The 119,890-nt window shown below is 43.7% G+C and overlaps 4 protein-coding genes across 8 annotated transcripts; 1 reads left to right on the top strand and 3 right to left on the bottom strand.

Annotated features, from left to right (window-relative positions):
- Nucleotides 1-9,711: 9,711 nt before the first annotated feature.
- On the top strand, nucleotides 9,712-33,798 carry DAPP1 (dual adaptor of phosphotyrosine and 3-phosphoinositides 1). Of its 2 annotated transcripts, none has more exons than XM_061993578.1 (9): nucleotides 9,712-9,841; nucleotides 19,179-19,301; nucleotides 22,586-22,719; nucleotides 27,157-27,287; nucleotides 29,287-29,334; nucleotides 29,576-29,638; nucleotides 31,310-31,395; nucleotides 31,972-32,059; nucleotides 32,730-33,798. In XM_061993578.1, exons 1-9 carry the CDS (start codon nucleotides 9,780-9,782, stop codon nucleotides 32,778-32,780), a joined length of 786 nt encoding a protein of 261 aa, XP_061849562.1. In that variant the 5' UTR covers nucleotides 9,712-9,779; the 3' UTR covers nucleotides 32,781-33,798. The 2 variants fall into 2 exon arrangements, with proteins under 2 accessions (XP_061849562.1, XP_061849560.1); XM_061993576.1 differs by having other exon boundaries at nucleotides 27,127-27,287.
- Nucleotides 33,799-35,473: 1,675 nt separating this feature from the next.
- On the bottom strand, nucleotides 35,474-39,964 carry LAMTOR3 (late endosomal/lysosomal adaptor, MAPK and MTOR activator 3). The gene is made up of 7 exons (XM_061993905.1): nucleotides 39,853-39,964; nucleotides 39,615-39,651; nucleotides 39,404-39,438; nucleotides 38,682-38,740; nucleotides 37,657-37,790; nucleotides 36,881-36,944; nucleotides 35,474-36,293 (listed from the first exon to the last, which is right to left on the bottom strand). The coding sequence occupies exons 2-7, from the start codon at nucleotides 39,621-39,623 to the stop codon at nucleotides 36,220-36,222; spliced, it is 375 nt and encodes a 124-aa protein (XP_061849889.1). The 5' UTR covers nucleotides 39,624-39,651; nucleotides 39,853-39,964; the 3' UTR covers nucleotides 35,474-36,219.
- Nucleotides 39,965-43,543: 3,579 nt separating this feature from the next.
- DNAJB14 (DnaJ heat shock protein family (Hsp40) member B14) lies at nucleotides 43,544-69,836 on the bottom strand. Of its 3 annotated transcripts, XM_061992330.1 has the most exons (9): nucleotides 69,471-69,548; nucleotides 67,493-67,616; nucleotides 63,470-63,644; nucleotides 53,986-54,131; nucleotides 50,963-51,148; nucleotides 50,464-50,558; nucleotides 49,745-49,854; nucleotides 48,346-48,518; nucleotides 43,544-45,655 (listed from the first exon to the last, which is right to left on the bottom strand). In XM_061992330.1, exons 3-9 carry the CDS (start codon nucleotides 63,625-63,627, stop codon nucleotides 45,531-45,533), a joined length of 993 nt encoding a protein of 330 aa, XP_061848314.1. In that variant the 5' UTR covers nucleotides 63,628-63,644; nucleotides 67,493-67,616; nucleotides 69,471-69,548; the 3' UTR covers nucleotides 43,544-45,530. The 3 variants fall into 3 exon arrangements, with proteins under 3 accessions (XP_061848314.1, XP_061848313.1, XP_061848315.1); XM_061992329.1 differs by lacking the exon at nucleotides 67,493-67,616 and having other exon boundaries at nucleotides 69,471-69,836; XM_061992331.1 differs by lacking the exons at nucleotides 43,544-45,655; nucleotides 50,464-50,558; nucleotides 67,493-67,616 and having other exon boundaries at nucleotides 69,471-69,836.
- Nucleotides 69,837-70,909: 1,073 nt separating this feature from the next.
- Nucleotides 70,910-73,176, bottom strand: LOC104552092 (histone H2A.Z). 2 transcript variants are annotated; one of them, XM_061992256.1, is made up of 5 exons: nucleotides 72,975-73,176; nucleotides 72,466-72,543; nucleotides 71,979-72,092; nucleotides 71,437-71,566; nucleotides 70,910-71,306 (listed from the first exon to the last, which is right to left on the bottom strand). In XM_061992256.1, the coding sequence occupies exons 1-5, from the start codon at nucleotides 72,975-72,977 to the stop codon at nucleotides 71,245-71,247; spliced, it is 387 nt and encodes a 128-aa protein (XP_061848240.1). In that variant the 5' UTR covers nucleotides 72,978-73,176; the 3' UTR covers nucleotides 70,910-71,244. The 2 variants fall into 2 exon arrangements, with proteins under 2 accessions (XP_061848240.1, XP_061848239.1); XM_061992255.1 differs by lacking the exon at nucleotides 72,466-72,543 and having other exon boundaries at nucleotides 72,975-73,154.
- Between the last annotated feature and the right edge of the window lie 46,714 nt (nucleotides 73,177-119,890).

Genomic DNA, 119,890 nt, shown 5'->3' with positions numbered 1-119,890 from the left:
GTCAGCAACTACTTTCTGTCACACCTTCAGAGCCCTTTGCACAGCCAGAAAGGCTACAGTGAACTGTTCTTGAGAGTAAGATCAGATTTGTGAGGATAAGATCACATTTGGGAGTCCCTTTTCACCTGCAGCAGTGGAAATGGAGCAGTGCATGGGGCTGCACTTACAGTGCAAAATCTATGGTTTATGAAACGATTACCATTTGACTAACTTGGACTATTTCCACCTTTACAAAAGAAGCATTGAACTCAGGTATTGCTGGAAAGCACTATAACTACTAATCTCTTTGCACAGCCACTCATTCAGAAGGGCATATATTTAAAAGGTGCATGTCAAGAGGACGGGCCTGAACTTTTTTCTGTAGTATCCACTGACAGGACTAGGGGTAATGGATAAAAGCTGGAACACAAAAAGTTCCACTTAAGGAAAAATTATTTTACTGTGAGGGTGAGGGAGCCCTGGCACAGGCTGCCCAGGGAGGGTGTGGAGTCTCCTTCTCTGGAGGTTTTCAAAACCCACCTGGACACATTCCTGTGTGACCTGGTTGAGATGAACCTGCTTTAGCAGGAGAGTTGGACTGGATGATCTCTAGAGGTCCCTGCCAACCCACACCATTCTGTGATACGGACACTATATTTTTGAACAGCATGTTTCAAGTTGTGCTTCCTTGTCTTGATTTACTTACCAGGCCCCTCTCCCTGCTAGTTGGCACTCCAAGATCTGTAGTAGGAAATCACCAAGGTAGGCAAAATCAGGATCCAGCTTTAGATGATGCGCTTGCCTCTCGGCAAACAGCTTTTGGGAAGAGCTCTCTGACAGATACCTTCTTAGCCCATTTATTTGAGTAAGGTGCTGCAGTAGCAGCTTCTTTTGCCTTGGCTTAATTGTAATGCATGCTCAATAATATTCTCCAAGTACGGGCTATCTTTCCAAAATATCTGTCCTGGTAATCTTCTCCCCATTTTGAAGATTTTGAAGGCTGCTTTGCAGCAGCCTTCAAAGGCAATTTTCACAGTGACTTTGTTGTAGAGTCTTCTTCACAAGAAAAAAAAAATAAAAAACAAGCAAAACACGGACTCCCTGAAGTCATAGGTATTGATCACAAAAGATCTGATGCAGCCTTTATTTTCCTTGCATTTTTCCTTGTGTACATTCCTGTACATAAGGATCTGCTCTGTATTGGTCTGAAGGACCTCACAATTACCCACCATAACAGGAATGCTCCTCTTGGATAAGATTTCCTCTTTCCCCTCTTGCTGCTGTTTACTCAGCAGTGGTGTGTGTATTTATGCTTGCACATCCCTGGAGACAGGGATGTATTTAACTTCTAGACATTTCCAGTGTTACAGAAAAATAGGTTTTCTGGCATTGGGACGTTTCATTTTTAAGGAGCCTGTACTTTAGATCCTAAAGGAAGCTTTCAGTACTTAACCAGGTGCTGGTAGCTCCGAGCAGCCAGCTGAGTCCGCTCCCTCCAATGTGAAGCAGCACAGGAATGTAAGCAAACCTATAACTTAAAACCTGAGAAAGCAGTTTTCACCTTGAGTCCCAAACAAGCAAAAGCTTGTTTTTCAAAGTGCTAACAGGGGCTGCTGCTGCTGCCTGCATTATTTCTTAGAACTGTGATAGTAGATAAAGAACCAAAGTGACATTTTACTTCTTGGCATCAGCTAAACTGACCCACCTCCACCTCCTCATCTGACTCCTCAAGTTTTTTTCTGGAGATGCTGAGTGTGATCCCTATTTGTGCGCTAGTGAGACATCTCCAAGGTATGCTGGATGTGCAGCGCTCCGTTGACAAACATGACTATGAACACACTTCTGTTATTAAAATGGATTTTTATCATTTGCAAAATGGATTCTACAGATTAAATGCTGTCCAGTTTCTTGGGGTTATACTTTCTGTTACATCCAGATTAAACTGCTATAAATTCTTAGTCTGCAGCTTTGCCAGAAACACTCTGACATAACTTGCAACCAATACAGAACTCAAAATAATTCTCACTACCTGAAGGAAATAAACACTTTATTCTGAAATCTCAACATTGAGAGTGCATTTTTTATTCAAAGTGGTTTTGTTCAATAGATTTTTCATATACAGATCTTCAATTTATTTCTGTCAGCCTCAGGACTGCTATCAAACCTGCGCTAAAACTACTATGAATTTCCTAAACAACTGAGCTTGATTTTAACAGTTTAAAAATAGCTTGTCTCATGAATACTTTCCATTGCCATACCATTTCCTTCCCAGAAGCCAGGGATATGCAAACCTTCATTAGTGATGCATGGAGGGATTTGCTTGTAAAAGCACTTGGGTTCTGCTTCCAGGTGTGGCACAGGTTGCTTGGCCTCACAGCCCATCTGGACCTCTAGCTTTGTATCTTCAGTACTTGGTATGATTTTGTGTGCAGTTTGAACCATATCATAAGCATGAAAGCTCACAGATCTCTGTCTTGCACTGGCACACCCTATAAACCCTTTGGATGGCACATTTTTGGGCCTATGCAGTAAAACATGTTACCATTTTTGTGGTGAAGTGCTGCAGGCTGCTACAGCTCTGGAGTGAGCCTCTTTGTTTCTGCATAGGTTTGTTGCTCATATTAGAGCATGATTTGTGTTTGGCTCTCAGAACTGTGAGGATGATTCTCACAGGCAGGATCCTATGGTCCCTATAGAAATACAGCAGCGAAGCCTTCTGCTTAGTATATGAAAATTTTATGCTTTTTATAGTAACTTACAGGTGTGCAGTATATAGTTTTTACACGGGGTAGAAAAATGCTTTCTATGGGCATACCATACACATTGGCTGAAGTGACAGTCTATGTTTTTTTAAGGCTGCAAAGATCTGAGTTATTATAGACAAGAAATGTAGTTTAAATAACTAATATTTCCTGGACGTAAGTGAAGGGTTTTTAGCATCTATGCATAATTACACTTCTCATACAGACTAGGAGATTTTGGTTTTATTCCACCTCTGGCAAATGCTTTCAGAACAAAGAATTGTTCATTCAATTTTAACATTCATAAAAATAATGATGTTGAAAACTAACACCTCATGAACTTCTTATCTCAAAAGTCGGGTTCCCCAGGAGCCCACACATAACCCACACCCCCGCAACCCATGTAATGCACTAAATGTAAAGATGGGAAAAATGACAAGAAATAAAGGTGGCCAAGAAGAGGCTGCAAATTCCAATTCCAGGTGTTGCATCTTGGAATTTGTCAGGACTGTGAAAAATGCAGACTCATTGACTGAATACCTGTGCAAATTGAAATTCTGAGTTCAAAGAGGAGATTCTTGCTGAAACCAAATCAGGTCATGACAAGAATACAACCCCCATGTTTCTAAGCATTTCCTCCATTTTCTCTACAGTATCAGGTCCAGCGTCTCAATTCTCAATTTCCTTAATTCTTCCTCTTCAACCCAAAAAATCCTCGCTGTTTTTTCTCAGGTCATATACAAATTCTCTCTTTGCTCAATTACAGCTTATATTTCAGTCACATATATTGCCAGATACAACTGCCTTTTAATTAGTTTTGCTTATTTGCAATGAAATTAGATCAGTGGCTATACTTGGAGTACATCCACAGCGTTGACAAGGTCTGAGCTATACCAATTTTGCAAGAGACAGATAAACACAAGCGAACCCTGCTCAGCTGTAAAGTAATGAAATGAAAGATGACAACCGCTACTCTGCAAATAGGCCCCACAAATATTCCTTCCTTGCACAGCTCACTGCCTTCAGTTTAGCCAAAGGAGAAAACATGTTTTTTGCTGCAAAGTGAAACCACAACATGAAAGCTGTATTTTGTTCAAAACTGAGCCGGTCTACCATGCCGAAGTCATGCCGGCAAGGACACATCAACACCAAACTCACTCCTCAGTACTTTACTTGTTTATGTCAATCAATTTTGAGATTTTTAACATATGAGTTATGTTTATTTGAACTGGTTTTCAAGGTCTAATTATAACACGTGAAGTGGGGTGAGATTGCTGCTATGAAAGTCGCAATATAAATAAGAGGACTTGACGGGCTGACTGATATGTTGGCACAGACCAGACATGTATGTCACGTGGAAGCCCAGTGCAGCTGTTGTAGTCCATGGTACAATAAATAGCTATGGGGAAGCAGCACAGTCATGTGGGATTTTTTTTATACCACCTACTGTGCTACTTGATCAAATGCACTCGCCTTGCAAAAAAAATGGGCAATACTTGCAGTTTAAACACAGAAAAGCGACAGTCCTGGCAGAAGATGGTTGGTGTGTTTCGAAGGCTCTGCAGAAGAACATGGCATGGTTGCCTGCATCCTCTGGCTCATCCTCCTTTCACACAGTCCGCCAAAGACAACCCAAGTACAACTTCCCGCTCAGTAAAACCATCAGAGAGCACGCTCGTGCCATTTTGAGTTGGGAAATAATGAGTGCAACCTCTCTTCGACTGCAACTGCCCAGGAATGGGCATGCAAGGATCACACCTGGCAGCACTTGCAGATGGGTGGAGAAGGTAAGACTAGGCTTCTGGAGAGGATATCTGTTTATAAGCTGGACCCCTAAGAGGTGGCTGGTCTTAAGTGTTAATGTGACAAAGTATTGCTTTTTAGAGTCACTGAAATGCCTCAACATAGAAAGGAAGATGAAACTGCTGCTGCCTTGCAAATGGTCATTCATGCTATGTGCTGGTAAGAGAAGAAGCCATCAATATTGGGCATTTGCAGTGCATTGAACACCAATTAAACCCATTAAGGTCTGTGAAATATTCATTATAAAGCATCTTCACTCTTTCTAAGGTTAGGTTCTTAGCCGTTTCAGAAAAATGTGTCCTGCCACAGGGACAGCTTTAAATTAGCAACTGGCAATGAATCGAACTTTTGACAAGGCTCTGGAAAATGCCTGGCATCCATAATTCCAGCACGATGCCTTTTGAGTTTCTATCACACAGATGTGAATGGCATATTAACCCACATTTCCCCAGCAAGGAAAAAGCACCAGAATTGCAGTCATTGTCCTTATTCTTGACCATATTCTCTACAGTAGCAGTACCATAAAATGCAAAGTGATGCAACATTCAAAGGTTTTCAGAATTACTGATCTAAAATAATTTTATTTATGTAAAAAAATATTTCTGCCCATCTCCTTCCTACTCATCTCTCAGTATTACTCATAAAGATTGTCCCTGTATCTATAAATAATTGCATAAAGTGACAGGGCTATCAAGTTTGACAGTGCACAGAATCTAGACTTTGAAGCTGTAAAAAGTCAAAGTGGCAAATTTCAAAATGAAACAAAAAATGAAACAAAATGAAAAGGAAGGAAGGAAGGAAGGAAGGAAGGAAGGAAGGAAGGAAGGAAGGAAGGAAGGAAGGAAGGAAGGAAGGAAGGAAGGAAGGAAGGAAAAAACACATGTAAATCAGCTGTAGCAAGATCACACAAGAAACTGAGTTTCACAAAACAGCAAGTAAAACTATTTTTTCCTTAACCTCCTTTCTAGTTTAAACAGTTCCAATTTGTATTTTGGGACATTTTTACCTAAGCCTAATGCATATGTAGCATTTCCATCATTTTTGTCACATAACATTGGACACTGGTGTTTGTGTTCAGTTTTACTCTGGGTTCACTTATAAGTCTCTAGTTTAAACACACCAGGTAGGTACTGTAATCCCAAGTGTGACTGGGATTCCAATCCCAATCCAATTCCTATTCCAATTCCAATTCCTGTAGTCCTTACAGGTGTGGAGCTGGGACCCTGAGTCCTGCTACAGGACAGAGGTATGGGTTGGTTCCATAAGCAAGTAGGAGAGGAGCAGGAATCACTGGTGGGACTCCCAGGGATGACGACATTCAGATCGCCAACCCTGACGCTGCTCCCTACCCCCAGATTGCTAGAGCACGGGGCCACATTCAAAGGAGTCTGGAGAGACTCATCCTCTCTACATCTTTAATTATCAGGTAGTCACAGTGCAGAGACTTGCCAGCCAGGTGTGATGCCTCATGCAGAGAGACCTGAACAATCGCATGTCACTTGGCTCAAGCTACCACATGGCCCACAAGAAGAGCTTCCTGGCTCCGTCCATGCCCCTCATCCTGACATTTGGCAACAAGATCCACACTCCTCCAGCTCCCCGTGGATGCTGCCATTAACAGCCATTGAAACCCACGTTTCATAGAATCATAGAATCATAGAATCATAGAATCATAGAATCATAGAATCATAGAATCATAGAATCATAGAATGGTAGGGGCTGGAAGGGACCCTCAGAGATCATCTAGTCCAACTCCCTGCACATTTTCTCATTTAAAGATGATTCTTAGGTGTTTGGTTTATTTCTTGAGATTACCTTGGGGTTTGGCTGGACAGAAAAAACATTTGCAACACACCCCATCTGTTCAGAGAGAATGATATTGCTTTAAGGTGGGAAGTTTTAAAATTACTTTGGCTGTATCTTGGACCTGAATAACATGTGGAAGGCTTCAATCACATGTGGACATTAAACAGTGGATTGACAAAATTCCTAGAAATGTTTCTTTCTAGGAAACTGGGAACACGTAATCTTCACATCATTATCCACATTATTAAATCTGTGAAAACCAAACCACGTGCAATAACACAGCTGTTCTAATTAGAGGCATTTAGTTTCTCAATATCCTTTCAAATATAGTGCTTGGTTACATACACAGCAAGCAAGGACTAGAAAAAAAACTACAAGTGTTGAGGGAAACTTTCTATATTGACTGCTATGTCCATGTTTAAGTTCACAAATCTGACCAAAAATCCTCCTTTACATACCCCTAAAAGGAGTTTCTGAATTTCCTAGAGTTGAATAAACAAGAAGAGAGTGTTATGTGGCTAGAAAAGCTAACTGCATTTGCTCCCAAAAGTCACATCTTTAAGAGTGATGGGGAATGTTAGTTTTTTGTTTGTATATTTGTTTGTTTGTTTTTTTGCTATGGGCAGAATAAAGAGACTAAAAACTGAACTATTAAATAAATATATCTAAATTAATAAATAAATACATGTAAACATAGTTTCAAGCGACAAGGCTGTGCCCATCCTACTTGGCAAGAAACTCTGCAAAGGTTGGGAGGACATTGATGATCCATCTCTTTCTGTATTTAGGTAGAGATGGGGTCCTAATCTAAGTCTGGGAAATGAGCCTTGACAGCAACACAACTACCCTGATTTCAGGTACAGAGGCACTGCCCAGCCCAAACTAGAGGAGAAAATGGGGGAGAAACAACTCTTTCTTTTGCCCAACTTGTCTTCAAGCCCCTTTTCCCTTAGAACTTGGGTAATTTCACATCCTTTTTCTCACCTCTGTTCTGTGTCTTTTATCTGGATGGATTGCAGACAACGGAGGGCTAGGTGACAAGTTTTGAAAATGTATTGACCATGAAAATTGTGAACACATGAAATAAACATGCCTCAAGCGCCTCAAAATCCACAAAGAAAATGTATCAGTCTGCTGCTACACTCTGTCAAATGTTTTCCAACAAAAAAGAATTGCTTTTAAAGAACAACCGAAGACAATCTGTGAACACTCCAAGACAATCTGTGATATATGGAGAAGTGAAGAATCAAGTTAATTGCAGCAGCTGATATTAGCATGTGTACCACATGTGAACAGAGTAGAAGGGTCTCTGTAGTTGCTTTAGTGGGTTTCACAGTTTCCCATGGGATCATACCCAAGTGTAACAGGGATTAGATGTCTTGGATCCTGAAAAATTGTCAGATGCAATTACCTTAAAAAGAATAGATTAATTGTCAGTTGTGTTGCCTAGGAAACCTATGGTCCCAATTTTGATGGAACAGGCTGCCCAGAGGGGTTGTGGAGTTTCCTTCCTTAGAGGTCTTCAAGACCTGCCTGGACATGTTCCTATATGACCTGATCAAGGTGGACCTGCTTCTGCAGGGGGGTTGGACTAGATGACCTCTGAAGGTCCCTTCCAACCCTACCATTCTATGATTCTATGACCTAAAGCTAAAACAATACGATTTAGTGTTTGAGTGTTGAGTGTGGTGCTCGGTTTGGTTTGGTTTTATTCATCACGCTTCAGTTTCTGAAGACTGACAGATACGAAGAGGTGAGAAGAAAACCGAACTACTCACTGATTTTCAAAAAGGTACCTCATTCTACTGTTTCTTTCGGGGTTGCTTTGGGCTGAGCAGCGTTTCGGGCTGAGCAGCAAGCGCTAGAGCACTGCTGCTACCTACAGGGCTGCTCTGTGCAGCGCTCGAGCCAGTCACGAAAACAAGTCCTGCAACGAGCATGCTCACACTTGGGAAAGGGACCAAAACCCTGACACAAGAGTACGTTCGCTTTTGGGAAATGCAAGCTGGCAATCTGTAGCCTTTCTGTCCTGTGGCTAACATATGTCAAAAAGCCCAAATCAAGTAGACCTCCTTAAAGAGAAGACTGATCTGTGTTGCACCAGAGTACAATTTCTGCTTTTACTTTCTGCAAAGAGGAAACGTTGCACTCTCAGGTGCAGAGTAAGAGGAAGCATCTGCTCCCAGATGGGAACCCTCTCCCACCGCAGCACGCTGGTGCACAAAGCATGAAGAAGTACAGAAGGGCTGGAAACCACCTTTGAATCAGCAATGCCAAACATTTAAGGCAACTTCTGATTAAATTAGAATTCACTAAAATTTAGGTGTGGCTATTGTTCGGCATTTACTTATTTTTCCTTTCACTACTTTTTCCTCTCTGACCTAGGAATTTTGTTAACCACTTTTCTCCCTCTTTCAATAACACAGACAAACAGGATAACCTGGAATGGGTTTAGCACTGGTGAAAACAAAGCATCTTTCAGAACAGGATAATAATAAATAAATCTATCCAGCAAACACAAGCAAACCACAGAGACATCAAAAGCACGTATTTAACCAAAGGTTATGGATTTCGGGATCAGGTTAACAAAGACAGTATCGGATCAGATCTCTGGTAATATCTTTCCAGCAACCTTTTATGCTAATGTTCCTATTGCTGTTTCTGAGAGAGTAGGATCCCTTTAAAGTCTGCACAGAAATGGATGAGCATCACCACAGAAACTGGTCTGCCAAGTGCCTGGTGCCTCCCACTTCAAAGCAAGCTGTCCTCCCCCATGAGATGTGCTTGGATGGACAAGCTACAAACCCCACAAGACTCGTGGGTTTGGGTGAGTGCAGTATTTAACACTTGATACTTTACAGAACAAATAGAGATTTCACCTTAATCCAGGAACAGCCACAGATTTGCCCATTGAGTGGTGAACACAGAAGACATAGAATCATAGAATGGTAGAATGGTAGGGGTCGGAAGGGACCTTTAGAGATCATCTAGTCCAACCCCTCTGCAGAAGCAGGACCACGAGGGGCATCCATTGCAAGAGAAAGCTGAATGTACATGAAACACTTCAAATATGAAGTTCTGGGACGTAGAGAATAAAGTAACTGGAAATATGAATTATTCTGTGAATAAAATATTTACAGTATGGGAGCGACACGGTGCACAGCGGACACCGCTGGCTACCCAGGGGATGGGGCCGTGGCTCTCCGGCTGCTCCTAATGTGAAGGCCCATGCCGGGCTGAGAGGGCCAGAGCGTCCCCAAAAATCCCCCGGCATAGTCGCTTCCTGGCCTCCTTCACACTCCGCGGCGGCGAGGCGGGGCGGGACGGAACGGAACGGGCCCACCCGGGGAGGTGCCGCCCCGTCCGTACACTTCCTCAGGCGGCCGTGGAGGCGGCCGTGGGCAGCCGTCGTCCCTCGGCGGCACGAAGGCGAAGAGCGGCGGCCGGGCGATGACCCAGCGCCGGGAGGCGCGTCCCACCACGTCGCTGGATGAGGAGCTGGAGGCGCTCGGGTAAGCGGCGGTCCCCGCGCGAAATGGCGCTGCGCGCCCAGTGCCGGGGGAGCTGAGGGGCGCGGCGGTGCCCCCGCCAAACGGCGGTCCTCAGGCGGTTGCGGGTCACCCCCGTCCCCCGCGGCGGGGGCTGACGGTTTGGGATTTGCCGGTACTTGCTGCTGAAATTAGTGAGAAAGTGAGGAATAAGAGGAACTGGGGTTTGTTTTAACGAGCCCATCGAAGGACTCTGTGCATGGTGGACAGCCCCGCAGAGAAGCCCAGCGCTGCATCCCTGTGGCACGTTTCAGAGGCTGTCAGGCTCTCCTATACAGAGGGTGCTGGCACACCACAAGTGAGTGAGAGAAATAAGTAGTAGCTAGAAAAACTAGGGCACAGTCAGGTATTTCGAATATAGTAGAGAGGTAGAGATGGGGTGCTACAGCTTCACTTGGAGCTCTCCTCTGCTGGTGAACACCTGCATCTCAAGGAAGCACTAAAATCAGAGCTTGTCCTCATAGCTGCTTGTCCTCCTTGGCTTTAGAGCTGCACCATCCCATCAGCCATCTCCCTGTAGCTTGGCCTAGGTGCTGGCCCAAAAATCTGCCATGCCGGTTGCCCTGCTGTCCTCTCCCTGTTGGGCCCTGGGAGGCAGGCAGCGGGCTTCCCCAGTGTGCCTTGGGCTTTGGGAGCCAGAGCTCCCAAAAAAGCAAACCCTGAAGAGACAAAAGGAAGGCTGAAGGTTGCAAAAGACCTTGCTCCCTGTCTGATGTGATGCATCTGTTTTGCCTGCCAGTTAGTTTTGCATTTCACAGAAGCCCCTTTTTCACAGGCAGCATTGCTGTGGGGAAGAAGCAGCATGAGCTGGAGGAGCAGCACAGGAAGGCCAGGGTGGAAAGGGTCAGCGATAGCAAAGTGATGGGGACAAAGCGGAAGAAAAGCCAGTGAAGATACTGAAAAAGCAAAAAGACTCTGATGTCACTCCTGCATTCAAAAAGAACAGATGAAAAAAAAAAGAAAGGGTTTTTGCTTCCTGGGTACTTATGAGTAAAGACCAAATCATAGGGTTTTCTTACGGTTAATTCACTTAGTGAAGAAATCAGAGTGTAACAAAGAGACTTGGAATTAGTATCTGCACGCTGGTGCTATTTTCCCATATTAGGAGAACATATTAATTAAGTGACTGTTACCAAAGGTTTAACAAATACGAAATTAAGTCACTTTGCAGTGGTACTCAGTGTCCATTGTATACTTTTCCCGTACATCTGTAAAACTATGCTCATCCTAAAAAAGTATCTACAAGGAGAGAAAAAAAAGAATTACAGCTGCTGTGGGAAGCATGAGTCCCATTTACCAGACTGTTCATTTAATCTGAATTGACTTATGCCAGTAACTTGTGCTTGTAAGCAGCATCGCTGGTTGTCAAGGTATTCATCCTCATAGGTGATCTTGTAGGACTACAGTTTGATGTGGTACCAGTGAGAAGAAGACAAATGAGAAGACTACAAATAGGCACTTTTATAGCTGCAGTTTCTTTGTTTTCTTTCCATTTCAATGGAAAAAAATTTCACCTTGCCACAAAATACTAAAGCATCTCCTTCAGGGCAGTGTGTTGAGTTAAAAGCACTAAAGGTAAATAAGCAATGCTAAACAAAGATTCACTTCAAGTAATGACAAAGCCTCCCCCCCCCCCCCATTCTGGTAGCATAGTGTAAAAGATATCTTAATGTAAATACTTTTTCAACTGTGAGAAGTAGGTGAGTCACTCTACACACCATATAAATTCTCAGCCACCACAATGTTTTTTTACCCTAAACATGGTCCCTGGTGCTACCGAAATGCTGAGTTCCCCTTGCACCTGACATAGTGTCTATCTAGCAGAACTGGGGTGTGATTCTGGTGAGGAATGTATGGCATTGCCATGGTAAAGGCCAACAGAGATAAGAGTCATTCAAATGAGAAGCAACTCTCTCATTCACGTACCTTTGAGAGGGTGCATTTGAAGCAGGTTATTTTAGAGCTTCTGCTTTACTGTGCAAAAATCAAAGAATGTAAAGGTTTGAAGAAGTATGAAAAGGGAGGCACTTTTTCTTCTAACGGAAAGGAGATTGGGTACCAGGATATCCTCATAGTTTACCAGGTCAACTGGTCATCAAAATGGAAAGGAAGACCTGCCTATCTCTCTGCTGGGTTTTGATGACCTGGTATTTGCTGGGCTGTCCCAGGTTAATGCTCCTGTAATTGCACTGAGCATATCAGAACATGTGAAAGCAAAGCAGAAATGAGGGAGAAGAGGGGAAAAAACTTATCAATCCATACAAACTCTACCTTTATTTTACTCCTGCTCTAGAGGTTTCCCATATATCAAAGAATAAAGAACTAAGATTTAAGAATCCTAGTTATCAGGGACAATCTGAGGCACTGAAAATTTAGACATATTTACAGTTGCTTATCAGATTGGATTGTTTTTATCCACAGTCTCGGTATTTGTAAAAATGAGCTTTTTGACCTTTGACATCATGACAAAAGAAAGCAAGGGTGATGGGTTTGGCCACTTTTATTTGTTATTATTTATTTAAACTATTCCATTCAGTCTGAGATGGAAGAGTTTGAATGGTCAAACAATCAAGAGTTCAAAGTGGAAATTCAAATTACCATCAGCCTGCTCTGTCAATATGTTTCTAGCTGGAATTAATGCAGAATAAAAAGGTAGATAAAAACCAGAATATTTTTAAAAAGTGTTACTGCATTCATTAACTTCCCTAAATGTACCGAAATGCTTTAAAAGGGAGCACTCAAGTTTCTCAAAAGAGACATAAGCACCTTGGCTTAAAGGAAAACTGCCATTGTCATTCCTTGAAGATCTCTGTCCCTTTCTAGAGTCATCTCCTTTTCCAGTTGTACTGACTGCTGTGACTGCTGGGAGGACAGGTTGCATGCTGCAGTGGGAAGCTGCTGTAGCTGGTCACGTATAACGTGAGTCTGGGGATTTCCACACTGCAGTTCGCAAGAGATGAGAATGTGGAATATCTTGTCACCCAAGTAGTTACAGGCTGGTCTGGTAACGCAGCTTCTGTCCCAGCATAGCTTAGCTTTGACAACACTGTCTTTTGGAGGTGAAAAGAATGGGGCAAGAGGAAGGTTTTTGTAACCTTTTTCCTTTTGCAGTCTGAGCGTTCTTTGTCATCTCTTGCAGCAGATTTTTTGTTACTCCAGCTCCAGGTTTGACAATACCGTGGCAGATGGTGTTTAGTAAGACTGAGTGAAATACTTAATGCTTAGTTTCAATACGAGAAGAGAAAATAGACCACAAGCCTAGATCAGATAATAAAACTGGAGCCTTGAGGACTCGTATGACAGGGATAGGGCAAATGGTCATAGGAATTTTTTTCCATCATCTATATTGCTGATATAAGCAAGGGCAAAATTACAACAGCTAGAATGCAGGTAAAAGAAATAGGTGTAAATCAGAATGAAGGCAGTTGAGAGAAGAGGGCGAGAAAATGGAAGCGAAAAGCAGAAGCTGAACAAGTGAAAGCCTACAGTTAGAATACATGAACTTTAAGGCTGGATAACTGATGTTACTTCCTCATATTTCTATTTCTAAATTATTTTTCCCGTAAAATGGTAGCCTTGAGTGCCAGCAAAGTACTTTACACGAGTGTGTGATTAAGTGCTTCAGTGTGACACACTGAAACGATGTCTGATGAAAACTGATTTTGGTTGCATGCCACCTGCAATTTCTATGTTGGCATTCTCACCCTTTTGTTGCTAGAGCTCTATCAACTTGTGTGCCATTAAAAACATCACCAAAAACTTCACTTTTACTAATGTGAGGTATAGAGGGCCCTTTTCAACTTTCAGCTGATAGGTAATATTTCTGTTTGATATTAGGAAAAAAAATTAAAGTTAAAAAAAAGTTACACAACCCCCAAACTTGGCAGGTCTGATCTGAAATCCAGCATGCAGAGAACAGAGAACTAGTGAGGCTGTTTTCTAGAGTCATTTTTGGAGCACAGACATGTGAAGTGCATTGTGTGTAGCCCAAGGCGGTAAGTCAGTGCTTTCTCACTCATTCCATCAAGCACTACAGTGTACTACAAGAATGCATCTTTGAGGCTAGTGTATAGTTTCAAAGTATAAGATAATTCAACTTATTGTGATAGAAGATCTTTTTGTAATATGAAAAGAGGTGAAAAACCTGTCAATATCTACCACCACAAAAAAACCCTGCTCTGAATAATGAAGTTTTATTGAGAGCTGGTCCATCTCTTCCTCGTGTGGATCTCTGTTCCCTTTCAGAGTTGGATGAGAGGTGAATTAGCTTTGCTGTGCTTCTGCTGGGCTCCCGCAGCTCAGACAGCTGAGGTGCTTTCCACAGGGATGGGCACTCATGGAGAAGTACAAGCAGTAATTGCACCTTCTGTGGTAGGGGAGGGAGCTTCTGGGAAGAGACTGAGAATCTTCCTGCTTCAGAGCAGTAACTTTGAATTGCCTTTTCAAAAGCAAGCCAAATGTGCACACAGTTCTATCCAGGCTATAACAGAGAACATCATCTGATAAGGACACAGAAAATAAGCCTGACCTCTGCCTACTGCATTTATCTGATATCTGGATGTACCTCAGAGTTATCACTCCAGACACTAAAACCCAATGGCAGTCAAAGCTTCTAGCTGTGCTCTCTTCTGCCACTAGCTGTCTTTCAGTTTTAGGGGAAGTAAAACAAGTGCTTCTACTGGATGATACTCAGTTTGCACATTAGAAATGGCTGAGAAGAAAATTATCCAAGTCACTCAATATTCATCCTTGGGTTAACCCTGGATGAGTGTACTCCTTGTGTATTCTGGTATTGTTAAACCACCTGAAGCCAGCTGCAGATTTATTCACTAGCTCCTTTTTACAGAGACAGAAATGTTTTGTAAAATATCCCTGTGGTTTCTTTGTCACAGCATTATCAGAAATGACAGATGCCATACCGAAGGGCTGTCTGATCTACAGGGGATGTAGAAATGAAGTTTCATTAATGTTTTTGTTTCTACATCCCCTGTAGATCAGATAGCCCTTAGGTACAAGATGTTCCAAAGAAATACAAGGAAGAATTTCTTCACTGTGGGGGTGATGGAGCACTGGAACAGGCTGCCCAGATGGGTTGTAGAGTCTCCTTCTGTGGGGACATTCAGAATTCACCTGGATGAGTTCCTGTGTGATCTACTGTAAGTAGCCGTGCTCCATGCAGGAGGATTGGACTAGATGATTTTTTGAGGTTCCTTCCAGCCCTTGAGATTCTGTGATTTTCCTTTGAACTATCTTGTATCATGAAAGAAAAGAAGAAATTAACATTTTGAGGATGATGTTCTTACCTGAAGAGGGAGTTGCCCAACCTGCACATTTCTGTAATGTGTTCCTGATCATCAGCACTGTGTAGGGAAGTCTAGTCACTGTGCAAACCGCACAGAGATCTTACTGGAGGAAGGGGTTTTAGCACAAGTGTGTCCTGTTCGGGTTAGCACAGCTGCAGTGGTACAGCTGGCCAGTGTAGACTTGACTTGTCCTGTGGCGGTCACCAGCTTATGCCACGAGGCAAGGCTATATGCTCTGGTGAGTTTTGTTTCTCTGGGGCACCTTGTATCTCATTCCTTCCTTCTCCTCCTCTTAATAGCAATATCAGTAAAGCCCTTCTTACGCTGTCACCTATGCAATCTGATCTAAAGAGTAGGCTGATTACTGAAAGTGCTTTATTTTCCAAAGAGGAATAAAGGTAAACTCATTCGGACTGTGTACCCATCTCAAGAGGTGCATTCATGAGCCCAGCAGACTCTTCCACTCCAAAGAGCAGAAAGCATAGCATGTCCTTCAGCAACGTGCACTGACAGCACAAACATGCTTACCCAGCAGAAGTGGCTCTGAAGCAGGGAAGGACTTTGCTCTGTCTTTCTTCTTGTGTTTCTTCAGAGAAATCCAAATCAGGAATGCCAGGAAATTTCTATACTACACTGATTTTCAGTCTGACAGGTGTCAAAGTACAGGGCAATATTTCCAGATGGGTTTTTTAGTAGCGAGTGCAAGACTCCGTAAGTTAGGTCAAATCAAGACAACTTTTGGAAGGACCTTCCAAAACAGAAAGTCCAAACTAGTAACAGCTCAATACACAACATATGTACAGTGGTTCAAAATGAAAGTTAAGACAGTTCAGCTAGAGTCTTCAAACAGATGGGTGTTTGTGAAGCCTTTTGGTTTCCTTAATTTCTCATTTTAAGAAAGCAAGAAGGTAGATGTAGTATTGTATTTTCTATCAACAGTTTCCCCCTGCCACTCAGAAGACAAATAAAACTGAAGCTAAAGGCCCTTGACAGTGCCTTGCTGCATGAGCTGTGTCTCCTACCTTGATTTACCTGCAAATTTCAGAGAACTGCCTAGAAGATGTTTTTCCCAGATAAGAGAAATTGAAGTATTTCCCCTCTGACAAATAATGTAAATTGAACTGGAGTGCATCTGGTAGTGCCTAACCACAGGGATCTTTGGGTTTCTTTTTAGTCCTGCTTACTTGTATTTGTGTCATCAGACAGGCTTGATTGGGAGAGCAGCCTATGTGCAAAGGTGTGTAATTGTTTACCTTCCCGGCGGTCTGTGTGCAAATGCTGTTTTCCACAGCATTTTAAAATTTTACCTGGTAGAAAATTGTGTTTTGAGGGACACTTTTCATGGTGGAATATCCAGGTAACCTGGTAGTTGTTGCTGATTGAATCACTTGTAACAATCAGGACGAGAGAAAAAAAAGCACTCCTATGTAGAACACAGTGACTTTAGCACCAAGATCTTTAGTATTGGCTCTCACCTGCTCCTACTTTTGAAGCCGAGCAAGAGGAATCCAGTAATATGAGTGATCTTTGTCTGAGACAGCATATTTAGGCAAGAAGAGTGGTGCAACTTTGTCAGCAAAGATTTAGTATTTTTAAATGACGTTTTATTTTCCCAGTGAAGTGAGTTGTCATTGTTGGCTTTTGGTTGTTAAATTTTAAGTGACTTCTGGTTTAAAATCTTAGCAAAAAGCATTTTGGAAAGCAGGTAACAGCACACTAGTGAGCAACCACAAACTGAATGTGCCTCCTTTATGAAAAGGACCCCTTACAGATTTTCTTGATGTGTGTTTCTTTTGCCACAGGAGTGAGAAAAATAGCGTTCTGAAATTCCACCCAAAACACAGTGTTGTCTTCTCAGCCGTAGGTCTGGCCAGGACAGATCTGACCTTTGAAAGTTACTTTCTTGGGCAGTTAATCCCAGAGCAGATTTTGGCTAACAGGTGTTTCAGAGGATGACACTCTGATCTTTAGATATTCATTATTTTATTCTCTCGTGTAGATGGTCTCTGGAGCACGTTCTAGAGCCACAGCAGGAATACCCTGCCTGTATTGAGTTTCACACGGATCTTGTGCTTCTACAGGGTTAACAGTCTGGAGTCTCATGTAAAGCAATTTGTCAGCCAGCTGGCCTTTCAGATAGGCAGCCATCTAAATTGTGAGTTAAAACTTTGTGTGAGATGCCAAGTTTAGCAGCAACTTGCGATGAACAGCAAAGGAATCTACAATTAGGCCTCATTTCAGTTTGAAGACTGCCATGCAACAAATGCCAGGAAGTGTTGTGAGTACACTTCTGCTTTCAGTCAAACTGTATTTCTCTGACTGGAACAGTAATAAACCTTGGCCCCAGTACTACAGGCACAAACAGTTGAAAGGCATGGTAAGGAAACTTGAGACCACCTGCACACAGACAAGGGGAGAGGCTTGCTCCCTGCAGAACTGTGCCCTGGGTACAGTATCCGCGTCTCCTCCCATTCCAGAGGTTCTGGGTTGTGTCTGTAAGTATTGTTAATATCTACACAGAGTATTTCTTACAGGATTGGCACTCTGGCCTTTCATAGCTCTGTCTCCTTTCTGTGTTCAATCTCAGGATCATTTCTAGTGAGATCTTTTTCTACTGAAAGAAATCGGGTGTTCCTGTTATGAATCATTCTGGATGGAAATGAAACTGTAAACATTTAATTATTTTCTTTGCAGGATTTTTTTCAGTGGATTCTGTTTGGAATTTTTCATATAAAAAAATAATTACATTAGTTTTAACTTAAGTTAAATGAAGGAGGCTTTCAGATGTTTTCCTGCATTGCTCAGACCACCTGTGACCAAGTAGGGGCAATGACAAGATTTCATAAATTTTCACTTCAAATTTTGTCGGTTAATTTGGTACCTTCCTCTCTTCCTTCTTCCAAAAAGCTTATGCTTCAAATCAAAAGTTTAAGCTTAGGCTAATGTGGTTAATTGCAGAACTTAGCAGTGCAGATGAACCAAGCTGTGGGAATTCAGAGTCTGGGAGGAGTTTTATGTGTTGTCTGTTTGCCCCAAAAGAGGAAGTGTACCAAAGTGTGTAGATGTGTCGGGAAGTACAGATTCTGAAAATAGACAGAGGATCCTGCACACCCACCAAAATTGTTTCACTTTATCAGCACAGATCTGGGTATTGTACCCTGGTAGCCAAGAAGGCCAGTGGCATCCTGGGGTGCATCAAGAAGAGTGTGGCCAGCAGGTCAAGGGAGGTTCTGCTCCCCCTCTACTCTGCCCTAGTAAGGCCTCATCTGGAGTCCTGTGTCCAGTTCTGGGCTCCCCAGTTCAACAGAACTTCTGGAGAGTGTCCAGCAAAGGGCTACAAAGATGATCAGGGGATTGGAGCATCTCTCTGATGAGGAAAGGCTGTGGGAGCTGGGGCTATTTAGCCTGAAGGACACTGAGTGAGGGCCTCATTAACAGTTATGAATGCCCACAGGCCAGGCGTCCTGTACAGGATGGGGAGAGTCTTTTCTCTGTAGTGCCTAGTGACAGGATGAGCACAAGCTGGAAAGCAGGAAATTTCTCTTGAACATGAGGAAAAGCTTCTTTCCCGTGAGGGTGAGGGAGCCCTGCACAGGCTGTCCAGGGAGAGTGTGGAGTCTCCTTCTCTGGAGGTTTTCAAAACTGACCTAGATGCATTCCTGTGTGATCTAATCTAGGTGAACCTGCTTTTGCAGGGCAGTTGGACTCAATGATCTCTAGAGATCCTTTCCAACACCTGCCATTCTGTGATTCTGTAATTTGCTGCTTATGCAGGTAGAATTTGCAGGCTTCTGTTTGTCCACAACTTTGTAGTTAACAAAAGATGAATGGTTTTCTGAGTATGTCAAAAGGAAGCTGTGAAAGGGGCACAGTTCTGTGTAACCTGTATGTGTCTGTGAGAAGGACGGTAACTGAGAATTGTAGCAGCTTTAACTCATCTCTATGAGGCAGCAGAAGCTGTTGATGAAGAGCTGAGCAACTTCCTTGTGTCTTCCCAGGTGGTATCACGACAATCTTACTCGACATGCAGCAGAAGCGCTGCTGCTTTCCAATGGGCAGGATGGAAGCTATCTCTTGCGGAAGAGCAATGAAAGGGAAGATTTGTACTCCCTCTCTGTAAGGTAGAGTATAGACAAAAGTGATTTTATCTAATGCTGCATGAAGAGCAGTTTTAAAATCTTCACTTACTCCTCGCTTTGCTTGCATGTCTCATGCATTGAGATGACCGACAGCTTTTTAATTAGGGCTCTAACTATTTTAATATATTCTATTATAGATATTGTATTGTGTTATATATATTGTATTTAAATATATTAATATAATATATATTCCTAGTCATGTAATCCTGCTGAATGACATTGGTAGAATAAAAAAAATTGGATTGGATTTAAAAGTCACCCTCCTTTTTCCAAACTATGAATTAATCTTACTGTTAATAGGTGCTGACTTCACCTGTTTCTGGGTCACTGTGTAGGAACCGTCACCTCTGAGGGAGGGACAATCTGGTGGTTGACTAGATGGTTTTAGTCCTTGGTTCTGGGCTGAGGCTCAGTCTTGGCCAATAGAGTGTGACTGATAGGAACAATATGCTGTGAGTGACAGACATCAGGCTCTTGAAGTGAATTACAGCAATTTACACCAGTTCAGCACACCGCCAAATGCAAAGCACAGGATGCTTCATTGCTGAATCACTTTAAGCAAATCTCCCAAAGACAGAAGACACTATTTTAGAGAGGCAACATGAAAGAAGGACATCAGCATTAGACACACAAGGTAGTCCTTGTGTGTCAGCTGAGGGAAGATAACCAACTGTAAGTACAGTCTTAGCCTTTAGCAACTGTATGATATATTAAGCCTGCACAGTAAAATTTTAAGCTACAGTGCTTTCAGGCTCAAACTGAACCTCTGAACAATCAATGACCAGAACAATCAATGACCACAGCTCAGCTGAATCACAGTAGCTTTTTAAGCTACAGTCACTTTGATCAGTATAATGATGCTAGTTATTCACAACCCTAATAGACAGGAACAGAGCTTATGCCCTTGAAATTGTGATTTTCTGTGGATTCGGTATCAGGAGCTATTACAGTTTGGAAGCATAGTGGCTCGGAAACTGTGGAAAGTGAAGTTTGCACAGACCCTGCTCTCTAGAGGTGCCAAAGGCAAATATGAATCGCTTCACTCATCTCTGACAGAAGACCCAGGAGGGAGTGTGCTGATACATACACTGCTGAAACTATTACCACTATGGACAGCCACTTATACAAGGAGCTTGGGACTACCTGACAATATGAAAGCGATGTTACAAAATGAGTATTCAGAGTAGCAATGACTGAACTGAGTGCAAGCCATGGGAAAAAGGATAGGAGCACTTATAAGTAAAAGCTTTCCTTAAAAAAAAAAAAAAAGGTCATTTTAAACAAAATCATTGTGTTGCTGGTCTTGTCTTGCATTGTCTTGGTGTCCTGCCTGGATGCGTTCCTGTGTGACCTGATCTAGGTGGACCTGTGTTTAGCAGGGGGTTTGGACTAGATGATCTCTGAGGGTCCCTTCCAGCCCTTTACCATTCTATGATTCTATATTTTTTTTTTCCTTAAAAGTGTAACTAAGCATTATTTGAAGTAATGTACTAAAGACACTTTAAAAAAAAATAGAGCTCATCTAGTTTTAAAGGACACTCAGGAAACTTCTTACTGAAACAAACCAAAATTTAAATATTTGTTCTTTCAATAGGAAACAAAAGCTAAAGTGTAAGTTAATGAAAAAAAAAATGCTGCTTTAACAAATTCTGTGCTTAGAAGATCAAGAAAGATCTACTTTGGGCCAATTACAATCTCTAGTTCAGCTCTCCATGCATTTTCGTGTATTATCACATGAACTAAACATCCCAGTCTCAACTTGGATGTTTTGTACTTTTATACTGTTTTTCTGGTGGTACAGCTCCCTTGAAGTACTCAATTTGATTATAAAACGTTTTAATAATTTTCTACTTTTTTAGTTTTCCTTTCCATTTTTTGCCTGCTATTAAAATTTAATTTTAGAATAAGTAATTCAGTTTTGTTTTGATACCTTTTTGTAGAAAGGATAGCTTTACCAATTCTAGATGATGTTTTCTTTCTCTCCTAAAATGTCTTCTACAGCTTTTACCTTCTGCCTCAAAAGGAGCTTCAGTCATTATTATAGTTTGTTTTAAAACGAAACTGCTTAGACATCCCTTGAGGATTTTATTGACAGCTGTTAAGAGATCATATATTGCCTGAAATCACCTGCCCCGTCTAAATTAGCCAGCTTCAAAAGGGAACTAGGGAACAGAGTAGAAGTTGCTGTCATTGCAACATTGCATTTCTTGTGAAATAAAAGATGAAAACGCTATCACTGCAGTGGAGGGATGGCAGCTGTTTCCTTTGCCTGCCCACGTTGTATCTGGGCTGACTGTAGTGTAAAACGTGCAGGAGGTCAGTTGAGGCATGTTCTACAAGTACTGTTCGCAAGTACTGTTCAAGGGTAAATACTTGTTTAAATACCTTTTTGAAATGACAGCCTGTGGAAGTGGCAATAAACAATGGAAAAAGTGCTGTAAGTCCCTTTCTTCACGAGGTTTTCAGTATATTTGCTACATCCATTTTTCCTGAGACAAAGTTTTTCCCAGACTGTTTGGGTGCTGGTATTATTAACAGAAGTAGCTATTTCACGGGAGAGATACTTTGCAATAAGTGTTTCACTGTCTTCTGAAGTCAAAATAATTGCCCATCCAGGAAGTAAAGCCTTGCACACTTCTCTAAATACCGTCAGCTTTTGTCAGCTTTGACTTCCCTGTCAAAGGACCCCTGGTTCACCTTCGACAGTGCTCACCAGAGGGGAAGCATTTGCCTCAGTACAGAGCAGAAAATGTCTAAAGCCTTAGGTATCTAAAACTAGGTTCTTAAGTCTCTGCTTGGGTGCAAAAAGGAGGCCTATTTTTGAAAGAGAAGCGAAAGACTTTTTTAATCAATCAGATTGAGATGTCAGCTGAAAAGTAAGACATATACTCAGTAGTATAGGTACACCATTGAGTGTAATGCCTGGTAAGTGAAGGAGTACCATCCTGCTTAAACAGGAGGCTGGAAGCTTCATTCGTGAGTCATGATTGCTGCAAGAGTTAATTTAGCTCACTTGCCCTTTCTAGGATTTCATCATTTCTGCAAAGTGGCAATTAGATTTTTTGTGATGAATCTGAGCCTCGGATGTGTTGGGTATCAGTGAGGGATAGTATTGGCAGTAGCATCTGGGACACCTGATGCTGGGACACCAATTGGCAGCCTCTAATCCGGGACAGGTTTCCTGTAGTGGAAGCTGCTGTGTAAGGGTTGTACTGCCAAATGGCTTTGGCATTTATGCCTTGACAAATTTTCCGTTCTTATTTTAGGGGAAAAGATTCTGTGAAACACTTCCATGTTGAACATACAGGAACTTCATTCAAATTTGGATTTAATGAATTTTCTAGCTTGAAGGAATTAGTCATGCATTTTGCAAATCAGCCTCTGATTGGAAGTGAAACAGGTAAGGAGAGCCCTATGTTTGTGTGAGCGCGTTTGTAGTCATGCTTCACGCAGGTCTAAACAAAAGGAGCTTCCGTTATCAGACAGATCGAGGGTTAGAAGTGTTCTTCTTCAGAAATTCAAGTATGGATTAACCTCAGGTGTCTAAGATGTTCCTCTGCAAAAATGCTTTGAAGAATTCTGAAGACAACTACATGTAAGCTGACTGGGGTTTTTGCTAACCAGGGACACAAGTTTCTTTTGTTTGCTTAGAGAAGGAGGCATTTAAAAACACGCATTGTACTGAGAGGAGTAGAACCTTCTCGGAAAGGACAAAACCAAAGCAGAGTGTTTAACGAGGAAACAAATGTTTGTCTATGGAGTTGAAATTCCCCGGTAAGAGTAAACAGAAAAGGAACTTGAAGTTGTTTAGCTCCACTATTCTTCATCCAAGGAAGAAGTTGACAGTGGTATGTTCCTCTTCAGTGTAGGGACCGTGCCCTGTACCACCTCTCCCTTTTGGTCTACAGTGGGTCAGCCTGCTGGTGCCAGCTGCCATCACAGTGACTTGTCTTGTTTGCAAGAAAAAGAGAGAAGCACAGGCTTCTTTAGCAGCCAAGAGGTTGCCTGAATTCAGAGACAAAAGATTAGACTTGATTCGCACAAGTGAGTTGAGAACCAGGAGAACAGAGTCCCTGGAGAAACAGATGCATAGTGTCAAGATAATGCCACTTTTATATTTAGCTTCAAATGTAAGAGTCGAACATGTGTCAGTACAAGTTAGTGCCCAAAGCTTCAGTATCCTTTGTAGAAAGTGTATGCAGATAACTCAGAGTAGTGCTAATTATATATGCAAGAATCAGTTAGGTGGCACGTGCAGTAACCGTAATATGTGGCACACTAAATATGCACCAGTGCCCTTAACTCAAGCATTAAATTCAAGGATTGCTGTGCAAATACTTTTGCCCCCAGAAGAATGCAGTAATGCACTCAGTGTGGCATTTGTGTCTCTGAAAGCATTCTTTAAAAATTGTTATTTAGGAGTGGTTCAAGCACAGAGTTCCTACATGGATCTTTTATGCCACTAAGCTATCTTTCCTGGGAAGTCAGTCATTCACCCGAAGGCCTAATGCTGTAGAGGTTTCAGGTGACACACTGTCCTGTTTTCAGCTGGGATAGGCTTAACTGTCTTCCTAGTAGCTGCTGCAGTGCTGTTTCGGATTTAGTGTGAGAATAATGTTGATAACACACTGATAGTTTAGGTGTTGCTAAGCAGTGCTTATCCTAAGTGAAAGATTTTTCAGTTTCCCATGCTCTGCCAGCAAGGAGGTCCCAGCTTCTTTCTGGGAGGAAGCACGGCCAGCACAGCTGAACCAAACTAGCCAAAAGGCCGTTCCATACCTTAGAATGTTATGCTCAGTATATAAACTGGGGGAAACTGGCAGGTAGGGGTGGATCGCTGCTCAGCGATAACTGCTGGGAACTGGTCAGCAGCAGGTGAGCAGTTGCAGTGTGCATCACTTGTCTGTCTTGGGTTTTATTTCATTCTCTTGTTATCATCTTTTTTTCACTACTCTTTGTTTGTTTTAATTTTCAGTTACTAAGCTGTTCTTATCTCAGCCCACAAGTTTTACATGTTTTCAGTTGTCCTCCCCCTCTGACTGGGGCTGGGGAGGAGCGAGCAAGTGGCCACGTGGTCCTTAGTTGCTGTCTGGGGTTAAACCACAACACATTTAAAACTTGTGTTTTCTCATGCCCCCACTGCTTATGTTACAGACGTTAGTAATGAAGGCATTGGTGATATGTGATCGCTGTGTGCAGGATCAACACTGTCGAATGATGGGCTCACTTGTCACCTTAAAGCTCCCTAATCAGATTCTGCTGGCTCTGGGAAAACTTTTAAGTGGGATGTGCCACAGAATAAGGAGAGCCATTTGAACATCACATCAAGGAGCCTTCCACCTTAGCTTACCATTAGTACTCGGGCCACGATCCTTGGGGTACAAGTGTCCCAGGTCATCTGGATGGTAACCGATTTACGCCAAAAAGGGATAGAGGCTCCTCAGAGCCCGCTCTAAGCCAGGTGTCAGCGTGGCAGAGTAACCAACACCAGGTCACACAGCAGGTTGGCAGAAGGGCCAGCAACAGTCTGATTTCTTAGTCCACGCTTTCTTTCAGTGAAAAGCACCAAGCGACCTTTAGCTCAGGCATGAGAAGAAAGTAGGTGGACAAGTTTTTCTTATTCCTTGTTACACTCACAATTTTCTGTAGAAGCACTGCATGATCAGGAATGAGAGAGTAAAACCCAGACCTTGTCTTGCTACAGCTTCATTTGCCACTCCAAACTGCCACATGGGCTCACATCTATTTTTCTGTAGTTTAATGTGTACGCTTCCTTCTGAACTGTAGATAACTGAAAGGAAATTTGGGCTATGGTGTTCTGTGAGATAGTTTATTGAACAGGCAAATCGAATCTATTCAGTAACAAGGTTGAATACTGTCATATTTCTATATTTTTGTTTTGATTCAAAGTGACAAGGTCAAGGTGCTGTTCTTAACTCTTTGCTTTGTTTATCAATTGTTACCTAGATTGTTTTGAAAACATATAAAAATTATGTCATTACCTGGACAAAAAAAAAGCCAAAGTCACTTAAAGCTAATGTTTCAAAAAATGGGACTAATTTTCATTCTTCCTTAGAAATGGATGTTACATACAAACATGCAAGAATCTGGCTACAGTGCAGCTTTTACTAGTTCTTCTGTACAGTTACCAAATGATTTTCAACAAGTATCTTTTTTGGAGAGAAAAATGGAGACCTCACTAGAAAAGAAATATTGCATACAATATTGAGCCAGGCCTCCCAATTCTGTAACAGGGTTCTTTATCTGTGGTATACAGATGGGATTGGTATACAGATGGGATGGTATTTTAATTCTACATGATGGCTTACGAAGAATTTCCATACCCTGGTGCTGGGCTTGTTCTCAATTTAATTTTAAATAAAGAAGCATTTTTCTGCAAGGCCAGAGAGAATTAAAGCGTTTTTGACTTTTCACCTACTGCAAGTTGAATATATCCTATTTGCATACATCCCCTGTGCCTGAAACAGATTTCAGTTGGTTACTTCAAATATGTTTTTTCCACTTTGCTTCATAGCCCTTCCTATTACAAAATACACTTTAAAGTTTATTTCACTTTTAAATTACTTGGTCACTCCTAGGTTTCAAGTCCAATTTCTTACCAATTCTATCATTCCTCTTTGTAAGAGCTGACATCAGCATAAAATACAAATGGAGACATTATTTTAAAGAATGAGATTGAATGGTGTAGAAGTTGCTGTTTTAAGGAGGTTTCTTCGAGAACACGCAATAAACATGACCTTGTTGGGAGAACAAAGCGTGGCTGTAAGCAAATTATGAGCTGGGAAGAGCTATGGTAAAATAGGCAAAGGTGATGGTGATGTGGGCTCACTTGGTAGGAAGTGTGCATCCAGAGCTCTGACAGATTGATTTGTGCAGCAATCAGTGTGTGCTGGCAAAACCAGGATGACTGTTGCAGCCTCTTATCTAGCCTAGAGTCCTGCCTGCTCGTCCAGCTGGCCTCCTGAGCTGTGAGGCAAGGTAATGTGTGGAGTCATTCCCTGCAAGCACTAGGAAGTTTAAAGGTTTTCAAAAGGTTCCAGGTATTTACAGTTTTCACAGCTGCGTGTAAACAGGCAGTGATAATGTCTGTAGTCACACTTTCCTGAATGCAGTGAGAGGGTAAGTCAGTGTAGGCCAGCATTTCAGCTGGAACTCTGGAGTCTGTGTTTCAGCTTTTTCTGTATTACTTAGTTACTCCTTGGCTGGAAAGAAGGTTCAGGCGGTACAGGGAACACCCACCTGCCTTTAAGAGTTGTCTGGCAGTCCTGTTTTGTTGCTGTCTTGATTTTTCACCATCTACTGTGCATTGCAGAAGTTTAGTTAACTAGTGCTTAGAAGAAGTGAAGAGGGGTTTCACTCTGTTTTCAGAGATGTAAGAAGAAATTGGCTTCCACTTTACAGGGATAAGGGAATGGATTTAGGCAAGGTACTAAGGACCTGAGCACCATGACAGAGCCAAGAAAGGGAGACTGGGCAAGCGAAGCCAGCAGGAAGTGCCCCTCTGTAGTTTGTACGGGTGGATTTTGTAGAAAATACCCTTCACAAAGTCTAAACTATTCAGGTGATGCATGTTAGAAATATTTGTCTGGTTCTGTCAGCATAGGAGAGTCGTGTATAGCATCTGATTGTTTTCCCGTGTGGGTGTCCTGACCCCATGGAAAGCTCTTTACAAAAAGTGCTGCAGAGATCCTGGGGACGTTATTAACTCTTATGCCTAGTATTAACCCTTCCTCAAATGGCCAGCTACTGCCTGTTAGTTTCTGGTAGTTATTCTCTGTCTCGCCAGATTCCCTGCTCCTGCTCTTTTTCTCTCCAGGAACCTTAATTGTATTGAAGCATCCCTACCCACGGGAAGTGGAAGAACCTTCCATCTACGAGTCGGTGCGAGTTCACACGGCGATGCAGACGGGAAGGACAGAAAGCGACCTTGTTCCAAACGCCCCCTCGGTGAGCTGGACTCTGCTGGGAGGGCTGTTTCTCCCGGCTCCAGTTCACTATGATTGCTGGGGTGAGCTAGGGAGTAACACCAGTAATTCATCCCTTTGTGAGCTTGTAAATGCAGGAAGTCTTTGCCAGCAAAAACAAAACAAACACAGGCTTGCTAAGTACAGTCCCCTGACAAATAAAGCCTTTTACAGTTGTTACCACTGAGGTTTTCAGTGCTGTCACTGAGAAAACATTGTCTGCAGCTGACCTAGGTGGGTATAACCATCCAAGCAGAGAAGACATGAAAGGCTTTTGTTCTCCTGTTGTCTTCCTTTTGGAGTGCTGTCCTAGCAGTAATATTAACAAGAATTTTAAAAACCCACAAAACCCCACCCCACACAAAACAAACACAACACCTTGCACTTCTCTCTGGCGACACTCATCAGGCCCTGTGCAAGTGGCAAGTTTCTCTTCCTCCACAGGCGAGGAGAGAATACACTAAGTAGTAAACCCAGCTAACAGCTACAGGGTTTACCATATTTTTTCTCAGTGACTATGAGGATTAGATGACAGCAAACAGATAGTAGTCCTGACATATAAACTGCTTATTATTTTTGAAGTCATTTTTATTTGTTAGAATTATTTTTCCCAGTTGGTAGTCTACAGCCTCCTTCCTAACTGGGAGGAAGGAAAGGGCATCTGACTTTGAAGTCAGTTAAAAAGCTACCTTTTGAAAAAATATTCAAAGATGTGCAAGATGGGCAAAGGACACATTTGGAAAAGGGTACCCCAAACTGAAGTGTGATACAACCCAAGTTAATAAGGGGATCTGTATCCTGATAGGTACATTACTCAGAAGGGTTTCTTTTCCTTTTTTTTTTAAGTTTTCACATTTGGATGTTATTATTTTAGACTCACCTTGTCTTACAGCAGGAAGACAGCTTGCTGTACTCTGACATAGACCTAAACCCAAAAGAGCCACGGCCCTTTCAGCCCTCCTAACTTTAAGCACAGGGTCAATAGCTGTGTCTCGTTAAAAGCGCTCCCTTGCTGGTGTGAGGAAAGAGAACAGCTTCCTGTCCATTTTGGCCACCTGCTCAGACATCTGTGACTCACTTGCACAGTAATTAGAGACTTTAAATCCCTGGTAACTCCTATCTACCTGAGGCAGGTGGTTTCTCTGGAACAATATTGCTCAGAACAGAAAGTGGTTTAATTACATACTTTTTTTTTTTTTTAAAGTGGAAGAATTACATCAATACAGGTCAGTGAGGTTGATAAAAAAGCCACTTCTGATGTGTCTCACAAGCAGCCCTTCATGGCTGAGTTCTACTTTAACCTCCAAAAAAACTTGCCTGCCACATACAACCAATAAAAAGGAAATATTTTTTCAAGACCAAGTGGTAGTTAACTCGGCAACATTTTGGTGTTCAGACGGCTGCAGCCTCACAACTAGGTCCCTGTCCAGAGTGTCAGTATCAGAGAAGTCATAAGGTCCCAGAGGCAGAGAAACAATTAAAAATTCCAGGTTTTCAGTGAGTCCATTGAATGTATTGGTTATTTCCTCACAAGCATGTGGCTCTTTGAGAGGAGAGAACACCCAAGTGAAACAGTGCTTTCACCCAGCTTGCATTTCGAGAGTGATTTCTGTGGGTAATGCCACTGTCAGCCAAACAGGTGTTTCTGGTTACAAGGTGCACAGAGGCAGCCATCTGATTTCACTAAATAAACTGTAACTGCAACTGTTTTGCTGCATTTGGGGTGAGCAGGTACAGGCCTGGAACTTGCTCAGGGAGGCACGCTGTGGAGGTTGCCTTTGAGCCAGCGCAGGCCCCTGTTTACTGTCCCTCACGGTGGGTCCAACCTTGAGGGGAGCACGGGAGTGAGGATGGGGCAGGTGGTCAAGGAAAGTATTCCCCAAGGACAGGCTGCTCTTCCATCTTATGGATGTAGGCATATAGGGGTGGGTGGGAAACAGAAGCAGTCTCTAACCCTGATCCTTTTCCTTGTTACTTCACAGCTTGGTACAAAAGAAGGATATTTGATAAAACAAGGCAAAATAGTCAAGGTAAGGAAAACTCTGACTCCTTGCTTCAGCTCTGCAATCACCCACAGAAGCCAGAGACAATAGGGAGCTAAAGGAGCTCCACCTGCATTCCCTAGCAGGGAGGAACAGTTTGTGTTCTGAGCAGCAGCAAGGCACTGTGGTAAACCGGAGAAAGTCAACAAGCTTTAAAGGTTTTTCTTCCCTAAGCAGTATTGCACTAACCTCTTGCAAGACAATTACCCCCCCCTTCTTGATCTTTCAGAACTGGAAGACAAGGTGGTTTACACTGCATAGGAATGAACTTAAGTATTTCAAAGATCAGACAGTAAGTAGCAAACACCAATTCTAATCTTTCAGCCTCTCCCGAGACAGCTGCTGCCTCCTCATTTCTCTCTCCTGGCTTCTCACATCCCTGTCACAGTTCCCCATACTGTCAGAGGGGTTGGACCTTTCAAATGAAGTCAAGAGTTTTGATGATGGCTTCCATGAGAGAAAGTCAATAAGTTTTACAGCTGGGAAACGTTTACTGTGCTCTGTCAGTCTTACCTCCTAGGCAGAGTTGTTGTTTACAGTGCATTTTTGGTTGCTGTTTTCAGCAGATGTAAGGTACCAGCTTATCAGTAGCTTTGACACACAACAGAAAGCAGTGCTGCTGAAATAGTTCTACAAATACTAGTTGCATACGTTGCATCGTATACAGTTCATCCTTTTAGACCAGGGAGTTGGACTAGATGATCTTTCGAGGTCCCTTCCAACCCCTAAGACTCTGTGATTTCAAGTGGTTGCACAGTATACCCAACAAAGCAGTCCTTAAGAAATGTCCCAGCACTCTGACATACATTAACCTGCTGCAGCTGGGGAAAATTGTGTGTCCTTACTGTTGCTGTTCCATTTCTATCTTAAAATGAGTGAAAATAAGAAATATCCCTAGAGTTTCTCCACCTTTACAATAGCTCCAGTTTGGGTTCCTTCATAAACACAGCCAAACCATTTACCTCCAGACCTCTGCCAAGCCCTCTTCCACACATGTAACACATTCTAGCACAACAGCAGACCCAACTATCCTCTCTCACTAAACATTACCGTTTTTAAACAATTACATATTTACAGGGCCTTCCACCAGCTTCCAGTTCAGGCCAAGCTCAATTAAGTTTCCAGGATAGCATTTCAAGGGGCAGCACTTCAAAGGTTTGAATAGCATTTGTGACTTGCCAAGTGAAGAGGTGTCTTTGTCAGGAATGTGGCCTCCTGCCGGGCAGCAGCTCCCGTGTCTTCTGGCACTGCCATTGTTGCTGATTACCTACAGGTGAGCAACTTGCAGCTGGCCCTGGAGTGTTGTTGGCTAGCATAGCTCAGCAAGGCTCAGCACAAGTGGCTTTCTTCTGGTGTGGTGTGTAGCTAACAGCCATCTAGCCCGAGGAAAACGTGAGGAAAGGTGAGGAAGCAATAGACACCTTCAAACACTTGATTAAGGACCATGGGAACAGCTGAGGAGGTTTGATAGGCCTGTCCCAAGAAACTTAGATACTGCACACTCCTAGCTTCCCTCCCCCCCCCTCCCCTTACTTCTGCTGCAAGTGCTACTTCAGCTTTGCTTCTGCATTTCTCCCTGACTGGGCCTGATAAAACTGAGAGACAGCTGCTTGTCACTGTAAGCCTTAGCTGGAAGTGATTTGCTGTGTCAGTTACAGTATGATGCACCAACCAAAGCCTCAGCAGCCTTGCAGCTACCTCACGCTGGCTTGCAGTAGACTTCTTCTCTGTTGTTTTTCTAGATCTGAACAGACTGCCCTGGTTTCTTGTATTTAGCTCGATTTATGTCATGCTAGGGCTGATGTTACAATTGCTAGTTTGGGTTTATGGTGTTAGAGGTGTTGTATCTATGCCTGGGAGAAGCGCGTGTGCCCACAGCAGCCCAGGCGTGCCGCAGAGGAGCCGAGCCAGCCTTACCTTCTGTTTCCATGTGTTCCCATTTTAAAATCATTTTATTTTCAAGGCCACAGAACCGATTCGGGCACTTGATTTAACTGAATGCTCAGCTGTGCAGTTTGACTATTCCCAGGAAAGAGTCAATTGTTTCTGGTGAGTTCCTGTATTTTCTCCACCTTGTTGGGAAGGTCAAAAGAGCCCAGGAAGTCTGACATGTCACCATGGGGTACTTATGAAGGGACCCTTGCTAGTTGCTACCCTGCGTGTCCTCTAACTCAGAGTCAACCAAACTCTGTCAGTCCTGTGTGGCTTTGCCAAATTACTGCTGGCAAAAGTTTGTTTTTGTGGCAAGGAGGAAGGGTGTAAGCCAACGTGTAGTGGGTATTTCTTGTCCTAATTCTGTAAGCACGTGTAACCATCACTGAGATCCAAGGAACCTGGGCATGGTCCAGTTCCCGGTTTAGACATTGCTACAGGTCACACAGTAACCCCTTTTATCCCCAAATGTAGGTCCTTTAGTTCTTATGGGCCTGGGGCAGCATCTCTCCGAGCTGTGAAGGACTGTAGACAGTTCTTGACCAACCTCCCTCCTGATGACTGGAGGGCAGCAGAGCCTCCCTGCCCCGCTCTGCCTGACAGCTGTTGGTGCAGGCCAGCTGGGTGCAGCTTTGGGAGGAACTACCGGCTGTTGGAGCAATTTAAGAAATAGTTTTAACTGTTTACTTACAGTTTAGTGTTCCCACTGAGGACGTACTACCTGTGCGCGAAAACCGGAGTAGAAGCTGATGAGTGGATTAAAATACTGCGCTGGAAACTGGTGAGCAGATGTGCAGCGTGGGGCAGCTGCCACAGGCTGCCTGCTACTGCAGCACCCACACGCTATAGCTCGCAGCCTCTGTGGCAAGGGAGCGCTTGGCCTCGCTTCCAGGCCAACCAGAATGGGATATGTACGTTTTGCAGAATGGCTGTGCTTGCAAACCTGCTCCAGTGTTTTTGGGAGGCACCCTTAACACGCATGCTGGTCAGGGGGAAGAAGTTAGTTGTTGCTGCTACTGGCAACATCACCAGGCTGCCTGCACAGATCACTCAGCTCACCGACCGCTGAGGGGACAGGATCGCTGCATACTCAGTATGGATGATGCTTGCTTTATTTCAGCTTATTGCTTGCACCATGTGCTTATATCTGCTCAAACAAGCACCTCCTTTCACTCCACCCCGTGCCTGCTCTTCTGTAATCTCCACCTCTTGCGTTACAGCCTGAGATCTTCCGGGCGCCTACAACAGTTAGTTCCATCTTTAAGGTTGTCATTGTGTAGATGGTAGACAGTATAGAGCATTAGCAGAGACTCTGTGTGTTGAAAGCAATGAGAAGACTGTAAAGGCTTGGAGGGATTGTTTCCTTGCAAATAGGGGTGTTAGGGCTGGCCATGCTCTCTCACATCACCCAGCATGTAGATCAACAGTAATGGGTTGTCTTTCTGTTCTAGTCACAAATCCGGAAGGAGTTGGCGCGCCGCAGTGCCACCCTCGATCCCTAGCTGCACCTTCCACGCTGGTGCCAGGAGCTGCCTTTTCACCACAGCAAGGCACAACTTCCAAGAGGACGGCTGGGGTGTCTGCGTGGCTGGCAGGATCAGGGCACTGGCAGACAGACCCACATGTGGGGACTCGGCAGCCGTGGGCTCGTGCTGCAGAGGCGCCTGCAAACCAGAGCGTGCCCCTAACGCACTCTGTCCAGACACACCTCAACCAACCCCAGAAGTGGTCGCTGTTTAAAACCTCTGGGTTTGCCAGAGCACCCTCGGTAATTTATTGCAAGCTCCCTCACAACTAACCATTACCAGCACAGCCTGTGACCCTGAGCCCGTTATTTAAAACCAGTTCTTTCCAGAAACATTAAATATTTCTTTTCTGTTACCTGTTTCGCCCCTAAACCAAAATATGAATGACAGAGGAAATTACATCTTTGTGAACAATGTGTCATAACCTAGAGACTATTTGAAGGCCCTTTCCAAGGTGGTGGGAGAGTAGCACTTAGTTGTGGCCAGGTATGTTTTCCTATGGTTCAGCTTCATACTGCAGCCATAGGTTTGTCTCCAGCAGCAAGGGCAGCAGCAGCGTTGTGGCACGGCTGCAGACCAACAGGGATGAGGACAAACGGGCTGCTGCTTCCCACTATATGTATGGCAGAGCTGCTCCAGGACCCAGAGGCTGTGTGGGGGAAACAGGGCTCTGCAGCTGACCCAGCTGTTGGACCTCCCTCCTCCTGGAGGAGTGGGGAAAGAGGGGGCACCAGAGTCAAGCGTCTGCTGAAACTACACAAACCTCCCCTGCCGCAGGAACAGGGCAGCCCAGGGCTTAGCATCACTCACAGCATAGCAGGGTTCAGTAGATGCCTTTACTCTGAGGAGACTAAAGGAGAGATGGGAAAACAGCAGAGGAAGGAAGAAAATCTAGCTTTGGAGACAGGAATAGCATTTTATTTCAACTTCAAAATTTAAAAAAAGTAATATTTTTATACAAACTCTTTTCTGAATAAAAGTCATTATAAAACTACCAGAGGTCTTCTGCCTTCATGTGCTGTAGCCTTAAAGCTTTGTCCTTTTTTAACAAACTGTCACCTCCCATTCAGTTAATAACTTTGTGCAAGGCAGAGGTGGTATAAGGGGAAGCTCCATTTAAAGGGAAAAGGGTTGACTGACAGTTTCAAAGCTCTGAGCTTTTGAGCCAAGAATTCCCCATTCTCATTCCCAGCACTGTTTTCCCCCATCTGCCTGATAATGAAGGTGCATGGAGGGTAAAAGAGGGGGTGGTGGCCCCTCCTTTCCCAGCCTTAGTGTGCTGGTTTAGCCAAGTGTCCACCAAGTCATTCTGTCACTCCCCCTCCTAAACTGGACAGGAGAGCAAGAGAAACGCAATGAGCGGTTTATGAGTTAAGGACAAAGAGATCACTCGGCAGTTAGCATCACAGGCAAAACAGACTCAACTTGGGGAGAAAAGTTGTGATTTATTAAAAGAACAATAAAAACAGGGAGATGAGAAATAAAACTGAATCTTAAAACATCTCCCCCCACCCCTCCCTCTTCCCAGGACTCTCCTTCCTTCCCCCCAGCAGCACAGGGGATGGGGGTTGCAGTCAGTTCATTACAAATGGATTTTCCTGCAGCTTCTTCTCATGGGGAGGCCTCCTCACACTTAGTTACAGTTTGGGGTCCCTCCCACAGGAGACAGTCCCTCACAAACTTCTCCAACGTGGGTCCTTCCCATGGGCTACAGCTCCTCACAAACTGCTCTGGCATGGGGCCTCCTGCAGGGGCAGCTCCTGACACCCTGCCCCAATGTGAGTCATCCACCACGAGCACAGACCTTCAGGTAGTGACTGCTCCCTCACAGGATCACAAGTCCTTACAGCAAACCTGCTCTGGCGTGGGCTCCTCCCTCCCCACAGGCTCCCAGGTCCTGCCAGGAACTTGCTCCAGTGCGGGCATCCCAGAGTCACAACCTCCTTCAGGCATCCACCTGCTCCAGCATTGGGTCCTCCAGAGGCTGCAAGTGGGTCTCAGCTTCCTGGTAGCCTCCATGGACTGGAGTGGCACAGTTGTCTCACCATGGGCTGCACCACACATCACAGGGGAGTCTCCCAGGGCCTAAGCACTCTCCTCCCCCTCCTTCTCCACCGACCTTGGTGTCTGCAGAGATGTTTTCATTCTCACTCCCTGTTGCTGCTGCAGTTTAGCAACTGCGCAGCAACTTCTCCTTCTCAAATACGTTACTCACAGAGGCATTACCTCAGTCACTAAGTGGCCAGGCCTGGGTCAGCTCAGAACAGACTACCATTAGCCCTGTCAGCTATAGGGGAAGCTTCTGGCAGATCTTTGTTTAAAGAAGCCACCTCTCTAACTCTTCCCACTACCAAAAAATCTGACCCAGGCAAAACCACTACACTGAAGCAGACACGTGCCAGGGGGAAGCTCTTCCTTAGACCAGCACTGCTCAGTTCTAGTGCTGGAGATTTACACCATTACCATCTCAGGGGCAGCAGGGAAGGGAAGGGTAGGGGGGTGGGCAAAAAGCAGGGAATCAAGCACCAGTAATGAGAAGTGTCCTCACGTAATAGAGACACAGGTTGGCTTTAACTCTAACTCCTGGATTCTGTACATTTACAAACAATTGAGTGCTGTTCCCTCAACAGAAAAGCATGTACTGTGCAAGAGAAGAGTAGACCAGGCTCTATCATTTAAAAATATTGTATTTTATTTATATTTATTTACTTAGGAAACCCCCAGGGTAAATGAGCTGAGAGTGTCACCAATGATGAACCCACACAAAGACTATGAGACATGAGATCATCACAACCATTGTACACAAAAATCCCATGAAGAAAGTGAGACATTGTTCAGGTGCTTTTAGCCGGGCATCAGGAAAAGCCCTAAAGCAACAGCTTTCACAGAAATAGCTTGCTTCTCCCTGGAAGCAGGACACAGCCAGCATCAGAGTTAGTAGCATTCCCTCACCAGAGCAGCACCCACATTAAGGCAGTTGGGACAGTCACTGCCCGTGACACACGCTGTGCCTGCCGGCACGCTGCCCTCAGAGGCCCCTACCCAGCCCCTCCACAGCCCTGAGGCAGCTGGCTCTCAGCAGGCACAGCAGCTGGCCCAGGACCACTGCCCTGGACAGTGAGAGACCTGCGAGGTGCCCATCTGAGCTGAGGGCAGAGCCTGAGCCCAACTCCATGGGAGCTATTTTGGTGTTCTCTCTAGTACTGCACAATACAAGAAGCGTGGCCTAAAGTAACATCCACCTACAACACACTAGTAGATCATTTCAGATTCAGTACTATGTACAATTTACTCTTACTTAGTATACTAAGGAGCTGTGGTATTTCTTCTGAGACGTGTTATTTGACTGAGGATTATTGAATCTTCCTGTCCACTGGGCTGCAGAGGGATGCTGCACTCTGGCTATACCATCAGGCTAAGAAACTTCAACAACTTGCCTCAGTTCTTCAAACAGCGGTGTAAGCTCCTTCTCTAAACTTACAATCAGACCTGGAAAGAGAGACGAGATAGAACATACCATCACATAACAGAACAGAGAAGCCTCTCCCCAGACCCCACAGGTCTCTCCCTTCCCAAGTCACAGGCAGGGTTTCTCAAAAATGGAAGCATTCCATGGGAGCCACTTGCTCCCCACGGGAGAAGCAGGCAGCGTCTCCCGCTAGGCTGCTCATAGCCCTCAGGGGCCATCCTGTTGCTCACACTCACTTGCCAGGACTCTCAGGAGCAAGGCCAAGGGCCTTGCTGAAAGAGTTCCACACCCCACAGAGCTGAGAAGTAACGTGGAACTGACAGAGACTGAAGGGCAGGTTTGTACAGCATCATCACTGCAGCTGTAGTGAGCACTTGCACAGCCAGCACTCACACAGGCTGCTGACAGCAAAATAGCTTCAGCAAGTCACCTAAAAATCTATTAATTTTTCCTCACACCTTTCCCTTCCTCCTTCACAATACACTGACAAAATTCATAGCATGAGCGAAGTTATATACCTTGAAGTGCGTTTGGGTGATTTATTTTCAATTATTTCAACACTTGGGGCCTTAAAATGCTCAATATTTAAAGAGTTGTGAAGACATACCAGTATTGGCATTGCTGCTAGCGATGAAACTTACTACCAAAGGCAAGCGATTGAACTGCACCACCTGCAAGGAAAGAGAAGTGTTCAGCCACTAGCTGCCACATGTTGGATGTCACAGCTCTGTCACAGAAGATTCTCTTCTGAAACAAAGCAGTCTGCTTTAAAGGGTAAGCAGAAGCAAGAGCCACAAAATTGACTTCTCAGTGTATCTACTTCGTACCAAAGTGATTCTATGATACTCATTTGTAAGCTAACTCATTCACCCATTTTTTTCCAAACAAAGACAGAAACCACAGGCTAAACAGTGGGCCAGTTTGCTGCAGTCATAATAAAAAGCTCTCAAGTCACCAGAACTTGAGAAGAAATGGAAACTTCAGAGATGATGGACTTCAGGACACCAATAATCAGTTTGTAAAACGTGTTAAGTGGTATTCCAAAGCTTTTTTGCCTCCAGGTTGTACTGGCAGCAAGATTAGTTAAGAATTATGCTGTGCGTGTTTGTAATTTCTCTTGTAAATGAGAATATAAACCCTCACTAAGAGCTTCTAAAGGCCATATGAGCAGCAGCTATCTGTCCAGAAAACTTCACCATTTTCAACCAGTAAATATCAGTTTTGAGAAACTTAAGAACTTCATGAGCTGTATGAAAGCTGAGTCATTCAAGCAGCCTGAAAAATAAAACACTTCAATAGGAGCCAAGGGGAGATTCTGGCAGAGTTTAAGCACCCTCTCTTTTGCTGAGGTCATGACAAACAGCCCATGCTGGGATTACTCACCTGGTACGTGTTGTAATAGCAGATGATGCTTTTGTTTTTGGAAAGTCCTAGTTTACTGCCCTGATCCGTGGCAAGAGCAAAAGTGGACAGGAAGCCAGGCCGCAGTGCGTGTTCTGGAGCATTATCATTGGCAACTAGAACAAACACAAGAACATTCTTATCTTTATGTGCTCTCTCTCCCACTAACTCACAAGCTCTTCCCCAGCTTCATGCTGTGCCAAGAGCAGAGCTGCTGTTGGAGAATACACAGCACATTTACAGGCTCCTACAAGCAGTGCAGGACAGCCCTCCTGAGCAGCACCTCAATTCAGTACTCTTCCGATGCTCAACACTCTCTGGGCCAGCATCCCTCCTAGCACAGCTAGGAAACAGTCCTTTTTTCCTCTAGGATGCACAGCCTGTGCTGATCTCACCTGGCTTCTGTGTCCCTCACTGCTTGCACCAGTTCCAGCCTTTGAACTGATTACTGGGCACACAGGCACTCAAATGGAAACAGGTGAGGGTGTGCAAGTTCTGCTGAGTATTTAAGTACTTCAGGACAGTGAAAAACCCTCAAACCTGCAGTACTGGAATCCCTGTATTCTTAAACTAACATACTTAACAACAGAAAACCATCTTCATTAAATAAGCAGTGCAGATATGACAAAAACTATGATACCAAAAAGCAACCTAAACATGTGTAAGAGCTGAATGCAACCGCTTCTGAGTGCAGAGCGGTCAAGTCAACAAAACACACAGTTTGTGTCCATCAGTCTGTCAGTGCCTTGAAGACACAAGGACCTTCCAGCACTCCAGGCCTTTCCACTGAGGAAAACTTCTGTTGCCTACCACTATTGAGGACACAAGCAAAAGGACAAATTTAAAGAGGTATATAATCCACTAATAAAATAAAAGTCTAGATTTAATTGGTGGATTTTTAACGTTCAGGTCCCAGGCACAACCAAAGAAGCTTCTGCTGCACTCTTCCTCCCCCTGCTGTTCAGTCGGGATTTCTGCTGCGGGGCACAGCGAGAAGCTGAAGTTACCTTTGATGACCGGTACACCATCTCTGTCCGAGACGACGATTGCATGAAGACCTTCGATGCTGAAGAAAAAAAGAAATCGGAGATGTCATGTTAAAGGCCGAGTAATTAGTAGCAAAGACCCTTATTCCTGAAAAAGTGTGCAAGGAAGGGGGAAACACTGGAAAAATGGATGCCTTCACTAATTTTATAATTCCCCAAAAGGGACTTGCTCTGTGGTGGTTCTCTCGGAGCAGCAAAAGAGAGAAAACCAAAATACAGCTAGTGAAAACTGCAAGGCAATTTCAGCATCAGAAAGAAGACTAATTAGTAACCCTACTAATCAAGAGTCATCAGAGACCCTCTGTGTGCTCATCTCACTTAACAAACGCTCGTTTCACTGTATTTGCACGTAACCCCGCGCGGCGGCTGATTCAGGGTTCCGGCAAGCGACAGTTACGGACACGGGAATTATCGAGCCTCAGGCAGCTGGGTCACGAGGACCGTCTTCCCCGCTCATCCCGGCGCGACGCGCACACTTCGCCTCTTTGCTAGCGAGTAAAGGGTTAAGCTTTCTTCCTCTCAAGGCACTTCCAGCGCATTTAAGTGACAAGGAGAAGCGCCCGGGGTTACCCGCCTCCCTCCGCGAGGGCAGGGCGCCGGCAGCAGGGCTCCCGCAGCCGGGCAGGGCCGCACAACCGCCTCCGTGAGCTGGCAGCGGCCTCTCCGCCCGCCGCGCCGGTTACCTCGGTAGCTTCTTGTAAAGAAACCTCTTCAGGTCCTGCGGGCAGAGACGGGCAGCTCATTACTCACCCGCACAGAAGGCGGGCGAGGGGACCTCCCTGCGCCCCGCTCCCCTCTCCCTCCCGCCAGGCCCGAGCCCCTCGCCCCACCGCTCCCCTCAGACCACCACCCGTGCCCCGCCCCTGCCCGGCCGCCCCGCGGAGCCACACTTACGTCGGCCATGGCTGTCGGTGCCACCGCCTCCGCGGGCCTGCGAAACGAGAGGGCGACCGGTCACCCGCGGTACGGCGGGAGCGGCCCCCACCTCGAAGCGGAGAGGGAGCGGCCGGCGGGTGCGCGCCCTCCCGAGGCTCGGCCACCTCCCCCCGCCTCGCCGCCACGGTACGGGCCGCCCCGCGAATGAACAGCGGTTGGGCCGAGCCCACCACCGAGGCAGAGGGTGCTCACCTACCTGTCAGCGCGGCCGGCGCGCCGCTGCCACCGTCGCTCACAGTCACCAGCGCGGCCCCGCCGCAGCCGCCGCTTCCCCTTTAAGCCCTTATCACATGACGGACCCGGAAGCGCTTCTCGGCCCCGCCCCGCCCCCTGCCGGTTTCCGCAGACGCACGCGCAGCTGCGGCGGGGCCGGGAGGCGTCGCCCCGCGCCGGCAGGAGCTGCGGCACCGCCTCCTTGCTCCGGGGGCTCGGCCGTGGCCCCGCGCGCTCACCCCTTTGCCTGCTGGGCGGGAAAAGCGCCAGTGGCCAGAGCTCAGCTGGCGGGTGGAGCGAGGCTTGTGATTTTTGGTGACCCTGTTACCGGGATGGAGAAAATGTGTATTTTATTCTTCTTTGCTTAGAGGATACTCGACTCCAACGATTTGAGACTTCTGTAGACCCCGTCTCATTTACCCGCACAGACTTGCAGGTGGTTGACAGTGACTGCAGTTAACTGGGCTTTTGAATGAGGAGTGGTGAGAAAACTGCAAGAACAGGTTTTAAAGTATCCCAAGTGCCAGCTCCGAGGGGCAGGCAGCGGAGTCAGCGCGGGAAGCAGCCGAGGGAGGGAGACTTACTGCAGCAGTTTTGCCCATAAATCGTGGGACAGAGCTGATAACCTCTAGTTTCAGCAAGGCCCCAGTGCCTTGAGACCTTTGCTTCATTAACCATACAATTAGTATTACAGTAAACAAACCTTTGACACCCCTAAGGACGATAATGAGCTACAGGGAGTACACTATAAACGTGTATGACTTACGTTCCTTAAGTCTCCATCCAAATCACGCCAAATGTCACCCTGTATTTTATTGCAGGGGATGTGCGGCAGCAGGTGGGTAGTTTGTTTTCTGAAATGCATCTAAGGCGCGTTGTTTCCTCTCTTGGTGTGCATGCGTTAGGAGGAGCCATCCCCTGTGCACCCATTAAAGCAATTTCTAATACTAAACTGAGCGTTAGAGAGTCTGCTCTGAACCAGGTTTTGGTAACAATCTCACACAGCTACAAGAACCCCTTGGGCATCCCCCCATGACAAACGTGAGGTTTTAGCTGATTCAGTTTTGGGCAGCACAGTTTTGGAGAAAAAAAACCAAAAAACACAACAAACACCACCACAGAATTAAAGTTTATGTTCGTTTAACAGCAAAGAAAGGAATGCCCATTTTTGCTGAGTGCCAGTGCCCCTGGTTCTACTCCTCCAGCACTGCTCATTTCCCATACTTTTGGGTCTAGTCCATCAAGCCCTGGGCTTGTGGGCTAAGTAACAGCTACAGTGAAGAAATGAACAGATTCACTCAGAAGATGTCCACAGTACAATGGCAGCTGTGTATCTTTTTAAGGTCTTGTGTCAGAATCTAGGACTCTAGTGCTAGATCTAAAAAAAGCCAACCCTGCTAAGGCTGTAACAGTACTTTAACAAAGAGCTGCTACAGGCCAAGCATCTGTTGATACCTCAAGATTTTGCAAAAGTGCTAATACTGCAGCTCAAAGTAAAGTTATAAAAAGGGATGCTCACCTGAAAATTGCGAACATTTCTGTCTGGTGAAGTTTAGGTTTGTTTTTTTTAAAGCCTGAAACAACCAGAGAGAAGCCACTTTTTTGTTTTTGTTGTTGTTTTTTGTTTTGCAAGTAACAGGAAAAGCTCATCTAAAAGGGAAAATTTATTTGAATATTGAATATTGAGAATCCATACCTCCTCCTCAATCCAAGCCGTGGAGACACAACAATTGATAAAGACTTGGTCATAACTAGAGAGATCCCCATAACATTCTCATGTGTGAGCTTGTGGTAGTATTTTGAAGATGCTACCTGAGACAATCTTGGTCCACTCATTTACATATACTACATTTAGAAATGTAACTGGCTTCTGCTGATTTGTAGGCATGGTGCTCAGTGATCAGTATTACCAGTTTCCCTGGCACCTGAAGTATGACTGAAAGCTGTGCAAAGGCGTCTATGACATGGCTCCTGTATGGCCAATATTAATGGAAGTTTTGTATCCTGTTCCAATGTCAGCCTTTCTGTACATAGAGCAAACCAGTACTGATGGGAAAAGCATATACTGCACAAAGGACAGCATTGTAACTAAACATGGTATTTTAATATCATTTGGAAAAACACAGAGAAATCTGACACTCTAACCTCTCTTAACCAGACTTACGACAAGTGGGAAGACAGTACTTTTTAAAGCTATTCCTTCAGGAATTTGTATAGGAACTGTTGTTTCAAAAACGTAACGTTTGCTTTTACTATTACATTTTTCTTCTGCTCTCTTCAACAGAATTACAAGAAGAGTAACAACTGTTTAGGGGATGAATTAAATTTATGGAACAAATGTCCTTAAACATATTCTTGCCTTCCCATTTCAGTCCTTTTACAGCATTCATTACAAAATTATATTAAAAATGTATGTACTTTAAAGTTGTATCTGCTCACTTTGGGACTACATCTGTTGCATTTTAGTGACTTTAATGCTCTACCTTTTCTGGAAACTCGTAAAAGAATCAAGGTTGTTTAAAAAACAGTAAGAAAAAATAAAATTTAATCTTGTTTTAAGCAATTAGAGAACTTGTAGGGAAGCATTCATTGACTGTGAACAGTGAACTCACTTCTGACTCAGAATGCTCTACAAATAGAACACACAGTGATGTTACATTTCAGCAGATGGAAATCAGTTCTTTTTCATTATGCCATGTCAAAGAGTGATGCCAAGTCTCTTCACTTTTTGCAGGACTTTGCTGCTTGCCCTTTTAAAGGAGAAATCAAGAGCCCTGCTTGTGCTATCTTTAGTGTAAATATAGGTAATGACTACATAAAAAGAGTAAGGAGTTACTTCTAGGTAGCTAGAAATGTTGAGGGACTTCTAAGTCAAGCTGTTCAAAACCACTTGTGTTTTTCTCTTTTCTTTCCAGTATCTTACTTTAATGAGAACTTCAGCTTCTGAAGAAAGGTCATCTGAGATGGTTCAAGTACTCTACCCTCTTCAATTACCATCTTGCTCCTAAGAAAATTAGTTCTGAGCTTTCCAGCAGATTTCTTCAACAAAATCAGGGAAGATAATGACATTTCTGAAGAAAAACCCTCTCAACTTGAGAAGAAAAGTAACAATGATAAGGAAACACCCACTTGCAGTATTAAAAGAACGTTTGCAGGCTGTATGCAGTAGGAAATACCAATATCCTTCTGCATATTACTGCACAACTGTTGTGCACAACTGTTTAATCTGTTACATGCTAAATAGTACTTTTCCACCAGTATAAACATGTGAATTGTTTCCCTCTTTGAACATGGCAATGGGAATAGATTCCAGTGAGATGCAGCAGCCGAGGTCTTGCTTTTGAGCTGCCAAGGCACCTGTGTTGCCATAGGCCACAGCCGCTGCACCGCTGGTGTTTGCTGAGGTGCTGGCAGCAACCTGGCCGACTCCAAAGCCTGCTCCTCTGCTGGACCACACGCAGCAGACCTAACCCAGCCCAGGATTGTAAGCAGTTTTGCCAAGACCATCTCTTCGTTACTCTGACTCCACTGTTCTGATGTTTGACAAACACGTTGTGCATCCGTTTTCCTCTTAACTAAAAGATGACCTCGTGTGTGGGTGGGAAAGCCTGAGTACTTGTTAAAGCTTTTGGAACAATTTTCTTCCATTAAGAAGACACAGCAGTACCGATATGTACTTTGATAGTTTGTTTTCATTAGTATAATTACAATACATTCTGGATAGTTACAAAATCCGGGGAATCACGTTTTCTCCATAAATTTCTGTTGCAAAGTTCAGACATTTGGGTGCCTTTCCATTACTTCTGCACGCTTTCCCTATAATCTTAGTAAGGACATCCAGTACAGTAACCTTTTGTTGTTGTTGTTTCAGCAGCACTTTTAGTTCTGCTTTGTGCCTCAAGGCTTTGATGTCCACCTTGAGCACTGGGGTTTAGCTGCTTACTTAAAAGCCTGCAGCTAGTCTCTCTCATGTTACAGCAGTTCAATAGAGGACATTTCCGGTGGGACAGTTTAGAAAAGGTCTTATATGAAAAATGACTCCTTGGTCACTTAGAGCAATAGAAAAAAGTAAAGTAAAATCCTGCTCTAGATCAGAAGGAATTCCAACAAAGTCAGTCAAGTATTTAAGCTTTCAGTTTAGGAGGAGAATTTAGCTCCACATAAACTGACAGCACTGTTCAAAGACGGCAGTTTTCTCAAACAAAAAATACTGCCCATGTTAGGAGCTGCCTGGCATTCTCAAGTAAAGAAACATTCTCCCGCATACCACTTTTAAAATGCAAAAACATCAACTACTGAACCTAAAAAAAACCCATTTTCATCATCCCACTTTCCATAAACTTGAAGCAAGTACATTGTACTTAGCTGCTGCAAAACACCTCTTTGCCTTAGCAGGTGTGGCAATGTATGGCTTCCACGTACAGGCCTCTGAGCAACAGGATCTTGTATGCAGGAGCCAAATGGTATGTTTGCTTATTTCTAGGGATTCAGTCAGTCAGTCCAGCAACATTCTGGTCCAGAAAAATGCAACCCCTACCTCTTCTGCCCTGGGAGAAGTGATATGGCTCTGACTGTAGGAGCATGCTGCAAACTAGCAAAGCATTTACACAGTTGGCTAAAGTGTTGAAAGGCACATAGCTTGTCCTTAGCCATATTTCCCTTTTCCACTTGTGGTGCCCACTGAGGAATCAGCATTGGTACCTTGCTTGAAATAAAAAAACTGTAAGGAAATGAAAGCCTGCCAGGAAAAAAAATTCGGTTGCCTTTTTTGTGAGTTTTTCTTTTTTTAGCTTTTTTCATTTTGCTCTGTGTGTGTTTTCCTCTACCTTTCCAGTGAAAATTAAGGAAGCTATGGAGGCATGCCAACCATACGAATGGACATACTACTACTGGAATACCAAATGGTAGAGCTGCTGTAAATTGTTGCAAGTACTAAAAGCAATGCTTATAACGGTCTGTACAGCATTTGCAAATATTTACTTTGAAAAGAGATTAGTGTAGTTCTTAGTTTTCTCAGCATTGCTTAGAAATGCTAAAAAACTACAACAGCTAACTGCTACTCTACGCCAGATTAATGTACCCCAACAGATATTTAGGAATATATGCCATTATATTTAAAAATACCAAGTTCTTCTAAGCTGGTAAACCTAGAAGATTTTACATAGAGATAAAATATTAAAAACTCTTTTTTTCAACTCCACACATTTGACATCTGAATAGGAGTGATGTAGTCATACTATTTATTCCATCAGTGAAACAAAATGTTTTATGGAACTAAATTTCTGAGATTTTAAATAGAAAGTCATTTAACTCGTATATACACAAAGTCTTCTTTCCACAGATATTTACATGGCAAATATGTTAAGAGGAGAACCACTATGACTAAGTCTCTACAAGTATAGCATCCTTTCTGAGCTATTCTCTCTGCTGAAAGAATTCACAGAAGCTTTGAAGTAAAATCTAGACAATTAAAGTTACCTATATTTCACAGTAGGTAAAGAAGCCATTAAATGATATTTCAGCATAAGGTTTTTGGAAACAGCTACACAGTAGAGTTTTACATCCACCTCTCTTTTCCAGCATTCGTGGTGAAATTAAATCTCTTCTCAATTTACAAGAGAGATAACAGCATACATAAAGATGTACGTGGACAGCTGTAGTTCACCCTTCTCGATAGAGGCTGGTCAGCCGTTCTAGCTCTTTGCAGTTGTCCATGGACATGGAGTCTGCTTTCCTTCGGAGACGGTCATCTCGATATACTTTTGCTGCATAAAGTAAGTCTGTTTCTTTAAGGTAGAGAAAAGATTTTCAGGTTAAAACCTCAATCTTTTGTACACAATACATTCCTTCTCAGAGCTGTACAAAACACCTCAGGTTTAATCCTCACCCTTTTTTCCTCCTGTCTTTTCTAACTACCCGCAAACACCACCTGAACAGTACTGCTGCTGCTTCCCTTTGCTGGATCTTCACAAGCATTTTATCTTTTTGAGCAGGAAAAGTGTTAACAGCCTTCCAGCACTCTCATATTTCATATAGCAGTATCTGATTAAAAATCCAAAACAAACAAAAAATCCGCTACTTCTGTCAGACCTCATTAAACAATACAAACATATAGGGCACACTCAGTGATTTTGCATATTATTGACAGCTCTAGCATCTTGTCTGTGCCCAAAAATCCATTCTGAATGTTAAGTCTTTTACTTCAATTGATGCTGCTTCAGACTGCCAGTGTTCAGAGATATTAATAAAAGAGGTCTCTGCATTATACTGACGTTTGAGAGCTTGACATTACTGAGCGTTTTAATTCTATACAATCTTTTTCATCCTTTCAACTAAAACGAGATTAGCAAGGAATTCTTAAATGCCAATCAACACTGGAAAGATTTTATTTGCCAAGGAAATCCAACATATAGAGCAGATATTTTAAACCTGTAAAACCACAAGTTCAGCTCTTTCTATCAACAGAGAAAATCTATCAGGGGCTGCTTACTCAAAATCCATTTGGGTGGTTTTCACAGCCCAATAAATCGCATGTAGCAAACAAGACAGTCGCCACCTTTGGGTTATTTTTCTCCTTTACACTAGGGTTGGATGTTTACCAGTCAATATGTACATGCAGAAGAGTCAGCCACTTTGCATTGTCCAAGACTCTGTTCATATTTCAAAAAGTAAGCATGGTGAGAATAAATGCTGAAAAATGGGAAAGGAATTCCTTCTCTTTTCCACCCAGATGGAAACTGCTTATCAACTAAACCTTTTCAAATATAGTTAGGCAGTAAATATATTAGAGGAGACAAAAATAACATGCCAGTGAATCCAAGCGTAATGACTAGGTCAATAAAAGCAAAACTATCCTTCCAGATCTACGTTCCACTGAAAAAAAAAATATAGCAGTAATATGTCCTCTTTTTATTTTGCTGGATGATATCTTGTCTTTAGTTTGTGGTTAACAACCACCTCTCATTTTGTAAACTATTTTAATATAAGATTACCAATCATGCATGTAGCAACTAAAAAAATTTGAGTATTCATTTAATGAAGAGTGAACAGGTTCTCCTTCCTTGGAGGTCTTCAAGACCCGCCTGGACATGTTCCTATGTGACCTGCTGACGTGCTTCTGCGGGGAGGTTGGACTAGATGATCTCTAAAAGTCCCTTCCAACCCTACCCCTACCATTCTATGATTCAAACATTTCAAGATGATCAAAGGACAATCTAGTTGTAAAAATACAAGCGTTTTTGATATCTACTTATGAATTATACCCAAAAGTTGTCTGATGATCTCCTGCATTTGAAAAAACCCAGAAAAGTTATTCTAGTAGTCTGGGCAATGATCTGAGAGTTCTCCCCCAAAGCACTGGTGTTTCTCTTGCATATTAGTGACCTATCAGCACAATTTTTGCACACAGGTCCTTTCTGTGGCCAAGCTGTCAAATTCTAGGGATGTACATGTGTGTAAGCAAGGTGTGCTCTTGAGTAAGGAGCATAAAGCCCCTCGGAAAGTACTGGGCCTCCTGTGCAGGGGCAATGCAATTTGTATTTGCATATATACAGGCCAGCTGTGAGGGAAACGTGCAGTCCCATTCAAGCACTGCATTGGATGCAATGCCGGGGTCTTTTTTTACAGCTGGGACAAACTATGTGGCCATCCTAGCTGAAAGGCTTGGCATCACTGGCCTGCAGAGAGTAAAGTTGTGCACTAGCACAGGACTTCAGTCAGAGTCGAGCATTCTGTGTGCTTCTGGTCAGTTTACTGACAGCTCATGCACAAATTATTTATCCAGTAGGCTGTTACTGAAGTTTACCAGCTGGAAAGTTGGAACCATCTGGTTTCAACACAGATGTCATTTTAACAGCACTGTTCTTGCAGAGCGTGAAAGGCTCACAATAGACTAACAGGTTAAAATGGATGACGATTTGGACATCGATGATGCTATTCAGTACTCTTGTGCTTTAGCACTGAATTATAGGTTTCTGAAAGAAAATAGCTCTTTCTGTAATATTAAAATAGAGTGGAAAAATTGAGAGTAAATTAGAAAAAAACCCTCCTGTTTCAAGGTCTGATATAGCCAAGGTACCAAGTGCAGGGAGAAAAAATTATTCATCACTGGCAAAAGATTAAGCACTGATTTGCAGCTTATGATGTTCTACAGCACATGCTGCATGCCCTTGATAGCCTGTAAAGGCAGTGTTTGTATGTACTGTGGTCCGAGGCAGACCAGTTTTTCCTTTCTCTGGAAAGACCTATGTAAGCTTGTGCTTTATTTATTTATTTATATAAAAGCATGTAGTGAAATGAGACATTGCCATGACAAAATATTGTGGAAGATGCTTTTAGAAGTGAGAAACAGTAGAGAACCTTACACTTGCTTTCTCCTTTAGATATTTTAGTAACACAAGCACTTAAGTCTTGCCTGAAGCAATCGTTTTTATAGTAAAGCATACTTTCATGAAATGACACATATTACCAAACTTACTTTGTTGTCTCTCCTTCCAACAGTTATTACGAATGTTGGACACATAATCTTCCTCCACACTCTTTTCCACTTTCTGTAATGACACTCCTTTGTATTCATTTCTAAAGTCCTTGTTGACATAATAAATGACACGCAAGTTTTCTGTCTGCATTTTTATAGTCTGCCCTGTACTTCTGCAAAAAAAGAGGAAGAAAGAGATATTTGCCTTTTTTTTAATTTTACACCACAAATACACTTTTAAAAAATACTGCTAATACAGAAGAACAGTACACGACTGAATTTATCATTTCAAAACAAGCAATGAAATGAACGGCTACATAATTTTCATAAATTTCATAGTCTGCCAGAGAATAAAATTACTACATTTACCTAAACATTAAACTTCTGCTGCTTAAACTTTTGATCTTGCAAAAAACTCACTTTAGTAAGACACTTTGGTTTCATACTTCTTTAGGAAAATATAAGCTTCAGTAAGAGAAAATTACACTCAAACTCAACAGGAAAAAAACCCAAGTCACTATTCTGTAGCAAACCAGTACAGGCATCTCCACTCTAAAATGTATTCTGCCAGCCCTGACAAATCCATTTTCTTGCTGGCATTCTGTAGATTAAAAAAAAATCAAAGATTGTGTAAATCATTTTGACAGAAAGGTCTTTATCAGCATCATAACAGCTTAGCTGCAGAAGGGAAAAACATCATGCTGTAGAAATAAAGAACTGAGTAATAAGAGAGGAGAAAAGAAACCTTTCTGTTGTAGGGCTAAGAGCTCTGCAAGGAACTACCTAACTTCACAGCAGTTGTGAGTGGGATAAGACTACTAAGCTGGTTGCATGCTTGATCAAAGTTATTTCTCTCAAGGAAAAAAGATTTATATCTCCTACTGTACAAAACCGGTAAGTTTCAGTTTCTGTGCAGGAAAATGAACTATTTTATCATCACCTAAAATGAAGGAAATAACAGATAATTTTCTCATCCCTCACCTAGTTCATAACTTAAATAAGGATGAGAAAGTTGCTTGCAATTATTTCACTTGCTACAAGCACAGATGACCCCAAAGAGAACACTGAGCCTGAGCGGGTTTCAGGATCCAATTAGGTATGTTGGAGATACAGACACCCTTGCAACATGCTATGTTGCATGGACCCACCGCCTTGAATTAGAAGACCTCCTCCACTCCAAGTACCGCTGATCTCTTTTCTCCATTGCATTCTCACAGCATGTTCTCAGTGCCTGACTTTCAAGATTTGTTCTGCTTCATCTATATCTTCCCTGCCTTTCCCCAATGCAGGAGATGAAGCATCACATAATGGAAAGCTCTTTAAAATGCTTCTAAGTGGCAGAAGGTGATGACAATATCCTCCACCCTGTTTTAAGCTAATACAATTGAGCAATACTTACGATCTTGGGTATAAGGAGTAAGGAGGGTTAGATACCATCAACTGGCTCAACAGAGAGACCAGGATCAACACAATAATAGGCATCAGCTGAATGAACATAGAGAAACCTCCCTAAGGAACAAAACAGATTCAGGAATTTAATAAACCAGCATCAAGTAAACAGGTAAAGTTGACAAGATTTAATGCTAAGTGTGAGTTTCTGCTTTAAGCATCAAAAGTTGCTAGGAAAACTGTAATTACAGACCTGCAAACACTGTGGTGTTAACTTTCCAATGCATACGCAATACTCATAGAGTGCTCAAGCTGCAAGAGCTCATGGTTTAGCTTGCAGCCACACGCAATTAGCAAATGAATGTCTGAATTCAGCTACATTGGATGCTATGATTTGGTCTATACCGTGATATGCAATTGATATAGATGAATATTGAGCCTTAAATTCAATTCTTACCTCAGCCCAAACAAATTTTTAAATGTGACCAGAATTAGTGCCTTATTTAGGCCAATCCTACCAGTCACAGTGACACACAACAACAGATTTACAAAACCAGCCTATCATCTTCTCAAATTTGCATGTCTATTTACCAATCAGTAAAACTACCACCTGTCAAAGTTCAACAATACCTAAATGTCAAGTACAAATTTTCTCCAATTGAGTCCCTGAAAAGGACTACCAGCAGATTTCACAGGGCATAGTTTAAAGTCAATGGTGCTTAAACATACATCACCCCTCTCCTCCTCCCTCTCATGGCCACTCTGACGGTGCTGGTTTGGATGACTGTAGCCGGTACGACCATTAGAAAATGAATGTACGCTACCTAAGGAAAGATATATCCACATTTAAACCACATAAAAATCCTGACTGTTTGGAGGTCAATACAGAAACAACAGAGAGCATTTAAAACTACTGAACAATGAAACTTAACTCAACTTTCAAGGCATCTTACCATTTCAAAGTTGTTCAAGATAAATATTTTACACTTCTAAGACAACTGATTTATTATTTCATTTAACATGGGATAATGACAGTAAGCCCACAGAACTGAACTCCCATTTTTGAGATTTAGCAACACCTAGGGGAAAAATAAACTGTGATGCAGATTAAAGAGTTAAGGTCAGAGGCAGTTTGGAGTAGTTGTACTCTTTTATAAGGTCATAAATTCTAATGCCACTCTGGGCAATATCACTGTACCTCAATGACTATACTGATGTACACAAATACCTGTTGGAAAGGCCCCTCCGAAAAACATGTTGAATAGATCCTCTGGAGTAATATCTGCCTCACAGCCTCTATGGAAGTTGAATCTACCGTTGTTAGGGTGATTGCACGTTTGCTCTTCACTGCCTGTAAGGTCATACTGCTTTCGTTTTTCTGGATTACTCAGCACAGCATACGCATTTCCGATTTCTGGAGCAAGAATTAAAAGACAACTCCCATAAATGAAAGATAAGAGCTATTCCAGCAAGAACATTGTGATTTCAAATTCAAGAATTGGCAGAAAATTATGTCCTTTGCTGTACATTACAAATCAACTGTAGCCAAACAAGGTCCAGAAACATCTCTACTTCTTTCAGCAGAGCTTCTACAAAGTTTCTCACCAACGCTATGCAAAGGCCTTTTATCTTGTTGAACCAGGCAGAAGGCAAGTGAGCTTTGTTTCTTTTTTTTAGGGGACCACTTACACCTGTGGAAATGTTCTCTCTCACTCCAATTACAAAGAAAGCACCAAGCAAAATAATAAAAGCTTTGAAGCTAGGTGACTGCAAAGTTCAGGTTGCTCCAGCAGCATAGCTTAAAACTATCATAGACTCAGTAGGTTTTCTTCGGTTTCATGTGATAAGTGGCAACTTCTTTGAATGCATCAACTTTACTGTCTACAGGAGTGTGACACTATTTTTCTATAGGTCTTATAGCTTCTTAAGTATTTCATGGATTATATTAATACCACAAAGTTTTGCATGATGTAACATGAAGGGTACAACACGTGTGCATGACAGGAACATGTGTGCTCTTAAAGCTGTCAATACAAACTCAATGTTTGGAGTGCTTGTCCCTGTTCAGGTTACATTACCACAAATGGAAAATCCAAGGCCACTTTGCAAGTAAGAAGGGAGAAACCGAGTTGAGCGAGCATGGAAAGAATCAGTGTGAGAAACCACAAGCTCTGCTCTCTTCACAAAATTTAACCCTAGTTAGTATGCACAGACATACAGCATTTGCAGGCTGAAGGAAAATTTCTATTGGTACTCAATGAACAATCTTCACTTGGTCACATCTTCATTAAACCCTTTCTGCATTCATTCCTTCTCTTTCCACCAGACCTCTCAAACAAAAGGCTTCTTTTGCAGCCTGCCACCACAGGGCACACAGATTACGTTTTCTGTGTTGAAAAGCCATCAGTCATCAAAAGTTTGTGAAAGGTGCAACACTACAATCTCAACACAGGCAAATAAGACTATGGCTTTGCGTATCTAATGTTTTCAACATTATCCAATCTAGAAAAAAAAAAAAAACTTAATGAGTCTTAGCTGTGTGCCTTTTAAGATGTCCCTAGAAATAAAATCACTAGTAATTCCTTTAAGTGGAGGAGAAAATCCAAAGAAATGAAGCCTGGTAATTAGCACCGAGAGCTTGGTATACACTACTGACACCAAGTATTAGTACAAGGTTCCTCTGTTACTAGTAAAAAAATCAGATATCCACAACAATTAAGGGAGACATAAATCAGGTAACTGCATGTAAAGTGAAGAAATCATACTCTCATTATACAGTCAGCAATCTTTTTTGACTATTTCTTACTTGCTTTTGATTATTAGATGCTACTTCACAATAGATTTTATTCAAACTTCTTTCCTTAAATACAGGACATAAAAATTGAATCAATTATGGAATGTAATCAATAACAATTGAATCAATCTCTTTTAGTAACTTCATCAGATTCCTCATCCGAATGTGAGAAACTCATCAGACACCTTTGAACTAAAGAATACATTTACTCAGCTATTTAAAAATATTACAATAATTTCAATGCAAGAAAAATAATAGATTCCATTAAATAACTTTTAGTCAACAAGACTCTGCTACAAAATCTTCTCATTTGCTCATCTAGTTAAGAATCATAAAGTAAAATTAAGCTAGGAAATCAAGCTTGTCAAAAAATGCTAACAATAATAAAAGATTAAATAATAAGAAATTGATTTATAACACTATGATTATTGAAAATGCCATTAACAAGGACAAATTATTTTATTCATAGGGCTGGAGTCAATTTTAAAAAACAGTATCTTTTTTAGGTAAAGCAATCACCTAGCTGCATTAAAACAATCATTAGCAATCAACTTCCCTGCTGTGTTCTACTTTTCACCTGGAACTGTTACTATATTATTAAATTTACCCCTTAAAGCTTTTATCAGAAATCTTGCTCAGGATTGTTTTTTTCCCCTCACCCAATTTAAGAGTTTTATCCAATTGATTTTTTTCATGTGTTTGCATGTAAATATCACACAGGAAAAAACATAAAGATGTACAATGATCAGGCTGTTTATTCATGTATGATCATCTTTTACTGCTTCACATTTTTCACCTGTGTCTGAGATGAAAGTGTAGTTTTCTTTAAAAAGCTTTTCCTCAACAGTTTCCCTTGTGCAGAGCTAAGCGTGGCAGCCTAAGGCCAGGTCAAGTCACATTTTAAACTTTACCTAGGGAATGGTCAAAGGCAACTATTAATAAGGCCATGTTTAAACCCCAGTGTTTTCATATGGAAAAAGTAGTAAAACTACACACATACATGGAATTCCAAAGAAAAGATAACTTAGCATGGTATGCAACTCAGTAAAAACTGCATTTTGCTATCAATTATTACTTGTTTTTTTCAAGTTCAAGTACAGTAAAGATTCAAGATAGTAAGATTCAATTGCCATTAAGTCAATTAAGGTCAACTGGGTTTCATAGGATCAAGTATTCACTTCCTGTACATGAAAACTGCAATCAACCCTCTGAAACGGAATCCTGCTGCCAAAGTCCACATTTTTTTTACCTATAATTCTAAATATATGTTGAGATAAAGGTAAAATATTTTCTTGGATAAAAATGTCAGTTTAACATTAGCTACAAAACACCGCATTGGCAATTTTGTAAAAGGACAAGTGATCGGTGCAGATTTATTTCTAACAATTTAATCTAATCTAATAAAGTTTAACACAATTTAAGCAGAAAATATATTTTAAGTAAAAAAGGTATTTTACTTTTAAAAGCCTCTGTTGCTCCAGGTGCATGGTTTTTGTCTGGGTGGAATTTCAAAGCAAGTTTTCTATAAGCCTTCTTTAGGTCTTCGTCACCTGCATCCTTTGACACCCCAAGGACTTCATAATAATTTTTACATTTCTTTATACTGAAAAAGAAAATGAAGTAAAATATTGTAAACAGAAAGACATAAGAGTAGTATGTTAGAACACAGCCGCAAATGAGGTAATACATGGCAATGATGCAATACATTGCATTGCTTGTTTAAAATATATATCATTAAAGAAAAAACCTCTAGAAACAAAGAATAACATTTCTCATAATAAACTCACTATTGACCACAATGAACTATTGTTCTCAAAATATCCCAGCCTGGTTTCAGCTGGTAGAGAGTTAATTTTTTTCCTAGTGGCTGGTTCAGTGCTGTGTTTTGGATTTAGTATGAGCATAATGTTGATAACACACAAATAGTTTAGTCGTTGCCAAACAGTGCTTATCCTAAGTCAATGACTTTTCCTTTTCCCATGCTCTGTCAGTGAGGAGGTGGACAAGAACATTTATTTCACTACTTCTACTGTAGAACTACAGTGGTGAGACAGAGTTTCAGTTTGCAATTATAGTAGTATTTCCTCTTCCCTAGTTATATGAACGTTGCTCTTAATAATGCATAAAATAAAGATTCCAAATTTGTTTTGCAAGCGTTTTCAGGTAGGAAGGCCTATTTTGACCGTCAACAGCAAATGCACTTTGATATACATGATACAAAACAACAACAATACTCCTCTTTCCCCGAACAGAAGACACACCACCATTCAAGCATTCACTTTTCAGGGAAATAAGGGATGTGAGAATACCTCTGCTGCTGGGACTGCACCTGAGTCTTAACAAACTTTCTGTGTTTATATGAACTCCAACAATAACAGCTCCAGCAATTACCATTTTGGCTTATCTGGTATGTACAATGTAGCATTTTTTTAAAACTTAGAAAACTTGTTTATATTCTTCCCGTCAGGCCATCTCACCCAGATAGGAAAAGCAGAATCTGGAAATGATGTCATGATTTTGGTGCTTTACAATACCCAGAAGAGAGAAGAACAGGAGACTGAGAAAACATTAGTTCTACGTGGGCAAGAACTGAGCAAACCAATAAATATATTTTAAAATCAAATCAAGTTACTTGGGTAAGAACTCAGAAAATAAGGCTGAATCACAAAGTCATGTTGCAAAAATGAGGTATGCTGACAATTGGTGCATATCAAAAGAAAAGGGCTGGTCAGAGCAAGAAATAGAAATTACATCCATAAATAACTGAAGAGCTTTGTGTGAATCTCTTCATATGGCTGTAGCTGTGTCCTCATTCTCTTAAATGAACAGATGCCTATGTAAATATGGGGTTAGTGGTGCAAAGACTCTAGATAGGGCAGCCAAGTGGAAAAAAAAAAGGGGGTAAGCAAGTCTTTGCCATTTTCATGAAAGAAGAATGGGTATCCTGTAATTAAGGGAATTCTAGCATCAGAACTACAACCACACTGTTGTGTGTGGTCCTTCGTAGTTCACAGATTGATCAAATCAAGTTTAATTTGAGGGATCCCTTTTCCAATGTTCAAATAACAGGAGCTTTTATAGCATGCTTGGTGTAATGCTCACAAGAGCAAAGAATTGAATGTATGCAGGCAGCTGCCAATTCAAATATCCTGTGAAATAAATATAGCTCATTATATTGAAGTAACATTTAATAAGCTCCATTTAGGAAGCTGATAAAGCTAACTAATAAGAACGAAGCACATCCATCACCAAGAAAGAATGGAAAGAAAATACATTAAATCATACTCTGAGTGTTGGAAATGTTTGTTAATTTGTACAACAAGAAAAAAAATGTTGGTAGTTTACAGATCCCTTCATCCTTAGCTTCAAGACCTGGATTACTGAATTGAACCAAGAACGGCTAGCTTCATTGAAAAGTGTAACAGTATCAAATTAAACTTTTATTTCAAGAAATTGCTATCTCAGCATCCAATCTAACTTCTTCTCTTCAGTATCTGAATTTTATGGACCAGATTCTTCTGAACTTTGGTTGATATAAAATTAAGTCATGAGTCATCAATGTTTAGCAAAGTTATCAGCATTAAAACTTCAGTGTTAAACATTTGTTCAAGTGTTTTTAAGCACTGTGCATCCTCATCAACTTTTTCCTCCAACAGCATTTTGTCATTTCTCATGGAAGTAACAACCATGGAAGAAAAAACCATGAAAGTTTACTTCTTTGCAGACCTAATATGCATTTATTTCACAACTTTAGGATGCCGAGAGGAGAAAAAATGGGCAAAAAAAAAAAGAACCCAAGCAACCTGTTCTTCTAACATTCTGGAACAGCTGAAGTCTCACAGTGAACAATGTATCTTCTCTTAGCAACTCTTTGCTAGTGACTGCTTTGTTAAACAACAACAACAAAAATCTACAAATACACAAGCATTTTTCTTCCAATGTTTCTGATTTTGTGTGAATCTATGATTTAATATTCACACACATCTTGTATCATCCTCGTGTCCTGACCTGCTACTGTAGGGTAAATGGCCAGGCTTTGGGGGTTTGTGACAGCTACTCCTGACTTTTATTCTCCATATTTGTTCTCGTCAGTATGGGTAAGCTCACAGCCACAATGCCCAGAGTACATCTGTAATTGATCCTCCAGATCGGTTTCTACTGCACAGGACCAATGCTGAGACCACAATCCTTGTTTGCTGCTTAGCCCCTTGTCATCTTCATTCAGATCTCAAACTCACTCTTACAAACCTCAGCAGCAAACATAAGCTCTGCTAAATAGCCTAAGAAGCACTGCTGCATACGATTTCACAGTGAATCACCTGGAACAGGCATGTACATATTACAATTTAGCAGAGTTTAGCAGGACTTTGGATTAGACTGACCAAGCTTTAAAGCTAAATTGATGATTAATAAATGATTGTATAAATGCACAGCGGCCAAACCCCATACCTAAACCTCGAATTTTCAGTGATGACCTTATGTCATGGAGTTCTTGCTACACCCTGCCATTAGACAATGGTTTTATACCATTGCTTTGCCACTTGAAGGCAAAAAGCATCTGGACTGTAAGTTGCTAGCATCTCATTAGTACAAAGTTTCCTACAGAAAGGAAGTTAATGATGTTTGCTAGGACATCCCTTACTGAGCACAATTCAGGGCAGTCATTACAAGGTAACAGCTCGCTTTTTTCCCCCTCCTCAAAGTTTTACATCAAAACTTGTACTGCAGCAGCTTTGTGCTGGGGACGATAGGACAAGCGAAAATGATTGTAAGGTACTTTCCAATTAAAATTATCAGTGTGGTGCGCTCCTGAAAGACAGAACTTTAATGGATCATAAACTCAACCAGTCAGCAGGACAAACTGTATGGGACCACCAAGACAATCCCCCAGATCATACATACATGTGCTGTTGGAGCACTCAGCTCACCCCACCAGTGCCTGACATGCCACATCCCTCCTCCACCTTAAAGAGACGGGGATTGTAAGCTTTGCACAGAGACTTGCCCAGACTTAAAGTCTTCTTTCCTCAAACTGACACTGTCCTGGTGAGAAACTTCTCTCCAGCTGCTGGGAGCTGTTGGAAGCCATGGTCAAACTGGTCATTATCTCTCAGCAGAGACAGGCCCTTTTGGACACATTCCTCACTCCTTGTCTCTAGTAGACTGATGTCTGACAATCCTTACTCTGCCAGAATCTCTCACCTGGAGTGCTGAGCTGTATTGTCAAAGATGTCCGGCCACAGGAGGGCAGATGGACAGAAGGAACCATCCCCTTCCCACTTGTCTCCTACTGCTGGCCACACAATGTTGGCCAGCAGAGGCTGGGAAAAACTCAAGAGTAAAAACAACAGAAGTTTTTGAAAATATCAATCATTGATATTACTTACAGCTTTTAACTGCACCTGAAACCCCTGTCCTGTAGCACTCTTGGCATGAACAACTAACTTTCCTAAATCTCCATTTCCAATTATTGTTTGCTTAGTTTTGCTGCACTGAAGGCACTGCAGTCCCTAGTGCTAATTTTTTGCTTATGTGAAGCCCCTTTTGTATTGAAGTGGGGCTTTTTTGTTGTTTTTTTTATTGCTGATTTATTTGAAGTTTGATGTGCTCACTGCTTGTTTGGGAGCTTGTTTTGTGAATTGCTTTTCTGGTTGGATCACTTCCGTATCTGAATTACTATCAAAGTATTTCTGTTATTTAGCTAATTTCTCTCCTTGCCAAATTGTTATTTTCCTGACAGCAGCTTGGCACTGTCCTGGTTAACAGATTTGCTGTCTGTTTTACGAGGGCGCATTGCTGGATGTTCCTGAAATAATATCTAACTTTCAGACAATAGACTTTTCAAAACAGCACAAGGGCAAGTAATGGCCTAAATTCATCCACACTTTGTTGACAGAAGTATCTTGTAGTGACTTGCAAAGCTCCACCATATCAGCTTGCAGCTGATGAGCCACCTGAAGTATAACTGGTCAGCCAGCTTCAAACTGCAGCAACAGTTAATTCTGCCAGAAGCTGGACTCTTCTCCATGCTCTGATGGCTGAAGGCAGAGGAAGGTCCTGAAATGTCTGCCCTCACCTACAGAAAGTCTGTGGCTATCACCACTGGTTTTCCTGTGACTACAAAACAAGGTGATCCTGCCACTGAGAGCTTGTTTCACTTTTCAAATCTACAATTCAGATTAGGTCAGTATCAACAGCTTTTATCAGGTTAACAAAACCCACCAAAGACGCTTGCACTTCTGTATCAAATACCTGCAGTGATCCATAATCATGAAGTTTTGAGTATGACTAGGTATTTCCAAGGGCCTTCTAAAGCCTCTGTCTACATGCACAAGGATTGCCCCAAAGACAAATACTCCGACTCCCACCTCCAAACACCTGTGATAGGAGCCACAATTATTTCTCCCAATAGTAATCTGAGTGGCACAGCGAGCAGCAATGTCGATGTTAGTGACAAAGAACTGAGCGAGAAGAAACTACACTGACTTCTGACCCCAGAGTTGAGTAGGAAGAGTAAAATGCACACCAATTTCTACTTTGCTTTTTGGCAAAGTCCAGTATATCTTCCTGTGCCACTTCATCACAGGCTCTACAACTGTGGTTTCCACCTTGATTTTCTCAACCATTCAACTGGATATTTCAGCAATTCACAGCAGTTCTAGTAGCCTAATTAAAGGCATGTCCTGATTTCTTTGGTTTTATTTTTTCTCCATTTTAGCACATGTTGATTGCTCTTATTATTACACTTTCAGTTAATTATCTTCTTGAGCCCGTGTTCAAAAAGTAACGATACATCTCTTTTTGCTGAATTTGCAGAAGTCTCAGCAGAAGGACGGGAAAAAATTGGACATGTAACTTACATGCTTTCAATCTTGATCTGTGAAATGTGTTGAGGCTTTTTTTTTTTTTGTTTAGTCCATAAATTCAAATAAAGTTGCTGATTATTCTTGACCATTACTGGATGACATTTAGTCCTGCCTTGCATGATTCCCATAGGAGCTCATGCCTCCATTGGCTTGGTTTAGTTCTAGCTCAAAGATTCAAATACAAAATTCTATTCTTGTGCTCTCTTCTGAGGGGCAGGAACTAACAGGGCTGCAAAAGCAGCATTCTGCCATGGTTTTCACATGACAGCAACTCAACTTTAGCATACTACTAATCACAACAGTTACCTTCCTGATGTCAAAAAGGTAATATGGAAGGAATATATGCTACAGCTTATTTACTAAAAGAAAAAATCATACATCAGACACCATATAAATGTTAAGATCATTTAAAGGGAGCCTGTATAAAGTGTATGACCTACCTATATCTCCAAAACTCTTTAAAAAAATAATGTAGTAGACAATAGGTACAGCACAATAAGAAATGGGAAAGATTAATACAAAGCAGGCAAATGATCCTTTCTCTTTTTAATTTTATGCTAGTCCACAAAACCTCTCCAAAGGGTATGCACACTTGCTTTAAGTAGGTAGATATGACGAACAGAATTTGTGTGGAAGTAGTTAAGAACTCTTTGGTAACTAATCCTGATCAGCACTTCTTCAGTTGTTTTAAATGAACTAGCAGAAAAACTGTTTAAATTTTCTCTTACACAAATATTTTATTTCATCTCAGCAAAAATTGCCAATAACCTACATCAAACAAGAAGGAATTGCTTTAAAGTAAGGACCACAGAATCCAAAGCAAATTCTCCCTTTTATGTCATGCACATGATTCTCATGCATTTCTCTTAAGCTGACATTGCTTAGAGACTTCTAGGACACTTGTTCTAAAAAGTCTACTGTGGGTCCTAAGATATTCCTACTAGTATCTCTGATATACAGGTCACCTAAAGTGCTAAGGCAACTTGATCCAGCCCACACAGCAAGATAAGCATCAGTAAGAAAAAGATGCTCTTACTACAGCTAGTATTTTCAAAGCATTTCAAAAGTAACAAAGTGCTTTTGGATATCTCAAGCTTCAAACTGTCATGCAGAAACAGTGAGCACCATTCCCACAAAAACCAGAGCACCACCCAGCACTTATGCAATTAGTGGAAAGACATTGTATCTTATGCTTCTCCCTGTCCAGTGACTTGTTTGCAAGCTCATGTAATGCTCTCCAGAAGTGTTATGGCAGCTTGGTAGTGATCAGTGTACCCTGTGTATGTGGATGAAATTAAAAACCCCACAGAGGTGTTTGTATTCATACCTACTCACTATAGAGTAACTCTGCTGAAAATTAATGCCGTTTAATTAGTTATACTAAAGCACGTCTTCACTGTGCTTTTTAAATCTATCATCACAAGTGAATACAAGCTAGCCAGACAACTCCAGGAACACTTGATCAGTGGTCCAAGTCAGACAGGTCAGAGTCAGGCCCCCTGTCCAACTGCTCACCACAGCTTAGGAAAAATCATTGGAAATTGGCATGTGTAGTTAGATCAGGAATGCTCTCTCTCAGTCTAGATTCAATTACAAATACAGAACCAAAAACTCTTAGAGGAAAGAATATTTGAGGATAACAAGCACCTTTCAAACCACAGCCATTAAAAACATCTTAGTTTGACACAGTCAAATTCATAGTAAGAGTCAGGATTTACTAAAAATTTCAGCTTTTTGTCACCTTGCTATGTAAAAATGTCTTTGCAGGAAAAAAAAAAAATCAGGCATAAACCACTATTTAAACCCGGCTCTTTTCACACAGCATGTTTTTAACCAATTTAAAGGTCCGCCACTGTGGTATGGCAGAAGCATATAGAGGTGACAAGCTGAATTCTCTGAAGAATACTCTCCCCAGAGGGGTGCGTTTCATTTAATTGGAAAAGTCTGGGGCCTGACTGAAACAATAACATATGCAGCCTGCCATACATCCCACTAGAAAGCTGATTCCTACTGTGGTTTAAACATGAACTTTCCCTCAGCTATCATCACTGAATGTGTTGTATTTTTCCATAAAGTTTTAGCCCACTATATTTAATCCTGTTCTCCTTGACAAGGCACATATATGTTTTAATTCTTAACCACAAATTTTCGAAGTAGTTTGTTGATGTCACTAACTGAAAACATGTTAAACTCTACCAAACTTCCAACAAGAGCTGGAGACTTGCTCTGTTGATCACTGCAAATCTAAACCAAAACTCAGTCTCACTCCAAAGGTTTATAAACTGCTATACAGAAGGATGGTAGCATCACTCAAGCTGAGGTGAAGATATTGTTTTAACAGCTGGGTTTTTTGAAGTGGTATGTGTTTTTCTGCAAGCTATTACAATTGCTTATTCCAAAGATCTGGGCAGGCTTTAGACCCCAAATTTAATACTCATAAAACAGATTGTGTATTAGGTACTAAGAAGCAATGTTGCATCAAGATTGTCCTCAATGTGTAACTTCTGTGAATATTCCTAACTCCAGTTCTGATCTAAACAAATTGAATTAGTTTTATCTGCTATCTAGAGAATTCCCTCAAGGAAGCAATAGCCGATACTGTGAAAGCATACCAGGGAGAAAAGCTGACTCTACACCATCATTTTATTCAAGATGAATTAGGCAACATACTTTCTGGTAAAACAAACAAAACAAAACAAAAAAAGAACTTGCAGAGAGCCTGATGTCAAAGCAGACTGCAGCTCAGAATGGCATGTCACGGGTGAGTGAATACTGGCAGTAATACAGCTTTCCTTGTAGCAGATTTCTGAGAATGCGTTATATGTCTTAATTTGATCTAAGACTCATTGTACAGAGGACTTATTTCTGGATATTTTGTTTCACATGTGCACACACACACATCTATTTTGTATTCATTTTAACAGCTAATATTGCAAGATCACAAAAAATGTACACACTTGTTCAGGTTTTACTTTAGAGCTATTGTGAAGCACAATAACACGAATTAAGCAGAAACTATGGTAAACAAAGCTCTACTAAATGGCAACACCAAGAGGACAACCATGCCTGCCAGAAACACTGCTGTCTACCTGCTTGAACACAGAGCTGCTGTATCAACAAAGAAAGGCTACTTTTTTCTCACTGTTAGCACAGCTGAACAGATCTTTGTACTTCAGTAAAGATCCTACAGCAATATCAACAGCAACAGCCATTTCACACACACACAAAATCCCCAGTTTTGCAGGACAGTTCATCCAGCCTACACAATCTAGAAGACGAGGAACGCTTGGTTTCCCCTCTTTGAGCTCCCTTGAAAATATGTGGGTTAGACTTATCTGAAAATACAGGTGAGTTTTTAAGTGTGAAATGTTAGAGTGGCTGTACCCATATTTCTTCAACAGAAATCAAGGCACATACCAAGCAGTGTTTTTCTCACTCCTACAGCCAAGTGTGCAATGATAACATGACTTAAGAGTTAATTGCCTCAAAAGGATATTTCTATCCATCCTTGTTTATTTTCACATATTGTCCCTTCCTGATGTTGCCCCATCTCAATATTATCATACTGCATGAAGTCCAGACAGTTTATTACGACTATGTGCTTCAGTGCTTCTCAGATACCTGTACTTCCAGAATTAAATAGTTTTAACAGAGGTCTAAGATGGAATATGTATAGCAAGATTAGCTTGAAAATGAACTTTAGGAGTGTCTATGTATCTTGAGTATAAAAATATTTAAGAATAGAAACACTGTCATGCAAGTTGTACTACAGAATTTTCATCACTTCTTCCATTTAACATAAGATCTACTTAATAACGATTCTGAATATTGTTTTTATATAATCTTGACGGTTTAAAAAGAACCTGAGCACCATCTTTCTCACAGAAAGTGACAGCATCTCATACTGTGTTTAAACACAGCAAAACTCTCCTCTTCCTTGCAGCAACAGTTCAGTACAAGTAACCGTTCTCAGCTAACCTTGAGTTTTCTGTTGCTTCTTTAGACACTAGAACTGAAAGCATAAGTACATAATACACAGAACGAAAATCAGTGATGTACTGAACCAAGGCCATACCTGAATACTCCTTCCATTTGGTCTTTGGTGTATCCTTTTCCACTTTCACCTGCAGCAGATGCATTGCTCTCCTTCGTGCTATTGGGTTTACTTTGCTCATTGCTACTGGCTGGTTTTCGGCAGTAAGCGCCTTCCCCAGCAGTACTTCCATTCTTCATAATAGCTTCCAACAAAACTATAAAACAACAGTATATCATAGTATCATTATAGGCATTAGCAATTAAGTTGGGGCTCTCAAATATCTTAAATGGGAGCATCACATTATCAAAGACTAGCTGCTACATCCTCCTTCCTTACTGATCATTGCTTTGTACCATAAACACTTCTGAAGCCAGTCTAGCAACTCCTTTTCATGGCAAAGCTATGGAAAAGTGTTTCAAAATTAGTGTCTGGACTTCTCTCCACCGCCACCAAAGTAATTTAGAATCCTTCCGGGTCCTTCATTTCTAGATGGGTTTTAGAGGCACTGAACCCATGCTTTAGGGTGAAAACAGCAAGATACCTGAATAAGCAGCTGTAAATCAAAACCAATAACCTAACACTTTAAAGGACCTGCAAATCATTCCACACAGAGTCCAAGCCCATTTCCACTACATTTTGGTTACTAAAATACCAAAAGCCTGTAACCTGAGCCATTAGTGCACACAAACAGATGCTCTATATCCCTTCCAGGCAATACTGGCTGAAATGTAACTACTGTTAAAATATCACAAATAAGTCAGGATGACAAAACTAAACCCAACTCTTGAGACCTGAATCTTGAAAACCATCAAGTTTTTGCTAGATCTTGAAATCTCTTTTCTTTCCATATTCCAACAGATCTCAAATTTTGCAGTTTTAATAAATCATCAGACACTGTTCTTTTTCTTTCTGGATATAAGTCTGTATTTTGAAGGTGTCTTATCAATAAATCAGAAACAGTACCATTCTAATTTAGAGGACTGCAGATAAAGTGCAATGTGGATCAAAGATTATTAAATAGACTGTCTTTCATGAAAAGAGATCCTTTCAGAGCAAAACAGAGCAAACTACACAGTCAAATTTGTTTCATAAATGACAGTTACTATCTGCATTAGAAGTACCCTAACAAAAATTCCCAAAGAAAAACATCCCACTTGCTGTGAAAGCCTGTTATAGCTTTACTGTAAAAAAACATTTTCTTCTAGAAGCTACCAAGAAGAATCCTGAAGGATTTTCTCCTAAATCAAATAAAAAAAACCCCAAACAACTCTCCTCTGACTAGCATGGTCTCTCTTAGAACTGCAGAATCCTAAACATCATAGTTTATATCTCACAGAAGCACATGAAGAAAAGAAAGCAGACCTCTGTTTAAAAAAAGAACCTCTTCCCTAAGATGTGCTTCTTAAAACTCTCTAGTATTTGCATTTACTTCTTAATTCATTTATTATCAACTGGCCACACCAGCCTGAAGTACTGCAGATGAATAGCTACATTTGGCCCAAACATGAAAGTCATCTGACTCCAGTGCTGGTTCTGTGCTTGTGCCTGCCTCAGCAAGACTCATCAACTGATCAGATGAGGGTTTTTACTGCAAAAATAAAGAAATAGCTAACACTGAGATGCCAAGTTGTATACTGAAGGGATGTTTTCACTACAAATGAAATGAGATTCTTGAAAACAGGAGAGCTACAGTTGCATTGTGGGTAACTGAAGCACATATCTAAATATTTGCAATCATTTATTCTAATGTTGTCCGTTATGGCATTTAAAGTTCTGAAGTAAATGAAGTAATAACAATTCCAAAAAGGTGACTGTTTCTGCAAGCTAAGAACTCATCAAGAACAGAGGACAGTGCCCTCAGAAGGAAACATTTTCAGTCCAAATGTGCTCCAGACAAGTGATAGCAGAAAACAAAATTGTTCTTATTCTATTCTGTGACGTCCGATTGGTATCATGCAGAATCCTACTGAAGGTGTGACTCTCACTTACCCACTAGAAATAGTGCTTATTCCACAGTTTTGCCAATCCCACCTTTACATTAGTATTGCTCTAGCAATTCACCATCCCTGCACTAATCCTTGTGCAAAATCAGTAGTAGCAACAATGGTGGAAATGTACATATATCCCATAGTTTGCATTTAAAATGCCCAGTGTCTCTTCACAGGAACTTTAGCTAATATGTCTTTTCAGGAATTGGTTTGGGTGTACTATACTTTCAACACTGCTGCTTCCTAATCACCTTCTCAGACTTCTCATCCCCATAATGGAACTGCATTGCTGAGAAGACAATGCAGGATGCTTGCAAAAAAAAATTAATAATGATAAACATTCAAATCTTAACTTCTTAAAATAGCAGGACTCAGCATACAGAAACATGCTATTGTTCTATGTTGAAAAAGAAAACCATACAATGGGTCTGGGGCCATTGTTTTCTTCACATAAAAGATACAGTTCAGATATTCAGAAACAACTTCCATGAACTGTAGAAAGCAAGCTGTTGGAACTGTAGTACTAACAATGTATTAAACAACAATTCTACTGTGCATCTAGGTATCTTAAAGTAGGATGTGCAAGGAACCAGACTTATTCTGTTAGCAGGTAAGACAAAAAAATCTTATCTCCAAATATGCCTGAAGGCTCTCTTGTGTGTACTGTTATGTCCTGCTCAATGAAAAGATCTTGCACTCGTTTGATTCCATTATGCATTGAACATAACCCTCACTTTCACTAATGGAGGAACTGTTTAATTCAGAATTTGTACTAATGCGAACAGTCTAAAAAAACTAAGCTTATATACTCCCAAAAGGTCTGTTTTTAAAGGCAGTATCAGAAATAGTCCCAAAAAAATCTTAAACACTGAAAAATAAAGTTGCCTGTAATGTTATTTTCTGTCTTCAACTCCAAGAAGAATGGCACCTAAGTTTGAAAAGATCTTGTCCTTTGTTATCTTTAAATCTATTCTTACAAATCTTTTCCAGACCAGCTATTAGTTTCCATTCAGCTGCATGAATCATTAGCAAAAACCATAATCAAACAATACCTCAACAGTTGAATGACAAAACAATTTTATAGCAAAAGAGTGACGTCAACATGACCGCTGCTACTATGCGGTCATTAGCTAAGTATCACTAAATAAACACTGACCTTACATTTCACACTACTAAAGCCTTAAAATAGCATTGCTGCAGTCAGCGTATTTCAGGCAGCAGCTTTGTTTAGCAAAATTAAACTTCACTGATGACTGAACTAGTGTTGAATACACTTTAAATGCAAATGTCACCAAAACCACACCACACATAATATTGTTTTAGAGACAACAGTTAAAACTGCTCTCTGCCCTTTTATAATCCACTATATCATGAGGAGGAGGCTCTCATCAGTAGAAGATTCAGTGCTACCTCTCTCATCACTTTTATCACTGATGGAACATCATTTGTGAAATGGTGGGCAATTGTTCTCAAAAGGATACTAAAGATACAACCAATGAGGAATCCGTGACTTGAGTGAGAAACTGGTATGAACTACTTTCTAATAACTTGAGTGAGCACAGCGACAACTAGGGTTGTGCCATATTGTTCTGTCACCATATAAACCCAACACATTATGATTGTAAAATAAGAATTTGTGCTAGAACTAAGAGAGCTCACAAAACCTTGTTGCCTTCTCTTCCATATGTACTATAACATATTTTAAATTATCTAATGAATTACTGTGTTTTTTTCCCCCAAGTGCCCCCCCTAATTTATCTAAAAAATGACAATGAGATAACAAAGCAGTCATTGCATTTGTTCTTAGTCAGTGTAAAATGACAGTTCCAATTTACTGCACATCTTCTAGTTCCTGTCCTGAAAAAAAGGACGTTCTGTGTCCTTGCAGTTGACTGCACTTTTAACAGGGCTATTTATGTGCCTCAAATACTTAGAAAAAAAATAATTCAATGAGCTTGTGTTGTCTTGGGAGAAAATGGGATGAGTTGAAAAGAATTACCAACATCCACAGCTAGAAAAAAACCTGAAGCACAGAGATATTATAAGTTTACAGAGTCCCCTAATTTCTAAGTACCTAGATCAAATCAGGCCTAGGGCCTGATTTTTTTCAGTGGTATTAGGGCATCTGCAATTCTCATTAGCTTCAGATGGAGCTTTAACTGCCCATCAGTTCCACAAATCAGTTTCAAGCTGAATACCTGAAAAAGGAAGCAGAAACAATTAGCCTTCACTAATGGAAAGAGAGTGATTAATATCACAGAGAAATTCTGTGAAGCATTTAGTTTCAGTACACAATTCCCCCAGATTATAGTTCACTACCATTACCACAGGACCACCTTTTCACCAGATCTGTGCCTCATTTCTGACACACTTCGCTAACACTTTGCTAATTTCCACAATATCCTACAGACAATAGCCTAATTAGCCATCTATTTCTTGCACTGGATACAACAGCAATTATGCAGTAGTGGTTGTCCTTACAAGAAAAAAAATCCAAACACTCAAAATGTAAATCAGATGGAGATCTCTCTTTTTTTCTGAAAGCTACTGAAACTCTTGGAGGTATGACTGTAAATAAACTATGTGAAGCAGACAAAGCTGCTCACTCTCTTTGCTGGAAAAAGCTGAATTGAAACCTTCAGCCTTCCTGCCTCGTGACCAACACATCTTCCAAAAAAGCTGAAAGTATTTTCATGCAAGACATCTTTTCAAGCCACAGCAATTCAGGGGAACATGGCTTGTTTTTATTTCAGAGAGGTATGTAATGTGGCAAGAACATAAACTCTGCCATATTCTTGATCCAAAGCAATGGTTACCTTCTTCCAGGTGACTTACCAGCAAGATCCATCCCGTCTTGCAGGAGAAAAAAACACACCCAAAAAACTACACACTATAAAAAGAAAGGCACTAAAGAAACCTTTGTTTATTATTTGCATATAAAAAGGAGTCAGGAGATCAGAGAGGCCAGAAAGCATTCACTGCATCTGCTCACCTGACTTAAAGGCTTCACTACAAAATAAAATACAGCACAGAACCCTTCCAGTCAGGTTGGTAAATGCTGGGGCCTTTAAGTCAGTACTGAGCATTGACTATTCCTATAGTCTTTCCTATCCCCTCCATGGCATACACAATGTAGATGAGAACCAAAAGAACGCAACAAGTCACTGCTGTGTTCAAATGTGTCTCAAGCCGACTTCTGACATTGAGTGACAGAAAGACTCCAAGACAGGGAACAGCTCTGCATACATTAAAACTTTAGTATTGTTCCTTTTGAAAAACCATTGGTAAACACCTTTTGATACAAGTATGCTCATTATTTGTCAAGTTTTAGCACAGAAGTGTCTGAAGAGCCAATTAAGTCAAAGGGAGAGCCACCTATCCTTTTTATTCTCTAGGAAAGTTAAACCTGTGTGCAACTCCTACATAGCTACTGTACAACTGAATGGGAAATGAAACTGAGAAAACCTAAACTACACGTAAACTCGAGGATGAAGACACTGCCCAGTCTGGAGCAGCAGCTCTTACTGGAAGTGGTTAGCAAGGAGTAATTCACTGTGACAGAAGTTAGCCCAGCCTGCCTCGGTCTTGGGCCTGAGGTGTCCTGCTATTAATCAGGTCTGCTTCAACTGAGGGCTATAGGGAGGAGAGAAACACAGGCCAAGACTTGGTCTGGCCCTTTGGCAAGGATGGAGGTAACCCCACTCCTACTCACTGCCTGGCGCTAGAGGCAGGCACCAACGGTGGACATCTACCTGCCTTAAGTGCTCCTCCTGGGTACTCCAACCGCCGCCTCGGCCTCTCCTCGCAGCTGAGTCTCAAACCCCTCCCCAGCCCAGGGGCAGCGCCGTTCCCCGACGGCGCGGAGGGTCGCCCGCTCCCCAGCCTGAGAGGACCCGCCGCGTGGGCTAACGGCCCCCTGGGCTGAGGAGACGCCCGCCCTCCCGCTGCCCCCCCTCATCCAGCGGAGCCGGGCAGCAGACAAGCGCGAGAGGGGAGGAGGGGCGGCCGCGGCGGCTGGGCCGACGGGGCGCGGGGAGGGGGCCGGGCTTCACCTCGGGCTGTCTCGGTCGGGTAGAGCTTCTGGGCCTTGCCGAGGAAACGGAGGGCGCGGTCGCGGTTCCCGGCCTCCAGCGCCTCCCGTGCGATCCCGATGCACTTCTCGGCCTCATCCCGGTTCCCCTCCATAGGTTTCTCCTTCCGACGCCTCCGCCCGCCGCAGCGCAGAGAGAAGGGGCCTGAAGCCAGAGCGGAGCCGGACGGAGCAGAAGGAGAGAGGAGAGGAACGGAGCGGGCAGAAGGATGCAAGGGCGGGCGTGAACCCCCCTCACTCCGCGAGGCTCATCCCGCCGCTCCGCGCCGGCAGTCCCTGCAGCTCCAGCGCGACGCGGCCCCGGCAGCCTGCCCGGCCCGCCGCCTGCTTCCGGGGCTCCGCTGCGCATGCGCTCGGGCGCCCCGCCCGCCCTGCCTCCAGCCCCCGGCATCTGGTCCCGGTAAGGAGCGCGTCGCAGCCAGCGCCGGGCTCGTCTCGGCTGGCAGCGCTTCCAATGACCTGTGCGCCTAGAGGGCCCTGCCGCCGCCTGGCAGCGGCCCGAGGGAGCTAGCTGCGATGGAAAAATACAAGGCAGGAGGCTGCGTGCTGCCGCTGCACTGCGGCCCGAGCAGCACCGCAGCTGCCCGGCCTACAGCCGCCTTGCCAGAGCCCCTACAGAAGCGAGGGAAGCCTACACGTTGTTAATTTTTACAGTGCATTAACCATGCTTTAAGGTACCTGGTAGCACCTTGCAACTACTCCTGTCGTTAGCAGTATCAATTCCATCCTGCAAAGCACTTCTTTGCTGGGAAATGCATCAGATGCTGTTCTTGTGAAGCATCTTAATAGGTCTAGGCAGCATCTACAATCTAGGTCAACAGCTTCCAGCTACAGTGCTGCAGCAGAGATTACCTCATCACTACAGGGCATGAGACTGACAGAACACCCATGCTTTGTAAGGCAGAACTAGCTGATGGCTACCCTGGTAGGTCTTAAACCCTTCCTCCCAAATTCACACTCTAGGACCTGGGGGAAGCTGCTGCAGTACAGCCCCTGCTTTTATGGACGTCTTGCCCTCCTCTTCTACAAGAAGAGTGAGAGGAGTTAAGCCCTACCATAAAGAAAATCTGAGCCAAAGTCCTGGATTTTCCACATCCATTGAGCTTACTTTCTTCATCCTCCAGAGCAGACCTGTGAAGACTGACAGCAAGTAAAACTGGCCTTAAAACAGCACAAGCTTGTCACCTGCCTTGCTAAAGGCAATTGTCAGATCAACTAGCAAGAAGCTAGCTTTTCAGGTTAAAATTTGCCTGCCATGTCACTAAATGGTATATGCTAAGCACTGTACTGTACACTAGGACACCCCAAGCAGAGCTGGCAGAGTGGTAAGGTTTCAGAACAACTCAGAGCTACATAGCAAACACCAAGTATTTTTCAGTTAGTGGACAAAGAGACAATCACTCTTGATATAACATTTATTGAATATTTCCACTCTAGTGGATGAAAAGTCTGTACAAAACCAAACATTTCCTGTACTTAACGCAAACCAATCTAATAACAGTCAGCTCAATTAAAACTAACTACAAATACAATAGCTTCTTTGAAGCCATGGTAACACTTAAATATGGGTAAGACTTCAATGCAGAAATTTGGTTTATTAGAAAGCTCAAGGGAGCTTTAGCTTCTCAGTTACAAAAAGGCAAAATCGTGTTTCACAGATACAGTCCACTGGAATCACCAACACTGGACAATTAAATATTTAAGAGTCCTGAGATAACATGGAATCCTGGCATCCTTTAGACAGTTTTCTGTTGTCCTTTCTTTCCAATGAGAGACTTGTGGATATGTGGTATTACACCTAAGAAAGAGCAATGATTAAGACCATGTTATTTCTCTTCAACACTTTTCCTAAACTTCAATTAAGCAACTTCCTAGTCTGTTTGGAGTTCTCAGAGTCATCACAAACAGTTAGAAAGCAATTTACATACCACCACCAGCAATTGTTGCCTTAATGAGAGAATCCAACTCTTCATCTCCTCTAATTGCAAGCTGCAAGTGACGGGGAGTAATACGTTTCACCTTCAAGTCTTTGGATGCATTTCCTGCCAGCTCAAGAACCTGGGGACGAGACCATTCTTAACTGAGTCACACAAATCAAGAGAGACCTAGTGCACAGTCTTAACTGTTTCATTATCCATGCCAAATACAATAAGACAGCAAACATTGCCTCTTTTGAAAGGGGTCCTCCTTGGAACTCCACATTTAGTTTTCCCCATGAACACAGCATCTGTCTTACAACAAATACAACATGTGGTAACACCACATTTTATAAAATACTTCCCACTCCCATACTTCCTCTAAGTTGCAACAAGAAGGCTCATGCATATTTCACAGTCCTCTAATGATGTATGCACTTAAAACTGGCTCATATCCAGTGAAGAGTTCACAGCCCAGCCCAAACTGACTAAATACAGTAGGTTGTACTCATTATGCCATCTTAAGGTTGACCATTTGCTCGCAGGGCCTTTACCTCAGCTGTCAAATACTCCAGGATTGCAGCACTATACACAGCAGCTGTGGCTCCTACACGTCCATGGCTGGTAGTCCTAGACTTCAGGTGCCTATGGATGCGGCCAACGGGGAACTGGGAAATAACAAAAGCAGGAATAGGCTGTGATGATAGAGACAGAAAGCCACTACTGTAAACCAAAAGCTGGGCAACAGAATCCCAGCAGCAGAAGGAGACTGTATGCCAAGTTTACATCAGCAACTTCACAATTCTAACCACAAGCATTAGTAACAGTCACAAGGAAATTCTCTTCCACTATGCACAGATACACAAAAGGTCTAAAAATATCCACAGGCCAGACATTAAAACACTTCAGGATCAAATAGATCCTTACATCATTCTGGATGAGAGACAAATGGCAGATTGCTTGAGTTTCACAAGGTACAGCCGGCCAATAGATGAAAGGCCACCATGCCATCCATGCAGCCGTGCCCCAGTCCCTGCTCACCTGCAATCCAGCCCGCTGAGAACGGGACACTGCTTTGGTCTTGGTCTTTCCAGAATCCTTCCCAGCTTTACCACCAGCCTAGCCAAGAGAAGAGGCACATAGGAGCCGCCAGCACTATGCCCTCCATCTGAGACTCACCTGCCCGGCCCGGAGCCCGCGCGCGCCGCGACACCGCCCCGCGCATGCGCTGGCCTTCTCCTACGCCCCTCCCTCCGGCCGTCGGTCGGGCGCCACCAGGGCGCGTGCGCGCTGCCCGCGACACCGAGTGGCACAAACCGCCACCTGCGCGCATGCGCGCCCGCCCCTCCCTCGCCCGGACACCAGCAGTGCGCGTGCGAGCCGCCCCCCTCCCCCCATTCTCCCGCCTCCCGCCAGGTAACGCGCCTCCCGCGTCTCCCTCCCCTGCGTACACTCCCGTCTCACCCCAACAACCGCATCATCTTCATCCCCGCCGCGCCCCTGGCAGGGCCCGCCCTCACCCGCGCAGCCGCCCTTCCCCAGCTCCTCACCATCGTGTAACGGACCGCAACGCTGCGGCGGGGCACACAGAAGAAGAAAGCGTCCCGCCCGCACGGAATCTGGACAACACCACCAACCTGCCCCGACCCGCCGCGATTCAAACTGTGGCCGCTCCCGCCTTCCCCCGGCGCTTTATAACCGCCGAACGTGCCTGCATCCGGGAACCCCAGACTCGCCCGTAGCCAATGGCTGCGGGCGGGGGTGGGCCGCTCTCCCCCAGCGACAACCAATGGTGGAGCGGGGCGGTGCCGCCATCACGATGCGGAGAGCGGGCGAGGCCCCGCCCCTACTTAAAGGGACAGGCACGGTGGCAGCCTGGGACACGCGGCGGCGGTGGTCGGGCTGAGACCCTGGGCGGCGGTCCACAGCGCGGGGGTTCCCCGCCTGCCTTGGATGGGGTGGCCGCGGCCCACTCCAGTGCCTCCGGCCAACGCCGGGGCTCCGCCTGGCGTGCTCCGGTCGAGCTGTCCATCCCGGAGTCCCCCCTACGCCCCCTTCCACTCTCCGGCGCTGTATCAGGGGAATGGAGCCGCAGTCCCCGCACGTCCCGGTCAGGGTACACGGCGCCAGTGTTGCCAGGGGTGGAGCAGGGCACCTCCCGCCAGAGGCGGGTCCATCAGTCCACCCGCGGTCAGGGCGGGATTTCGGGTGTGCTGGCAGCTGCCGGGCGAAGGCTCGCTTCACGTGTCTGTGATAGCGGGTCTCCCCCTCCGAGAGATGAAGTCTAACTGAAATACAATAAAAAATAAACCAAGCATGGCTGGAGTGGGCTGGGAGCCGAAACAGCCACCGGAGGTGCAGCCGTCCGGCCGTCGCCTCAGGCCGCGGGCGGCCCTGCCTGCAGGCCGCCGTGCCGGCTCTTCCATCAGCCGTCGCCGCTGCGCGGCCGCCGTGCCCTAGCGCCGCCTGGCCCCACTCGCCTTCCCTAAACCGAGGCATGAGGACGGGGTCCTGCCGTCTTTTCCTCCCTTCCCGTCCCCTGCAGCCCTCAGGAGAGGCAGAGACCCCGCTGTTGCCTCGGGGAAGCTGCGGCGGCCGCTGCCGTGCAGACAGATGCTGGGGCATCGGGCTCAGTGCGATCGCCGGCAGTAGAAGTAGTTGCCTGATGCCGCCAAGCATTACTCATTTATTAGCGGATCGAGGCTAGTTCTGCCTCGCCGTGTACTCTGCTTCAGATTTATGTCACTGGCGATTGAAGCCTTCCCCAAGATAGTTAATTGACTTACTGTACAAAGCACCTTAGAAGCAGCCTTGAGCAGCCTTGAGTCCGGGGCTTGGCAGAAGGAGCTATTACACTGCATTAGCAAAGACACAAGGCCATCCAGTGCCATTCGAATAAGGATTAAGTCCCGTGTACTCTTAATGAAGCTGGGGTTGGGGAATTGCCAGTACAGCTCCACACACATACAGCGGTTTTTATTTTTACCTCCATCTTACGCAAGAGGTGTGTGGCTACCAAGGGCAACTCAGCCTCAGACCCATTTGTCTGACTGGATATTTCACAAAATGTGGTTAAAAGCTGTTTATCGTGAGTTTGGTTCCAAGTGTTACATTTAATTAATGCAGTGCAGATGTCCTGAGCTTGGATACTTCAAATTTCTGCCTGTATTTCCCTGAAATAAAGCCTTAGTCCCAGATGCCATTTTCAGTACAGCATCATTATTTCTGTTTCAGAGAGAAGCAGTCTAGCCATTTAACCTCAGAGCTCAGCTGGGAATGTTCTTAGTTAATCCACCTCCTTCAACTCCAAAAGAGTAACAATTCATTGTGTTCTTCCAGAACACCATAAATCTTTGTTACTTGAGAGATACCCCATTCATCTGTGAGTATGCAGTGAGCTCAGGGAGAAACCCTGTCTCTTCAATGGCTGCATAGCTCTTTAGAGGGAAGAATAGCTTGATCTGTCATGCACTTTACCAGTCTAATCATAAAACCACCGCTTTAGTAGGCATTAATGTGTGTCCTCTACCTTGATATCTAAACTTCCCAAGCATGATGAAAATTCTTACACACATTTAATGGGAGATAGAGCTGAGGGCATAAGGTTGTGAGGATACTCTCCTTGATCCAAAATAAGTGAAATTCACAGAGCGCTAAGATAGCAGGGTACATGCCAATCCCTAGAGCTCTGCTTCAAGGTCTTTCCAACTGTTTGCTGAAATAGTAAATATTTAAAACTTTGTGACTCTTATGTTTCTATGTCTGATTCCAAATACTTAGTCCACTGGTTACAAAGGACCCTTTGCTTGAGCTTCCAGGCAGCCTAAGGCCATGTCATCAGTGCCATGGGGACACCTACTTCCAGCCACACACATAGGGAGGTGGGTCAGAATTGAGAGCAGATGCACTTACACACAGGAACCTGGTGGTTTGTTTTTATGTAACTGTCTGATGCTTCTGTCTGTTTGAAGTATTAGTTGTTTAGGCTACCTTTCAGCAAACAAAAAAGTAAGAGTTGTTTTTTTTTTTTTTCCTCCATGGTTTAAAAACCTCAAGATTTTACAGAAGCCTGCAGAAGTTAAGATGTCGTTTAACTTCCCATTTTAAAAATTATTTCTGTCCTAAGTGCCTACAGCAAGGACCCATTTGTCGTTTTACTTATGGAGAGGGGAAGGCAGATTGCAGACCGGAAGACCCTCTGTGAACAACATTTGAGATCTAGGAGGAGAAAAAAAAGATTTTTCTCCCTGGTTTTTGTCCACAGAAGTGCTAGCAAGTGAAACAAAAAGATGGAGATAACCTCTGATGCAGACATTTCCTGCTTTTCACATAAGCTTTCCCAATGGCTCACTGTGGCTGCACGCTTTCAAGTACCACCCAAACTCTCTCCTCTCTTGATATTTAGAGAGAGAAATTAAAACTAACTTAGTTACACCTGGAACAACCTGAAAGCAACTTCTGACCCAATTGTGAGCACAAGTAAGTCAACCTCAAATCCAAGTATGCAAAGGGAGCGCTTACCACCTCCATCTTTCTACTGAAACCAGTACTCCAAGCCTACCCAGTTTTTATAGTGCAACCACCTCACGGGGGAGAAGGAAAATTCACGGAGGACAGAGCAGAGTAATTGACTTTTATTGGTCCAATTAACATTAGGAGATCCCTTTAAGAAGGTAAACAAATCCCTATTGAAGGAAAGGTTATGGGGAACCTGGTGAGCAAAGATGCAGTGGGCCTAGAAAGTGAATTGCTGATAGTTGGGCTTGTGTAATGGTATTCACGCCCTGTGGTCTCAGTGATGAGGTATGCTAGGGTATTTTTTTATGATCTCTGAAGGCCATAGCAGTGAAGGGCTTTGCATCATTTACACAGCCTTTATGCCACTGCTTTATTAGTATAAAGTTTGCCTGATGCATCTCATGAAAAGAAGTTATATTTGTACTAAATTGTTGTCTGCATTGGATGTCCTGTGACTGATCTCCTTTTGTTGTAGTACATTACACATAGTCCAACAGACAAGCTGCTGATAGTGTCTTGGACTACAGGTGTTTCACGGCTGCCCCGTGAAGCTGGATGGCAGGTACCCCTGCCTGCTCTGACTGAGCGCTGTGTGTGGCCTTAGCAGACTTCCTGCAGGCTATCGTGTTTTAATCCCAGCTGGCAACTAAACACCAGGCAGCCACTAGATCACTTCCCCTTGGGGGAATGTGGGACAGAATTGGAAAGTAAAAGTGAGAAAACTCATAGACTGAGATAAAGACAATTTAATAGGTAAAGCAAAAGCTGCATATGCAAGTAGAGCAAAACAAGGAACGCAAGTAGAGCAAAACAAGGAACTCAGTGCTTTCCATCATCAGGCAGGTGTTCAGCCATCTCCAGGATAGCAGGGTTCCATCACGTGTAAGCGGTTACTTGGGGAGACAAACACCATCACTGCAACTGTCCCCTACTTCCTCATTTTTCTCCCAGCTTTTTATCACTGAGAATGACACCATGTGGTCTGGGATACCCCAGACCATAGTCATTTGGGGTCAGCTGTTCTGACTGTGTCCCTTTTTTTGTGCATCCCCCAGCCCACTTGTTGCTGTGATGATGTGAGGAATGGAAAAGGCTTTGACTCTGTACAAGCACTACTCAGCAATACCAAAACCATCCCTGTGTTACCAATGCTGCTTTCAGCACAAATCCAAAACATAGCTCCATACTAGCTACTGAGAAGAAAATTAACTGTATCCCAGTCAAAATCTTCACGCATGTCCTCAGAGACAGGCAGTCAGCCTTGCAATGTGAGCCACTGGGTAAACTTTATTTCCCCTTTGGAGACAGAGTTATAGCTGAGGGACATTCAATAGCCTGGCTATATTCTGAGATCACATTTTTCAATGTGTGCAGCTTTCCTTTCTACTCTGTCTACTACTTAGTATTAATTCCTTGGAGACTAACATTCATTTTCACTTACCTCCAAAATATGGAAGCAGGGACCACCCTCCCTCTCACCCCTCACCAACTACTAGGCTATGAACATGGTATTATTTGGACTCTTTCTTGAATTCTTTCCTTGCAGGGTTTTAGTTTCTGAAGAAGTGGTAAATATCATCTTCATTAGTAGAATAATGGATTAAGTGCTCCCAGAAAGCTCTCTGTAGCACATCCCTCAGGGAACTTTGGAAGTTTCTGATTCCTGAATGAGTTTATGTGGGAGATACATACCTAGATGCTCAGCCCTGCCATGATATTCCTAGGATACAAGTGTAATATCTACAGAACTTGAAAGCCATACAGAAGAAGGCTAAGCTGAGACAACTTAGTTGTTAGGATACAGTTTTTAGTCAGAGCTTTTAGTTTGCCCGAGTTTGATCTAACTCCTTCTTAGATGAGTAATTTAGTATGTTCTGGGATTTTTAAAAATCTTTTACCACTGCTTACATTCGTTTAGGCTCTATTTTTGTGATGGGATCAATTACAGCATGTATTTGCCCCTGGGGTCCTCCCCCCTTGCAGAGGGCTTCACTGAGGGCTCTTTTGCAGGACCTCTATCAAATAACAGGGTTCTGCTTGATTGGGTCTCTCTTCCAGCTGTTGTATTTGGGTTCAGGAAAATCACTTCTTCTCTGCTTGCACTGTTGTGTTGTGCCTCGTGATGAATGGATGCAACTGTTCGGTTTAACAGATACATTTATTAATCTGGTATTTGGAAACAGCTTTGCATGTCTCTGTAATAGATCTGTGGATAGCACTTGCATATTGATTTCAAAAAGACTTGAACTGCCCTTATATCTACATTGGTGTTCATTGAACACTCTCGTATCAGCTATTAATAGTGTCATAATGACTAGACTGAATAGATTTTTATCTTGTTCTTGTTTAGCGAACTGTGAAAGGAAACTATAGCTAGTTAGGCAAAATGAGAGTCTGTTAGAGACTGTGCCAGCCAGAAGTCCTTATCCTAATCCTTCCCGTCATTTTATGCAGAAACATATCCTCTCCCACTGTTGTTGTTGCTGCATGCCTCAGTCCTCCCTGTTACCCATACTGGAGCTCTGCTCTGTACAGTAACTGAATATTTATGCAATAGAAATATTTGTGCTGTGCTATAAAGCCATGTGTAAGTACCTACTGCAACAGTGTTCAAGTTGAGGAACTCTCAGAGTGGATCTAATTTGCCCTGTGATACCTATGCCCAGAAGACATTGTAGTTAAATAGGCTTGTACCAGTTGTATTGATTTGGTTATATCAGTTTCTATTCCTAAGAAAGCAACCTGGAAAACTTTTTTTGGGAGTCTAATTAGGGCTTCTTGTTGTTTAATCCACCATCACGGCTAGACTAAACCTACATTATAAACAGACTGCATCTGAGGTAGTGAAGTCATTGTGTTGTATTTGAACTGGCAGTGTGCTTGTAGTGGTTTTGCCTGGGCCAGGTTTTTGGTAGCAGGGGGACTACAGCTGTGGCTTCTCTAAACAAAGAGTTTCCATACGCTTCCCGTTTAGCTCACAGGGTTAGGGCCAGTCAGTTCTAAACTGGACCCTGCACCTGACCCAGGCCTGGCCAATTAGTGACTAAGGTAATGCTTCTGTGAATAACATATTTAAGAAGGGGAAGAAGTTGCTGCACAGTTGCTAAACTGCAGCAGCAACAGGGAGTGAGAATGTGAAAACATCTCTGCAGACACTAGGGGCAGTGGAGAAGGAGGGATAGGAGGGTTATTAGGCACTGAAAAGACTCCCCTGTGGTATGTGGGGAAGACCATGGTGAAGCAGGTTGTGCCCCTGCAGTCCATGTAGGCCACTGGGAAGCTGAGACTCACTCTCAGGCCATGGAGGACCCCACACCAGAGTGGGTGGATGCCTGGAGGCTATGACTCTGTAAGAAGTTCATCCTGGAGCAAGTTCTTGGCAGGACCTGGGAGCCTGTGGGGAGAGAGGAGCCCACGCCAGAGCAGGTTTGCTGTCAGGACTTGTGATCCTGTGAGGGACTCAGGCTGCAGCAGTCTGTCCCTGAAGGACTGTTCTCCCAGTGGGTGACCCACACTGGGGCAGGATGTGAGGAGCTGCCCCCGTGGGAGGCCCCATGCTGGAGCAGTTTGTGAGGGGCTGCAGCTCATGGGAAGGACCCATGCTGGAGAAGTTTCTGAGGGACTGTCTCCTGTGGGAGGAACTCCACAGTGTAGCAGTGAGAAGTGTGAGGAGGCCTCCACCTGAGAAACAGCAGAGGCAAAGTCCATCTTTAACAAACTGACAGCAACTCTTATCCTCCATCCCCTGCACCACTGTGGGGGAAGGAAGGGGAGCCCTGGGAACAGGAGGGGTGAGGGGAGGTGTTTTTAAGACAGTTTTATTTCTCATCTCCCTGCTCTTATTGTTTCTTTAATAAATCAAACCTTTTTCTCCCTGAGTCTGTTTTGCCCATTGCACTAATTGCTGAGTGAACTTTCCATCCTTATCTCAACTCACAAGCCTCTTGTTATATTTCTCTCTCTCTCCTCTCCCGTTTAGGAGGGGGAGTGATTTTATGACTTGGTGGACACCGGGCTAAACCTCCACAGTGCTATAAGCATGTCAATAGTACGTATTACAAAATTATTTCAATAGTGCATTTCTTCAATCAGTCTGCTTACTGAAATATTTAAATTACTTTGGAATCAAGAGCAGTGAATGTTAAAAAACAAATAAGAAAGGATGAACAAAGTGTTTAATATCTGGCTTTCCATGCAATCCTTTGAAAAGAGAACCCTTTCTTTTCTCTGGGGGACTTCAGCCTAGTCACCAACTCTCCCAGACAGTACCCTATTAACTCTTTATGCTCACAGCAACCTGTTCTTTTTCCAGCACTTGACATCCACCTGTCAGTTGGAGTATCTGAGTGCTTCTAGCCATGACCATTCCAATCTAGGAAAGAGAGAAAGAGAAACAGTATGATCAGAGAAAACCTTTGTGTTAAAAAGAAACAGGAAGAAAATTATGTTTTCCTGATTGTGGCTGGTTCCAGGTTTTTAATCAAAATCAAAAAAGGAAAAGGCCTTTCGCAACTTGTTCTGTGAAGATGAAATGGAAAATAGAAATGCCATCTGCCCCTTGGAGGAGTAGAGAGAAAATTCACCAGGGAACTTGCCCTTAACTTGCCAAAGTCATTGCAGGTTGAAGGGATCCAGTTCTCTGTTAGGAGGCAGCTACTACAGCTATCACTTGTTTCTAGATTGTCAACCTAGTTCAGTTCCTCATGGTGGAAGCTGATTTTTATAGAGAAGCAACTCAAGCTCACAACTGGAATGAAACTCTGTACCATGTCTGGCTTGTAACACAGACAACATAGCCCTCACTAAATAAATACTGCGTAATAAATAATAAGTAGTTCTCATTTTTAGTCATCTCCAATAAAGAACTGCAAGCCCTAATGTTTTATACTGAGAAAAGTATTGGTTTCACAGAGCTGTGCAACGTATCAGTATGAATGGAACTATTATTAATAAGCTTTTAAAAGCAATGATAAGAATAATTCAGGAGCTCACTTCTCCCAACATTTGGGATTGCAGCTATAGGGTAGTTAATTCCCAAAAGCGTGATCCCCTGAGAGGTTGTTTGTTTGGGTTTCTTTTCTTTATCTTTAAATTCTAATAATCACAGCTATTAAAAAAAAAGGGTACATAGGTATTAGACTCTTCACCTTGTTTCATCTCTTCCTTGCTCTTGGCTGCAGTGAAAGTTCTTGTGCTCTGGGTGTGTTTTAGATTTCTGAGTTATTTTAGTTTCCTTAATGCAGAGGTTTGTACTTGGAAGGAACTGATCCTGCAGCATGACTATTAAAGTCCAATTAAATTTGATATACTGTGAGAATGCGTCACACTTTGATAGGGGGCATAAAGATGAATCTCTTCAACTGTTAACAGAACTGTGACTGAGCAAATGAAATCGGCCTAATGGTGGCAGCATAACCTAAGAAATAAAACACAAAAGCATGACAGGTTTCCACTTCAGTAAGGTTTTTAGGCTGAGTCATCACTACCAAAGAAGTATCCTTGTTCTTTGGGGGTGGAGTTGGCTTTGAAACCAAAGCACAGCATTTATCTTGCTGTGAAATTGGTAAAAAAAAACATTTTAAATTTTACTGTCAGGCAACCAGGCAAGGTCGTCACTTTGTACAAGGTGGCTTTGTCTGATGGACATTGGATTAAGATCCTCTGCTAGGACTTCAGAGCAGAAAATCGAATGTGCATTAGAGTTCTTGTATTAAAAGGAGATATTTTCTTAGATGAGAAAGCAAAATGGAATTTAGTGTCTGAAAGTGATGAGGTGTAATTACTGCAGATTAATAGACATAATTATACAGCTACAAAATGACTGCCTTTAGCCAGCAAGCTCTTTTCCAGTTTAAAACAAATTCCCATCCTGTTGAATTTTGTAAGTTTTGTATATTCTGATAATTTCCTGATTATATGTCATTGCACTTCCTCTAATTTTCTCACCCGAGACTGGGCCTGCATTTTCTTGCAATTGTCCAAAAGCCAACATGTCAGACCCCACATGGCTGTGGAGGCCCTGCAATGGAAATAACAAGATACTGAACATTTGCAGCAACAGGTAGCATTATCATCGCTTGTGAAGCACTTTCCTTCTCATGTGAAAAGCAAAAAGAAAAAAACTCCTTCAAGTTTGTTAAATACAATGATTTACTGGTGGAGGCTCGCAATACCTGGGAGCGGGCTGAAGGAAGAGAAATATTCAGCACTGAGAGAGTTAAATATCAGTGGTTTGAAAGGGTTTTGGTTCACCTTTTCTATGACTCTTCGAGAGGACATGTATCCATCCCTCTTATCTTAGTGAAGCAGCTGGGCTACTGCTACCATAAATCAGGAACAAAACTAAGGGATGTTGATGGGGAAGACTTATGTCAGGGTGGCAGTGGTGCCTGGCCAGACAGGGAGCAGACTGGGTTAAAGTGAGGCACTCAGACCTGCTGGGAGAGAGAGATAGGGGACACCAAACCTGCAATGTGGCGGCGACGGGAGGGAAAGGGCAGTGTTGATAGCTGCCAGGCAAATTCCTCTTCAAGGGGTGGGAACCCCAGATCCTCCAGCTCAGCATGGAGCAAGTGGGAGGTAAGCTTGGGGATTGGCTTGGTGTGGGAACAGGGGTCTTATATGATGTCAAAGGCACAGGGAGCTGCTTGCACGCAACAGCCTCTCAAATGTGAGGCTTCCGATGCCTTTCTTAGCACCACGGCCTGTGCTGAGAAAGACTGCAGTGTCACTGAAGCCTCTCCAGCACCCCTGGGGCTTTCTGCTTGCTGAGGGCAGGAACACAATGCAGGACTCTATGATAGTTGGTGGAAAGCAGAGTTTGGGGAGCAGGGGCTTTTGCTAGCTGACTGTAACATGGCATCTCCCAGTATAGTCATTATGAGTGGGATTTTTGTGTGTTCCTGCTGATCACATTTTTAATCCTGATTACCTGGCTTTGGCACATGAATGATGGTCCTGGTAAGACACCAAAGCTGTAGTAGGAGACAGGTTGCTTAAATACACATGCACAGCCTGGTTTGGCTCCATCACTGCCCAGTTCTCTGGCATAGCCCCACTGATACTGCTGCGCTTCCGCTTGCTTTGGATCAGTCCAAACCATGCAAGGTATGAAACATGCAGAGTAGTTTCTTAATGAGTCACCACAGAAGAAAGGGTGGGATGAGAAACCAAGCTTCTTCTAAGACTACAAAGGTGGTTGCAGGCCAGTGGTCTGCTTCCCACTCTGCATTGGGCAATGCAACAAGCTTCCCATGTTCCTGCATTTGAGGTACACTAATGCTCATTGTCTGGCTGTAGTTTCTGGGGACCTCTCAGTTTTGGGAACTGGTACACTTCACCTTCAGTCCCTGGTACCAGCCATGAGAATGAGGGACTGTAGACAACCAGCCTGGAAGAAGCCCAGGAGGCTCGAGCCTCCCTCCTCCATCCCACTTGCAGGGAGATTTCACTTCAGAGTGCCCTCCCTCAGTCAGCAGCTCCATCTTGATAAATATAATTTTGTTCCCCCTGTCTCTTGGTCTTGGAGACATTTAAAACAGCACAACATTTACCTGAATGCAAATGTAGCCACAGCAGGGGGCAAAGGAGTATTTTTGCTGACTGATGGTGAAAAAGCTTGCTGATACGTCTGCTTGCTGTGAGACTAGTTATGTGCTTTTAGATGTCTGTTCAGATGTTGGTGGGCAGCCAAGCGAGGACTGTTTGTGGTGCCACCTCCCAGAGCTAGGATCAGTGCACTCCAGCACTTGCCTTTTGCCATGCAGAGGGCTTGATCTTCCTTGCCCTTTAGGAAGGCTTAGGAAAAGAAAATAGAACAAACCCTATAAAACTGCTAAACCAGATTAGAGATGCTCGGTGGTCCCTTTCTAAAGGAACTGCCCATGAAATGCCTCACTTGCTGCATCTGACAGTGCCTACACAACTACAAAAAGCTGAAAGCCTTCCCACAAAACACCACCTGGGACAAAAACATGGACATCCAGTGGTTCCTGGGCCATGACCTTGCAGGAGCCAGGCAGTGTCACTACAGCAGTGAGGACGGGAGCTGCCAGCAGCAAGTGGCTGATCATCACAGACACCACCACTGAGAGGTGGTGTCCTACAGGGAGCATTCATGACAGGATTTACCCTGTGGTGGGGATACGTGTTCACAGCCTGGCTGTAGAGGTTTCCCCCATGACCTGCAGTAACTTTCACATCATGTCCTTTCCCCTTTCATTTAGAAATAGTCAATTTTTTGCTGTTATGTGTAGTGGATGTACCAGACCTACAAGAGAAAGAGCTCCTTGCAAAGACCACATTTCCCACTTGTTTCCTGGAACTTCAGGCAGTCTCACATGAAGCATAAAGGAGGCACCATGTTTGTTGAGCATCTTACAGTCCCCAAATCTGCACCCATAAAAGCACTGTCACTGACTCTTGCAGCATTATGCATCCCATCTGCAACCACTTGAAACATTCACTGACATATTCCAGCCCCAGCCACTGCAAGAGTGACAAAATAGCAGAGCAACAGCATTAGGCAGCACATAATCACAGTCACAACCAACCTTTTACTCATCAGCCTTGGTTCTTCTTCAGAAATGCTGCCCTTCACCAGAGATCCGCGCTCAGCTTTGCCTGAGCTGGACTCTTAACATCAGATATATTTTCATCAAGGAGCACTTCTTAACGTATTTCTAGCCATCACAGCTCTTTTCAGGAGTATCATTTTCTCCTCTTAAATAAGAGCAAAAGCATTCAGCAGTAGCCAGATTCATCTATGAATTGGATTTCCTCTCAGACTTGCCATTGGCTTACAGGGATTCACATACCCATCAGTGCTATCAGACCCTGAAGGTCTCCTTTGCATTTGTGGAGAGGTGTTTTTGTCAAAACGTCTGGGAATCATCCCCGTCTAAGCAACGACATTGCATGTGCTGAATAGGGAGGTCTCAAACAGAACAGCAAAATCTCCTACATCAGCCAAAAAGTCAAATGTTGGGGTATTTTCATGTCATTATTGCTTACTTATTTTATCTACTTAGCCTAATTAACTAACTAGTCTTATTTAATCCTTGGCATTCACTAATCCCAATTAGAGATAGTCTTGAACCAGGACCTGGGTCCAAATTAGGCGTTAGAGAGCTCTTGGCAACCTACTGCCTCCAGTGGTTGCTGCAGCTAACAGGAGTGTATGAGAGTGTAGGAGCCTCCATGAAACAGCAAGGAAATGCCAGACCCATGCCACCGCTGTCCTCAAGCTTTACAGACAGCTGAGAAACAGATTAGGACTTAAATGTGCCATTTGCTTTGCAATAGTCTGCATACATCTCAGGTGCCTACACCCGCCCTCCCCCCCAAAAAAAAAAAGAGAGTGTTTTGCACTCATCTGTATGAGTCACACCAAATCATCCATAGCAGCCAGAAGAGCCTCTGGCTGTTACAGCTCTTACATCTTGTCATCTTTTCCATCTGCTTCTTGACCCTTGGCTCATTCTGAGCATGGCATAGTGACAAAGCCACATACACACTGTAGTCACTATTCACAAGTACCTGCAGCAGTAAATTATGCCTGGATGAAAAAGTACACTTGTTCTGTGATGGCTGTGGTCACCCAGAAGGGCCTCAGGCCTTGTTTCTGACTCGCCCATTGAAATAGGTCTGCTGATGTCTGCTCTTCTCCTGCATCTACAGGAGAGGGACAGTGGTGTGCAGGGAGCAGAGTGGTACTTCAGCATGTCACCATGAACATCAGACCCAAGAGTCCAGCATTGCTTGCACCAAAGCTGCAGAGCTGAAGGATGAGATATTAGCAGACTCTTCTGGATTGCACACCATCATCATATGAATTCTCTCACCACAGGTTGCACTGAGAAACCTGATCAGTGTTTGCTTCCTGTGTTGTTTTCAAAGACTCATGTCTTCTACCTGGACCTGTATCTGATTTCTGTCTCACTGTGTAGTAGGAAAAGGTTTTACTTTCTGCAGAGCTGGCACCATTGGTGAAACTCACTGCTTTCCCCTGTGAGAAGGCAAAGGGCTCCTGGTAAATTGTGCAGACAGGAGACTTTGCCTGGGGCTCCTACAACCCTTTCCTAACCCTGCTCTTCTTTCCCCAGCCAGGGATCTTTGACCCTGCCACAATGCGGTTGTTCAAATCATCAGCTCCTCTCACTGGAAGCTAATGGTTAGCTCACTGAACAAAGAAAGTCCAATTTGGCATTAAAAAGCAAACAGCCATGTTTGGCAGTCAGCCAAATTTTAGTCTCTTTTTTTTTTCCCCTCCTGGTGCAGTACATAATGTTTTTTTCTGGTTTGTACCTGGAATACAATAAGAGTTTCAGATCCAAAGTTATTATCCTTTCAGGTGTGGACATTGGTGGCATGTCCTCACTTTAATGTGGGATGAAAGGGTTTATGAACCATGGACACTCACAAAGGGGGTGTTCAGGTCCATATGGTGATGCTGCAGTTGCTGATGGCCAGAGGTAGGTGGGGGCCTGGCTGCCCGGGGAATGAGGCTTCTTCTGGCAAGCCTTCTGGATGGGTTGCTCGTAAAAGCCTCATACCACCTTATGCTTTTTTTTCTTTTCTTCAAGAGAACCACTGTAAAATGAAATGATTGTAGTTTCCTTTGCTGTAGCATAGCTATTAACTAAAGTGCTGATCTGCTGCTCATGGAAGTCGTCAGCGCTTTTTCTGCCAGCTTCAGTGGGTGCTGGAACTGGTTCTCTATCAAAAGCAACTTTGATTTTCTGTGAGCTAATCCTCCTATTTCTTTGTGGGGAATAGCTTCACAAGGTTTCAGAGCTCAGACGAAGTATTTGCTGTAGCTGGTCTTCAGCTTCTTTTCCTCCTTGCATCATGACTATTCCTCTCTTTCACAGTTGGCAGCTATAATCACTACTGTCCTCCTTCTTCTCTACATCCTGCTGTGCTACGAGGATTTCCATTTCCATGTGGCTCATGTATATGCTCGCCTGGGATACCCCCATGCCCAGCACATCCTGGGACAGAGGTATTTACAAGGTAACATTTCTCCAAGCCATGGCTAACTACTGCCAGAGTACGTATGGGTATAAGCCAGAAGCACAAATATGGCTCTGCACTATGTGGTACACCACCACACTGCTGGATTTTGAACATTTTATTTTACATCCTAATTTTATATCTTATGACTTTGCTGCCTTTTCTCACATTCAGGAGCTGGAGTGGAAAAAAATGAGGACATGGCCATGCACTGGTTCAGGTGAGGTGAGATAAACCAACCTCAACCCTCGCTGTGGGAAATTGCCCTCTCCTGGGGAAAGGCTGCTGTGGCGTAAGAGGAGGAAAAAGAGCCATAAGTGCTTTGTGATGAGAACTGTGCTGAGCTGTCCTGCACCAGGGAGGTAGAAGGGGTGACAGCAGGAGGCCAGAAGCAACTTATTGCTCTGGGTCAGATGCTTCACTCCACTTTCTCCACTTGCTGTTGCTCTTTCTTAAATCACTGGGAAGCAAGTAAGTATCTCAACAGCGAGACAGCAATGGTTCAAGCTACAGGTGGGTAGCTGTAAAAATGCACAGGTGCAGAAGGGGAGAGAGCCTGGAGCTGCTGAGGAGATGGAAAATCAAGTTATGGCAGGGTATTAGTTTCCTGCTCTCAGCATATGCTCCCAAGAGGTTTCTGCCACCTAAGTGAGGCAGCTGTACCCAGCGTGGACATCTGCCGTGGTACCCACAGTGGTTACACCCATAGTGGGAGACTGGAAAACCTCTGAAAACCTCTGTCCCCTGAAAACCTCTCATTCCTGCTGAGAAACAGTAAGGAGAAAGGATGAGGAAAGTTACTGTGGGACCCAAAAAGTGAGGGGAGAGGGGGGACATGTTGAATGTTTCCTCTGTGTGTTCTCAAGGCATAGAAAAACATCAAGCCGCAGGATTTTTAGGCTGAAATAACTGCCTGTGACATCAGGGGTTGTGAACTAAGAGGGCATCTTTAAGGACATCTGTACTCAGAGAAATGCTGGAGACTTGCTGATTTTCTGAAGAAGGGTGTTTCCCAACTCAGGTTCTGAAAATTTTAAAAGGGTCATATTCCAGGACACATTTATACATATCTTTATCTTTCTTTGCTCTTACCTCACTTTATAACATGAAAACTCAGGTTTTCTTTTTCTTTACTTTCTCTTACCCCTTTCTTTGCTTTTCTCTTCCCTGCTCTAGGCAGGCTGCGGGCCAGGGCCACCCCCATTCTTCCTTCAACCTGGCAGTGGGGGCACTCAGAAACACGACCGTGGCATTGGAAGAAGGGTAACCAGATCTGTTCTTCTTCTTTTCCATTACAGATGCATTTCTAGCTCCTCCTGGGGAGCGGGGGCATATCCTGGTGCTGTATAGATACTCTATACATGAAGCTACTCCAGCATTTCTAATGCCCTTTCCCTGTGTTGCCAGTAATGCAGCCCCATCTGTGGCAAGAAAACTAAAAAGCAGGTTACCCCAAAGAGATTTTAAAAATTAGGTGACACAGTACCTAAACGCTTGGGGTATAATTATGTATGTATTTCCATTGGTGATTTCCCAGTCAAGGCAAGGGACAAGACCCATACTGATATAGTAAGAGCTATTGAAGTTACATATTAATTTTTTGCCACAAAGACCTGTCTTTATTTTTGTGGAGCCCTGTTTCTGCTCTCTTTCCTACCCAGTGAGGTCAACAAGAATTTTCCTGTTGACTACCTGGAGGTTGGGTTGAAGCGTGCCTGCACACACTGCACACCAGCATTCCCAGCAAGGTCCACAGCCAAAGAAAGCTGTCCTGTGCTTTGTACACTTGCTATGGTGACTTGTGCTGGAGTTAAGTGAAACTAAAACAAGCTATGAGTTCCCATCAGAATGAAACCCAGCCCATCCCTGCCCCCTGCCCCCTGCCCCCCTCCCCCTCCTTTTTAAGAAAAAAAAAATTGTTTTGAGTTTTAAACACTTACTCCAAGTCTGAAAGTTAAAATTGAGGTTGAGGGGCACAGTCTTAAGCTAACTCTTAAGCTAACCGAAACAAAAAAAAGCAATGTTTGGGCAAATCCTGTGAGTTGAAGCCAGCACATTTTGTTTCAACCTCTGTTGCATGTTGCATCATCGGGCAGACTCATGTATTGAGTGGCAAAAGGAGTATGTGTTTCAAGAGCTCCAAATCCATCTCTGCTTGAATTCAACTAAGATGAGAAAATCACCAAACCCAAAACATAAATGCTTATACCACAGGGAAAAGGAGAGAGAAAATCAGATCATTTTCTCAATAACGGAGAGTTAGCTTAACAGACACTTTCAGATTCAGTATCTGTGGTCCTCATAAAAGCCTGGGTAAATAAAATTTAGCTAGGAATGAATCAAACCTCCTCCTAGACATTCTTGATGACAGTCTCATGTCCTTCAGGAAAGTGGAGAAACTCCTCAGTGTGGCAGCAGCCCATGGGCTCCAGGAAGCTCAGCAACTTTTGGAAAACATCCTCAAGAGCAGGAACCTTCCCTGAATGACTACTGCACCACTGATGCGTGTCCAGTTTTACCTTCTTCTGCACTTAGAAACCTGGCTTTCTCTTTGCTTAGTGTCTTGTCTTTAGGCATTTGGGTCATTCATCGGTCGCTACATTTTTCTTGCTATCTCCTCGGTCAGATCTATGGCAGGGAGGTGTTGCTGCTCCTTCTCCTTTTGTTTCACCACTCCTGCTTCCTGGTTCCTGGCTCGACACTTCAGAATGGTGCTGGGACAGTGTGGTGGAGGAGACAAATAGCCGTTAGAGTTACACTGACAATGGACATATGAACATTATTGGAAAAGCACAGCTAGTGTTGCATCAACTGATTTACTGAGTTAGATCCAAATATTGATCTGGACTTAATGCAGTGTTGCTTGTGCATTTGCACTGTGTGTATCTCATGCTATGCTTATGCATTGCAATAAATGATCATGACAGAGACTTTATTCCTGTAAATCAACAAGACATGCATGCATGATGTTATTTGTAATACAAATGACAGTGATTTAATAGAAAATATAAATAATAGTGTCACCTAATAACTATCGTTCCTTATCAACACTATCATTGCAATGCCAGTTTTGGGGAAAAGTAATTCAATTTAATCAAAACTGCCTTCACTTTCAGGGTGGTTTCAGTTTAGAACCACAGTGGGAGCAATTGCATTTCACAGGAAGTGCACTCACTAAACAACAATCCACAGCATTTTGCTCACAATTAAAGTGTTTCCCAGGGCTGCCTTTGTTGGTGTGCAATCTTTCTTGTTTTCCTGTCATGATTATCTACCTCACTTGTTGCGTTTACAAGAAGTCCTGGGCCTGGGAGCTGCTGCTGAGGGAACAAATGACACAGTAAGCTAGTGGTAGAGGCCAGGCTTTGGTTTCCAAGAATTGCTTTTGTGCTGTGACTCATAGCCAAAGGTAAGAAGGATTTTGCTTAGACTCCCACTTTCCCTTCCCCTCTCCAGTGTTAGCCTTATTATCTTTCTAGGGCGATGTTGGAAAACCTGGAGGGGCATCCCACAGGCACAACCTCCCAGCACCTAGCTTGGTGGGGGCTGATGGTGACACGTTAAGCAAGGGATGGCTGGGCTTTTCCTCTGCTTCACTTGACTGTCTGCAGCCTGGGCTCCTTGGGGTCAGCTCTGCATCTTGCTCCTAAGAGAAGAGGACAGAGGAGGGGAGTCCTGGGGCCTGGCCATCCTTCTGCCTCCCCCATCTTACCCGACAGCACTTGCAAACAATGCTCTCTATTTGAAGCACAGCCTCCTGCTCCACCTGCCTGCCTTTCTTCTTCTGTGCTTCCTCCCACACATCCCTTTATTAAATCTGCTACCACAAAACCTGCAGCAGAGCACAGCACTAGGCAAATTTCTCTCTTCCCTCCACCTCAAGCAGAAAAGCAAGACATTTGCCAACTCAAAAAGGAGCTTATTTCCATGGCCTCTGCAGTGGTTGTGGACTGAGGCAGCGAGCCACGGCCCTTTGAAGGCAGGGGAATATTCCCCTTGACATGAGGCTACTGCTGCATCATGTCTCATACTTGATTTTTTTCTTCTCACACAGTAAACATGCATGACCTATAGCTCCTGATTTGGAAACTGGACCTATGCTATATGCCTCATATATAGATGGAAGCAATGGTTACTTGCACGAGTTATAATTTTCAGGCCCGTGGTTCCCCCCTTTTTTTGTCTGTGAGTAGAAAAATCTTTTATTTGTCTCTGCAAAACAGCATCCACCAGGAGAATGGAATGAAGACCTGTGTCAAAAGCCCTGATGGAACCTTGACTGATGGTCTCTGCTGCCTCTCCTCTACCCTCAAAGTCATCCTCCTTGTTTTCTCCATCCTCCCTACCCACAGCAATGTCATAGAGGCATTCAAGCATGGTCTGAGAGCCATGCCCTGCTGTACACCTCTGCCAACAAGTAATGGCCAAATTCACACCTCTTTACTGTTGCCTCTGAGTCTGGGATGATGCTGTTAGCTGCCTAGGTTTGGTGTACGACACTTCCTTGGTGAGCACCAGGTCTACTAACCTGGGTATTTGAGTAGTGAATATGCTGAGGGTCATTGCATTTCATAGGACCTTTTTCTGTCTCCCAGTCAAAGTGATTTTCTCCTAGATTTTCTTTCAGTCCAGTCCCACAAAACATGGTTTTGCAGTCAATGGATGAAGGTGCCATTCACAGCCTTGCTACCTTTTTCTCACCAGGGCAACCTGTGCCCATCCTGGGAATGTCCCCCAGTCACAAGGTCCCTGCCCCACACAGCATTGGCTGGACCTCACCAGCAGCTGCTAGCCTTATCCTCCTTGGCACTGCCTGTTCATAGGCAATTAGAAGGATTTTCTTTCCCAAAACACAGCTCTAATTATAATGTAATTCAGCTTATTTGAAGTACATTTTGGTAGCATTTCCATTATGCAAATATCAATTTATTATCCTCACATTATGTTTTGACTACAGTTGTGTTGCTAATTAGAGGTAATTTAACTGCTCTAAAAAAAACCATCCTTCCCTCTCCATGCACCCTCATTTCCCTGCAAACCACACAGAACAGATATTTAGCATGGAATCAGTGATGAAAACCTGCAGTTATAAGCTCCATTTCCATCACTCTAATTGACTTTCACTATGTTAGAAGCCACTTAGGAAGCATGGATTTCTCTGATTTACTTGGGTTTGTGAAAGAGAGGAGGGAAACTTACTCTAGCTGCATTTCTGCCTAAACATTTGGGTGGGTTTGGTATGGTCACTCACTCACAGTAAATGGCCATGCTGTTGGTCTTTGGCTGTTCAGGAAAATTAATGATAATAGTTTGGGAAAGGTAACACATTCCTGTGACACGAGGGAGGAAAGATGGCCCATGGTATACAGGATGAAACCCCTCAAAACCAGGCTGTGCCAGAGGTATTTATTTGTGTCCCACTTGACCCTACCAGCAGAGGTACTGGGAAAATGGAAAAATCCTGTGAAAGCAGGAGTTCCATTTGCTCTGGCTGAGTGCAATGGAGGCACTTTAGGTTTGGTCATGGAGGCTGCCCAGCTGAGTGTGGGCCTTAGAAGGCAGGCAGAGATTTATTTTAGGGAAGAAGTGACTCAGCCATGAGGAGATGTGTGGGAATAGGGGCCAGGCAATGAGAATTTATGGAAGGCTGAGCTCCTGCCAAGCTGTCACAGACATGCTTAAAAACCTGCAAAGGGTTATTCTGCCCAGTGCCTTGTACAATAGCCGTTATTTCTAACCACTTTTCTTTGCAAACTTTTCTGTTGGGCATGTTAAATGTATCTGTCACCACAGCTTAGGGCAGGAAGAGATCTTGCACGCTATGCAGGTGGCAGGGAGGCTTCTGCCTCCCAAAGCATATCCAGAGGGATTCCTGTTTGACACAGCTGGTGTGCTTTCTGACTGTACAAATGTTATTTTACCAAACGTTTTGAGGAGCTCCCTAGAAAGATGACTTTTGGCAGGGAGAAGTGAGCGTTATCATCCATAATAAAAGTCTGTTGGAATGATCAAACCCGTAGATGGCTAAAGAAGCTGTGCAGCCCTGGCTTTGAAGTGTGTGCTTCAGCAGTAGCTGAACATTAGGGGTCCCCAGTGGACTTTCAAAAGCTTTGCGGGGGGGGGGGGGGGGAGGGGGGGGGAAAGGCACAAGCCTTTCTGAATTTCTCTACAACGTAAATCCCAATATCCCACCCACTTACCAGGCGAGCTCTGTTGATACCAGGGGCAAAACAACAGCAGTAATGCTCTGACGTAAAGCAAAGACAGCAGCCGCTGTGCTGTGCCTACAGAAAGACAGGGCTCTCAGGGAGGGCTTGTTCTTCCTGCCCAAAGTCAGGCTTCAGTGCTTTCTTCTCCATTTTGTTCTTAATTGCAAGTACTGTTGCAGTGCAAAGGGTTCTTTCTGTTTTGCTGTTTTTTCCCCTGCCTTTTAAATTTATTTTCCTCAGGAGACATTCACAGAGTGAATTCAGTGTTCATGTAATGGAGACTCAATGTCCGTGGGCAGGCAGGGGGAAGCTCTGCTGTGGCAGTGGGAGAGGAGCCAGTAGGGAGATTAGGCAGCTCATTCACAATTGTCATATGCATCAGATGCCTCAAATGCATGAGACACCCCAGCCACCTCCCATCGTGGTCTGTATCCTGTGAAATGCCATGGGTCCTTCAGCAGTACTGTGATGGGAGCACAGCTTGAGCTCCAGGTCATGGCCACATGAAGGAAGGCTAGGCACAAGGAGAAGCCAAGTGTTGGCATCTGTATCTGGATGGGAGCTAGCAAGGCTCTTCCAAGACCAGCTCAGCACTAGTGGTCCTGGGGAGGGTGCCCACTCTTTCCTTATTGTTCCAGTGAGTAATTAGTGAGGGTTACCAGGCCAGCACACTGACAAGCCCCAGAAGATCTCACTGCTGCCTGAGGCTGTTCAGTACCAGAGTGGGCAGTGGGTGGAAAGTGGAGGGAGATGGAGGTCTCATGGAAGTGCTGAGCAATTGCAGAGCATTACTCGCAGATCTCTCAAGATCAGTATTTTTTTGTGGAGGGCATGGGGCCTGCAAAAGGCTTTTGTGTCTTAGGAACTCTGCTTAAAGCTCGTGTTGGTATGATTCTGGTCACCAAAAGAGGAAGAGATTTTACCTACGGCACAGAGAATTTCAAGAAAGCCATTTTGTTATGTATCCATAAATTAAGAAGCTCCCCAGAAAGGGAAGACATGGTGGATTTGTCTTCCTGAGGCTAAAATGCATGTTTTGATACAAGTGTCCAACAAGAGCTTGACAGCACTTTAAAGAGCTGTCATTTCATTGTTCCACAGCAGACAGCTCTGTAATTCAGCTTTCAGATGTTATTGCATATGATAACCTGCATTGCTTCCCCTCATAGATTAAGAAGGAACAAATATTATAATATTGTATCTTTAGTGCATTAAGAATTCTTTAATGCAGGACAGATTCAAGGTGAACGTCACATTTCTGTTTGGTCAAATATTCTGTGTGGGGTGCTTTCTGTCAGCTGCTCCAGAAGGATTTAGGGCCATTTGCAAACAGTCTGTAACACTCAGTGGATACGGCTGAAACAGGGCTTAGCAACTGTCCATTCATAAACCCATTTTTAATGGTCAAAGTTGCAAAGCCCTGGAACTTCTGAAGGTTATCTGAAGGCTAGATGTGATGGTATTAATTAAAGGAAGGTGTCAGCCCTCACAGCCTCCCTGGGAATAACCTCTTGGCACCAGGCTAAGTGGTGTCATGGTGCAGGGGATGCTGCTGCTCATGAAGGCCATCAGCATGGCATTAGCCCCGGCACGGCGTTGCATCCCCGCAAACACAAGTGCAGCTTTACAGGGAGACACCTGTCTGTTCTCATACCCTGCCCTGGATGTACAGGGAAGAAAGCCAGTGCAATGCAAAACACAGACTTCATGGAGATCTCCATAAAAAATAAAAGCTAAATATTTTTGGATTGTGTCAGTTTCCCTGATGCTATCAAGGTGCCTCTGAGGGAAGTCTTCTCTCCCTCTTGCAACAGCAGGTTACCAGCTATTCCTCAGGATGGTCCATGCCTTCCCACATAGACTCATATGTAGCAGGGAGCCCACTGGCTCTGAAAGCCAAAATGCCGATGTTATATTGAACTAGGCCTTAGTTCTGTCTCGCTAGAAGAAAGATGTGGATCCACACCTGGGGGCAGAATTTGTCACCAGATAGTAAAATGAATGAGGGATATTAACACCAAATGCAATTATCCTTGGGGTATCCCCAAAGGAATGAAACCATCTGTGATTCCTCAGCTCTGTGAACTTAATCACTGTTGGATATGTCAATACATACTCCTGACCATTCAAAGCCAACATCTGTTTTGGAAATGGCTTAAGTGCAGGCAGAAAAAGCATCTTCCAGTGCTACATATCTTACCCGGGGCTTACTGAAAATGTGAAAGTATGACATCATGAAGCTTGACGTTTTGAACCTGGCACCACTTTTTCCAGCCTGTATCAGAAGGGCTGCTTCTCACAGCCACAAGCCAGGAGTCAGAGCACTCACACTAGCTCTGAGCTTTGCTTTATCCCAGTAAACAAAGATTCACTACATTTTTTTCCACAGTTGCGGCACTGTGAAGCAAAGGCACAATGCCTTCCCACCCAACTGCCGTCTGTTTTCCAGTTTGCTCATGATTATGCAGGAATGTTGGGTAAAAATCCGTCACATGCTGCACAAACCATCTGGAAAACACCTACCTGCCACAGAGTACTAATTCTAATCAGCTGTGATCTACCTCCTCCTTTCTGGGAGAGGATAAAGGTGACAATTTTGCAGTTGTGGACCCCTGATTCACTCCTCTCTGCTCTGCTAAGCACATCAGATGTATGTCTTGTAGTCTCTGGGGCTGGGAGAGGTGTGATGGTCTTGGAAATAAATAGGCTGCTTTTTCAAGTTCCAAAGTGGGATTTTCAGAAAGTTTTTAAGGGAAGGTCTTTCAGAAAGGCCTGAGTCCAGACCCTCTCCATCAGATTTCTGGGCATTTTGGGCACGGCTGTGTCAGAGTGCCGGGGAAGATGGACAGCTGTGACCAGGAAATCTTAGACACAGTTTAGAAGGAATATGGTGATGTGTGGTTTGTGCAATCAGCAGCCCCCCTTAATAATAAACAATACTTGTGCCTATTTTGCCATCAGTTGCCATTCACCTATTCCTCCATCCTTTCCCAGAGGTGATGATCCAGCCTCGAGGTTGCAAGAAGGTAGAATGGGCAGGAGGGAACAAGAGAAGGTGGAGGGACCCCTGCCAGGATCCATGCAGCGCAGGCAGAACTGCAGCCCCAACCCTGGCACAGGACTGTGGCCCTTCACTCAGCTTTGCTGAAGAGCTGGAGGTGACTCAATCACAAAAACCCAAGGGAAAACTTTGGCAGGCCACAAAGGTGGGACTCAAGAAGCTGTTAGATGTGGGAACAAAGCAAAAATCAGATGCTGAGTAAAGGGACAGGTGGCAGACATAGTGATGACTTCCCAAGAGTGGCATGTCATTGGGGTTTTCTGTAAGACAATCTCTACGCTTATGAATGTTATAATGACATAATCAGTACAGAAGTGGCACCCTAAACTTTTGTCTGTTTTTATTGGTGTTAATTTGTCATTCCTCAGTCAATCAGAACTTACTATGTGAAACAGGGTCACATCCCCATAGTGGGTTCTAAATCCTGTGAAAATTTCCCTAATTATCCAAAACCATGATCAGGAAAATATTCCTTCTTACTGTTTTTCTGCCTGAAGCACAATAAAGGAAAGGGTCAGAGGCAGCTACAAAAAGAAGAGATCCTACAAGATCCATGCAGTGGCAAGGCATGATAGTAAAGCAGGACCATGCAGAGTCCTGCAGCCAGAGCCTCCATTTTCTGGTGTGAGACCCTGATGAGCTGGAACAACATGGGTGGGAAACAAGAGCGAGATAACACACGACAGTTGCAAGAAGCGAGCTGCTTCCTGCATTGCGTTGGTCATTGCTTCGGCAAGACAGCTCGGAGCAAGAGAGCGTGTTATCAGTAATGGAGCAGAAGAGAGTGCTGTTTGTAATACCTCATTGCACTGAGGGTTAACAGTATAGTAAAACATCACTGTGGTATTATTACCTCCAAGACATAACTGTGTGTCACTGTGCGGCACCTGCTGAGGATTAAGCATCTCAATAAAGCCAGCCCGTGACACAAAGTCGCTACAGAAGTCATTACCAACCACACTGCCTAAACGCAGCGTGAAATACAGCATGCTAAAGCAGCGGTGTCACGGTTGTGCCTGGCCTGTGGGGAAAGGATTTCTGTGCTGGCAGCAAGAGGCTCCTTCCTGCTAGGAGCTTCTATTTTCCTTGAGTTGCCCCAACAACTCATGACCAGAGTCCACAGCACTTAATAAACCCCCAAGACAAAATAAAAGTGTTAAAATAAAATTAACTCATACAGTACTATGTATGGGGTGAGGGGCCAGCAATGCTTGTCTTAAACAGTGAGATAGTGGTTTGTAGGGAAGGACTTGATGGCATTTGGCATGTGTGGAGCCAGTCATTCCGTTGCAGATAAGTCATAGGTGCTGGCTGAACAGAAATCCCTCCACACTCACCAAAAATAAATGAGTTAGCAGTGCAGGTTCAATAGCAGAGACAATATTTTATTTGCCTTTCTGGATGTGCTATGTGCCACATAATGCATCAGGAGTTTTGGCTGAGAGTATTGCAACAACATGGAGCCTAGGAATGAGGAGATTCTATTTTAAATTAGTCTCCTTTAGTTATCTTGGATAACTCTGATGAGGGTAGATGATGCTTTAGTTCTAGGGCCTTAGAAATAACAGATCCAGTTCTTCCAGGCTTGGGCTTTGTTTTTTCCCCCTGCCTAGTATTTGTTGAAAAAACCAAGACATGTACAAGACACAAGTTGTGTGCTACCTTTGGGCCACACAATCCCATGCAATGCTATAGGCTTGGAGATGAGCAGCTCGAAAGCTGTCCAGAGGAGAAGGACCTGGAGACATTAATCTACAGCTGCCAGCAGTGTGCCCAGGTGGCCAAGAAGGACAACGGCATCCTGACTTGTATCAGAAGTAGTGTGACTAGCAGGGCCGAGGAGGTGATTATACCCCTGTACTCAGTGCTGGTTGAGCTGCACCTTGAACACTGTGTTCAATTCTGAGCCCCTCGCTACACTGAGCTGCTGGAGTGTGTCCAGAGATGGGCAATGGAGCTTGTAAAAGGTGTGGAGAACAAGTCTGATGAGGAGCAGCTGAGGTAACTGGGATTGTTTAGCCTGGAGACATGAAGGCTGAGGAGAGACACGATCACTCTACAACTACCTGAAAGGAGGTTGTAGCAGGCTGGTGGGGGTCGATCTCTTCTGCCAAGTAATGAGTGACAAGAGGCAGTGGCCTCAAGTTGTGCCAGGGGAGGTTTAGATTGGCAATTAGGAAGAACTTTGTCACTGAGGAGGTTATTCAGCACTTGAACGAGCTGCACAGGGAGGTGTTGGAATTGCCATTCCTGGAGATATTGAAGAGCCATGTAGATAAGTTGCTGAGCGACACGGTTTATTGGTGACCTTTGCAGTGTGAGGCTAGTGATTGGACTTGATCTTAAAGGTGTTTTCCAACCAAAACAGTTCTGAGATTCTATGAGTCACAGAGCTCATCCCAGGGAGCACTGTGACTGAGCCATTCTTGGCTAAGTGCCAGTCTCAATGAAGAGATATTGAATTTATTTTAAGACAGAAGTCAAACGTGAGATCCCAAATAGCTCTGAGTGCTGTCTACATTACTCACCCGTTGCTGCCAGCCCACAGGTATCCTCTTGGCTCTGACACTGGCTGAAACTCCTACAAACCTTCTTGCAAATCTGATTTTCCTTCCCAAAATCACCATCCATCTTCCAGACACTAGCAAGAGGCTCTGGTTACACACATTAGCGATCTCATCAGCTATGGCGATGGGGTAAATCACTGAATTGCCTTCCTGTAGATGTATCAAACGTGTGCAGGTGGATGCACACACTTATTGCTTGAACTTTCATCTGAACGTGGATACTTTTCCCCAGTGAGGGGTGACTTGCATGAGAAATCTTGTGTTCTCATCACTGCCCAGCATGACCTCATGAAAACCGAGCACCATGGACCTGCAAAATCCAAACTGTGTGGGAAACCATTCCTGTCCTCTCTGCTGCCAACTCTGAGTTTTCTGTATGCCATTAAGGAGGTCACCTTCAAGGTTTTCCAATTGGCCATATTCTCTGGTAACCTCACCCATAGAGGCAATCCCAATTCTGCCCTGTCAGTCATGTTTTCACTGCCAACGGTAGAGATGACTTTCCAAAATGTTACTTTTAAGTTATGCAGACTGAATGTCACACCTTAGCACTGCAAAGGTAAGAGCAACTGTATTTCTTGTACGTCTGAGGCTTATATAAATTCTTTTGGAAGAATACTGAGGGACAGAGAGGCTGTTGGGTTTGAGACATGGAGGAAGCCCCAGGCATGGGAAGAAGAAAATGGACCTGAAAAAGAACAGTAGTTCTTTTTCCACATCTTTACTACGCTTGCCTTTGATATGGGGTCAATAAGAGGTATTGAAATATAGATATATTATAGCCCAAAGTAAGTACAGGAAAGGTGTTAAGTTGTCCCTTATGAAAAGGGTAATGCTTGGGTGCTGTTTGAAAACTAGAGGAAAAATTACCCTCCATGGCTGTGATACCACAGTGGGCTGCCACAGGAGGAAGAGGGGGACCCTCTGCTTCCCGACATAGCTGCTCAGGGAAGAATAGGTAGACTATGGGAGAAGAGTCTCTTGGAGGTGGAAAATGTTTTCTCAGCATTTAGAAGAAAAAAACCAAGTGAATTGGGATGGCAGCCTCCGTCTTTCACTATCACACAGCCAATACTTCTCCTACTCCCCATAAAACGACCGTTTAATTAAGTAGTCAGCTCAACAAAATTAGAATAAACGCTGCCGGAGCTTAACGCTGACCAGATCCTTTTTACTGCCAATTTTCCTCCAAAATGAATAGTGGACCATCACAGTCTCTGCCGTGGCTGGCTCTCTCCTGGCTCTCCTCTGCTTGCATTGACGAGGCCGAATGCCTTAAAAGTAGCAAAATCAGCCAATTTTCCTCCTCTCCTGTATGACTCATCCAGCACAGTGCTGGTTGAACCTTATTTGTTTCCCAAAATGCCTGTGCACTTGTGTCCAAGTTGTCGCCAACAGGATTTTAATGAAATACTTTATGCCATATGTCAGTGGCTTTGCCCAAGCTCTGACAAATATCTGCTTAAGACAAATTGAATCCAGCAGGTTTTGTCACCAACTCCTAATTCAACAACACACTTAAGTCCATGCTTAAATTATTTTATAAAGCAGGATGAATAACTGAGTCAGGGCATTGGTTGCCTATCACGTTTAGCAGTTCCCAGGCTGTCTGCCCAAAACTGTTCACAAAAAGCAGTAGGAACTTTAATATAACTCACGTTTTCAGAGGTGAGGCGAAGTCCCAGTTGCACACGTTTTCCTTCTTATATGAAGGAAAGGATGAGGGGGCCCCGGCACAGGCTGCCCAGGGATGATGTGGAATCTCCTCCTTTGGAGGTTTTCAAAATCTGCCTGGATATGTTCCTGATCTAGGTTGACCTGCTTTAGCAGAGGGATTGGAATAGATGATCTCTAAAGGCCCTGTCCACTCCTACCATTCTCTGATTCTATTGCGAGACCAGTAAATTGTTTCCTGAAGCCATTTCCAAGAAATTATTTAAGATTTGTATATATTTATGTAGGCTGAAAAACTGTCAAATTAAGTCCCTGGTGGATGCTCCAGCATTCAGAAAAAGACGACTGAAATATATTCCCATCACTGAAAGGATGAGCACTCCGCTTAGAACAAGTGTAGAGGAGGAGAGGACAGTCTTCATGGCTACCAAGGACAGGCACAGAGTTGCCAGCAGAGTTAGCCAAGGGGATTGTATGAGAGAAGCAAGATTTGTGAACAAAATCCACATTCACAACTGATCATCTGTGCAGTCTGATGCTCCTTAAGTCCCATTTAATATCTAATAAAACTCAAACCAAAGACCAGGTTCTGGATGGTTAAGTAAAAGTGAAGCTGCTATGATGTGTTTCCATGCAATATTTACTGGAGCAGTGACAAGTTGTCCCTCAGCCATGACTACAAAGATCTATCAGGTCCTCAGGTTTCTCACCCATATATAATGATAGTACCTGCCTCACTATCCTCATATTCACCTAGAGAAATGGCGTGCCTGGAAGCTGGCAAGCACTCAGCTCCCCTTCAACATCAGCCCATCATCACCTTATAAACGGGTTGCTCAGCTTGTGCAAAATTTCTTTTCAGATACTTCTTTGGCATTCATCTTGCGTGCTGAGCATGGAAATTTTGTAGGTATCTCTCTCTGTGCCTCACCGTCACAGCTCTGGCACTCTGGTCACCTGGACAAGTAGCTGGAGCACACTGCAACAGATGAGTGGAGCTAAATCAATCCATGGTGGCATTTTGCATGATGCCTGCTGGAAACTCCTTTCAAAGCTTTCTTGATCTGAGTTGCTGAGTTAAAACAACCATGGCAATGCCTCCAGACCCATGCTAATCCTAAATGAGGCTGGTTCTTGCAAGCAGTGGGGCTGAGCAGTGATTCGCTCCAGGAAGGCCTGGGGACTTTGGAGCTGCCCTCATCTGATTGGATGAAATAACATAGCCCCAGTGGGCTTCAAACTCCCAAAGCCATCGCAGACACATAAACATCAGCGATCACTGATACATCCACTTCTATTGCATCCTTCTATATAACAAAGGAGGCAATTTTCAACACAATGAAAACCCAGTATGCAGCCAGGGTGGCAGCAACATCCATGGACGAGATATTTCCTGTAATATGATATAGGAAGTGTATTACTTTATTCCTAATTCCCAGCTGCATACATCCCCCTGCAACCCTGTGGCTCCCCTCCCTGCTCTGGGGGGCCAGCCCTGCACCTGCCTGCAGGACTGTGTGCTTAGAGAGCTTGAAGACATCCCAGAGGTCTCTGGATCCAAACTTGCCTTGGAAAGCCAAGGTGAAGGAATGTGCAACGTAGTAAATTAGGCTTTTGATTTTGAAAAACTGCTGGGATTATTTTTTGGGTTTTTTTTTTCCTATACATGAGAAGAATGCTGTCTGTTGGAGCTATAAGGGAGAACGCAGCATTGCAGCTGGTGCTGCAGCTCAGTACAGCCCCTTCCAGCATGTACAGTGCCTGACACCTTTTTTTCCTCCTGGGATCTCTGTCTCATTTAGCTTATGGAATGGCTTTACAGAGATGGACTAAACTTGCATAGGGCACTGTAAATGGCTGTTCTGATTGTTCAGGTAACTCACCTTTCAGTGCAAGTAATCTGTTCACGTATAACGTCTCACATCCACGGCTTTCTTGCCCATGGGTGTGTCTGGTTGAAGGACTTATGTTAGGAGGCAGAGACCTTGTTGACATTGCACTTCATTACTTGGATCTCCTGGTCACCTCTTTTGGCCCAGTTTTCCTCTTCCTCGATCTCATTAACCAGCTTGCTGCCACATCTATGGGAAGTCTCCAAAAAGTCATGGCATGGCAGTATGTCACTTTCAGAAGTGATGGCAGCGTGAAGACCCAGTCCCTTGAGCTGCTCCACCAGCAGATTGCAGGGTAGTGCTCCTATACAGGGAAGCTCTTTAAAAGCATTAATTCAGCTTCAGAGTGATGCTAGAGGAGGCATGCAATGGATGTTGGAGCTCTAGAAGAATTTTTCTCTGCTGAACATTTTGTTTCCCAGAAGAAACTACCTTGTCTCTTTCTGTCTTGTGAGCAAATCCCTTTTGTCCCCTTCTTTCTCATGTCCCATAGGCAAGGACCATCATGGCCTCTGCTCTCCAGAAGACAACAAAATCAGTTCTGGCTGAGGAAGTAGATGAAGGGCTGCCTTATCCTAGTAGCCAGCCTAAGTGGCAGGATTTGTTTCTCACTTCACAAAGTGAATGTGTGTCACACTAATTTCTGCTCCCCAGTACTTGGCACACTAGTGTACTTCAAACTGAAGCAGGTTTCTCCAAGCTTACCATTGCTCTGATTGCCATAGCCTCCACAATGTCAAGCAGTTATCATTGCCAAGGGCTTCTCCGAGCTCAGTGGGAGGACCGATGAAGCTGCCATGCTATACAGCAGTCCTCCGCCCCCAAACCCTCTCTGATGGGCCCTTGTGTTTCTGACCTCAAATACTGCTGAAAGAGCAGGGTGGAGGAGGTCAGTTCCCAGTATCTGGGCAGGGTAAAGAGCTTCAGCATCCCTTCCTCTGTTTTGAGGCTGCAGCAGTAAGGCACCAGTTTGTCCTACTCATTGCAGCACGTCCCAACTCCACTGCTTGAGGGAATATCTTATTGAGCGAGGAGTTGAAGTCCCTGCTGGCTAGGACTGTGGTGCATGTCCTCAGTGGTATGCAGGATTTCACACTGCAGACACCCTACACTGAAAACCAAAAATGTTGTCTGGACTATCAGTGCCGACCAACTCTTTTTTTCTTTTGTATGTGTGTATCTAAGGGTAGGGCTATGCCACCAAGCAACTGCCATCATGAAACTGGAAAAATGAAGGTGTCCGAGGAGGCTAACAACACATGGCAGTGCAGGAGATCCAACCTCTGCAAGTGATACCACACTTGAATATACTGTTTGACATTAAAACTGTTATGGGTGCAAAACCCACTTACACTCGGAGGATAGGGTCAGGGGGGAGGAATAGAACATTTTCCTGTGGCTTGAAAAGCAGGTCAGCTGTGACTCTTTCCCAGTAGCTCAAAAAGACCCCAAGTGAATTGTGAGATACTTAAAAATCTGAAGAGATTAAAAAAAAAAAAAACCAACCACCAGCATGAGTTTGGGGAACTGAACCATTTAGCTTAAGCTGCCAAAGAAGAACAGAGAAAACTCTTGGGTATGCTCTGGGAAAAACCTATAGGGGAAAGGACAAATTATTACTGTTCCCCAGTGGAGCTGAGGGATAGATGTCCAGGGCAAAGCTGCAGGCATGCCTGAAGGCCAGAGTATTTAGTTGCCCTGCTTCAGGAGCTGCCTTGCACTTAGTCCTGTCCCTGAGCTGTACCTGGGCAAGTTGCAGGGTCAAAAAAACCATCCTGAGAGCATCCCTCTGACGTTGTCCCTCCACACCTGGTAAACACTACAGGGTCCACAGGGCTCTCCTGCTACCAGCATCCTCCTTTGCCCCAGCATGGCATGCTGAACCTATCTCACCTCCTAAGTGCACTTTAATTCAGCTGATTAAACCAACTATTACTCTAGGCTTAGTGAAGTAATTTGCCACTCGACTTTATTACAGCTGTTATTAAGTATTTACCTTCTTGAAGTGACAAGAGGTTCACCTGGAAAGCCCACAGTATTAGCCTGTGTGAAGGGAATGATGTAGCTAAGTTCCAGAAGCATCCCTGTGCCAGCTCTGAAACACAAGAAGGGTGAGCAGTGCTGCCACTGTCCTGGGTGCAGTGCTCAGGCTCCACAGGCATATTTGGGCTCTTCTGTATGACCAGGAGTTGGAGTTTTTACAAGATTTTTTGCAGAAGCATTCAGCTGGCTCAATGAATTACAACTCCTCTTCCACTGAGAGCCATTTGAGTGGATGGGTGGCTGAAACGCCTTCTAAAGAATACGAGTTATTAGTCTGTGTCTCATTAACCTAACATTATCATAGAATCATAGAATGGTAGGGATTGGAAGGGACCTTAAGAGATCACCTAGTCCAAACCCCTTGCAGAAGCAGGTCCACCTAGATCAGGTTGCATAGGAACATGTCCAGGCAGGTCTTGAAGACCTCTAAGGAAGGAGACTCCACAACCCCTCTGGGCAGCCTGTGCCACTGCTCCCTCACCCTCAGGGTGAAATAGTTTTTTCTTCTGTTTAAGTGGAACTTTTTGTGTTCCAGCTTCATCCCATTACCCCTTGTCCTGTTGCTAGCTACTATAGAAAAAAGGGATGTCCCAACCTCCTGACACCCACCCTTTAGATATTTGTAAATGTTGATAAGATCTCCCCTCAGTCTCCTCTTTTCTAGACTAAACAGCCCCAGTTCCTGCAGCCTTTCCTCATATGAAAGATGTTCCAGTCCCCTGATCATCTTGGTGGCCCTGCACTGGACTCTCTCCAGAAGTTCTCTGTCCCTCTTGAGCTGAGGAGCCCAGAACTGGACACAGGACTCCAGATGAGACCTCAGCAGGGCAGAGTAGAGGGGGAGAAGAACCTCCCTTGATCTGCTGGCCACACTCTTCTTGATGCATCCCAGGATGCCATTGGCCTTCTTGGCCACGAGGGCACATTGCTGTGTCATGGTTAGTTTATTATCAAACAGAACTCCCAGGTCTCTCTCTGCAGAGCTGCTCTTCAGCAGTTCAGCCCCCAGCCTGTACTGGTGCATGGGGTTGTTCCTTCCCAGATGCAGGACTCTGCACTTGTCCTTGTTGAATCTCATGAGGTTCCTCTCTGCCCAACTCTCAAGCCAGTTGAGATCCCGCTGAATGGCAGCACAGCCTTCTGGGGAATCAGCCAGTCCTCCCAGTTTGGTGTCATCAGCCAACTTGCTGAGGGTACACTCTGTGCCCTCATCCAGGTCGTTGATGAAGATGTTGAACAAGACTGGCACCAGAACTGACCACTGTGGAATTCCACTGGTCGCAGGCTTCCAACTTGATTTTGAGCCATTGGTCACCACCCTCTGGGCTCTGTCATTCAGCCAGCTCTTGATCCACCTCATTGTCCACTCATCCAAGTCGCACTATCTGAGCTTTCTGATGAGGATGTTATGGGAGACGGTGTCAAAAGCCTTGCTGAAGTCAAGGTAGATGACATCTGCTGCTCTCCCATCATCTAGCCAGCTGGTTATGCACTCATGGAAGGATATCAGGTTGGTCAAACAGGATTTCCCCTTGGTGAAGCCATGTTGACTTCCCCTGATAACCATCTTTTCCTTCATATGTCTAGCGATAACATTTAGGAGGAGTTGTTCCATCCTCTTTCCAGGGATGGAGGTGAGGCTGACCGGTCTCACATTACTGGTCATCTGGAACACAGAAGTGTGCTCTTCCAGGCCAGGAAGAGCAAACAACTCATTTTAGGCACTAAAAAGGCTTTCCATGGTGGCCTGCTGGAATAACTGTGGGCACAAAGCAGTAAATCCATCTCTAGAAGAAAATGCTCAAGATTCTGCAGGAACTCAGGACTACATTAAGGAGAGATGAGGTCCCCTTTGATAATGTTGAAAGTTACAGGTTTTTAGGAAAATATTTATTCTGCCTCCCTCTTGGAAAGAGTGGGAAAAAAACCCCCAAAACATATAAGCAAAGAATTCTATTACTATTTACCTAAAATATAGGTGGATATTTACTCCATAAAGCATTAGCTGAAGAGTGACTAGGCTGCAGTCCACAAGAAAATGTAATACCAGGAGCAGGTGCCAAAAATCCTGCTAAAAGTCTCCTGGTCTGGCACAGACCCAAGCCAGGGAAGAGAGGATAGGACCACCCTGCTGCTTCCTACTTGGAAATGGTTCATATTAGCAGTGGGGGTTTCTCTCCTCCCCACAGCCACCTGCAGAAAGCTCCCATCAGAGCCAGCTGGAGCTGCTCACCTAATCGCAAGCCTGGCTTTGCTATCCTTGAGCTGAAAACCAGGTTTGCCACTGGTTTGATTGAGGCCACACGCAACATTGTGCTTCTGTTAGTGTGTTCCAACTTTTAAAGGCAGCCACAGTGATTTAGCTGTGAACTCTTACCACATTCCAGTGGTCTGTCAAGGTCTTCTGTGTGTGACCATGGTCTTGGGAATGGAAGCAATGGCCCCAAGGCTGAGAGGTTTGGTTTTCCTTTTTTTTTTTTTAATGAAAATTGCTAAAACCAACTCTGAATTTGAGGCCAACCCACAGCAAACCTGGATCCCTTTCTAAGCATCACTGGGCTTAGGGTATGTATTTAGTTGTGGTGAAACGCTTTCAGGAGGCCTTGTTTATCTTATGCCCTCCACTCTGTAAGAACAAAATGCCTTCCTGGTGTTCCACTGAAGTCTGTTGAAGTATTTAAGAGATTGAAGTCATCGACTACAATTTCTGACAGTACATTCAAAGCAGGTTATAGTCTCTCTCTATGAAGTGTGGTGGTGTTGAATTATACAAGTGCTGATGCCTTTGGGGGCAATAAAACTAACTCCAGTACATGACAGAAAATGAATTCTAAGTCAGAATAATTCTTGGTAGAAAGCATACATTTTTTAATTACAATCATAACTGCTTTTCGATTCTGAGATAAGAAGTGGTTACCATAGTGACCCAATCCTTAAAGATAATTTTTGCTGAACGCTATATAAAAGACTATTTGATATCTTCCTTCACAGAACGTGATTTATGAAGATGAGTTTTCCAAGTGTTAGGCCTTGTAATGTAGACTATAGGGAAAATTAATACCCTTTTGGTTACGACCTGAAGAAACTGATATGCAGATTTCCCTGCAAGCACGCTCACAGACATTGTCTCAGATTTGGTGCAAGCTACAAATCTTGCTCAGCTTTCAAGCTTATGTAGTCTCTGCAGAAAATCTTCAAACCCCTGTGGAGAATCAGAAGAAATGAAGAGAAGAAAATCAAAGATACATTTGTCCTGCAAAATAAACCACCCCCTATTGCCTACCATCAGAGGTCTTAAAAAAGTGGCTTTACTTACTTTGAACAATCTTAATATATTTTTATCTAGAAGACCATCTACCAGCACTTTCTTGTGAAGATTTTGGGAAATATTATGAAGTCAGAATCATTGCTATAGCCAAGCAAAGTAAAGTTTTGTTGCGCAAAGTGAAATGCAATCCTCAGTGAGACCAGTACAAATTATTATCTGTCAGGAATAGAATCTAATTCTGGGCTTCTTTTAGCAATTCTGGCCTATCTCCCTGTATGCCTCTAGAAGATTTAGAGTGAGTGGTCTGCAGGGTTGTGTTAGGGATGCTCCTGCTCCCAAGACATGTGGGGAGCTGGGTGTCCCTCTCACTCCCATCGATGCCCTGCTACCCGTCCCTGGCAGCAGTGAGGGTGATACGACCCTTTCACTCGGGTCTCCTGGTAGCAAAACCAGTGTACTGGTGGTCAGGCCCCCTGTGGAATACTACAGCCATGGTCCTGTGGCTGAAGGACTGGGCTAGTTGCTAAACCTCTGCTGCCTCGTGGAGTCCAGCTGTTTGCTTATACATAGCTCAACATTGTTTTGGTTGTTAAAAGAGTCAGAGAGAGAGGCAGCACCAACCCAGCTGGATGGCAAGTAGGTTTTCTTGTGTCATTGTAGAGTTTCTTGCCATAAGTGATAGCCCTGTAGGAGGCTATTTATGACATCCTTTATTACATTTACATTGATTAAATTACTTCATGGCACTTGCTCTGACCCCTGGTCTACTCTTGATTTGGCAGAGTACAGAGGTGACAACCTCTGGACAGTGAACTGTGAGTTTCTCATATTCTGAGGTGCCTTCTCCTGATGAAAAATCCTACTGAACCTTAGCCATCATGAGAAAATCCTCATGCTGTAGCTCCAGGTGATTAATAAACCAAGCCAGCTCAATCCAGGCTTAGTTTAGGCTGTTGGCTTTAATTAACCTTTTATTTTTGGAAGTTAATAGATGCAAACTTCGTCCTTCCCAAACTGGCAAGGCAGGGAGTGTTTCAGAGGTGTTACACCTTGCTTTAAAGCTGGCCTGCACAGGAGGAGATAAAACAGGTATGTGGCCTTTTCAGTTTCCCTGATGTGCAGAGAAAGGGGCAAGAGGTTTCTCTCCCTCTCACCACTGAGGGATGAATATTTTTTATAGCCCTTTAATTAAAAAGTTTTGAGCTTTACAGCATCTCCCAGTCCCCTGCTGCAATCATCTGGCAGCAATGAGGAACATCAAACTTGATCACTTTGAAATGCCCGACTTACTAAAAGCTCCCTCTCCTATTCCTCAGTGCTCCCTCCTCCCTCCCCCAATAACATGCTTCTGCTAAACAATGTGCAGCCCTGCCCGGAAATACAAGTGGAGCTGAGTCTGCTCAGCCAGCCTCTGCTGTCCCTGGAGCATGTGTGGACAGCGTCCCTGCTTTAACACGTAGGGCATTTCAAGCTCCAGTGATGCACTTGTGCTTCATCTCAGCTTAAATACTTTTGCTTTCCAAAAAATGTTTGATCCAAAAGGCAGAGGTTCAGATAAGAAAAATCCCAAAAGACATTTAATGCTTGATATAAAAAGGTGCTGGAGCAATTCCAAATATATGTTTAATACATGAAAAATTAAGTACCTCATACTAGTCTCCAGGCACTGAATATAAGAAATGAAGGATGCAAATATGACAACTGAAAGCAAAGAGGAAGACTAGGAAGAATGTGAGCCTGCTGCTGAATGAGATGAGTGCCCTCGTGACAAGTCCTCAAGAAGCCCAGTCCCTGGAGGACAGAGAGAAAATCTGGAGGAAGTAGGACCTTGCCTTGGTTGAGGAGGATTGGGTCTGGGATCTGTTAGGCAAGCTGAACACCCAGAAATCTATGGGTCCTGATGGGATGCATGCATGAGTGCTGAGAGAGGTGGTTGATGTTATTGCTAAACTTCTCTGCATTGTTTCTGAATGTAGAAGTCAAATCCAGCCCCTGCCATTCTATGATCCTGTGAATCTGCGAAATGAGCCTGTGCCTCAAGTCCCAGACACAGCACTGAGGACAACAGAAGAGTCATCTCCACCCATCCTTAAACACTCAAGACTCTGCCAATTACCTAAAAGCAGCAATAGTAGTAACAGAGACATTTATAAGAAACAATTCTTCTCAGGTAGAAGATGAGCTGAAAATATCCTTACCCTGCAGCACTGGATGAGTTTTTACTATCCTCTTCACATCCAAGAACACCCATGGGACAAGGGGCCAAGGAGTATCCCCACATAGGTCAGGGCTGAGCTGAGGTTGCTGTTGATCTCAGGACCTCAGCCAGTCTCTTCAAATCCAAGTCCAGTGGCAGACCGATGAGGAGATAAACTGAACTTTAATTTCACTTTAATTTGAATTTTTTTTACTATGTCACCTCTTGATCCACAGCCTATCTGATAGCAGATCGGAGCCTTGGGAAGAAGGAAAGGTGCTGTCTCCAGGAGCAGAGCAAACCTCCTACCTATCCTTTTATAAAACACAGGGAAAACGAATAGTCAAACAGCTGAGAACTTCCAGACTTCAGTGACTCGAAATAAAGATCTAAATTGTTAGATTTTCACCATTTATGAAAAAAAGAAATAAGCCAATTTGATTTCACTTTAATTACTCTTTACTCGGGTTAGAGTTAAAACAGTCTCATAAGAATTTTCAGTAGCAGACTAATAATATCCAGAAGGAGGAATAAGGAAGAGTTTAATTTTCAGGTTTTTTGGGTTTTGGTGGTGTTTTTGTTTTGTTTTGCTTTGTTTTGTTTTTAATCTGCCTACCAAACTAAAATCTACACATTTAGAAAGCACAAGCACTTCCACAAGCCAAATCCTTGCCTCAAGACCAGCACTGCCACCTCCTGAGAAGCTCTTCCCCTGGTAAAAAGCCTGTAAGCTTAAGGGCAATCACAAGAATATAATGGTATAAGCTGACATGCTCAACATATAAGCTGCAAATGGGAGGAAAAATGAATTGGTGGAGCAAAGACCTTAAGCAACATGCTGGGGAGTACACCATCACCAAGATCATTACTATCCCTCTCATCTTTGTCACCATCTACCTTTCCCACCAAAAAAGCAAATTACCTCCAGAGGGAAGGGAGGAGCCAGCAGTAGCTCTGAGACCCTGGGTGCTGATGTGGGCTGGCAGCAAGTGTCCCTGTCATTCACAGGGATGTGACAGCCTCTACCTGTATATACTTTTGCAAGAAAGCATTGTGCTGAAAGAGCAGGTCTTTTCTTTAATTGCCTGCAGGACTAAATGAGACCTCCACATTTCACAGGTTCTGGCTTCACCACTTGCAAGCACCTACAGCTGGCTGTGGCATTTCACAGTGCAGGGGTTGCTGCTGCTATTGCTGCTGAAATACCCTTCCCCACACAGGAAACCTGCACAGGGGCTTCATTTTCTGCCATCTGTCACTGAAAAATCCTTGTATGTTATCAGTGGCATTGTCAGTTTCTTTGGATGGAAACCCTAGGGAAAAATAAACGTGCAGAGGATTCAGGTGCTCTTTCCTACCTACCCACCACCCAAAAGGGTATTTGCAATCACAATGCCAATTTTCTCTCTACTTGTGGAGGAACAAAAATGAAAGGTAGTTGCATTGTTGCACTGAAATCTCTGGTCTACCTGGATTAAAAGACAAGTTTGCTGCAAGTTGTCCTATACAAAAATCACTGCTTTCTTCTGTAAAACATTTTAATAGCTATTTTTAGGATAGGAATTATTTGGTCTTCTATTGCAATTTGTGGATTTCATAGATTGCATATTTGTTAACTTACACTTCTTCCAACAGATCTCAAAGATGTTCAAGCTGCAGCTTTGATTTCCTTGGCTTGTTTTATACCTGCTCCATCAGCAGCCCCCCAAAACCCCCCACCAAATAGTGAGGTGGAAACAAGACACCAAACCACCTCAGGGAAGGAAAGAAGAAGCCGAAAGTGTTATGGTTTAGGTTGGCATGTTATTGTGAATACAAATAGCTGTTACCTAGCTCATTTTGCATCTGTGTTTTGAGGTAACTATGGTAAAATGGATGGATGTAGTGTTTTAGTCAAGCCCAGTTGTCTTTGGGAAGATTATTTGCATGGCAGTAGGCTTATAATTGGCTATTAGGGAACAGAAGTGGTTTCTTTGTGTACATAAAAAAGCTCAGCATGCCTGGTTGCAATTCTCCCTTAAGGGAGTTCAGCTCTTACAATCATGCATCTGCTCCCTCTGTCTCTGCCCCTGGGCTGAACTTCATTAACACTTAGGACTCTTTCCCTTCTCGCAAGCCACTATGCCAAATCTCTCCAGAAAAAAAATGAGACCTGTTGATGAGTCTTTTTGCCATTGTATCCAGAACTAACTCAAAGTAAATTCAAAGCTCTCCCTTCTCTCCCTCCCCTCCGCCACATCTGCTGCTGACATTCAGCTTGGGAACCTGATGAAGTCCTGGACAGAGAGGTGATGGATATCTTCTTCGACAGGAATGATACTTCTTTCTTTCCTTCTTTTTTTTTTTTTCTTTCCTTATTAGCAGGCCCAGAGAGATCTCTTAAGAGAGTACATTCAGGCTACTGTTGTTATTTTTGATTGCAGACCCAAAACAACAGACCTGCTGGCAAATAAACAGCCCACCGAGCAACACTCTTAACAATCAAGTTTCTTTGTATGTCATGTTAGAAGAAAGTTTCCATTCCTTTGCAGCTGTGCTGTTGTCTGACTAAACTTGAGGCTTTATTGCAAGTGAATGTGAAGAAGGAAAAAAAAAAAACCAACCAAACCACACAGAAATTTCATTTTGCATACAAAAACACAGCCAGCATCTTCCTCTGCAGGAGCATGACTGATGGCAGGATCCCTGTGCTGCTGGCAGAGCACCTCATTGCCTGGCGTTGCACAGTACCTTGGCATGGCAAAAGCCTTTTCCGTTTCGGAGCCAGCTCAGCTATGTCAGTGTTGATGTTGGGCTGCTCAACACACAAAGCAGACATGGGAAACCACAGTGAACTGAGGGTTTATCAGCACACCGGGCTGCTCACTGGGCCTCACTGCCTTGTGGTGCCTTATGTGGGAAACCACGCTTGGTCTTTGCACCCTGGCATCAGGCCACTGCTAGGGTTGCAAACCAGGGAGGGTTGTGCTGCTTTTACAAAGGCCGATGAAACTCTTGTTCATGTATCTCACAATGAGAGAGCGTGTGTTGGGAATCCCTGTCTTTCATATTGCAGAGTATTTTTCCAGTGCTCTGCCAGAGCAACCAACAAGCTGGGAAAACTCAAATCACCTGCTGCAACAACTGTCTCCTATGGCCAAGCTGAATGGCATCATTTTTACAGCCCCACATCAGCCAAGAGCATATTGATACAGTGATGGCTGTCAATGTGCTGGCGGTCTCTGCCTGCATAGATAAAATCTCATCTGTGTACCCAAAGGGAAAGGCTATTACTGCTTTTAAGATCTCAAAAAGTAATAAAACAAGAAGGATGTAAGATGGCTGAAGCAGTTCAGCTGCTATCTATGCCTTGAAGGCATTTCCAGCAGGTGGCAGGAAGCAATACTGGTTACAGTCGTAGCACCAGCCATCATTCCCTGCAATGTGGTGAAATAAAGGCAAGAAATCGTTGGTGTGTTGAGTGTCCAGAAATCTGCTTGGGTAGTTTGGTACAGAAAACTCCAACATAAGCAGAAGTGATGCTCTCACAAAGAACATGACCTTCTAATGCAGGTGTTAAAATACAGTATCAAAAGGCATGGGCCCACCAAACAAGCTTTTGCTTCCTAATGTGCCTTTGGGCTTCCACATGAGCCCAGCCTCCCCTGCCTGAGTGCAGACAATGAGCTGCTTCAGTGCACTGCTCCCTCTGCAAGAGAGGTTCATGTTCATTTTCCATAGCATAAAGCTAAGCCATCTTCAGTTTCCTAATGATCTGAGCCTCCCTGCTGAGCTGGCTTCAGGGCCAGTACCTGGCTTGTGCCTTGCCACCACCACATCATGGGAAGCACTGCTGGTAGCCAGTGTGGTCCACGACAAAGTCAGTTTTAGTGCTGTATCTCTCCTGCCTGTCATCTGCTTGAAAACAGAGGCTGGCTGGGTTTGTGCATCCATTTAACCCAGACCATCACCACCCATCCTAGTTTGTCTGGTATAGCTCAGCATTAGAGGATGGTAGGTTAGGTTAAAAACCAGGAATGTATCGCCGTCTTCTGTAGCTTTCCTTGAGGTTTGGAAGTTTCTCCCCTGCCAATTTTCAGGAAAAACAAAAGCAATGCCCTACCAAGAGGTGCATCAGAACCTGCACAGCACTAAAAATGACAGTAGTTTGTCTCAGATACATTTAACAAGTAAAGAAATACCAGAGTCCCTGCATGGCAGACTCTTGCCCTGTGGGACTCCTCCCCACAGCACCAATTTGACTCCAGGTTGATTTTAGCTGGGAAAGTGATCACAGATTTTCCAGCTAAGCCAACCCTGGATCATCTCGTGTCACCTTTTAGTTGTATGAATTGATTTAAGCTAATTTTCTTAGTTAGATATCTGGTATTTTGTGTCACTTTGGAGTATTGCTTAGTATAACATACATAATTAAGAAAGTTAACCTGTCTGAGAGCTCAGACCTGATGTGCTGTTGCCTCACCTGTCAGGGGGTTTCAGTCATTGTTATCAGATGCTAATGGAGACATGTTTTCCCCATGCGAGTGCACAGAGGCTGTCAGAGACCACTTTGTATTAGCCCTCCTGAAGGAGAAGGAGGATGCACACCAGAAGGTTTCACTGTTTCTCTGGCACTTTGTTCTGATATCCTGGAAATTGCAAGTCAGCTTAATTAAAACTAGATTGATTTTAACTAATATAGGAGATGAATGCAAATGGCACAGGAGTTTCAAGGTGCTGGTCTTATACTGGCTGTTGCCCCAGCAAATGGGGCGGTAGTGCTTGGAGGTGGTGAGAGGCAGTTTGGGAGGATGACACAAAAAGTCTGCCAAATATTTCTGTCAAGGCAGCTGCTGGCACATAGCGTCAGGTGAGCAGTAAACACTACGGGAGGATGAACAATTTGGAGGTGAAAAAAGAAAAATAAAAGAGGAGTAGACCACATGATTTCAGTATTATCCTCTAAAAAGATGACCAGTAGTTGTAACTTCCCTTAATTTCCATTTCACTTGCAGGTCTTCAGGCCTGAAATGCATTTTCCTGGGCATTAAATCAGCAGAGCAAAGCAGGAGCAGGGCCTATGTGAGCCTTGGTGAGCTGCTGTCCCTGTCCACACCACAGACACATGCCATGCCATGGCAACATGATGCACCTTTGCTGTCATGTTTTCCTCTTGGTAACATGGGGATAATGTTACTCATTTTCAATTAGAAAACAGAGACTCTAAACATAAATGTGCTCCATTTGAAAGAGGTCTCTGAAGCCTGGATTTTTTTTTATCTGGAATAGGCTTTCTTCCCCAAATACCACCCTGAATACTTGGAAATACTCGCTTCCAGTAATTGTGTCCCTTCATGTTTCCTTATTTTTCTCCATCAAGTATGCTGTTTACAATCTAATTCTTGCTCCTTTCAACACACGTTGGTAAAACAACTAATTTTATATGTCAGACCCAGCTATGGAAAACAAAAATCATATGTACCTAATGAATGAGGCTCGGCTGAAGGTACCGCATTGCCTTTTGCATTGCTGCTGAATCTTAATGATCATGTTCCTAAAACAGACACAGTAACCAGCTGGTTAGGTGTCCTCATTTTATGAAAAAAAACCCAAACCTTGGAATATTTTTAATCAAATATTTCTAGATCTAGAAGTCACCTTCATTCTGCAATCCACAGCAAGGCTTTGAAAGCTACAGTGCTTCAGACATTTTTTTTGCAAGTGCAAGAAACAGATCCTTCTCTTTCCAAATCACACCTCTGCCTTGCAACGGCATCTGTCCTTCTGTCTCTCAGAGAGGACCGTGATATTATCAGGTCACCTGGTGTAGTTCAAGAAAATATGTATGGCCATGCACTTTGATATTATTCTACCAGAGGATGCATATGGGTACATAAATATAGATTCACTTGTCCTAAGGATGCATCAACTCCACTGACCCTTTCGGTGTCAGAATTTTTCTTTGTTATACTTTGGGTTTAATTTATGACCTGTATGGGGACGTAAAACTGAGTGGACAAACTGTTGACATATCTGATCCTGTTCTGCTGCACTGAGATAGTGCAAATGCAAATATAGATAGTCCAAATAGATACAAATGGCACAGAGATGGCTTCAGTGCAAATTTTTTCATCCTTGAAACAGAATACGGCACACACCCCAGCACGGTCACAATTTGCACTATTAATTCATCAAAAACCATCCCTTACCTTTGCTCCCAAGACATGGCTTGCAACAGCAGACTGAACCGCTCCCTGGTTGCTTGGATCCTGCTTCTGCTGCTCCTTTCATGTCGCTTCACCCAGGGGAGAGAAATCCCTCACACTTCTGCTGCATCACCCTCCTGCATACCCTACTGCTTCAGGCCAAAACCTGCTAAAATGCTTTTTAAAAGAAGTTTAAAAAACAATAATGAGCTTTGAGAAACTGTTTGAAGTGGGCAAGGACCATTCCAGATCACATCTTTGACAGGTTTCAAGGCCAGACAGAGCAGGGCTTCACACTCAGAGCTAGGCTCCAAACTGTAACATTGGACTTAAAACGGAACTCATAACTGTATTTTATAAGGTCCGGAGCTTGATGGTGGCTTTGGGGAGAGAGCCAGATGGTGCCCATCATAAATAGCTCTTCTTGGTATGCAGATGCTTTTGTGGCTGTGTGAGGGCAAAGGGTGCAGTCTGAAGAGATGGGGCTCCCATCCTCCTTGTAACACCATGATTTTTCAGAAGGGGCAAAAGCAGACTGCAGCCAAAAGCAGCACCTCCCAAAAAAAGAAAAAACAGAGATATAGGATAATAACATTTTCCCCCCTCAGTTGCCATTGTTGCTCAGCGAGACACACTATTGTGCACCAAGGATCAGAGATTGGAATGGTCTCAAATACTGTACAGACCTTCCAGCAAATCCTTCCTCCCAGCACTCAGTCTCCCTGCTCCAAAGCTGATAGCCAAGCCTCGGCAACTGAGTAGCATCTAAGTGCATCCAGGTTTTTGGACAACTTGAAGCCTCTATTCTTTGCAAACAGCAGCCATGAAGGAAAGTACAAAGCAGCCCCAGCAATAGGAAATCTACCTGGGAGGGAGGGCAGTGCACAGGACTGAACTTCCCTGGTGATCACACAGTGGTGACACCTGAAAGAAGTGACTGGGGTAATGAGGGACAGATATTCCTCAGGGCCAGCTCCCCCACAGGGTGAACACCCCGACATCTCTCCTGGCCCCTCAGACAAGCACAGTGTGACACAAGAGCATGAAAGCTTGCCATTGCTTGTAAATCACTGGGGTTAATCAGCAACAATAGCATGGCCTGGTTCCTACCTAGGTCTTGTTTTATCTGGATGTCCAGGCTAGGCCCCTCAAGCAGAGCACTGAGTTAAGATTAAATCACTGTAGTGTAATAGGATTAAGTCATTGCTGTCTATGTCTGCAATGACTGGCCATGGATTTTGGGATGCGAGGAAGGGACCTGGGGGTGCAAGTGTCAAGCCTAGCAAGCCCAGGGCAGATGAGCTGCCTTGGGCAGTCACCTGGGGTTTGTACCCTGGAGGAGTTTTCCCTCCCCATTTTAAGTCTTTGTTCCCCTGCCATGAGCCAGTCCTCTGGCTAAGCAAGGGAAGCATTTAGAGTTTTCTGTAGCTCACCTTTGGGATTAGACCTGCAAGTCCAAGCAGCCCTGACACTCATCACTCTGTGCAGAGCAGCTGCAGGTACTAGCAATCACTTCCTCGCTGTACTTTGCATCGACTGTGTGCTTCACTGAGGTCAGTTGTCAAACCCCAGGTGGAAACCCTCTCTGCAATTACTTTTTTGATAGTAGCATCTCTTTGTTGGGCTCCCTGGTACCAAGTCTTCTTTGGAAAGATATGCACGGAGTTGAGGAAAATAGGTCTGAAAATATCTGAGTGTACTCAAACTGGCTTCCATGGGGTATCTGCAGCCTCATTCTGACCTGCAGCAAGCAGCACTTGCTGTAATCTGAAGACTGAAGATGGGAGATGGCTGTGTCTCTCTTGTGGGTTTTTCTTGGGGTGCATGTAAGCAGCACAGTTCAGCTCCAGCTCTGAACTCCCATCAGCCACACGAGTTTCATTTGGCATGCTCTTCCTCACCTTTCCTCTCTCACTTTGTCAGTTAAATTCAGAGAAGGTGCTCGTATGCATAAAAGCTGTCAAAAGAGTAACTGACAAGTACAGGAGCTAGAAAAGGCTTGAAGTGTAAAGCTGGCAGTTTCTGAAGAGCTGCGGAGACTACCCAATCCATCTGCTGCTCTTGGGTGCACAGCAACCAGACTTTTGACTAGTTCGTAATTGTGGCACATGCAAAAGGCTCAATTATTGCTTCTTAGAAAAACCAAATAATCTCCTGGAGTTGTAGACTGACAGCCACACAGTCTCTGCAGCGTTACGCACGGCTGAATTTTTGCTGGCTTATTCTCTGCTGTACTGCCTGTAATCGCATTGCATTTTAATTGTTTAGCATTGTCAGAACTTCAGCCCCGGGGGCAGCGGAGGTGGTGAGAGCTCAACACATCAAATTACTACCCAAAGAGCAAGAAGACAAAAAGCAGAGTAGGGAAAGAGGCGGGGAAGAAGAAAAATGAGCCGAATTCATTAAGAGAATGGCAACCCTGATCGGGCAAGTGTCCTGCTGATGTAATAAGAAAGCTGAAAGTTGTTAATGGTAACAAAGAGCACAATAACACAGTTGTTTTTCTATCAGAAAGCACCACATCTGGAAAAAATTAATTCATGTAGAAAGCAGAGGTGGAAATCAGCAAAATGCTCATTGCCTGCATAGTCCTGCCCTCCTTCCCAGTTTTACTTAGTGGTGCTTTTTTTTTTTTTTTGGGGGGGGGGGCGTGTGTTCTGTAGTTGCACTGTTTAGTGCTGTTCCCTTGAGTGCTAGGGACCCTAAAAGCTGGCATATCTGCTATGGAAATCCCGCTATGCACAGCACTAAGGCATGCATTCCCACACACAGGCTTGCATTTTGCCCTTGGCCAGTCATGAGACCTCCTCCTTTGGCTTCACCACAGGATGCTGCAGGTTTAAATCCCTAGTGCAGGTTTTGAAGGACTTGGCCATATGTGGACTGTCCCATGGCACAGGGAACAATGGCAGTAGCGGGGCAGAGGTAGAAACCAAGGGAGGGGGATGAGTGCCATTCAGTTTCCTGAACGTGCAGAAGTTGGGCAGAAAGGACAAGTTTATTTTCTCCTCTGAAAGGTCTGCCAGTTGGGATCAAAAGGGGTGGATGAAAAGGCTGGATCATGTGCTATGGATGAAAGACATTAATTTAGCTATAATCTAAATTAATAGACTAAATTCCAGGTCTGCTCTCCAGCAGATTACCTGCTTGGTAACATGAACGGTTACCTGTAGTTGCTTGAAGAACAGCCCTAGAGGTGCCCACAATGGCACAGGATCCCCACATCTCAGAAAGACCTGTTTGGTGTCCCTTGAAGGCCACCAGCAGACTGCTCGTGAGTCTTTCTCGTGGCTGCCTGCAAAGTCATGGGTGGGATAAGGTCATAAAATGGATTGGGTTGGAAGAGGCCTTTAAAAGTAATCTAGTTCAACCCTTGAGATGAAGGCAAACAGATGGTACATCAACAGCTATAGCTGACACTTCCAGCAACAAAGCTGATGGTGGTTTCAGAGAGGTTTCTGGTCTTGGCCCCAGTACGGCCCAGTGGGGAAGGGAAGCACCTCTGTCATGGCTTTTCACATGGGGGAGTGTGCAGGGTAGACATGAGAGAGCTGAGAAGATCCTTGTCTCTGCTGAATATTTTCAGAGTATCGGCATTTTGAGTCAGCTACATTTGCTGTGGGTTAATTAGAGCCTGTGTTTTATAGATTGCCCTCAGCCATAAGCTGAATAGCTGCCTCAACTGGGAATCAATAGAGTAATTTTTAGCTCATTTATTTTATTAGATATAGAGTCCTAATTTGAAGAAATTGAGGAGCCGTAGTTAATGATGCCAGGGAGGCTATGAGATGTATGTTTAAAGCTTGCAGAGGAGAGCGTTTTGGCGGTGGGTGCAGTGT

This window comes from Colius striatus, chromosome 3, assembly GCF_028858725.1.
Source record: "Colius striatus isolate bColStr4 chromosome 3, bColStr4.1.hap1, whole genome shotgun sequence".
In the NCBI taxonomy this organism is placed as follows: Eukaryota; Metazoa; Chordata; class Aves; order Coliiformes; family Coliidae; genus Colius; species Colius striatus.
The sequence above is the reverse complement of the archived record's forward strand: the minus strand, read 5'-3'. Positions and strand labels throughout refer to the sequence as shown.

Bases quoted from the DNA above. Each gene is read 5' to 3' on its own strand.
- DAPP1 (XM_061993576.1), top strand. From the start codon at position 9,780: ATGACCCAGCGCCGGGAGGCGCGTCCCACCACGTCGCTGGATGAGGAG. The intron at 29,639-31,309 runs GTAAGTAGCAAA...TTTATTTTCAAG, and splicing joins AGTATTTCAAAGATCAGACA to GCCACAGAACCGATTCGGGC. The intron at 31,396-31,971 runs GTGAGTTCCTGT...GTTTACTTACAG, and splicing joins GAAAGAGTCAATTGTTTCTG to TTTAGTGTTCCCACTGAGGA.
- LAMTOR3 (XM_061993905.1), bottom strand. The intron at 37,791-38,681 runs GTAACTTCAGCT...TGTTTGTTCTAG, and splicing joins TGGTGTACCGGTCATCAAAG to TTGCCAATGATAATGCTCCA. The intron at 36,945-37,656 runs GTGAGTAATCCC...CTTTCCTTGCAG, and splicing joins GCTATTACAACACGTACCAG to GTGGTGCAGTTCAATCGCTT.
- DNAJB14 (XM_061992329.1), bottom strand. From the start codon at position 69,603: ATGGAGGGGAACCGGGATGAGGCCGAGAAGTGCATCGGGATCGCACGG. The intron at 63,645-69,470 runs GTGAAGCCCGGC...GTTGTTTTATAG, and splicing joins CCCGACCGAGACAGCCCGAG to TTTTGTTGGAAGCTATTATG. The intron at 51,149-53,985 runs GTAAAATACCTT...TTCTTGCTCCAG, and splicing joins AGCAACAGAGGCTTTTAAAA to AAATCGGAAATGCGTATGCT.
- LOC104552092 (XM_061992256.1), bottom strand. The intron at 72,093-72,465 runs GTGAGCAGGGAC...GTTATTTCCCAG, and splicing joins CTCAGCGGGCTGGATTGCAG to TTCCCCGTTGGCCGCATCCA. The intron at 71,567-71,978 runs GTAAAGGCCCTG...TCTCGTCCCCAG, and splicing joins TGGAGTATTTGACAGCTGAG to GTTCTTGAGCTGGCAGGAAA.